A 144,179-nucleotide genomic window follows, 5' to 3' on the forward strand; every position below is an offset into this window, starting at 1 on the left:
CTTAATTTTCCTGCTGCTCGGGCGAAATCACTCCACGCTCGCTCAAATTTGCAGGAGAAGGAATTTTCTGACATTTTTACTTCATGTAATTATGACAGGGCCCTGGGACACACGGCGTTTGATTTAATGATGTGACCGGTGTATAGTCTTATTTAACTGGCTGTTAAATTATCGCCACTCTGACGTACAAAATATAATGTTTAGAAAATGTTGGGCGTCAGGTAGAAAACTACCACGTCAGGACGAAGCCCACCAGATTACTCAGCTTAAATATGCATCACACGACACAGCAAAGAGAGACCCCAGGCTGGGCTAGGCAGGAGGAGGGAGAGGCGTGTGTGTGTGTGTGTGTGTGCGTGTGTGCAGAGGAAACGAGGGTCACGGTTAGAACTAGCACCTGAGCAGTCAGCTTAATTCAGACAATCAGAAAGGGGAATATGTCTTCACGGTACCTGACCTGTTCCGAGCGTTCCCGTGTCCCAAAACTCCAGACGAAATACACGCTCGATAGCGTTTGTAGGCCCTACAGTTCGGGCGTTTCCCTGTTTATTATCCGCACTCTCTCTGCAACTAATGCTAGCTCCGCCACACATTGAACACACCGTTGCGCCCTCGACTTGAATTGCTCACTTCCTCATTTACTACGGGTGACAAGACCCGCGTGGCTGCTTGTCCCCAGCTGTGAACGTAACATCTCGCTCCATTCATGTTGCCCCGCGTGTACACTAGACTACATTAAATCAAAAATGTTATTTTACAAATTTTATAATCCGACATGTTTAATTGACGTTGTGAGCGCATCGGAGCGAACTGGAGCGGAGCAAAATCCTCGCTCCGGCTTTTGAACTGACCACCGCTCTGCGCTCTCACCATATTTCACCGCTCCGCTCCACCAACCGCTCCACGCTCCGCTCCGTTCACATGCTCTGCTCCAGTACCCCCGAATAGACCTTACCAGGGAGGCTGAGGAGTGTGATCCCCCTATAGTTGGAACACACCCTCCGGTCCCCCTTTTTAAAGAGGGGGACCACCACCCCAATCTGCCAGTCCAGAGGCACTGCCCCCGATGTCCACGCGATGCTGCAGAGGCGTGTCAACCAAGACAGCCCCACAACATCCAGAGCCTTGAGGAACTCAGGACGGACCTCATCCACCCCCGGGGCCTTGCCACCGAGGAGTTTTTTGACCACCTCGGCGACCTCAGCCCCAGAGATGGGAGGTCCCACGTCCGAGCTCCCCAACTCTGCTTCCTCATCGGAAGGCGTGTCGGTAGGATTGAGGAGGCCCTCAAAGTATTCCCCCCACCGACTCACGACGTCCCTTGTAGAAGTCAGCAGAGCCCCGCCCTCACCATACACGGTGTTGACGGTGCACCGCTTCCCCCCCCTGAGCCGCCGGATGGCGGACCAGAATCTCCTCGAGGCCGTCCGGAAGTCGTTCTCCATGGCCTCCCCGAACTCTTCCCAAGCCCGAGTTTTTGCCTCAGCAACCGCCGAGGCTGCGTTCCGCTTGGCCTGTCGGTACCCATCAGCTGCTTCCAGAGTCCCACTGGCCAAAAAGGCCCGATAGGACTCCTTCTTCAGCTTGACGGCCTCCCTCACCACTGGGGTCCACCAGCGGGTTCGGGGATTGCCGCCACGACAGGCACCGACCACCTTGTGGCCACAGCTCCGGTCGGCCGCCTCAACAATGGAGGCACGGAACATGGCCCATTCAGGCTCAATGTCCCCCACCTCCCTCGGGACATGGTTGAAGCTCTGCCGGAGGTGGGAGTTGAAACTCCTCCTTACAGGGGATTCCGCCAGCCGTTCCCAACAGACCCTCACAATACGTTTGGGCCTGCCAGGTCTGACCGGCTTCCTCCCCCACCAGCGGAGCCAACTCACCACCAGGTGGTGATCAGTTGACAGCTCCGCCCCTCTCTTCACCCGAGTGTCCAGGACATACGGCCGCAAGTCTGACGATACAACCACAAAGTCGATCATCGAGCTGAGGCCTAGGGTGTCCTGGTGCCAAGTGCACATATGGACACCCTTATGCCTGAACATGGTGTTCGTTATGGACAGTCCATGACGAGCACAGAAGTCCAACAACAAAACACCACTCTGATTTAGATCGGGGGGGCCGTTCCTCCCAATCACGCCCCTCCAGGTCTCACTGTCATTGCCCACGTGAGCATTGAAGTCTCCCAGCAGGACGAGGGAGTCTCCCGGAGGAGCACTCTCCAGTGCCTCCTCCAGGGACTCCAAAAAGGGTGGGTACTCTGAACTGCCGTTCGGTGCATAAGCACAAACAACAGTCAGGACCCGTCCCCCCACCCTAAGGCGGAGGGAGGCTACCCTCTCGTCTACTGGGGTGAACCCCAATGTACAGGCGCACAGCCGGGGGGCAATAAGTATGCCCATACCTGCTCTACGCCTCTCACCACGGGCAACTCCAGAGTGGAAGAGAGTCCAACCCCTCTCGAGGAGGCTGGTTCCGGAGCCCAAGCCATGTGTCGAGGTGAGTCCAACTATATCTAGCCGGAACCGCTCAGCCTCGCGCACCAGCTCAGGCTCCTTCCCCAGCAGAGAGGTGACGTTCCACGTCCCAAGAGCCAGCTTCAGTAGCCGAGGATCAGACCGCCAAGGTCCCCGCCTTCGGCTGCCGCCCAGCTCACACTGCACCCGACCCCCATGGCCCCTCCCACGGGTGGTGAGCCCGTGGGAAGGGGGACCCGTGCCGTTTCTTCGGGCTGTGCCCGACCGAGCCCCACGGGCACAGACCCGGCCACCAGGCGCTCGCCAGCGGGCCCCACCCCTGGACCTGGCTCCAGGGGGGGGCCCCGGTAACCCACGCCCGGGCAAAGGAACACGGTGTCCAATAGTTTCATCCATCATAGAGGTCTTGTGAGCTGTTCTTTGTCTGGTCCCTCATCTAGGATCTGTTTGCCATGGGTGACCCTACCAGGGGCTTAAAGCCCCAGACAACATAGCTCCCAGACTCATTGGGGCACGCAAACCCCCCCACCACGATAAGGTGACAGCTCACGGGGAGGCTGTGTGACCTGTCTGGTTTAAATGACTGTTGCTGCTTTGATGAAGCCTAATTTGATAAAGTTTCAAATTAATTTTTTAAATATTTCGTTAATAAATATTTCATGAGTAATAGTTGTCTTGTCACATTGTATTTGGCATTAGTAAATAATAATGCACATTTACAGATATTTTACATGACATGAGTGATAACACGTGTTATAAGGGCTATTTTGAACAATAGGTGTGTCTTGAGATTTTTACTTGTCCTTTGGTGTGCCTTGGGCACAAAAAGTTTGGGAACCACTGGGCTAGTGCGACCGAAACCTGTCTTCCAATTCATTACATTTTTTTGTGGTAGAAGTATCGGCATCGGTACTCGGTATCGGCAAGTACTCAGATCCAAGTATCGGTATCGTATCGATTTGAAAAAAAAGTGGTATCGCTGCATCCCTAGTTGCAGGCTTTGCAGAGATCTATGTATAAATCTTGATAATAATAAAATACAGTGGTCTGGTTTGTTGGAAACCAGTCTAGGAACAAATGCATAATAAATGGGATTAGGTAGAATACTTCTGAATATGTAAGCATCAATAAGCAGTGAACCTGCAGATACAACCACCACTGTAATACTCAGTGTGCTGCCTGTACAGCTGCTACTCATCGGTGGGTGCTATCTGATCCTGCATAGTGCAAGACTCACATTAGAGATTTATTACTTTTGATGTCCCCTACCCCAACCACCCCACCCCACTAGAAAAGGGCAACTATTTCTAGTCAAGGACACACACTAAATATAGCCCTGACTGTATGTCTATTGTCATTTAGACCAGTGACGTCTCTGTTTCTCAGGGGATAGTGAAAAATTGTAAAAAAAATAAATAATTCCCTTCCATCTGAAAGCAGCTGCTATTCAAATGATTAAAATATAAAGAGCTTAAGTGTTATTGAAAAATAGTATTAGGTTATCTAAGGTCTAGTTTACATTTACATGTGTATGTGTATTTTTAAAAACTGACTTGAAAAAATCCTGTCCATGCTGCACTGCTTGAAATATATATCCGCTGTGAAGGCCATGAAAGGCTTTAACTGTCCAACTCTTTGATGACATGTATGATCTCTTCTTGGCTATTTAATATTTAGTGTGCAACTTTTTATTACACTTGTTTTCCCCTAATATGGAGGCAAAACAGCTAACTCAAAGACAGCAGTGAAAATTCTCAGTCCATTCTGCAACAACAACCACTTACAGTACATCATAGAACATGTGAAAAAGAAAGCTCATCCTCTATCATTTCAAAGGTTTTGAATGGCAGGAAATAACAAATAATCTTGATCATCTGGTCTTCTGCAGGTTTTAAAATGCAGTAAATGCAACCTGAGATGAACGACAACACATGACATATTACAGGCTACATTCACATTGCCGGCAAAAGAGGCCCAAACCTGACTTCTTTGCCCATTTGTGACCCATATCTGATTTTTTTAAGATGGTCTGAACAGCACAAATCCAATTTTTCCAAATCAGACCCAGGCCCCTTTCATATGTTCTCAACATTGGATACATGTCTGATGTTTGTCAAAGCGACCTCAGTCTGAACGGTCATGTCACATTTCATCTGACTTTTATGTCATTAGAGTGAGACAGACGTCACAATTCTGTGCCGGAGGAGGCGGGACGCAACAAGATCAAATGTGAAAAATGGACAAAGCAAGCATGGTTTTTAACTTGAAGTAATAATTTTCTGTATGACATTATCAGTCTCTCCCATCTCCACATTGGTCTGACCTGTCCAAAGGACATTGTTCCAGAAGTCTTGTGGTTTGTTCAGATGCAGCTTTGCAAACCTAAGGGTCGGTTCAGAACGGTTCTCTTATTTCAGTGTTTCCACTACCACGAAAGCGTACCGGTCCCATGGAACCTGTTACCATTTTTGTAACCCTTCTGCTTGGGGTTTCTAGCACACAGAACCGGTTCCCTTGGGGAGAATAAACAGTTTTGCTTCGGCACACACTCCGCCCACCCTTGAGGGTCCCCTTTGTACAGTGGGAACCGCAAAGCAGACCCCAAAGCGACCCGACCCGTACTGACAGTGGAAACGAAGCTTTAGAGCAGTGGTTCCCAAACTTTTTGTGCCCAAGGCACACCAAAGGACAAGTAAAAATCTGAAGGTACACCTATTGTGCAAAATAGCCCTTATAACATGTGTTATCACTCATATAATGTAAAATATCTGTAAATGTGCATAATTATTTACTAATGCCAAATAGAATGTGACAAAGACAACTATATTACCCATGAAATATTTATAAACCAAATATTTCAAAAATTCAATTTGAAACTTTATCAAATTAGGCTTCATCAAAGCAGCAACAGTCATTTAAACCAGAGGTCACAAAATTAAAAATGAGGCAAAGGAAACTCAGCAGAAATTCAGCAGAGAGAACTGTCAGTGCAAGGAAGCTGCATTGTCCACGGTCCTAAACTATAAATTATCAATGTAACATTTCAGCAATCAGCATGGAAACATGTGCTATTGTAAATATTTTGCCTACTTACAAATTAGTGAGATACAGTGCCTGTCGGGGCGTGCAGATTTCTTTAATCCTCGGTGGCACTGAGCAGAGGACCACTCACAAGTCCTGTTCAACAGAGAGCCGTGACCTCCTGCTCTTCATGAGTAGAGAACGCCAGCTCACACAGGCAGGTAGTGGGGGAAAGAAGCAGTTGCTCATCGCGTGGTGGGAGATGCTTGGGTAGTCCGATGCAGAAGCATTAGCTAACTAGCAGTTAAGTTAGCATTAGCTAACTTCTCCCAACAGGAAGCACTCGGGCTGAGGATTGCTGACATCCCCGGTCCAACTGAAGCCATAACACGGGGAACTGTCATGATACTGTCAGCTGACAGTTGCATTCGGTGGTGGGTTGTCGGCAGTCTCTGCTCTGGTGGTTGGTGGTTTGCTCCGCACCAGAAAGCGCTCCATTTTCCCTCTTTCTCTGTTTTCATGTTGTCCTTCAGCCTTTGATGTGTCACCGTCTCATAATTCCCACCTACACAACTGTGTTAACAGCGAAATGTGGGTTCTCTGAGGATTTTTTTTTTAAATAATTGTTTTTATGTATAGAGTTTGCCTCTGTATTATGAAATGAGCACATACAAAGTACTGATATAGTAAATTAAAAAATAATTATTTTTGTGTAGTTGTATATTGCAATAATTCAACTCATTTTTATTTATATAGCGCCAAATACAACAAATGTCATCTCAAGGCACTTAGATAGTAAGTCCAATTCAAGCCAATTGGAATTCAATTAATTAATAATAATCATAATTCATAAAATTTTGTTTTTTGTTTTTCGGTCCAATCTCCCGGCCTGAGCGTGCCTGAGGCGACTGTGGAGAGAAACGACTCCCTTTTAACAGGAAGAAACCTCTGGCAGAACCAGAACCAGGAAGGGTGGCCATCCGCCTCCACCAGCTGGGGTTTGAGAAGACAGAAAGGGGGGGGACAACAAACATATAGACATACAAACATATAACATAAGCTGCCGATAGCAGCTTAACTATGGGATGTTTCAGGATCACCTGAGCCATCCCTATTCAAGGTAAACACAAGAAACTTGTGCTAACGAAAAAAAAAATAAATAAAGGACCAGACTCAGTGAGTAATTCCCTATACTGCCTATATAGATCTGCTCCTCACACCACAACAACCATCTTTTTACAGCCACAAGCTACCTCAGCCTCTCACCAACTGCACACCAGTCACAGCGGGGTGGGGATGCAAACCCTGGTTCGGGTAGGGGGAGAAATAAAAGAGGTAAGATAGGCGGGAATGGGATTCAAACCCTGGTTCGGGTAGGGGGATAATAACGTATGGTTGTCACAAAATCCCACGGCACACCTGGACTTGACTCACGGCACACCGTTTGGGAACCACTGCTTTAGAGAGACCAAAGAACAGCTCCACAGGCACATGGCACAACTTAGGAGAGCCCCCTCTTCAGGTCAGACTCAGCAGTGCACCTCCATCTGAAGGAGAAGGGACTCTGAGGACAGTAATGTCCACATTCTGGACAGAGGAGACAGATGGTTTGACAGAGGAGCCATCCATGTTAAACTGGAAGAAGCATCTTTGAACAGAGGAGGTGGTCTCAGGTACCACCTTCCAGCACCTACAGAGCAGCATGGTCTCTCCTCTCCAGGCAGTTTCACAAGCATTCCCAGCCTGGATCCTGTGGCCAGAACTCTCCCTGTCAGGCAGGGAGACAGTTCAGAGGTGGTAATGACTCTAACAACATGCACATCGATCAGGGGGGTCAGTGACACATGTGACTGGAACGACCCTCTCTGCTTATCAGCTGATACCCCCCAACATCAAGTTCAGAACTGAAGAAGCCTTTCAGATGAGAGGCGAAACATCTTCAAGATCCAAGAAAAAGTCAATTTGCCCTTATTCGAGCTCTTGTGATCACCATGACCTGGATGACTGAGAATCTTCATAGACAGTAATCAGTCAATGAAAACCTGGTGTGACACAGGAAGTAAATGCAACAGAATACATGTGAGAGGAAACTCTACAAAATAAAACAGGAAGCAAAGTAAATAGAGTGCAAAGGGTACACTGATGAATGGTTAAGACCAAGACTTAAGAAACCAATGAATCAAAAGACTAAGTCAAAACCAGAAAGACTATAACAAATATATTTTCTCAATAATCCATGCAATCATACAACTTCCTAAATGAATGGTAGTTTGAAGTATTTGACCAGGGTATGACCTTTAACTCCAGATGGGACAGTTCTCTGGGACTGCTTTCGTTCACCAATGCAACATTCTAAAAATCAGGCACATGGTGCAGAAAAACGTTTGCTACCTCTAGAATGTGCATCTGAAACCCCTAATCATCAGAAATATCATATTTATACATATCTATATATATACTGTAGATCTATCCCAGTTATCATTGGGCAAGAGGCAGGGTACACAGTGGACAAGTCACCAATCTATCACAGGGCCACACAACAAACAACCATGCACACTCACTCCGAGGGTCCATTTAGAATCACCAATTAGCCTGACATGCATGATTTTGGACGGTGGGAGGAAGCTGGAGTACCTGGAGTGACCACGCATGTATGGGGAGAACATGCAAACTCCACACAGAAAAACCCCAGCTGGGATTCAAACCAGAGACCATCTTGCTGTGAGGCGACAGTGCTCACCACAGAACCACAGTGCAATTAAGTAATTGATTAGGTAAATGGACTGTACTTGTATAGCGCTTTTCTAGTCTAGCTGACCACTCAAAGCACTTTTTACTACATGCCACATTCACCCATTCATACACGCATTCATACAGCACATTTTAGTCCATATAGGCTGCACATTGCTTTTCTTCCACGCACACACATTCATGCACAGATGGACCCATCTACAGGCAACATGGGGTTCATTTCCTTGCTCAAGGACATTTGGACATGTGTCAAACCACCAACCTTCCAGTTGGTAGACTGCTCTTCCACCTGGGCTACAACCATTGTGTATCTATATATATATGACAATTCATCTTTAAAAACTACTATCACTGTGCTTTGCCCAAGGACACTTTGGCACATGGTGGAACTGGGGATCAAACCAGCTATCATATGATTGGAAGATACCCTCTCTACCACCTGAGCCGTCCCTTGCTGAACATAGAAGCAGTTTATAATCCTAAATATAGCATATCGTCATAGGTGCTGCTGTCAGTGCTCCACTATTTTTGGGTGTCTTCTGTTATTTCCCATTTATAGATACCTCTTCTCTTTTATTTTCTCTCTCTCCTTCTCTCTCTCTCTCTGTCTGTCACTCCTCCCTCCATCGTCCTTGAATGTTGCAAGATGTGTCAGGAGCTTTTTAGGGCCACACGACTCAACAAAAAAGACTGAGGAAAGTATTCTTGCCAGTGCTTGTCCTGAACTGAGTGTAGTAGTGTGACAGAGACCAGAGAGGACCAGCAGTCATGGATGATGTATATAAAGCAGCGGTAAGTACCACCTAAGTTAGGTCTGATAGTTTTATTTATCTCTCAAATGAAAATGTACTTTGAAGTAAAGATTCATAAATATTCAACAGTAAAAATTATTGTATTATTTGTTCTATTTATGAAAATATTGATAAAATCACATGAAGTGTACAAAATACACCTACATTTTCTCATATTGTGTGCATTGCAATTTTAGGTTTCAGAGTTGTGTAATAAATGTAATATATTTAATTTAGCTAAATATGTAATTATTGTTTACTTATATTAGTAAGCTAAAATTTAAAATAGTAACATTTTTAGGCCAAATTGATCAACTTCAGAAAGGGAAAATATTTCAAATGTATGTTTGTAATGAGTTCTAAAACTATCATTTAGAATAATGAGGTCTGTGGCATTTTATGCATTAATTTGAACAGAAAACATCCAACAAATAAAACTGTGTTTTTTTGCCCTTAATTATTTCATAATGATTACCTTTAAATAAAAGTTCTCGTGGCCAATAAAAAACTATCAATGTGTTCTATTTTTATTCCAATGGTGAGCAGAAGACATTTTGGCAATATAATGAAATTGTCAATTTAGTCAATAAAATATCAAAATGTAAGTAATAAAATAAGGACATTTATTTTTCCTGTTATGACTGCAATTATAATTTTTCTACATAAAATAATGCTTTGTGATAACATAAGACAAGAGTTGAGCCGTAAGTGCAAGAACAGGTGTTTAAAGGCCTGACAGAGTACAGCAAGACTACTGTGATTAGATCATATTTCTGTGTCTGACAATAGAACAAAGAACAGCCAGGCAGGGACAGCTGACCACCTCAACTCTCCACACCCAGAAAGCAAGAATAGCAAGTGGAGCTAGTGTCACATTACAGTTCAACCGGTCTGAGACAAGCACAAACTGGAGAACTGAGGTTCCAGTCAAACCATAGTTTTGTAAAAAGGAAAATACAGTTATATATACATATTTGAAATACTTGTTATTTTTCTTTCCCCCTCCAGGTAGAGAACTTGACAGAAGAACAGAAAAATGGTGAGGCCATTGTACCTTCTTATGATATTTTAGAATAAATGATAATGTTTAACATGTTATTACTACTTTAGTTGACAATTATTGTTATGTACTTGATAATATATAAAGATAATATATAATAACATATCTGTAAGTATGAATACCAAGGACCATACTTCGGAAAAAGTGTGTAAACGACCTGCGTAAATGATGCATGCCACCCGTGCGTATTTAAGTGCACGTGCACGAGGATAGTAGATTTGCATCCGCCACGCCCATATAAGGCTTAGCTTCCTCTCTCCTGTGCCAGGAAGTGTTGAGTGTTGAGTCATGAGAATGGCATCAAGGCGCAAAAAGAACAACTGTTTTACTCTTCATTTGAAAGCATTTTGTGATGATACCCTCTGACACACCCTCTCTGGATTTTTCTGCATTTTGTTTACATTTTGTGGAGTTAGACCTCACTTCCAAAAGTGTAACCATAACTGAAGAGTGGAGCCCCTCCTCAAGGTGCTCACCAACTGTGGGGAGAAACATTAAAGACGGGTGCAATAGCTAGGTGGAAGGCAAAGGTGGGAGCTTTGGTGTGCCAATTCCCAGCATCACAAAACTGGCTTTTGGGACATGGAATGTCACCTCACTGGCAGGAAAGTGTCCTGAGCTTGTGTGTGATATGGAGTGGTACCAACTAGATCTAGTTGAGGAATATTTCGACTACCCTGGCAACCTCCTCGTATAGTGTGGGCTCTGGAACTAACTACCTGGATAGTGACTGGACTGGAGGAGCGTGATTGGTGGGAAGGGTCCTCTGATTGCAACCGAGTGGTGTTTCATTGTTGGACGTCATACATTGTCCATAATGAACACCATTTTCAGACATAAGATGGGGCATGAGTGTACTTGGTACCAAGTCACCTTAGGCCAAAAGTCAGTGATCGATTTCTTAGTCATATCATGAGACGTATGGCCGTACATCTTGGGCACTCGGTTGAGAAGGGAGGCAGAGCTGTCATGTGAACACCACCTGGTGGTGAGTTGAATCCAATGGTGGAGAAGACAAACTTGGTAAACCCATACTTGTAATTTGGGTGAACATCGTGGAGGTCCCTGTACAGGACATCTTCAACACACACCTTTGGAAGAGTTTTTCATACCTGCCAGGAGAGGCTGGAAATCCGAAGGGGCCATGTTCAGAGCTTCCATTGTGGATGTAAACTACAAAAGCTGTGGTCAGAAGGTCATCAGTGCCTGTCATAGCAGCAACTGAGGGACCCACGTCGTGTATGTATGTATGGACGCAGGTGGTGAGGGAAGCTATGAACCTGAAAGGGAGGCCTTTTGAGTTTGGTTGTGTCAGGGATAGGGCTGCAACGATTCGTCGACATTGTCGACAAAAATCGACAATAGAAATAGTCGACAATGAATTCCATTGTCGACTATTGTCGGCAGACGTGTTTTTCCAACAGAGTGAGGCATCACACTTAATTACAATCTCTGCCGAGAGTCGCACGTGCACAATGTAACGGTAACGTACACAGAGATGGCGGCGTCCAACACATTCGCTACGCGTAGCAAAACTTCTAAAGTTTGGGAGCATTTTAGCCTGGATAATGCGAATAAAAAGATTACTTGCAAGGTTTTCCATGAACATTTAAAGAGAAAGCACGTCGGGTAGTTGAACGAAACGGAGTCCGACTCGCCTCGGTAACATTCAAGTAACATTCAAGCCAATACGTTTTGTTTTTGATGTACATTTTATAATGGACAGAGGTTTAGTTATTTATGGATTTATGTCTGTACTGACCGAGCACTGTGCCTAATTGGTTTTAGATGGGACCTTTTTATTTACTTTTTGCATGAATCAGCAGCAAAGTTGAATAAAAGATGCATTTTTCATTGAAGTACCCATCTTTCTTGTGTTTATTATCATTTGCCACATAATTAAAGCAACTTCATGCTAAATAAAATAAAAATAATAATAATTATCCGATTAGTCGACAAATTGTTTCAATAGTCGGTGACTAGTCGACTATTAAAATAGTCGTTAGTTGCAGCCCTAGTCAGGGATCACCTAAAGCAGCTGACAGATACTTGTACAATCTGTGGTTCCAAAAGCTAAAACTCAGGCATGTGAGGAAATCAGTGAGACCATGAAGATAGACTTTTGGCTGGCCTAAGGAAATTCTGACAAACGCTTTGGTAGTTCAGAAATGGAAAGCAAGGTCTGGTTTCTGAAGCTCAGGGCTGTATTCTGTTCTTTGTGGATAAATTGGTTCTGTTGTCATTTCCAAGGCGTGGCCATCAGTGTGTACTGGATTGGTTCACAGCCAAATGTGAAGTTGCCAGGATGAAAGTCTTCTTCTGGATCTGGGTAATTTTCTCAAGTGGAGGTGCCTTCCGATCTAACTCACAAGTAATGGCAACTTGGAGCGGGAGACGGACAGATGGACTGGGGCTTCATCAGTAAAGAGGGAGATAAACCAAAATGCAAAGCTTTCACTTTACTAGTCCATCTTCATTCCAACCCTCACCTTTGATCAAGAGATTTGAGTAGTGACCAAAAGAATAAGATTGCAGATACAAGCGGTCAGGTTTTTCGCAGGGTGGCTGGGCACAGCCTTAGAGATAGGGTTAGGGGCTTGTACATCTGGAGGGAGCTTGAAGTAGAGCTGCTATTTCTCTGCATCGAAATGAGTCAGCTGAGGTGGTTTGGAGAACTAAGTAGGATGCCTCAGATCGCTTATCTGTCAAGGTTTTTTTAGGCACATCCAAATGGCAGGAGACACTGGGGCACATCCAGATCTTGGTAGAGAGATCATAAATTACCTCTGGCCTAGGAATGTCCTGGGATCTCCAAGGAGCTTGAGAGTTTTGCTGGGGAGAGGGATGTTTGGGTTTCCCTCCTGGAGTTGCGTCCATGACCCAACCTCTCATAAGCAGAAGAAAATGGATGGATGGATTGATGATGATATTTTCTATTTTCTAACAATAACCAAGTAATGTTTCCTAAAGCCAACCAGGAAGTAACATTTCATTGTAACTTGCCGTGTTTACATGTAACCAAGGCAACTAGTAAAATGGCATCCAACAGTGACTGAAATAACCATAGACATATATACATGGACGCCTCTTTGAGCAGGTTGCTCCGTTGCTGCAATACATCAGCGCGTCCGCCATATTGGATGTGGCAGATCTGCCCCGTAAACTAATAAAAGGAAATGGACTGAACTTCATACTGCGCATTTCTACAAAGTGCTTTAAGTTAATGCCTCTTATTCACCCATTCACACAGACACACTAATATATTTGGGAAACAAAGAGGTACCAAAAACAACGTATGGAACTTTTAAAGTGATGATTATAAATGTTTACTCCTTATTTTTAGGATATAGGTAAACACATATAAAAACGTATGTATTTTTCTAATGTTTTTATGAGTGTTTACAGCTACTAATGTGTCTAACACTGTTACTGTGATGATAAATATTGAACATATATACACACTTATATCTACACGGGGGGCATTGATGAACATATATCATCCTAATCTGGGTAAGCTTATGTTTCACTTTCAGATGTTTGCCTGGAAGTGGAGTGAGTCTAAAGCCTGGAATACACTGTGCGATTTTGCAAACGTTCCTGTTTAATGCCAGTGTGAGCACTCAGGTCATACCCGAGGATCGGACCCTACAGTGTGAGCACAGAAATCATGAGCTTGTGCCTCACATTGCGACCGATTTACTCATACAGTGTGTTGCAAAGTACTGTTGTGTTTGAAATCGTGGTTGATTTGCTTGGTTACCATTAAGGTTAGCTTGAAAGGTCCGCTCTACCCTGATACACCTGTTGCTCCGGATCTGAAGATCCACCGCATTTCCTCATCTTTGATCTTTGGGAAACCTACATAGTATGAGAAAAGTTAGCAAAGCAACTAACAATCAATCATTCACAGTATTATGCGCGGGACTTCATAGTTTTAGCCACAAAGTCAGCAAATTCTGTTCGTAAAATGGCGTTATAATGGCCAAATTCAATCAAAAGTCATTTTTCATTCTAACCTGTGAAAGGTAATGCCATGAGATCTGGTTTGTACTGTAAACCGGTTGGTATACTTCCATGCAGTGGACGCACGATTCAGTGCTCAATGCGGCGTCTACGCATATCTGTCTATGGAAATAACAGGCAGAAATGTTCTTGCATTGTTCAAGACAAACATGAATGGGTCAGAAAGAGGAGCGCAGCTCCCAGCGCTATGTAAAAGGTCCCCTCGACAGGATGCTCCGCAGTCTTACAAACTGAGGTCTCACAGACAGTCAGCAACTCAGGAGACAGAAGATATACTGACATCCATTCTGAGCAACTGCTCACTCAACAGAAGATATTTGATGGTAGTAAAAGTTAGAAAAGTAAAAAAAACAGATTCCTCACAAAGCCACCAACGCCAAGTCATGAGACAGTGAGAAGCAGATGGACGACAACATCTGCAGCCACATGTGACCGATAAACAAACAGAGAGTTTTGAGAGTAGATTTCATCCGTGCTTCAAGGTGGGCTAGAGTCAGAGGAGCTGTGGCACAATGGCAAATGGGTTTCAAGTCATAAAGACTTGCTTTTTATTCATTCATTTTTCTTTAAATAATGCCACACCAGCGTTTGCTTTACTTGGCTGATCCTACTGGTTTGTTGTTTTGTAATGGTGAGGCTCTATTTTTATCTCCCCTTAAATTCTCAAGATTGATTTCTATGTTTGTTGTGAGTAACTGCAAAACCTTTTCAATAACTACTGCTGCGTCCTTTCTAGAGTTCAAGGCTGCCTTTGACATCTTCATCCAGGATGCTGAAGATGGCTGCATCAGCACAAAAGAGTTAGGGAAAGTGATGAGAATGCTGGGACAGAATCCAACCCCCGAGGAGTTACAAGAGATGATTGATGAGGTGGATGAAGATGGTACGTCACATTTCAGCATGTTAGGTCACATCATTGTAGCCATTGGGAGCATGTTTGTTTCATGGCATGATTTAAAAGGGCTAACTGAGTAGTTGCTGAATCTATGATACCAAGAATAGAGTCTTTATTATATAATGCCGTTTGTTCACAGGTAGTGGCACTGTAGATTTTGATGAATTCTTGGTTATGATGGTTCGCTGCATGAAGGAGGAGAGCAAAGGAAAAGCAGAGGAGGAGTTGGCTGAACTTTTCCGCATGTTTGACAAGTAGGTTTTTAACATTACTTCTGACACCACACAGACCCACTTCAAAATCTGAATAAAACCCCTCTAGGTCAATAGAAACCAAGTACCATCTCCCACTAACCGATTGAGATGATGTTTTAAACATTGTAAAACATTACTCTTGAAAACATTGATTTGTGGCCACAATGCAACTACTCACCAGACCATGTCAAAAAGTGTAACGAGTGGCAGACTGGACCCACAGAAACACAGACAACTAAGAACTGGGTCATTGAATTTATTGAAAACTTCAAAGTAGATGTTGAGGACAGCAACAGCAAACTCAGGCTTCCAAGGTCTCAGAGATCTGATTGGTTTCTCTGTGGAGATGAATAAGACAGGTGAGCATTTTGCTGAACTGAGGAGATAGAATTTAGCATTGAAAATGATGTACCAAAGATTTGTTGAGATCTCTCCAGGATTACAGATAGGACGGACCAGTCGACGGGTCACTGGACAACGAGTGGTGAGTGCTGGGAGACGAGCTGGGATCAATGAAAGATCTTAATCCTTACACTGTTAAATCCAGAAAAAAAAAGAAGAAAAATATCACGAGTCGTGAGAAACAATGCAAAGCTCAGAAAGACTTTACTCACAACAGGCTCAAAAACCCAAGGGCAAAAACAAAATGGGATACAGTATTTGCAAAGCAGAAAAATCTCTGACGATCTGGCATTGGCGAGAGGAAAGACAGCTGTACAAGGGAAGGAATCAGTCATCAGAGCGAAACAGGAGCCTGAGGACTTCAAGCTGGCTTGGAAAACACAGTATCATTGAAAGACCATGACAGAGATAAAGTGGTTTAACACAGCACACTCAGAACAGATCTGTGCTAAATAATCTAAGCCAGCATTTATCTTGTGTTAAGGAATGGAGACGGTTACATAGACCTAGAGGAGCTGAAGACCATGCTGGATTCCACTGGCGAGGCCATCACTGAAGATGACATAGAGGAGCTGATGAAAGATGGAGACAAAAACAACGATGGCAAAATTGATTATGACGGTATGGTAACCAGCTCATGAGCAGCACAACCTTATGATATCATGCAATAGCTCACACTGAAATTTAAACAAATACAATTAGGCACATTATGCATACATATACACATCCATCCATCCATTTCCTATACCCACTTAATCCAATTCAGGGCTGAGGGGGGGGGCTGGAGCCTATCCCAGCTGCCACTGGGTGAGAGGTTATATGTGTGTGTGCAGATTTTGTGAACTACCTCTGATGTATACTCATGACAAATGTATGGTGAATGAAAAGTTTCAGCTGAAATTTCAGACAGCCTGACCATTTAGTGGATGAGTTAACATACTTCTCTCTGTCCATTCTTTCTTTGACATTATTTCCCTCACTGGTCCAGTCCCACAGAGCCACCTAAAGGTGAAAGGAAGTACTGCGTCTAAGATATTTCAATGATTATTTATCTTTCTCAGGTGTGTACGTCTCTGTAAACACAACAATATCAGAAGATGACAGAAGAAGATTTTTGAAAAACACTCAAGTCAGAATATATTGATGCAGCCATTCATTCATTTTTTTGTCCTCATTTGAATGTACAAGTTCAAAGGGAGTCAAAGGTCAGAGGCAGTATATACCACCACAGGTTGACATCTTTCTGACCTCAGAAGTAACTTCAAACATGTACTCTCCTGTCCATTTCAACAGGCTTTACTTCTGAATTGTAAGACCAAGGAGGCTACTTAGACATAGGATGAACATCCAAACATACAAGTAAACTGACATTTTTTTTTCATTTTTATTTTTTTTAATGGTTGTATAATATATGAGCGTCTCCTTAATGTCAACAGCTATAACACTTTAACATGTCAGCACAATTGTCACTTTTATATATTTACTTAAACAGGTTGTTAGAATGATATATTAGAAGTATATTGCACATATCCGCTGGGATTATTGAATGCTCATCTTCTCTGATGATCGCCAGATAACTGAGCTTTGAATCTCCCTCGTCATCACCTGGGGTTCAGGTTTGGACTCTGGCTGGACTTCCTTTTATTCTCCAGTTTCCTCGTGTCAGTATCACTGTTTTTATATAGTTTATGTAGACATTTAGCTGGTGCAATAAATGTATTTTGGCAGGTGTTAATGCAGATTTTAAACTCCCATGGGCAGCTGTGTTTCAGAAGGTAGAGGAGTTGTCTAACGGTCAGAGGGATGGTTCAATTTCTGTAGGTTGGGTATGATTTTAAAAAAAAAGAACTGCATAGACTGAAGAATTGTATAAACCAGGGAGAGTTTGAATTGGTGAATATGGCTAGCAGTCTAAAAACACTTTCAAATGAATCAACAAAACAAGGAAAAGGCTGCATGAATGCAATCCACCCAGTAACTTTATCCTTAAAACAAAGAAAAAACTGTTAGGTGCGTTGTATCCAAAACAGCAAGCGAATGAAGAAGGGTTCAATTAAAACCCCAGTGTTCATCTGTTCTATTGAATTGAACAGATGAACACTGTTTATCACTGTCCAACTGTAAGTGGAAGTCATATTTGAACTAAGTAAACTATTAATCTAGGTTGTTAGCTTTCTTGTTGAGCCCTATTTAACATAGTTTTATTTTCATTTTAATGTGTTTATAAAGTTCCTGTTGTTGTCCACCTCAGTTAATTAGCAATCAAGAGGAAATTGACAGATTTCATTCATTCTGCCACAAATATTTACTATATCTATATATGTATATACATCTATATACATATGGATATCTATATATATCTTTATGCTTTTTCTTATGTCATGCCAAAATCAGTTTCCCACCTGATGACATTGTGGCATAGGAAGAATGGACTGACTCCACCAGTTGTTTTTACTTCGCAACAAGAGTGTGTTCTGTCCCACGCAGCAGAAACACCTCTATCTACCACTACCCTGGTACTTCATCAAAGAAAGCAAGGCTTAAACGCTGCTTGTGCATGTGATGTGTTGCCCTGATGGTACATGAGGCTGTAGACTGTGTGAGAAAACCTCTGAGAGTCACTTTGAACTTCCTCTATCATAGATAATGTCATTTATCTTTGACATACAGTGTGTGTGTGTGTGTGTGTGTGTGTGTGTGTGTGTGTGTGTGTGTGTGAACATTGGGTAGGAGTGAATAAAATATATGGAAAGGGCTGCCACAAAACAGAAAGCAATAGTGATATTTTGAATACATTTACATTTGAAACCCCTTGTCATCAGTATGTCATCTTTGCCAATTCCAAACATAAATCCCTATCAATACTTCATCAGGGATGTTGATTCATAAAATTGTTGGGCACCCTCAGTGTGGTAAGGTCTATTCGGGGTTACTGGAGAGGACGATCCGTCGGATTGTTGAATCTCGGATTCAGGAGGTGCAGTGTGGATTTGGTCCTGGCCATGGAACAGTGGACCAGCTCTACACCCTCAGCAGGATCCTGGAGGTGTGCTGGGAGTTCGCCCAACCGGTCTACATGTGTTTTGTGGACTTGGAGAAGGCGTTCGACCGCGTCCCTTAGGGATTCCTGTGGGGGGTGCTCCGGGAGTATGGAGTGCCGGACCCCGGTTCGCAGCCAAGTGTGAAGCGGCTGGGATGAGAATCAGCACCTCCAAGACCATAGTCCTCAGCTGGAAAAGGGTGGAATGCCCTCTCCGGGTTGGGAATAAGATCCTTCCCCAAGTGGAGGAGTTCAAGTATCTCGGGGTCTTGTTCACGAGTGAGGGATGAATGGAGCAGGAGATTGACAGGCGGATCGGTGCGGCGTCTGCAGTGATGCGGCTCTGCACCGGCCCGTCGTGGTGAAGAAGGAGCTGAGCCAGAAGGCCAAGCTCTCGATTTACCGGTCAATCTATGTTCCTACCCTCACCTATGGTCACGAGCTGTGGGTAGTGACCGAAAGAACGAGATCGCGAATACAAGTGGCCGAAATGAGTTTCCTCCACAGGGTGTCTGGGCTCTCCCTTAGAGATAGGGTGAGAAGCTCGGTCATCCGGGAGAGGCTCGGAGTAGAACCGCTGCTCCTCCGCATCCAGAGGAGTCAGATGAGGTGGCTCGGGCATCTGGTTAGGATGCCTCCTGGACGCCTCCCCGGTGAGGTGTTCCGGGCCCGTCCCACTGGGAGGAGGCCCCGAGGAAGACCCAGCACACGTTGGAGAGACTATGTTTCTCAGCTGGCCTGGGAACGCCTCGGGGTCCCCCCAGAAGAGCTGGAGGAAGTGGCCGGGGACAGGGACGTCTGGGTCTCTTTGCTCAAGCTGCTGCCCCCGCGACCCGATCCCCGGACCAGCGGAAGATAATGGATGGATGGATGGATGGATGGATGGATGGATGGATGGATGGACCTTCAGTGTCAGATATCCAGACTGAATTCTTATGCACTAAAACTTGGATGCCCCCTCTAAATTGTAAACAGTATCAACTTTAGATTTGGTTAAAGTGCAACTAGCAGATTAACAGCCCCAGTGACTCTAACTGTAGGACCATGTAGCAGTGAAAAAAAAACAGGTCTATGGCAGTATCAGCTAGAGCTGTTTAGTATCAGAATTTTGTACAGCTTAAACAATCACAGCGCATTAGTATCACAACATGAAGGAGAGCAGCCAGGAAAGGACGAGTTTACCAATAAGAAATATGGATCCACACAGCTGTTTTGATGTTTAAGATATCAAACATGTAAATGCACACACAATAGACCACCCCCTGAAAAATATGAGCTTAATAGATGTCAAAACAACCAGGAAAGGACAAAGATAAGAAATAATGTCCATCAGAGAGATATTCATTGTGGTGTGAGGAAAAAGAGAAGAGAACTGAGCCAATATACTGCAGATATCAAAACTTTTTTATAGATTGCAGTATTTTTATTTCTTTATAGGCCTATGTTGTGGTGTGATGATTGTCACCTCACAGCAAGAAGGTATTTAGTTTGAGTTTCAGCTGGGTTCCTTCTGTGTGGAGTTTGCATGCTCTACACATGCATGTATGGGTTCTCTCTGGGTACTCCATAAATATGCATATTAGGTTAATTGGTAATTCAAAGTTGACTGTAGGAGTGAGTGTGGATGGTTGTTTTTCTGTGTTGGTTCTGTGAGGGCCCAGCAACCTGTCCAGGGTGTACCCTGCCTCTCATCCAGTGGCATGTGAGATTAGCTCCAGCCCCCTCCTCCCCCTCAACCCTGATTTGGATATAGCAGCTATAGAACTAGATGAATGGATGGATTATTTTCCTATTAGATTTTTTTAAGATAAAACCACATTTTCATGAAAATGTATGCATTACAATGGTATTTTAATAAGTTGTCATGTATTTTCCTCTTCTGTGTGGTCATACATGTAATACTTTTACTTCTTTGTTGTCTTTGACAGAGTTCCTGGAGTTCATGAAGGGTGTTGAATAAAGGAATCTACTAGCGGGGCCTCACTTAACTGCATCTATCTTCTCTTTGCATCGATAGTGTCTTCATTGATAAATCCATTCCCAAAGACATGCTCCCACCTTTTATTTACAAATATTTAGTTAGATAAATCAAAGTGTCATACAGAAAGACTATTTTCAATAAACATATTTCTATAATGCTGTATTATGTCTGTCATGGTATATCATGTTAGTGAATCTTGTAAACAAACACAGCAGAGATGATATTCTTAAATCTGATGTCCTATAGCTGAAGAGAATAGTTAGACTTTTAGTGTAATTGGGGTAGATTGCAAAGATGTCAGCAAGGCCAAGTGTTTCAGTGCAGAGTTCATAAAATGCCAGTCAGTGTAGAGGCCTGTGGAGACATTTTGAGCTCAGGAGGTGGCAAAACATTTAGTCATTTAAACAAAGTTTTGATCATCTGTTATGGACTGCTAACCTGTCCACTTTGCTTCTGGGATAGGCTCTAGTCACCTTGACCTGAATAAGATGAAGCAGGTCTGGAAAAGTAATGAATGTTTCGATCACTCAAAATATAAGAGTATTATGTAATCAGAGTATTTCTGGAGATGACGGGACTCTGAGTTGTACTGGAAGGTGGACAGACTGAAGAGAAACAGTGAGAGTACAGTCCCCTGCAGTACCTCTGCATTGCTGATCACCTTCTCAGTACTGATCATGCAGAAATTCCCAGGAGGGGGGAGTTCCAAAAATTGGTTCTGTACAACATGAGAGCTCCTGTCAGGTATAATGGTGGATAAGATGAATCAGCACATGGCTCAATACACGAGCAGTATGTAACATCAGAGGAGTTAACACATCAATTAAATTCAGTTTAGTCTTTGTCCCAAAGGGCCAAATTTTGTGCAGTAAGGATACACCACATGGAAAAAACACAAATCACACAACAATTAATACAAAGCAAAACAACGGCTTCTGCCAGAGTTACAAACAATTTAGAGAAGAGATTAAAAAAACCCAGAATAGTTATATAATAAATAAGTGAAAAATAAATAAGCGGTCACTGAAATGGACAAGAGCTACCTCCTCCTGTTGTTTGAGTTGAGTGCTTGAATGGAAAGAGGGACGAAGGAATTTTTAGATCTCTGTTTAAGAGCATTTAGAGTTCTGGAGCGTAAGGGAGATGGTAACAGCATGTATTCAGCATACAGAAGGTGAGTGGGGTCTAGGCTAATGTTCAGCAAGACCACTGAACTTCACTGTCACTATCTCATTGGCCACATTCACAATCTTTAAATGTGCAATTTATTCTTTGATAGTAAAGTTACCATACCATCAGATAATAGAAAATGTCAAAACAGACTGAATAAAAGCTCTGTAAAAATAGGTTTTTGTCCACCTGAACTTTGTCCAGTTTCCTGAGCGTAAATCGGTCATCTATTCAGGTGCCCAGATATTTTTACGATTTTACCATTTCTATGTCCTGGCCCTTGATAACACTGTGCTGGGGGACGACGACGACAATCAGATCAGAATCAGATGATAAGATGTGCCTGGACTGTTCTCAGGTCTATAATATATAAAACAGTTGATGTGACACTAATTGAAGTAGGGGATCAATTCAGGAGATGCCAGAAGACTGCTGAATGAATGAAAAATACTTTCTTTATCCCAAAGGGAAATTATATAATGATCTTGAGTTCAGAGTGTTTGTTACTGAAATCATGTGTGTCGAATCAGACATAAAACCTGCTGAGGTCTTGTGCAAGCTGTAATATCTAACCTACTCTGCTCAGAAGAGGCTGGCTCCTTGGTATAATTCACAGCTGCGTGCTTTAAAGCAGACTGCAAGAAAGCTGGAGAGACAGTGGCGTTCCTCTAATTTAGAAGAGTCTCAGTTAGTCTGGAAAGATAGTTTAACAATGTATAAGAAAGCCCTTCGTAAAGCTAGAACTGCTTATTATTCATCATTGATAGAAGAGAATAAGAATAATCCCAGGTTTCTCTTCAGCGCTGTAGCCAGTCTGACTAAGAGTCCGAGCTCTGCTGAGCCAGGTTTTCCTTTAACTCTCAGCAGTGATGATTTCATGAGCTTCTTTATCAATAAAATAGTTTCTATCAGAGAGAAGATTGATGGAGTCCTTCCCACTATTATCAGTGATGTATCATCAAGTACAGCAGCTTTAGAAGTATCTTTAGAACCTGATTTGTATTTAGACGGCTTCTGCCCAGTTGATCTCTCTGAACTAACGACAGCAATAGTCTCTTCTAAACCATCAACTTGTGTTTTAGACCCAATCCCAACCAGACTGTTCAAGGAGGTTTTCCCATTAGTTTATCATTTGACTCGCATATAAAACAGGTTTCTAGGACTGCCTTCTTTCACCTTCGTAATATTGTTAAAATCAGGAACATCCTGTCTCAGAGTGATGCAGAAAAACTAAATTAAATTAAATTCAGAATAGAATTCAAGATTCTTCTCCTCACATATAAAGCTCTTAATGACCGAGCTCCATCATATCTTAAAGATCTCATTGTAAGATATTTTCCTAACAGAGCACTTCGTTCCCAAACTGCAGGTTTACTTGAGGTTCCCAGAGTTTCTAAAAGTAGAATGAGAGGCAGAGCCTTCAGTTATCAGGCCCCTCTCTGTGGAACCAGCTGCCAGTTTGGGAGGCAGAGCCTTCAGTTATCAGGCCCCTCTCTGTGGAACCAGCTGCCAGTTTGGGAGGCAGAGCCTTCAGTTATCAGGCCCCTCTCTGTGGAACCGGCTGCCAGTTTGGGAGGCAGAGCCTTCAGTTATCAGGCCCCTCTCTGTGGAACCAGCTGCCAGTTTGGGAGGCAGAGCCTTCAGTTATCAGGCCCCTCTCTATGGAACCAGCTGCCAGTTTGGGAGGCAGAGCCTTCAGTTATCAGGCCCCTCTCTGTGGAACCAGCTGCCAGTTTGGCTTCAGGAAGCAGACACCCTCTCTACCTTTAAGACTTTGCCCTCTGTTTTTCCCCTTTTTATTTTTTTCTTACAACATTATGTACATGTGATATTATTGTGGTCATTAACTGGTGTTTCCCTGTTCCAACAGGTATCCTTTGAATGGTGTTACAGTGTTTGTTGTCCCCTCTTTTCTGTCTTCTCAAACCCCAGCTGGTGGAGGCGGATGGCCACCCTTCCTGAGTCTGGTTCTGCCAGAGGTTTCTTCCTGTTCAAAGGGAGTCGTTTCCAGTGTTGTATAAAGTACTGAAAGTATAGGCACCCCTCCAAAATATGACTTTGGTAAAAGTCCAAGTCACTGACTGAAATGTTACTTGAGTTAAAGTCTTAAAGTATCCGAAACGTCTTGTACTTAAGTATGAGAATTACTGTATAAATAGATGTACTTAAGTAATGTAATGAAAAGTATAAGTAAAAAGTAAACAAGGCAAATGCAGTTTGAACGACATTTTTTATACTTTGGTAAACTTTGAAGGCCAAATACACTTCAAATCTACACACAACTAAGTGCAGGCCAAATTTAGACCAGGTTTAGACAGAAAATACAAACTTTGTGAGTTTTTCTTCTTCAAGTAAGGTCAGTGCTGAAAATGAGGCATAGATTACACCATTAAGAAAATAATGAAACAAAAGAGACTGCTACTGCTATTGCCATCATTATAAACAAAATTTCAAGAAAAAAATAGGAGAAAACTGAAGCTTATCTGGCATCTGAAGAGGGAGTCCAGTTTGAAACCCCTTTTGTAAACCTTTCTAATAAAATAAACAAAATAACTCAGTACAGAAAATGTTTGTCTTTCTCTCTCTCTCTCTCTCTCTCTCTCTCTCTCTCTCTCTTTTTTTGTAACGAGTAACTAAACCGAACAATGAAAATGTATTGGAGTAAAAGTATGCAATTAAGTTCGGAAATATAGTGAAGTAAAAGTGAAAGTTGTCAAAAAATTTTAAACTCGAGGAAAGTACAAAGTATTCCAAAATATACTTAAGTACAGTAGTGAAGTATTTTTACTTCGTTACTATACAACACTGGTCGTTTCTCTCCACAGTCGCCTCAGGCACGCTCAGGACGGGAGATTGGACTGAAGACAAGTTTCAGTGCAATCTGTTGGTTTCCTTAGCTAGGAAATTGTTTTTGAATTGGCTCTTTATGTATGAATTGGACACATTTTTAACCTAATTAATTGGATTGGATTATGATTACAATGAATTGGACTCTAATTTCTTTAATTGAACTGTATCATTGAAGTGCCTTGAGATGACATTTCTTGTGATTTGGCGCTATATAAATAAACTGAACTGAATTAAAATGTCAGAGCAACTCTGAGTGAGAAAAGCCAAAAACTCTCATCTTGTGAAGCGCTGGGGCTAACCCTATAGTTAGGCATGAAGTGTGCTTTTGAAGATCGTGATAGATGGTCCAATAATTTAAATTATAGTGTTATGTTACAGGTAGAACGAATCCATGAACAGGTGTACATGTCTGAGAAAATAGGAAGACTAATGAGACAGGCAGACGTGTGGCTTCTTCTGCACAAGTTTTAAAATTAAATCATAAACAATTTCTCATTATCATTTGATAATTATGCATTGTCCTCGTTTTGTCACTTGCAAAATGGTCTAACACTTCCTGCAAGGTACACATAGACAAGAATGTTTCATGGGATGTTGTCTTTGACTGACTAAAAGAATTTGGTTGGTTTGGTTACCCAAAGCAAACTGCTACAAATCTTCGATGGTTTAGTCTACTGACACCAAATCTGTCTCATACCTGAGACTTCAAATCAGATTATTGAGTTTAATTTTCAGTTTTCAAAACGAGCATGAAAATAAAAAGATGGTGTTCTCTCAAAATCACTATTCAAAGGACTTAAACCTATTTTTATGCATGTTGGTTTTCTTTCAAATATCTCACTAGTTACTCACAATTTAGGTTGTAGTGTAGCTGGTTGTCAAGAGAAGGTTGTGTTGATTCTTTTCAGTGATAAAAATCTTTTATCTGTAAAAAAAAGCTCACGATGTCATTCCCACTGAGAGGGTAGGAAATATATGGTTCAAAGAGCTTTCACTCTTTTTTAGCTTGGCCAGAGTGCCCGAAAAGAAACTTGATGTTATTATTGTACCACTGTTTTAATGACAATAACATATTTCTAGCTTTGCACATAGCTGTGTTATAAATGATTAGATCATCTTTGTAGAAATAAACGTAGATGAGGATAACTGATTTGAAGTGTTGATAGTTTAATCTTGTCATAACAAATCATAATCAATGCTAGGCTTGTACTTTTTGTTGCATTCATAACTATTTATTATTCAGGAGTTACTTTCAGTTCAGGTTCCTGGCTAAAAACTGCCATCAGAACATTATACTTTATATACATATTATATATATTACACTTGAACACAAACAGGGATTAAAGATTGCATAAGAATATAGAGTTTTTTAGCTACAAACTCTGTCATAAAAGTAGCGAATATGAGCACAAAAGCATACATTTGTGTTGACATGTTATTCATTTGAGATTTATGTTCAACCATTGTTTGTGTTTTTAAGGGTGACCCCACATTTTCAAGAAATAATGGTCAGAAACCAAACTAACCTTACACTGTTATTATTCTAATAATAATACATATATAATATATATTTATATCTATATGTATATATCAATATACATGTATATATCAATATACATGTATATATATATATATATATATATATATATATATATATATATATATATATATATATATATATACATGTATATTGATATATACATGTATATTGATATATACATATAGATATATATATATATACATATTTATTTATCTATTTTTCTTTGGTTTGTGTTATGTATGGGTGTACAGACGGTAAGGGAAGACGGAGGAGGGGCTGAACCGGAAGTGAACTTTGCCGAAAACAGGAAGTTCTTTCATTTTAGCTGCAGATCTGAAATTGTTTGCTTATTTTTTCCTCTTGATGTCGGTCTGCGTACCAAAACCATTGAACGATATATTTTTTCTAAACTTTAAGAAGCTTTGGTGAGCGTCAGGAAAATGAAAAGCTATGATTTGAACAATTCTCGTGTACTCGAACATAACCATTAAATGTAGCTAAACGTGTTTTTTTTGTAACCGAAAGAGGCTTAGCTATCGGACCATGAGAAGCTAGCTGAACGTTATTTATCCACCGAGCTTTCCCATTCTCAGGCTCACCAGGAATATCCAAAACATTCAAGGTAAGGGGAAGTTATCGTTTGATAATGCTGTTCGTGTTTCCTCACTATGTTTCTACGCAGTGACGCTTGTTGTCTAAAGTAAATGTAGGCGAGCAAAGGCAATCCCGTCGGCAAGCGTCAACTAAACCCTACAATGAGCAGTCACATCAACTATCCTGACAGGGAAACAAATGTAGTACCAGGTAGAAAAATGTTGCTGTGTGTCATCACAGAAGGCGGAGAAGGAATCAGAGGCCAGTAGATCACTGTTCTGTGTAGCACACACACGTCAGCATCGTGCGTGTTGTCAGTCTGTTGTTAACTGTCGTTAGCTTTTTTGCTAACTTTCGTCAAGTACACGGCTAGTTGATCGATTTTTTTTTTCTAGCCTTGTCTTGTTTTGCTAAGCAGCTGGAAATGCTTGGAGCTCAGTGCACAGCGTACTATTCGGACACATCCGTCCTCTGTGTAAATGCTGCTTTGGTTAGCTCGTTTAGCTTTGGCAATGTTGTGGTTCAAACGCTTTCTGGAGGGTTCCGGCAAAGTAACTGTCCTTGTTCTAAACTTCATTTATCCCAGACAGGTTTATAATGGGTCTCACCACCACGGTTATGTTAATTTGCACATTTCGTGTTGTTGTTCATGGAAAGCATCACATTGCCAGTATGAGTCAGCATGCACACTGGATGCTGAGGATATCAACGCTCTCCCAAAGACGTTTGATGGTACTTTCCGGCCGGTCCTCAGTCTGCACACACCTGCAGTGGAAATGTCTTCCCACTCCACATTCAAATAAATGTGTGTAAAAAATGAAAGGTGTTGTTTTTAGCTGCCAGGAGCTCGAGGCTTCCGCTTTACTTTATCTGTTTTCTACTTGAAGAAGAAGAAACAGCGGTCTCCATGTGCCCAGCTAAACCAAACCAACCAAAATGATGCTCACACTTGTTACTTATCTCTATGGATTTTTCCAACCTTTAAGATTTAGGACACATTTTAATTACCTGGGTTGTTGGAAAAAACAAATGCAGTGGGCTTCAGGTGGTCCCTGTGTTTTCATGTGATGTTTCTGAGTTTTATGTAGAATACATAAAGGCGAGAGAAAATGAAAAGTTCAAAAAACCTAAAAAAAAATTAGCAAAAACTGTCACTAATGCATAAAAGTGTTTGCTTTTTTTCCATTTTTTTTTTTTTAAATTTGGTTTTTATGACGCTGGAGACAACTGAATCTGACCTGCACAGATTAAAATGAGGCCAGCTGTGTCTGATCACAGCCGACAGACCATAAACTCTCAGATAAGGATTTTATAGAGATTAAGTTAGTTGTTTCCTAGAGATTAAAGTAATTCCTGAAAAGGGTCGCTCTATTTTCCTCATCTGGATAAGGAAAGCAGAGCGCCACAGCTGTTTTGGTAGTTTCCTCCCTGAGGTAAAAGCCTGTCCTGCCTCCCTCTGCAAACACGAACAGCCTAGTTTAGTTTCTGTTCAAACCAGTCAATGGAAACCTGTCTGATTCACTTTTTGCTTTTGGTTTTTTGAAGGCTGCCTCAGATTTGCGTTGCTAGTGAATGGAGAGCTGGCTTCTGTGGCCGGGACACGGTTGTGTTCACGCTGTTATACAAGTGTCCAGGACCACAACTGAATGTGGCCTGAATGATTGGATCTTAACGTGTCCTTCAGCTGCCATGAGTGTGTTCTCACTTTTATGGAGGCTCTTCTAAAGTGAAGAACAACTTTACAAATCTCATCTAACCTGCAAAGATTAAACTAACACGACTCCCAGCCAGCAAACAAACCTGCGTGTCCCACCCAGATGTGATGTATCATCCCAGATGTTAGGAGAATTTCCTCTTGTGGATTTCAACGCTTTATTTGTTGTAGTTTTGTGTGATAATTTTTTTTCTTCTTAATGTAAAAGCTGTATTTTAAAGGGATAGTTCGCCTCTTTTGACATGAAGCTGTATGACATCCCATATCAGCAATATTATTTCTGAACATCTTCTTACCCCCTGCTGCGTCCTGTGAGCAGAGTTCCAGCCTCGTTTTGGTGTTGATGAAGGTAGTCCGGCTAGTTGGCTGGGGTTTAAAAAATAAAGCGTTTTGGGTTTAAAAATAAAGCGTTTTGCTTCTCAAAACAATATGCGTTCAAAAGAGTAATACACAATCTCTTGGCCCTATTTTCTCTCCCTTCGTATCACTGCCTGCTGTGTAGACCGAGCAGACCGAAGTGCAGACCGAGCAGTCCCCTGCCTCCGAGCAGCAAACACAGTAACAGGCTCGGCAGGCGGCAGCACGCAGTGATACGAAGGGAGAGAAAATAGTGCCAAGAGATTGTGTATTACTCTTTTGAACGCATATTGTTTTGAGAAGCAAAACGCTTTATTTTTGTGGCCCCAGCCAACTAGCCGGACTACCTTCATCAACGCCAAAACTCAGCTGGAACTCTGCTCACAGGACGCAGCAGGGGGTAAGAAGATGTTCAGAAATGATGTTGCTGATATGGGATGTCACACAGCTTCACGTCAAAAAAGGCGAACTGTCCCTTTAAGGTGAGGACAAATGAGAGTTATTATGGGTGCTGGAAATCCTTGAAAATGCTTAAATTTCTGTATGGTGTTTTCAAGGTTTGCAAAGGGCTTACAGTTTGGATGCAGTGCTTGAAGCTACGCTGGTTTGATAATAGTTCGCTATCAGATTCAATTCAAAAGTTTGCTGTTTCCATGAAGAAACAGAATAGAGCCGAGTTGTACTGCAGCACAGCTGTATCCACGTCAACATCTGGCAGTGGAGTCGCAGTCAGGTCTGTGGAGAAGCAACAGGCATCACCTCTGCTGTTGTTTGTGCTTTTGTCCAAGGAGATAAAGGACATAAGCAACTTTGTTAACCTTGGTGTTGCTAAAAAATGAACAATTTTTCTTTGTGTTTTTCAAGGAGTAAGGGCACTTATGTTCCTTCAATTTGTTTTCATTTGTATACATTTTATTCCAAAAAGCTGATGGACTGCCGTCGTCAAAGACAATGTTTTTATAAATTCAAATTGAAATGAAGTCATTTATTAGTCAGTCTGAGGTTACACAGGTTGCCAAGTTTAACTTTAAAATCTGTGACACAGTGACATTTGGACTCCTTAATATATGGACTATATCACCGCAGTCATTAAAAAAAAGTACTAACCTGGAAATGAAGCAGCCCTCTGAACAAACCTTCATTATGTTCCTCTCTGTCCCTCAGGAGGAGCAGCCAGGTGTGAGCTCATTTAGGTGAGAAGAAAACTAAAAACAAAAGGCTGATTCTTACTCGGCGCAAACGCGCAACTGTTCTGGCTCGAGAACCATTAATGACGTCATCGAAAGCGCCAGCCCCTTCACAGTTCCTTCAGCTCATAAGCGCAGTTTGCGCCGAGAATGCGTCACATTTGCAGTTCTCTCCAGACCAGCGAGCGTCACTGTTGAGGAAACAAGCTGAAAAGCATAGGAAGAAAGCATACACAATGCCACCTGTGGTGTCACGTCAGCAGAGGCTGGCACATCTGATGAGGAATGAATTTACTCTGGGTGTAGAACTGTATATGTATCTCAGAGCTAAGCGGCTACGGCAAAAACAGAAGAGAAGGTGGAATGTTCGTCCTTTGCAACAAGACGAACTTTGTCAAACGTTGTCCCAGTGTAACTTCATAGACGTGTCGTACAGATGTTTGTAGAGGCGCACCGTCTCGGTCACCGCGGTCTCTGCAGTGTTCATGTTTCCTTTTTCTTGGTCAGCTGTTTCCGGTTGAGCGCGCGTGAAGTCAGAAAAAAAGTTGTGTGCGCGCCCTTGCGCCGCGCGAGGATTTTCTAGCTTGCGAAGGGGGGCGTGGCGGAATTTTGGGACACGTGACCGTTTGCGCCATTTGCGACCAGCTAGTATGAGCGAGGTCGCGCCGAGTAAGAATCGGCCTTAAGGCATTCGGTTGCTTCTCATGTAACTATGAGTGAGAATTTGATTGAAAAGTATGTAGGAAAAACTGGAAGGGTTTCATTTAATCACAGACTTTGAATAATTCACATAACATTGTACACGGAAACGCAAAAGTGTGCAAGCTACCTTCTTAACGACAGGGACAGGCGCCCGCATGTTTGTTACTTGTCCCTCAAAGTAAGGACGGAGTTCCTAACTCAGGGCAAACAGAGACTCCTTCGACATGCGAAAATTTTCATGCCACACTTGGTCGTCTACCACTCCATTCATGAAGTTATCCCACCACTGAGAAGTCCTCCCAGGTCTCACCCACAGCTGTCTAGGTCGCCTGCTCTCTCTATGAACTTCAAGAATTTCGAGAACGTAGTTCATATTTTTGGTCTGTTCTTTACTGCTCTCGCTCATCATTGCTGTTATCTGATGAAATGACTCTTGAACGTCAGTTACCGCGCCTAAGGCGAGTTGAAAGTCCGCAGGGACGGACATGTTGATAGCCTGCTGATGTGTTTCCCACAGTTTCCTGGCGCTTTATTATGCTTGTCACGTCATTTACTTTGTGACAAGAAACGCAGTTTTGCGTTTTCATCGTTTACACGGTGGCGCTACAGTGGAGCGTTTTTAAGAATTCCACTCTGGGGGGCGTTTTCACTTTTTTGCGTTTTCATGCCCCCAAAACGCCGTTTCCATCTAAACGATATAGTGCATCCGCAAAAAGGTTTTGCGTTTTTAACCTGTTTTCGTTTCCGTGTAAACGGCCCCTTAGTTATAGCACCACCATGTGGCTGATTGGGGTCATATTGGTTAGGAAGCTAATGCGTGTGCTTGCCAGTGTTTAGGCCAAGTTGGTTGCCTCTATTTAGAGGCTCACTCATTTAGAACAAAAATAATGATGATGGTAATTATGATGATCCTCATCATCCACTACTGTTGTTGTTGTTGGTGATTACTCAATACAGTTCTTGATAGATGAATCAAATGATTGATATTTTCCTGTGATTCCCCACTCCTCCTACATAGCTTATCAGTTGGAGCAGAAGAAGCCAGCAGAAGTTGGAGGGACTCGAGCACCATTTGTCACCACTGACCCTTGAGATGACGTCACAACAAGCACAGCTCCCAAATGGTGGCATTCCTCCTCAGCTTGCTCGGAACTCCTCTGCTCAGCAAGCCCAGCCTCATTTTCACCCCAATCAGGTGGACTCCAGTCAGAGCAGTGGAAACACTGGGCCTCTGGGGTACAGAGCCGTCATACGGAGGCCAGGCTGCCCCACCGTGGCCCGCACCAGCGGGGACGCGTCCAGCAGGAAGGCTTCTGCTTCCTCCACCAACTCCAGTCTGTCCAAAAGAGATCGCAGCTTTGAACCATGGCCTGAGGAGGAGGAGGACAACTCCCACGGGCTGTACTCACTCCACCGCATGTTTGACATAGTTGGAGCCCAGCTAACGCACCGGGATGTCAGAGTACTGTCTTTCCTGTTTGTTGACGTGATTGATGAGTACGAGCGTGGTGGCATCAGGAGCGGGAGAGATTTCCTGCTGGCCTTAGAACGCCAGGGTCGCTGTGATGAGACCAACTTTCGACACGTTCTACAACTTCTAAGGATTATCACCCGCCACGACCTTTTGCCTTATGTCACACTCAGGAAACGGCACGCTGGTGAGTAAAGCACGATCACCCGCATTTAAAACCACACGATGGACCAGTGTCAGCAGCTTTGGCCCGCCCACTTCATGTCTTTATTATCCAAATACACTACACAGCACCAGGGCTCCACACATTTCCTCCATCAGGAACACTTTGGCTTGACTAATACATGTACCTGTGCAGATAGAAATAATCTTTCTGTTTGCATACCTTTCTTTGAAGAAGCTTTTGGGCTCTTTTGAACTTTTTGTCAAATTGGTGATTAACAGGAAAGCAGGCAGAGAGAGGGGAAGACACAGGTCGGGACCAGTCCCTTGGCCTGTGCAGGGGGTCCTCGCTCTACCACCAGCACTACCCTCAGTTCCTCCACATGCATTTCTCAGCAACAGCCACATTTGCTCTCATCCACTTCCCGTAGCAACCGAGTCCCAAGCAGGTTCCCCACTATGTCCCCATGTTTAATGGAAAGGATGTACACAACATATTTCATTTGGGTACTGTGTGTGTGTGTGTGTGTGTGTGTGTGTGTGTGTGTGTGTGTGTGTGTGTGTGTGTGTGTGTGTGTGTGTGTGTTAGGGATGTGCTTTTTAAGAGCTGACTCCTTTTGTCTGGGACAGGAGGAGAAAGTTTCCCGACGCGGGAGCTTTAAACCGTGGGGTTTACGGCGCTGTTTCACCAAAGCAGTTTGTTGTTCGGTCGTTTGCTGTCACACCAGCATTTAGCTCCAACAAAGCAGCCATTTTTCTGGCTCCCTAAGCGCAACATTTTAGTGACTGCTCAGTGAGTCCTCACTGTGCTGGTAGAACTGCGGTAAGCTCGCTTCGGCTCCACTTTGTTGTGAAATGCTGTCATGCCTTGTTGCTTCCTTCATAGGTGCAAACAGCGCCGTCTCCCCCTGCCCCACACAAAAAGGAGTCCACTCTGTGGGCCATTCTGACCAATCAACTCATCCCTTAGTCGGACACATCCCTAATATTTATTCATGTACACATATATATATATATATTTGTGTGAATTAAACTGAGGCCACCTTGCCAGCACATACTGTACTTTCTGCAATATTTGTCCTGTTTTTCATTACTTTCAAGGTTATTGGCATTGGAATTAGAAGTATTAAGTTAGTTGTTGTTTTCAGTGTGCCCAGATCCTGTTGACAAGTACCTGGAAGAAACATCTGTGCGCTACATTTCAGCAAGAGGAACGGAGCAGTGCAAGAACACTGCACCTCACAGAAGAACAGGTGAATCTGTGTGAGCCAAAGTTTCTCTTTGGAAACTTTTGGGATGACATAGTGGCAGAAATTCAACATAATATCCCCAATGATGCATCTACATTTAATATCCTACAAGATGCCCTCCGTGTGAGTCCACCATGTTGCATCAGTGTAACTACTGTAGCCGAGAAGGGACAAACCAAGCTCTGGCCTGGGAATAGATGTTCCATGCTTTCATATGGTGTCACTTTACATATAGACAAGTTCTCTCTCTCTCCTGTTTTTTCAATGTAATTTGAAGATGAATAAACTTCCAATCCAATGTCATTCTTTAGGTTCGCAGCCAGTCATTTGTTGCTCCCCGTCAGGATCGCATGTTGGCTCTCCGCGAACAAAGCCAGCACCCCCTGCTCCACACCGCAAACGGAAGAGAAGTCACCCCTCAGCCGACTGCAGAGAGAAGCAGACTTGTGGTAAAAAGCAACATGACATAAGGATCCTCATGTTTGTTTGGTGGTGTTGGTGCTTTTTCTTCACCAAGTGCATTTGTTCCATTATAAATTGGATTTTAATGCACAGATATTTCAAGTGCATCTTGCCAGTTAATGACCTCAGAAACTTCTGTCATTTTTCTAACTGGTATGGTACAGTACAACATAACTAGTACTAACTGATACTTAATTTGGTAATGCATCAGCCAAGGTTGGAATCAAGCCGAGCCCATTCGTTCCTGTGACATGGAAACACTGCAGCGCGCCCATTGGTCAGACAGGATAACCTGTGGGTGTAAACCACATGGTTTATGTAGCAGCACGCAGACACCAACATGCTTATCTGGTCTATAAAGTCAATTTAAAAGTCTGGAACACAATTTACAAAATAAACCCCAGATATGTCATTTGTCTGCATGGACTCTGTATTGTTTTAATAACCTTTTGCTTGGATTTACAGGTTCCCATCCATAAGCATCCACTGTCATTGATTTTTACATATTGTTACCCTGTTTGATGAAATATGTCAAATAACTGAGAATGTTAGTGAAAATGTTCACATGCACAGCTGCAGCTTCACTGAATAATTTGTTACCTCACCTTTTTAAACATGGGTAGACTTGGCTGATGGAACCCTTCCCCGTTGCCAGTGGCAGCAGGTTTACTTCCAAAGCTCTGAGGGTCACAGTTATCCATTACAGGAAGAAAAGAGTGGCCGCATGCTCAAAGAGCTGTTGTTGCAGCAGACTTCTATGAAATTTAGCCATTATTTATCCAATGTGTCTCCTTATGGGAGGCTGGGTGCTTTTTTTTTTCATTTTTAAAGTCGCTAAAGGTGGCTAAGATGAGAAATTGTAAGCTCAGCTCATTTCCTCAGAAATGGGTGGTGTCAGATTATATTGATATAAACAGTTTAGATTCCTAGCTTGGTGTACTACTCAGCCCTACAGCTGCCCACCTGAATATACTGTATGAGCAGGTTTTTCCATCAGTAGGTTTTTTGTTTCCCTGATGACACGAGCATATTCTAAGTGTAAATGTAATGTAAATGTATTTTATTTATACAGCCCTTTACAGACAATCCTTACAATGTACCAAAGTGGGGCTGAAACGAGTCCTCGAGTAACTCAATTACAAAACATCCTCAATGCTAATTATTTGCTTGAATGCTTTATTTGATCCACACAAACATGTTTTACTCAGTGGTCCCACGGACAGTTATTACTGTCACCAACAGGCAGGGCTTCCCTGCTCCCTGAACAGCACATCGCTACTTCAGCTGCTATTACATGATAAAGATGACTCCCCTTTGCTTACTAAATCTATTTGTCAGTTTACTATTAGTTCACTATCATCTTTCATATCATTGATGGGTCAGTCTGATACAACTCGGTCTCACGTCTCAATAGTAATGCACAGATATCAGTGCATGGTACAGTCTGTCACAGACAGATATGCAGAGTATGATCATCTTGTGCAAGAGCTCGGCTACAATTACAGCGAGTCTGGTTCCAGGATTAATTTGGGTTAAACAATGGACAGTTTTCAGTAGGGCTGCAGCTATCGAATATTTTGCTAATCCAGTATTCTATCAGATAAAACATACTTTTGCTTAATTGAAGCCAATAAATATGCAATAGAAAACAAGATGTGCTGCAGCATTGAAGCCTTGCTGTTATGTTATGCCAGCTCCATCTTGCAATGTACACACACCACGATGTCGTCCTTAATTTAAAAATGATCCCACACCTTCGACATTTTCTGTCTCTTCCTCTTATTACTTTCACTTTGCTGCGTTTGCTCATTTTCGCTGTTTTCGGACCCGGCGTCAACACTGTCCACACGCGTTACCAAAAGCCCGCTTCAGTCTTCTTCCACTTTGCAGGGAACGTATCATAGACAGGGAGGTGATGAGCCCCTCGTCTGTGTGAGCTCCGCTGACGGTAATGTCACTGGTGCCTTTCTGAAAGTTCAGAAAGGTTCCCTCTTCAAGCGGTCACTAAAAAAAGGCTGAGTGCTTTGAAAAAGATGCCGTGTGCAGCTCCTTTGGTCTGGGGGGCCGCATGCAACTGCGTTCACCCTCTCCTGATTGGGAGCAGCTGTGAAAAGATACTGGAGCTCAAAGGGAAATGTTAGGTGGACTTTTCGTAAGTAGCAGACCTGATTTGATGGCGGAGGAAACTGGAGTAAACCACGAGCAGCACAACCAGAGGAAAAAGTTTAAAAATGTCTGGGACCATTTCAAAGTGAAAATACTGTACAGTGTGAGTATATTTATAAAAAACTAATTAGATTATCATAATTGGTTAATCAATGCATCTCAGCAGAAAGTAGCCAATGTACACATCCAGTCCACAGAATGGAGGACACACAAGGTAACTTTTCACGTTAGCATTTTAATGAAGGGGCAGTAGGCATGTTAGTCAGAAAGGATGCTGGTAAAGAACAAATGGATCAAATTCTTGGAATAATCAATTAAATAATTGATAGAATACTCAAATACTGAAATAATTGTTTGCTGTAGCCCTAATTTCAAGATGGCAAAGTCAGGATTTATCAGGACCAAACTGGTTCAGGGAGCATGAGGCTTCATTTTCACAAATGGATTGGCCCCCACGGGCTGCAGACCGGAACCCCGTTGAGTCTTTAGGATGTGCTGGAAAAGTTTTCAGAGCGTCAGGAATAAATGTGACATTGTATTCATCAAATCAAACTTTTTTTTAGGACTGCCAATTAACTCCAGGTCTGGTTCAAACTGATAGATAGAACTTTATTTATCTCTCGGGAGGTTCCCTCTGGGAGATTAAGGCTGCAGACCATAAAAAAAACTTTGCACACACATACACTTTAGAAAAGAGACAGTGGAGGGGGAACAGTAAATATACATTAGCAAACATATTATAGTGCTCTTTTAATATACACTTTATAACAGGATACATTGAGTGTTGTTTTGTCATTTTAAACAGTCCAACAGAGTTGCTGTTATTGCACGGTTAGGTTCTTATTGTGCATATTGTCCATCTCTATGCCGACCCGACTAGCTTTCCAGCCTGGATAGGTCTGCCTTTGATATGCTGCCAGCCCAACACACCACTGTGTAGGAGAGCATGCTGGCGACCACAGGCTGGTAAAACATCTACGGGAGCTTCCTGCAGCCTCCTCAGGAACGCAGTCTGCTCTGGGCCTTCCTATACAGTGGCCTTGTGTTGCTTGTCCAGTCCAGCTTGTTGTCCGGCTACAGCCCTAGATATTTGAGATGGGGAGGGGGCTGTTCTTTCTACCTCCCGCTGTGCTGATTTCATATCCCCCTCGTCTTTGGTCCTGAAGGCCACCTTCTTCCTGTTGAGGACAGCCTTGACTTCCTGCGTCACCCATTGTTCATTATTAGGGTAACACCGTACAGTCTTAGCAGAGGCGACCACGTCCACACAGAAATTGAGATAGTCTGTTAGACAGTGTGTTAAGCCTCGTTTCCACTGTCAGTACGGGTCAGGTGGCTTTGGGGTCAGCTTTGCGTTCCCACTGTACAAAAAAAAATTCTACATGAAAGCAGTAGGAAAAGAGTAGAGAAGAGTAGTAAAAACAAACTCAGAGCTGCAGAGCGACCAGAAAGGCTGCCATCTCTCCAGCGCCACATAGCAGCTGTAAGGTGCATTTCAACCAGCAACACACAGGAATAAAATGGCCTGGGGCCTTTTCAGGGAGCTAAAACATCATAGCAGCCCTGGGTCTTTTGTATTTCCTTTTAAGTGAACGATGCAGATTCACAATTAGGCAAAGTAAGCCAGCTGACGCGTGTCATTGGTCCTAAACAATCCTCTATGGCTTGCCTGAGCTGCTGCATTGGTTGACAGCAATCTACAAAGCTGTGTAACCAGGAACTGTGCTTCAGCTGTGTTGACACTTACCTGATAGTATAATGTATTCTGTATAGTTACAAGTATTTGTGAATCAGAAATATATATATATGGAATTTAAAGGACAAATACAGGAACATCTGTCAAATAAAAGTGTTATGTAAAATGTGTGAGATGTTTATTAACAAGAAGGTTCTGGAGATGATGATTTAGGTAGAAACATATACTTGGTTTCTTCCATTTGATTTATTCTATTTTGTTCCCCACTCTACTCTCTCAGATATCCGCCTGCGGGTCCGTGCAGAATATTGCCAGCACGAGTCTGCGCTTCAGGGCAACGTCTTCTCCAACAAGCAAGAGGCAGTGGAGCGACAGTTTGAGCGCTTCAATCAGGCTAACACTATCTTGAAATCCAGAGACTTGGGTTCAATCATCTGTGACATCAAGTTCTCTGAGCTCACCTACTTGGATGCCTTCTGGAGGGACTACATCAATGGATCTTTGCTAGAGGCGCTTAAAGGGGTCTTTATCACAGATTCCCTAAAACAGGCTGTGGGCCATGAAGCTATAAAACTGTTGGTCAACGTTGATGAGGAGGACTACCAGGCTGGTCGACGCAAACTGCTTCGTAATTTGGTCACAGGTGGAGGAAGCCCACCAGTGGGTAACAGAGACGCTGTGTCCTAGATGTACAGTCCATGTGGTAACATACGGGAGCAACGCTGCTGTACTTCCCATAGAAGGAATGGAGATGATGTGGTTATATCGTTTGAGGTGCGTGTCAGAAGGACCTGAAGAACTTCCAGCCATCCCATTAATTCCTACAGAGCTAATCTCATAGGATTCTATGTGGCACCCCTAAACATAGCATGCAAGGAGATCAGGAAGTTAACAGAAACATTTGCAATGCATACTGGCATTATTTTCAATGTTGATCGAGTCAGGTTCTTTGAGGAGGTGATTGCTGATCATGTGTGCATTGAGTCTAACACATTTCTTGTTTGTTGTATGTTAGCTCATTAAATGCCTTTTTTAAAAAACTTTGTTAATAATACCCTTCACTTCCACTCTAATGTGAAGTCATTTTCAATACAGATAACATGCTCAACCTTAACAAGTTACTCCCAGTGGGAGCTGTACCTTTCAGTTCAACTACCCGTTACTGTAGTGTCCCTGGTGGCAGGTGAGACGGTTGATTTCCAACTTTCAAATGAAGCCTTTTTTCTGTTGACACAACTTTGTCTTGGCATTCTTTTGAAAATGTCTGGCTGCAAGCAGATATGATTCTATCTTAATTTGAAATGTCAATCACCCAGTCACTGCCAGTATTTAGAGACAATATTTTGTGGATCATTCTAATGTGTGTGATTGAATCCATGGAAAGATTGACTCCTGCTTCTGGTGTATAAATTCCTCCACTGCTGTAGATTTGTTTTGATTTGAAAATGCGTGACACTGTCAGCCAATACTTCACCTTCCCTGTCACTCTGTTTTTAATCCATTTGAAATAACACTCAGCAAATAAACAGCAGACAAATCAGCCATCATGTGCAGTCAAGTTACTAGTGGAGGTGGTAGGATGCCAGAACAAATGGAAATAATTCCCACTTCTTGAATGGGAAGTCGAAGATATTTAATCTGGAACTTGCATGTTAAAACTAATCTGTGTGTACCATGTCTGTTTTATGTGTGTGAGTATGAACTCGTGATGGTTTGAGCAGATGTTGATATCAATCCCCATCCAAGGGCTAAATGTGTTTTAGAAATAACTGAATATCTTCGATGAAAGGACGGGGGTCCCCAGTCAGCACTCTGACCTCCACACTAACTTTCAGGAAGTGATGTCCACATGCATTTTCAAATATAAGAACACAAATCCTTGGGATATCTGCTGGTAATTACTCCGATGTTGGGGGTGCAAATGCTATCTTAAAAGTAGTTTTCATGTGTGGGATCAGTAATACACAGACTAGGATGTCAAGACCACTACTGTTGTAAGGCATGTAGGGACCTGTGGGCTGTAGGACGGGGCCTAAATTGAATGGGGTTTAGGACCTGAGGAGTCTGAAAGCCGGACCAACGCTGTGTTTCAGGAGACAGTCCTGTGGCTGGATGCAGGGAAAACCACCTCAGTCAGAAAGTGCTGTTGCCATGGGAGGTGTGCTTGGTTTGCAATAATGATTGAGTAGATGGTACGCAAAAGAATGCCGGGGCTTAGTTTACTGTGAGCATGTTGTATTTCAAAGTAAGGATTAGGGTGGTTTGTTCACCTTTTAAGTTAACACTAGAGTAATTGGCAAATTTTTTTCCTCCTTGGCTCCTCCAACAGTTGTGCCATGTGACACCACTGGCATAAAAACGAATCCGCGTGTAAGCCCTGCACATGATTCTGTTGTGCCTTCGAAGAGGCCAGAAGGACGCCATCTAAAGCCCACAAAAATTTCAAGCATCTATGAAAAGAAAAAAGAAACGGTGCGGCGCTGGAAAACATAGTTATGAGCTCTGGTATCTTGTTTCAGGCCTGGGAATGTGCATAACAAAATTGAATGTGCTTCAAAATGAGTCACATAGTTGTACGGTTCGTTGTTTTTCATTTTTTTGTTTCACTGAAACTCTGCTGTATGTGTTATCTAGGTATGTTTTTCCCGGGGGGGAAAAGCCTCAGATCCACTGCTAGTACAAACATCTAGTCGAGATTTAAGGATTGCAAATTACACCGCGTCCAAATTATTATGCAAATAATATTTTTCTCTCATTTTCCTAAATAGTCAATTAATTCATAATATTCAAGTCCTCAACCATTGGAGTCTAATTCGAATGTTGGTGAACAAACCTCCCAATGTTCTTTTTTTTTTCAAAAATACCAAACTTGCTTATTATTACGCACAACTTTGAGTTTCAAAACATTTTATAGATTGTAAAGAATTGAAAATGGTCATTTGTTGAACTCGCAGCATTAGGTGGTCATATTTACTGAAATCAAAAGCTATTTCAATCAAAAACATCTTAACTGGTCAAGTTCCATTTTAACGTAGGACCCCTTATTTGACAGCAGCTTCACAGTTCTTGCCTCCATCGAATTTGGGAGTTTTTGGAGAGTTTCTGCTTGAATTTCTTTGCAGGATGTCAGAATATCCTCCCAGAGCTGCTGTTTGGATGTGAGCTGCCTCCCACCCTCATCGATCTTTTGCTTGAGGATGCTCCAAAGGTTTTCAATAGGGCTGAGCATAATCCGGGGTTGCACGGCAGTCATCAGTGAACAATACTGTTAGAAAATGAGTCTTCATGTCATTCTGGGCCCACTGCAGCCGTTTCTGCCTGTGAGCATGGGTTAGGGGTGGCCCAATAGAAGGTTTCAGCATAACTACAAGCCTCTGCAGGATCCTACACCTCGATTTTCGTAGGACTCCACAAGCACCAGCAGCTTCAAATACCTGTTTGCTGCTTTGTAATGGCATTGGAGCATTCTGCTCTCTTAATCCGATGTGTTTGTCTGGCAGAAACCTTTCCTCATTGTGCCTTTATCTGCACGAACCCGTGTGTGCTCTGAATCAGCCACAAATCTCTTAACAGTACGATGATGACGCTTAAAGGGGAACTCCGGGGCATTTGAAGCGCGTTTCTATTGCTAGAGGTTGTCAAATACTGACAGTAGGACACAGAGAGGTGCAAATCGGCGCTCCCTGTGTGGAGATCGCGCTGTTCGGTCAGCCTGTCATGCGAGGCTAATACGTGGTGGCTAAGGGGCAAGCGCTAACCCTTCCACGTAAAACAACAACTTGCACACTGCAGAAACGTCACACCACTTTATAACCCATCCGACAATAAAGTCACAAGCCTTACCATCAAAACCATATGCATGGTTCTCACATTACTGGCATGGGGACGTTACAAAACAACTTTATAAACAGCATGTAACTCACCGGTTAGTTGTACGCTCGCGCATGTGAAAGCCCAAAAGAGTCAATGGACGATAATCACATATACAAAACAATTATCTTCTCTAGAAAAACTGCGTTCAAGTATTTAAAACATTACAACAATATTACTGGCCATGTTGTAATGTTTTAAATACTTGAATTGTTTTGTTGCAGCAGCATACAGTAAACAGTAAAATATATGAAAACAATTAAAGTAGTAAAAACAAGCAAATAGAATAGAATAAATATAAAATAAAATAAAAATAGTGAATAAACATTTGCTATGTACATATCTACAGTATGAAGAGGTTTTTTTTTTTTTTTTTTTTTTCTTTTCTTACCATGCTACAAAGCAATTGACCAGTTCCCTGTACTCAGCCTCCATAACTGATTATACCCAACAACTGCAGAGTAATCAGAGTATTTCTGGAGATTTATTTTTATTTATTTATTTATTACAGATCCTCATTAGTCCTCACCACAGTGAGGGCTATTCTTCCTGGGATCCAAATATTCACGCTTCAAACTACAAACATAATCCAATAGAATAAAATACAATCATTACAATTAAAACACAACTAAATCTAACAAAAAGGATCTGAGATATAATGCAATTGAACCCTTCATTTTTTGCAAGTACAAAACAACAAAAACATTCCATTCTACACACTCAGAGTTTCAGAATAGGCCAACTAGCTAAAGATTGAGATGCTAAAGCTAAAGCTAAAGCGATGACAGGACTGAGTTGTATCGGGAGTCTGAGGTGCACAGAGTGAAGAGGAACACTCAGTGGGGTTACATGGGACTGTAAAAATCGGATTATTGGCTAAATTACAATAAGACTGAGTTATTAAATTCATGTAGACACCAGGGATTAAGACCCTGAGATAACTGGGTTGAAAGTCACACTAAACCTGCTTTTGGTTAGTAGACTTAATCTGAGGTGAAAGTTGGGTGAATACAGGGTAGAAGCACCTTGTAACAGAATATGCTGACTTTCTATATATGCAGGACAAACATTAATGACCTATTTTATAAAAAGAATATAGCATTGTCTACTTTTGACTGAGGGTACAAAGCTGCCAAAGATGGTGCCTTCTCTTACATCCCTTGTTGCACACTGAGGCAAACCATCTCAAATTCCTCAGAGAGTGTAGGATCTTTATTCTATCTTTATTTAAGCCCGAACTGACGTTAGTTAAGCAACATGGATCTGGAAAATTAACAAAAATCCAAGAAGTATATTTATTACGAGAAGGATTGATGATTACATGCAGGCTAGAGATACTGTAAGGGACAAGGAACAGGTCATAACATAGTGATCAACAGACAGTATAAAGGTAACAGAGGCCACGGGGGTCAATAGCATGTAACAACAGAAAAACCAGAATGAAGAAGTTTAAATGAAACCAAATACAGAAGAAATAGAACTCTTAAAAAACAAGAAACCAAGCACACAAACTAAAAGCATGAGCCAAACAAAGTGACCATAACATGAACATTCACATGTACTCAGTGGACACTTTATCTGGTTCGATGTTCACTGGTAACAGGGAGCACACTGTTGTGACACAAAAGCAAAGAGTATCATCAAGTTTGAATGTTTTTTTTCCAACACAAGAATAAAAACAAAAAGCAAAAGATAAGTTTCAGAAGCCGGAGTACCTAGAAATATGCAATAGATTTCAGAATTATTGTCCTGAATGCCTCGTGCACTAATCGGTTAACAAATTTTGGTTAAAGCTGCATTTGATTCATTAAGTTAAATGACAGATCCAATTTATAACTAAACAACCTAACAGCTAAAAAAAACTCTTCTCAGTAAACCCAGTATAACCTTACTTTGTGAGATATTCTTTGGCAATCTACAGAACTGCTCTATGCTTTCAATGGTTGTGGCATTATTCAAAGATATGAGAAAAAATGCGATTAGTCACTCACAATAGTTCATCTACCCAAATGATGCCTGAATTCAGGCATCCTTCTTCCTTCCTTCCTTTCTCCCATGGAATCTCTCTTTTAATAAAACATGTTCTTTTTGGTATGCTCAACACCTACATGTTATTTAGATATTTAGATTATAATTTTCTTTTAATCACTCTAAAAAAGTTTTGAATTTCTTTATGTTTATGTTTCTGCATTTAGCGGACACTTTTATCCAAAGCGACTTACTTACAAATGAGGATATAAAATTTCAGGTGGTGACAGTGTAGAGATAGAGTGCAGGCATAGAGGGAAGTACAGAAAGAGAAAGGGCAGTAGAGGGGGTAGGGAGGTACAGGGTAAGTGCTAGGACAGGAGATGCTCTCTGAAGAGCTGGGTCTTCAAGAGTTTCTTGAAGATATTCAGGGACGCCCCTGTTCTGTTAGCGCTCTGTAGGTCATTCCACCATCGAAGAACGACACATGAACAGAGTCTGGATTGTCTTCAGCGTGGTGTAGGCACTGCTAGACGACAATCCTGTAACGACCGGAGTGTGCTCTGTGAGGCTGATCGAAGAGCAGACGTGCTGCCGCGTTCTGGACCATCTGCAGAGGTTTCACAGCACAGGCTGGGAGACCAGTTAGGAGAGCGCTGCAGTAGTCAAGGCGGGAGATGACCATGGCCTGCACCAGGAGCTGGGTGGCGTGTTGGGTTTGGTACGGCCTGATCTTTCTCATGTTTAACAATGCGAAGCGGCACGATCAAACAGCAGAGGTAACATGATCGTTAAAGGTCATTTGGTCATCAATCATGACACCCAAGTTTCTAGCTACCTTTGATGGAGCGAGAGGTAGGGATTCAGTTTGGATGCAGATTCAATTCAATTCAATTCATTTTTATTTATATAGCGCCAAATACAACAAATGTCATCTCAAGGCACTTAGATAATAAAGTCCAATTCAAGCCAATTGGAATTCAATTAATTGTAATCATAATTATTCATAAAATAATCCAATTCGTTCATATAGAGCCAATTCAAAAACAATTTCCTAGCTAAGGAAACCAACAGATTGCACTGAAAACTTTTTCTTTTTCGGTCCAATCTCCCGGCCTGAGCGTGCCTGAGGCGACTGTGGAGAGAAACGACTCCCATACATGCTGTGCTGTATGGTTGGTTTGGCTAGCTCCTGAACTACAGCCACCCCAGATACAGTGGATACCCCAGAATTTCTGTGTGCATTGTTGTGTGTAACAACCTGTAATTTAAATAGATTTTTATTTTAAATACTGGACCAACACAAAATTGTGACTATTTAAGTGAAATGAAGAACTTAAGTATTTGAAAAAATGATGAAGTAATAAAAGAGTGAAAAATGGTTCATGCATAGGTATTCAACCCTTTGCTATGAAGCTCCTAAATTGGATCTGGTGCTGCCAGTTACAAGAATCCATTCTGTGCTCCATTCCTAACCACTTATGAGGAGTTTAGAATCGTAGTTTCATAAAGCAACCAGTTCCAAAGAACAACCACTTTCGCATATTGCCGTCAACTGGTTCCTATAATTCTTGGTGCAATTTTTTTTTTTTGTAAACTTTATTTACACAATAGAAAAGCACACAGGATTTCAAGTCAGAAACCAATATAAATTCATGCTATAGGTGATGTGTATATACTCATACAGAACTGTAGCAAAGATGAAATAATAGAATTTAGATAGATGATTAGTTAAAATAAAGAGTCTACAAATCAAGTTACTTATAAGCACAAATCACAAGGCTTGTCTCTTTATTGAAATGTATCTAGATTAGATTTAACATGACATGAAGACAATAGAACTGGTTTCCTTTTTGCAAATTTTCTATACGGGGCTGGAGCCTATCCCGGCTGTCATTGTGAACAGGTCGCCAGTCCATCACAGAGCCAAACAACCATTAAAGTTCATACTCACTCCTTGGGCCAATTTAGAGTCACCAATTAACCTGAGAAGCATGAGTACCCGGAGAGAACCCACGCATACACACGGAGTGTTTAACATTATTTTTGTTTGTTTTGTTTTGTGAAAATCTACATTTATGTAAATCAAATTTAGCAAGTAATAGAATTCTGTTTGTGTCATGACATTCCTTTCCATATGTTCTCTTGATTTTGAAAAAAACAAAGAGTGTGTTTTACTCTTTTTGCACTGGCGCCCATAGAGTCCACAGAGCCCACAGAGCCCAGAGAGCCCAGAGAGCCCAGAGAGCCCACAGAGCCCAGAGAGCCCACAGAGCCCAGAGAGCCCAGAGAGCCCACAGAGCCCACAGAGCCCAGAGAGCCCAGAGAGCCCAGAGAGCCCAGAGAGCCCAGAGAGTCCACAGAGTCCACAGAGCCCAGAGAGCCCACAGAGCCCAGAGAGCCCAGAGAGCCCACAGAGCCCACAGAGCCCAGAGAGCCCAGAGAGCCCACAGAGCCCACAGAGCCCAGAGAGCCCAGAGAGCCCACAGAGCCCACAGAGCCCAGAGAGCCCAGAGATCCAGAGCCAGAGCCAGAGCCCACAGAGCCCACAGAGCCCAGAGAGCCCAGAGAGCCCACAGAGCCCAGAGAGCCCAGAGAGCCCAGAGAGCCCACAGAGCCCACAGAGCCCACAGAGCCCAGAGAGCCCAGAGAGCCCAGAGAGCCCACAGAGCCCACAGAGCCCACAGAGCCCAGAGAGCCCAGAGAGCCCAGAGAGCCCACAGAGCCCACAGAGCCCAGAGAGCCCAGAGAGCCCAGAGAGCCCACAGAGCCCAGAGAGCCCACAGAGCCCAGAGAGCCCAGAGAGCCCACAGAGCCCACAGAGCCCAGAGAGCCCAGAGAGCCCACAGAGCCCAGAGAGCCCAGAGAGCCCAGAGAGCCAACAGAGCCCAGAGAGCCCAGAGAGCCCAGAGAGCCCAGAGAGCCCACAGAGCCCAGAGAGCCCAGAGAGCCCACAGAGCCCAGAGAGCCCACAGAGCCCAGAGAGCCCAGAGAGCCCACAGAGCCCAGAGAGCCCAGAGAGCCCAGAGAGCCCACAGAGCCCAGAGAGCCCAGAGAGCCCACAGAGCCCACAGAGCCCAGAGAGCCCAGAGAGCCCAGAGAGCCCACAGAGCCCACAGAGCCCAGAGAGCCCAGAGAGCCCACAGAGCCCAGAGAGCCCAGAGAGCCCAGAGAGCCCAGAGAGCCCAGAGAGCCCAGAGAGCCCAGAGAGCCCAGAGAGCCCACAGAGCCCAGAGAGCCCAGAGAGCCCAGAGAGCCCACAGAGCCCAGAGAGCCCACAGAGCCCAGAGAGCCAACAGAGCCCAGAGAGCCCAGAGAGCCCAGAGAGCCCACAGAGCCCAGAGAGCCCAGAGAGCCCAGAGAGCCCAGAGAGCCCACAGAGCCCAGAGAGCCCAGAGAGCCCAGAGAGCCCACAGAGCCCAGAGAGCCCACAGAGCCCAGAGAGCCCAGAGAGCCCAGAGAGCCCACAGAGCCCACAGAGCCCAGAGAGCCCAGAGAGCCCACAGAGCCCACAGAGCCCAGAGAGCCCAGAGAGCCCACAGAGCCCACAGAGCCCACAGAGCCCACAGAGCCCACAGAGCCCACAGAGCCAGAGCCAAAGCTAGCGCTAGAGCCCATAGAACCACAGCCCAAAGACCCACAGCTTCGAGCCCCTCCCTCCCACCCACTTTTTGGGATGTCTGGGATCCATCCCTTGAAGGGGGGGCTCCCCCATCGCCGGATGTCTGGCTGCTTGCCGGACAGTCTCCGGCTGCTCCTGCCACGTCACCGGAGGTCTGGCCGCCCGCCAGGGGTCAAGATCCTCAGCAACCTGCAATCTCATGTGATGAACAAGGAGTCTCTCCAAGGTCTTCATGATATGAGATGTCAGAGCCACCGGTCTGTAGTCATTCAGAGGTGGAGGTGTAGCTTGGCTCATGCCTGGTGGTGGAAGCTGCCACACAGGTGGAGGTGTGGCTTGGCTCAGGAGACCAGGCGGTGGAAGCTGCCGCAGAGGTGGAGGTACAGCTGGGCAGTGGAAACAGTATAGAGGAAGCAGCTGTAGTGGTGGGGGTGGAGGGAGCAGCAGCAGAGGAGGGGAAAGCCACACTGTCAAACCTGTTGTAATAATGGTTGAAAGTATTGGCTCTGTCCACATCACCTTCCACAGACTGAGAGTTCTTCAGTCTGTATCCAGTGATGGTCCTCATGCCCCTCCACACCTCCTTGGTGTTATTGTTCTCCAGCTGTCTCTCCACCTTTTTCTTGTACTCCACCTTAGCTCGACGTCTTTTTAAGCTCCTGTTGTACACTCCTCCGCCTTTCTCTATCCCCATTCTGGAACGCCCTCTTTTTCTGCTTCAGGAGGTCTTTGATGTCACTGGTGATCCATGGTTTGTTATTTGGATAGCACCTTACAGTCCTGACTGGAATCACAGTGTCCCTACAGAAGTTAATGTAGTCTGTGATGGTGCTGACCCTCCTGTCCATGTCAATGTCCATTTCATCTTCCTCCAGCAGTACAGCCCAGTCTGTGACATCAAAGCAGTCTCTCAATGCATCTCTCGCCTCTGGTGACCACTTCCTGAAAGATCTGGTAGTAACAGGAAGTCTTTGTACCCACGGTCTGTATGTGGGTTGTAGATAGACCATGCTGTGATCAGATCTACCCAGTGGTGGAAGAGACACTGTCCTGTAAGCCTCCTTCACGTTAGCATAGAACAGATCTAATGTCCTTTCTCCACGTGTTGGACACCTGATTAAAAAACAGTATAACACCCCCACCTTTCCGCTTACCCCCGATCGTACGGCTGTGAAGCCGGGTATGTCCACATGAGTCTGGTGTGTTGTTGTTCAGCCAGGACTCAGACAGACAGATCAAACTGCTCTCCTTATACAGCCGTTGGTTCCGCACAAGCGCCTCTAACTCATCACACTTGTTAGGTAGTGAGTTAGCGTTTCCCATGATCACCGAGGGCAGAAAAGGTTTGTACCTCCACCTCCTGTTGTGCCTCTTTGCTTTTATTTTCGCTCCAGCTCTGCATCCACGGTACAGCTTTTTAAGCTCATCGGAATTGGATGTTTAATTCCGCGTCCAATCCTTGACAGTTCCAACAGTTCTTCTCTTGTGTACACTGCTCTACTGATAGCAATGCATATTGAAACAAGAAAATCAATAAGAATATAAGAAATAAGAATAAATAATAAATAAATAAATGAGAAATAAGATTATAATAAATAAGAAAAAAAACATTGACTAAAATGCGTGAAATAGAAATACAAACAGTGTTTACATTTTAACAGTCAATGGGTGCCACTCAACCAGATTAACAAAGATAAACACTGAATAAGCAGAACATTAACAAACCAGAAAATCATGCAGAAACATTGAAAACCCAGATGGAACACACTGTAAAACTGTAACATCTGGTGGCACCTTGGTAAGGAGAACTGCAGACTACCTGCACAACATGTATTATGCTCAAATCAAGCACAAATCTATACTTGGATTTTTCTATTTTACACCTATAAATATTGGAATGTCACACTCACAATGTGTTTTAACCAATTACTCTGCTTGTATTAATCCAAGTCACTTTAGTTTAGTTTAATTTATATAGCTCCAAATCACAACAAAATCAAGACACTTAATCCCTCAACAATTTTACTCGCTCCCTCTTTGTCTTCTGCTTTCTGGCTTCCTACCTTTGGAATTCTTTTCAGCTCTTTTCTCACTAACTGACCACAGGTTTTGGACTACAATTGATTTGGGATGTGTGTTAGCATCTCCTTCAACACATCAGGTTTGAAGGGTTATGTTACCATTAATGCATCACACAGGATTCTGATCATTTTATACCTTGTAATTAAAAATCACTGAATTTACTTCTCAAGCAGTTTTTTTAAATGATGTCTTTCAATATGAAACTTGTTGTTTCTGTTTGCATTCACATTAACCAGCTCTGTTCTAATCGTTTTATTAAAATATACACCCTGCAGAGAACACCAGATTTTTTATTTTAATCCTATAAAAACACCAATCCCCGATGAATTGTTAGGGGTCCAATTGGATATCAATATTTGAATTTAAAGTGTGGCCCTGCCCCAGTATCCACCGGGCCTCTCGCTCCATGTTGCAGAGGCTGGCCTAGCTCATTAGAGGTCCAGCATGCTCCCGTGGATCTTCACACCCCTGGCATACCTCTCTTCAGCCCCCCAAGGCTGATATAAGCCGCTTTCGGACAGACCGTTCTAAGAAAGTAGTTATCAGAACTACCCTCCTCGAATTTCGTTCTGATAACTATCCTTCCCCAGCGGAACTGTTTCAGTCTGCATTCGCACATGAGTCGGGACCTGATAGGGACTGATGCGCCGCGCGCAGCCGTCTGCTTCAGTGACGTGTTAGCCGTTAGCCGTTTAGCGCTACATTCAAACCCAAAACAAAACGGTAAAAGTAAGGAGAGTAGAAAAAACACCACCAAGAAGCTAATATGGAGAGCGGGGAGGCCACTGTGTTTATGGTCTGCATGATGGTGATATTAATCATGGACAATCACATCAGGCGTCTAATATCGAGGCTGGAAGAGCTCACAGAGAGAGTCAGGAGATGATACTTTTTTATTTCATGAAGGAAGAAAGGAGAGCAGAGCGCTGCAGACAAAGGAGACCAGTGTAAGTTTAACTTATTAAACACCCGCCGGGAAACATTTTAGCCGTGATAGCATGGCATGGGGCGTAGCTACGGACCACCAAACACCTCTGTCAGATTAGTTCTATAGAACTATGAAAAGACCCGACCTTGGAGAAGGAGCTAAATAGTTATAGGAACTGAGGGAGATAGCCCCGAGTTCCTGTATGTCCGAACACGGGAGAAAACGGCCCCGCGGATTAAAAGGTTATTAGAACTGCCAAAGGTTCCTACAGTCCGAAAGCGGCTATTGATGGCACCCCCCCAAAGTCTCTTGTTTCCACTTCCTTGAATTTCACTTCTTGTTTCCATTTTCCTCTTCTGTCTGATGTTTATAGTCAGATTCACAGTCTCTGGCTCTTCCTCTGAGGCCTTTGTTCTGCTTGCAATGAACCCAGATTGCTGCTCAAAAAGCATTAAATTCAGTTCCAAATGTTCTGTGGTTCAACATCCAATCACTGCTGGAAAAATGTTCAAATGTTCTTCTAATAATGTTACCTAATGGAAGCATGTATAAAGTGAAAAGAATCGGTCCAAGCACAGAACCCTGAGGAACTCCATGACTTACTCTGGTGTGTGAGGAAGATTCTTCATTTACAAGAACAAACTGAAATCTATCAGATAAATATGACTTAAACCAGCCTAATGCAGTTCCTTTAATCCCAATAACATGTTCAAGTCTGTGTAATAAGATACTGTGATCGACCGTATCAAATGCAGCACTGAGATCCAACAGGACAAGCACAGACACACCTTTGTCATGATCGGCTCAAATCTTTGACAAAAGATGGGAGGCAACACAAATAACTAAAGCTACAAAAATTGATTAATTTCAAACCCAACTCAATCAACTTAATATTCACAGAAATAAAGTCATGAAGTGTGTAAGTCTGTTAATCAGTAGTGCTGGTATGTGTGCAGGAAAGTGAACGTTGTGGATGAGGTGTTATGTGGAAAAAAGGAAACCAAAGTTTGCTTAAAGTGTGAGTGTGGTGTGTGTGTGAGTGTGGTGTGTGTGTGTGTGTGTGTGTGTGTGTGTGTGTGTGTGTTGTAATGGAGAACAGAGCTTTCCTCTCTGAACCCATCGAGAAATGCGTGGAGTGCTTTTATACTGGGAACGCTGGGTCCAGGTGTTCTCAATATATGACTCGACCACTCTACTGGGCACCTCGTACAAAACTTAAAGACAAAGAGCCAGCCCAGCAACCAAAAAGGGGGGGCTGGGACACTTTATTCATTTATGTAATTAGTTATTTACTTATTCATTCATTCTTTGATTTTCCAAACCAAACAATAATAAAATTCTAGTGAAGGCTTGTTAGGTGGTTTTTCAGTACGGCCCAGTGCACATCTGGATTAGCACTTTTACTTAATGTGACCACAAAGTGTGGTCAGCGATTAGATCTCAAGGCGTAATGAATTTGTACTTCTACAAACAGATGCAAGTTGCACAAAGCCAGATGTATTTATCTTTTTTTTTCCATATTAGTCAAACAACCAAGTAGCATGACAAATATCAGAAACATAGCTTTGAAAAAAGAAAGCTGTTTACGTTGTCTCATCACACTTCATCATCTTTTTTATTTTCAGCTGTATGGGTGTTGAATCAAACCTTTATTCTGACCGTTTGTGAAACACATAATTAAAATGACAAACCTGTTTTCCAAAGGTCTGCACTTACACTGGGTCTTCTAACCACGTCCAGGCAGAGTAAAAACACATTTACCTCACTACAATAAGACATAAGCATTGACTAATTTAACAGTGATGAAATGCTTTAACCCTGGTTCTGAATTCTGATTAAAAGTAAACTAAAATACCAAAATAAACAGTCATATTGTAATTACATTGAATATATTAATGCATTACATAATGTTTGGTGCACAATAGATATTCAGATATATGACAACATGTCTTTCATCGCAGACAACAGCAACAAAGCAGTTTAGTAAATGAAACATCCTCTGACATGCTGAGGCAACAATCTAACAGTGAAGACCATTTCTAGGACTAAACAAGGTGAGGCTGCGTTTCAGTTTTATGCTCCTAACATCTGGAACAGTCTTCCAGAAGATGTGAGACAGGCCTCAACTCTGACAATGTTTAAATCCAGGCTGAAAACAGTTCTATTTAGCTGTGCATATGACACCTGAAAGTGTTTTATCTGCACTCTTCACTTTTAAATTAATTAATTTTTTTTTTAATGATTTTATTGCCTTCTTGTGATTTTATGTAGCTGTAAAGCACTTTGAATTACCTTGTGTACGAATTGTGCTCTACAAATAAAATTGCCTTGCCTTCTATATTCCAAAATGCACCTCTGTTCCTTTTGTGGCTGCGTGTTGGTTAACGGTTTTACTATCACGTGTTGTTCTGGATTACTAATGATTATCTCCCACATAATAAAATAAGTTATTATATCAAGTGACAGTAAGTGCAAACATTATCAAGAGTGCAGACTCAGTCTTTAGATTACTTTTTATATCTTACAGAAACTTTCCAAACTGACAGTTTGTTACAATGTGCCTCTTATTTTAAAATGGGCAAAGGCAGTTTATTACAGGAGGGGGGGGTTAAGATCTGAAGTCCTTTTTACTGTAGGGCTTGTTTCTCAAGATGCAATCCATCTCAGTGACAATGGGCAGTGATAACTTTGGGAGAACCTATGGAAGGAGAAAAGAGGAAGCATCAGAGTTATTTATCAGATTATTTGTTAGTCTCAGCTACAGAGAAATGTAGACATTTCTGTTTTTACATAGAATAATGTTGTTTTTTTAGTTAGTCCTATTTTCCAAACCCAACAACGATAGGTTTGTCAGGTAAAAAGGGAAATGCTTTTTCAGTGTGGCACATCTTTATATCCACTTTTACAAGAATGAGGCTCAGATCATAGGAGGGCTTTTACATCTGTGCTTAGACGTAGATAATGCATGCATGTTAATACCTTGTGTTAATAGCCTCACAGTCACTTCATTTCGCATAATTCAATTTGATTTTTTAAATAAAGGCAAGTAACATAAAACAGGTTTCAGCCAGTGAGTTCTAAAAGGGACAATAAAAGGTAGGGTGGGTGAATATTATGGATATGAACAAAAAAAACCAGTAGCACAATGAATGAAAGTTCCTTAGTAAAACGTGCAAAAAGTAAGCACCAGAGCAACACACAGCAAAACATTTATTGCGAGTATAATACAAGATCATTTGTAAGCATACAAGGGCTAGAAGACAGCCCTGACTCACAAACTCATTTTAATTTCACTGATATCTCATTGAATAAATTAAAAAAAGATAGTTGAAAACAGATCAGTTTCAAATCAATATCTCCTAATATCTTACACGCTCTGTAACAAACTCAGTTACAAAAAAAGCAATTTATTACCATTAATCTCTTTGGTTTAGCACTTCCAATGGTCTCTAACAGCATTCAAGTCGTCTGGTGACAGACTTCAGTGTTTGGCCTATCTAATCCCAGCATCTATACCCAGACCTTTTTTTACTCTGGTCAAGAAGAATGAGAAGGATTTCAACCACTGATCTGTTTTACCACTACCCCTTGTAAATTCAATGAGCTTAATTAAGGTGGCTATCCTTCCCAAATTTCTTTATATCCTCCATCTAATCCAGTATTCCACCAAAAAGCATTCTATGACAAGTTGGACAAGTGTGTATCCTGACTAGAATCTGGAACACAATCCCTTAATCTCCATTGAACGATGGTGAGCTGGTGCAACTTTTGGACAACTGATAACTGCAGAAACTGTATTGGGTGATTATGTATGCGACTCCCAGCTGCCCAGGTACACCTGCACACCTATGCTCCAAACTCCCCCTCCTTTGGCAGTCTGTGGGAACAAACACTATTCTATCTTCCTTGCTGAGATTAGGAGGTCAAGTTTAAAAATAATATCATTAGCCTAAATATGGGCCTTTTATCCAGGACTGCCATAATAATGGTATCATTACTGGAAAGAGCAGCACCTGCTTTAATCAAACATCCCTTTGTTTATCAGCTAATGATCCCGATCTGTGAATATCTAACTTGAAAGATTCCATTGCTCTCTGAAATAATGATATTCTTTTGTAAACCCATGGGCACAGTTCACAGAACCGAATGCAGTAATTTGCTTAAATGAGGGTAAACGATAAACTGAAGCACCAGATTTCCACAGCCCGCTATTTTCAATCTTTTTTTTTTTATTTGCAACTAGCACTAGATTGCAGTTATGGAATAATTTAGAAAAGCGCTTTTACTTTGTTTTCTGTCGGGTTTCTGACCTGTATTGCTCTGATATTCTCAATCAGCTGATCAGTTCTTGAAGCTCCAAGCAGCACAGAGTTCACCCCTTCATTTCTCAGGCACCAGGCTGTGGGAAAGAACGATTCAAATGGAAATGCGGAGCTTTACTCATCATTGTCAGTAATTCATCTGGACCATAACATTGGCTTAGGAATAAAAGACTGTTGCATATGTTTTGCATGAATTTCTTCTTTGAATAGCTTTTCTTCTCAACAAAAAAAGACAAATAAAAAAACTTCACTTTTTAAAGGTGATATTAGAAGAAGACACAAAATACATTTCCTTATATCTAAAATATTCTAACAACAATATTACTGGGCATGTATTGTTGTAATGTTTTAAATACTTGAACGCAGTTTTTCTAGAGAAGATAATTGTTTTGTATATGTGATTATCGTCCATCGACTCTTTTGGGCTTTCACATGCGCGAGCCTACAACCAGCCGGTGAGTGACATGCTGTTTATAAAGTTGTTTTGTAACGTCCCCATGCCAGTAATGTGAGAACCATGCATATGGTTTTGATGGTAAGGCTTATGACTTTATTGTCGGATGGTTTATAAAGTGGTGTGACGTTTCTGCAGTGTGCAAGTTGTTGTTTTACGTGGAAGGGTTAGCGCTTGCCCCTTAGCCACCACGTATTAGCCTCGCATGACATGCTGTGCGGACAGAGCGATCTCCACACAGGGAGCGCAGATACGCACCTCTCTGTGTCCTACTATCATTATTTGACAACCTCTAGCAATGGAAACACGCTTCAAATGCCCCGGAGTTCCCCTTTAAATAAACTTTTAAATAGTTAGCATAAATTTACTCATCAATTTTATGTGCTGTAATCTGTAATACTAACCATTTCTATAAAAAAAAGCTCAGTATTTGAGATTTGGTACCCCAGTGGAAAAAAATCATGAACACTTATATTATATTTTGATGGGCTTACAGTCAAAGCAACATATTCAATGTTTACTTTACCAATAGCCAGTTGGGGGAGAGTGCAGTCCAGTCGCTCAGCAACCGCCTGCAACTCTTTCAGCTTCACCTGCTGACGATGCCCCTCCTCACTCAGGATCTTCTCTTTTATCCAGTGATAACCCTGTGGACAGCACATACAGTGTTATTCAATTCAATTCATTTTTATTTATATAGCGCCAAATACAACAAATGTCATCTCAAGGCACTTAGATAATAAAGTCCAATTCAAGCCAATTGGAATTCAATTCATTGTAATCATAATTATTCATAAAATAATAAGTGTTATGGGCTTTTAAATGTAGGAAGTCAATAGAAATTAGTGGGAAAAAAAAGAAGCTTTTTGTCACAGTATGTACTAGTGAAGCGCAGTCAGATTTACTTCTCTAGGTTCTAAAAGTCATGGGTAACAACATTTTCTGTGTCCTGCTGAATTAAAGAATATGTCCAGAATCAACTCTAAAGTCCTCTGAAACTCCAGATGCTTCATCTTTTGTGTGGAGCTTTTTAAATGCCCTCTAAGGGTTTGATCTTTTAGTTGGACCCACTGGCACGTATCGTCTGGCTTCCTGTAGAGGATCTATTTATCACTATTATTTATCATTATTACAGTTTTTCCCCCCACAGGACTACTACACTTAGATCTGTGGGTTCAGTTTCAGTGTCCTGTCTGGAGGGAGGGTGTATAACTTGACCAATGAGTGGTCAATATCTGTTTTGGTTTTCCCTGATCTGCTCTGGTGTTTGATTCATTCACATCCACCAAAATCTTGTTCATGCTAGTCTTAAGGCCCACTTACATCGGTTGTCATCTTGACGGGTAACTTTGTTAGGATGGCCTGAATTAAACAGGCTTGAGGCAGAGATTCAGTGCAGACTTGCCGTGCCAAGGCTTCTGAGCGCTAATGACGTAAAAGTCAGATGAAATGTAACATGGCCGTTCAGACTGAGGTCTCCAATGTAGGACCACATATGAAAGTGGCCTGGGTTTCATTTTAAAAAATCGGATTTGTGTTGTTCAGACTGTCCTAAAAAAAAATCAGATATGGATCACAAATGGGCAAAAAAGTCGGATTTGGGCTTTTAATGAATCATTTCACGAGATGATCTATGTATTTCTTCCACAGAACAGGCCTCCAGGGCCAGCCGAGAGGCAGCTGTCCAAGCACATCAATTTCCAAACATCAATAAAAATACATTAATCTCTGTTCGAGAAATAATTTTATACTTCGTGTTATGATATTAAAATGCACTTTAATAAATGTAAAGTGCTTCTGGTCAAAGTAATGAAGACCTTAATTACAAAGTTCAGCTCTGGTCCAAACTGATAGGAATACAACAACCAGATGCACATGCTAATTTTGTGTGGGCACGGCACACTATTTCTTTATGGAAACACACATTTACTGTCTGCCTCTGACTGACTATGACAATGACAGCTTGCTGACAAAAAGATAAAAGATTGATTAGTTGATCGGCGATCATTGAAAAATATTAAACTATTTTGATTATTTGAGGAAATCAGGATTTTCAGAAATTTTGGTCCAACACAGCCTCTATAGTAAAATGTAATGCCATCCCTTCATGTTGTCTTAGATACAGGCTTATCAACATGAATTTACCGGAAGTTTCTGGAGTCGTTCTGAATACGCTGTAGCCCCCATACAACAGAGTAAACAAGCTACGGCCGGCAATTCTGAAGGATTTAAATGGCTTGTTTTATAAAGTGTACCCACACTGAAAAAAAAGTTCAATATATATTCCTTTCCACATCCGTTTATGTGATATAAAGTTGCCCAAAGTAAGTTTCAGCACTGTTACTCCCACAGCCAATGCACTATTACCTCCTGGGGCTTTCTTCATCTATACACTGCTTCATTAGCTTGTTTGTGTCCTGTAACGTACAGGAGAGGCTTCCTGGATCTACATTGTGTCTGTCTGGCGTTGCATTAGGTTTTTAATTATTAAGTCTGTTCAATGTCTACATTGACTTTGTTACTGCATCAGAAAACAACCAAAGACAAATTAAATAGATGCAGACAACGTTTTTACTTACTTCTCAAGATGCACAAAACATAAAAAAAAAACTTTAACTTTGAAGTCATGTGACCTGATTAAGAAACAGATTGTAGCTTATTAAAGCAGAGGAAAATAAAAGTAGTGGTGAATTTTGACCAAACTGAAGTGGGAGAAGTCAAAGTGTTACCTTTAGGGAAGCACGTGTATAAGGGGGGATCCCATTGTCATATTTCCCTGAGATGATGCCACATGCCAGTGGAGACCATGTCATAGCCCCAATGCCTGGATTTTCAAAACAAACTTTGTAATGGTCCCATCTTACACATAGAATTATTAATGTTTAGTGACAGTTTTATAATATAGGAAACCAGGAAGCTGTCAATATGGGAATGGACTGGGACAGTTTAAACATAACTGGAACTATATTGTATAATGTAACCAAACTTAACATTATATAGCTACACACCACTGGTATTTTCTGACAAAGACATCACAGGGGCTCGTTTTTTCAACTAATGACAGAGTTAATTGTTCATTGATTTAATGATTGGGTTAGGTTTCATCATCTACTATAACAGATGCTTACCTATTTTGTGGAAGAGTTCAGGTAGTTGCACTTCAACCTTCTCCCTTTGGAACATGTGGTACTCTGCCTGTTCACAGATAGGTGGGATCTGGTTGAACTGTCGAGCTACAGAGTATGCTTCCTAAAGAAAGCACCATGGAAATTGTGTTACCAGTTAGGCTGTAATAGCTTGCTATTTGAACCAAATAAATGGACCATAGGGCCATAAATAAACAGAATCATCACAAACAACTACTTCAGTCACAGGTGCCTGATCAATTGTGTCAGTGGAGCAACTACATCCCCATGATTAAAAAATGTCACATCAAAAAACGAATATTTACCTTCTCAATGGCACACAACAACTCTAAATCAATGGCAAAACTAAAAATAGACCTGGCAGCCCTAAAGCATGTGGCCTCATCAGTGTGCACAGTCACCACCATGCACAAGTTGTTACCTGGGGCACAAAACCAACAAAATTATCTACACTATCAAGAGCCTTGAGAGGGGAATGAACAGGTTCCTCCAAAAATGTTTGGGGCTTTCTTGGAGGAAGTACAGGTAGCCAAGGCACAGGGGTGCCACTGTCTTCAGAAATGGTAGGTTTGATAGCAATTCATTTTACTAAGACAGGGCGTGGGGAAAAGCAAAACAGGTGATCATACATGCATTAGATGAGTAGGGGCAAGCCTGTTAGGTAGTTGCAATGCAGCAGCGAAGTTCAGAAAAGTTTGGAGGAGGGAGTAGAGCCAAAGTCTCTTGGGACTTGCTGTGAGAATAGAATTCTATCAAAGTTTTATATAATATTCCACCAAGCTTATCTAACAGTTTCTAAATGAGGAAGATGCAGCTTGCCTTTGCCTGAAGAAAGGGACCCTTGTACACATTGTTAGCAGCTAATCAAAAGTGCTGGGCCATCTGTTCAATGGCCATGATGTCTTGTGAAACCCAATACTTGGGAAATGCTAACAGCAGGACGCAGAGGCACCTCCTTTGGCTTGCCAACAACCCTACAATACTTAGAGCTGGAGGCGGACAAAGAAAATCCTTTGGTTTATAAATATTTTTAAAATAATACTAAGGTTTGACATAAACCTGTAGAAGTGGTATTCTTTTAGAAGTCACAGTTTCTCTGAAATGGAAAGGCTGCTCAATTTCTCCATTGATAAAATAAATTCACAACTCTACAACATAAAAATTCATGTAGAATATAGCATATACTTTGTTGTCTCCAGTAGTAGATCAACCCTCATCTTACTTTGAAGCTCCCAGATCAAGGAAGTGACGTCGACGCAGCTTTAGCAGCAGAGAAGCTATTAGGCTTGTGTTGATAATAATAAACTCCTGGACTAAGAACAAACTTCCAAATGCATCGTTTTGTGAGTACAGACCATATTTACTACCATAAAGCGGCGGCGTGATCATTTTCGCAGCGACCCCTCGAGAGGAAAAACTGTGTAAAACAGTGTAATTTTAGTGTATTATTGTATTTATATCGTTAAGTTATGTGTCTGAAATCTACAAACTACACTCAAGAGGGCGCTAAACTGCAACACTCAGATGCAGTATCACAAGTCTACCAACGGAGTCTACTTATGGGACTTAAACACTGCCCAACGGCGTTACCAACGGAGACAAAGGACGCGCTACAGTCTACCAGCCTGCTTCGCAAATTCCCGAGCTCGCCTGAAGACAAGGCCCGGGTGAGGAGGCGCCGAAAGCGGTGTGAGAGAAGACGGAAGAGGGGCAAGAGAGCCGGTGTCCGTGCTAGGCTGATGGCTAATGCTAGCCGACCGGCTATCCCGTCCATCCTGCTCTCTAACGTCCGCTCATTTGAAAATAAACTGGACTACATCAAACTACAACGGACTACTCAACGGGACACTAGGGACTGCTGTGTGAATGTTTTCACAGAAACATGGCTCAGCGACCGCGTCCCGGAGGCGGCCATTCAGCTAGACGGACTAGCCTCGCATCGAGCCGACAGAGACCCGCTGTGCGGTAAGACACGAGGCGGGGGACTGTGTGTTTACATCAACACGGACTGGTCCAACAACTCTATAGTCTCCAAGTCCTGTTCATCGCTGGTGGAATACGCGGTCGTGAGATGTAGACCATTCTACTTACGGAGAGAGATCTCCTCCCTGCACATTGTAGCTGTGTACATTCCTCCCAGCGCTAACGCTAAGGAAGCGCTAACCGCACTGTACAGGGTCATCAGTGATCTCCAAAACAAACATCCAGAAGGACTGCTTATTGTCGCCGGAGACTTCAATCATGCAAATCTAAAAACAGTGCTTCCAAAATTCTACCAACATGTGGATTTTACAGCGAGAGGAGCGAACACGCTGGATCTTGTTTACACCACCATACCCGGTGCATATCGTGCCGAGCCCCGCCTCCACCTGGGATATTCTGACCACATCTCCGTCAAGCTGATCCCAGCATACAGACCGCTGGTCAGACGCTCCAGACCAGTCAACAAACAGGTAAAGACCTGGCCGGAAGGAGCCATCTCTACCCTCCAGGACTGTTTTGAGTGCACTGACTGGCAAATGTTTAGGGAAGCAGCAACCACCAACGGCTCCACTGACCTAGAGGAGTACACGGCTTCAGTCACTGGTTTCATCAGTAAGTGCACTGATGACGTCACGGTCATCAAATCCATCACCACGCGCTCTAACCAGAAGCCATGGATGACTGCTAAGGTGCGTGCACTGCTGAGAGCCAGAGACACAGCATTCAGAACAGGAGAAAAGGAGGCCCTGAGCAGAGCGCGGGCAACACTGGCCCAGGCTACAGGGATGCAAAGCGAGCGCATGCCCAGAAAATCCAAGGCCACTTCAGAGACAGTGGAGACACACGGCAGCTGTGGCAGGGAATCCAAGCCATCACTAACTTCAGGACAACAACACCGGCCTGTGACAGTGATGCCTCCCTGCCCGATGCGCTGAACGTGTTCTACAGTCGTTTTGATGCAGAGAATGATGTGGTGGCAAGGAAAAACACCCCCCCTCCTGGCGAACAAGTGCTATGCCTGACCACAGCTGAAGTGAGAAAGACTCTGCAAAGAGTCAACCCACGTAAGGCTGCTGGCCCAGACAACATTCCCGGGAGTGTGCTGAGGGGATGTGCAGACCAACTGGCAGATGTCTTCACGGACATCTTCAACATCTCCCTGAGCAGTGCCATCGTCCCATCGTGCTTCAAAACCACCACCATCGTCCCTGTGCCCAAGAAGTCGCCTGTGTCATGCCTCAATGATCACCGCCCCATCACACTCACCCCTACCATCATAAAGTGCTTTGAGAGGCTGATCCTGAAGCACATCAAGAACCATCTGCCTCCCACCCTAGACCCCCTGCAGTTCGCGTACCGAGCCAACCGCTCCACCGACGACGCTATCAACACCACCCTCCACCTAGCACTCACCCACCTGGACAAAAAAGACACTTACGTCAGAATGCTGTTCATAGACTTCAGTTCAGCATTCAACACTATCATCCCACAGCACCTGATTAGGAAGCTGAGCTTGCTTGGCCTGAACACTACCCTCTGCAACTGGATCCTGGACTTTCTTACGGAGAGACCCCAGTCAGTCCGGATCGGAAACAACACCTCCAGCACCACCACACTGAGCACAGGGGCACCTCAAGGCTGCGTGCTCAGTCCACTGCTGTTCACACTCCTAACCCACGACTGCACAGCACTACACGACTTGAACCACATAATCAAGTTCGCTGACGATACGACCGTGGTGGGTCTCATCGAAAAGAACGACGAGTCATCATACAGGGAGGAGGTGGAAAAGCTGATCACCTGGTGCAAAGCCAACAACCTGTCTCTGAATGTGGACAAAACTAAAGAGATGGTTGTTGACTTCCGCAGAGCACAGAGGGACCACGAGCCTCTGCACATCGAAGGCTCCCCGGTGGAGATTGTGGAGAACACCAAATTCCTTGGTGTCCATCTGGCGGAGAACTTCACCTGGTCCCTCAACACCGGCTCCACCGTAAAGAAGGCTCAGCAGCGTCTCCACTTCCTGAGAAGGCTGAAGAGAGCCCACCTCCCTCCCACTATTCTCACCACCTTCTACAGAGGGACCATAGAGAGCCTCCTGGGTAGCTGCATCACCGCCTGGTTCGGTAACTGCACCCAACTGGACCGCAAAAACCTTCAGCGTGTGGTGAGGATGGCTGAAAAGATCATTGGAGCCACTCTCCCCTCCGTCTCAGACATCTACACCACACGCTGCATCCGCAAGGCAACCAGGATTCTTAAAGACCCCACCCACCCCTCACATAGAGTTTTCTCACCCCTCCCATCTGGCAGAAGGTACCGCAGCATACGGTCTGTCACCACCAGACTACAAAACAGCTTCTTCCCCCAGGCCATACGACTCCTCAACGCTCAGAGACTGATCTGATCACCTCTGTTGTCTCTTTATTGTTGCTGTTTGTTGCACTGAAAAACTTCTCGATAAACGTTATTTCATTGCACTGTATACTGTGTATATGGCTGGAATGACAATAAACCCTCTTGAATCTTGAATCTTGAATCTTGAATTTGTACTACGTCAGAAGTTTGGTGTCATGGCATGTGATTTTAGTGTGGTAATTTTGGAGATACTGCCAGGGTCCATTAGCGCTTGTACTAAGCTATTCGGAATAACTCAGTAACTCGGCTGATGTTCAGCCAATATCGGAAAAACTTGGCTGGATGTCACGGTTCAAATGACCCTAGGGTGAATCTACTCCGAACTATTTCTTTAAGTAGCTTAGAGCGCAAGTTTACTTTTATTTTATTTTTTTTTCTTCTTCTTCCTCGTCGAATTTCTGTCGTCATCTGGTATAAGTGATACAACTGGCTATGAATTGCGCGCAAAGCAGCATGGGAAGAACCAGACGCCATTTGATAGACATTCGTAGCGCCCAATAAACGGCTCTAGGCATTCGTAAACCACGCCTCAAATACGAGAAAATGCACACCTAGTTCCCAGACCACCATCTCATCGAGATTGTGGACGCGTCAGCCAGGCTAGCGAGAAAGAGGAGGGCGTCTAGTTTGGAAACTTCAAGGCTACATCTCTACTTTTTGCAGATGATGTGGTTCTGTTGGTTTATTTCAGCCATGATCTTCAGTGTGCACTTGAGCTGTTCGCAAAAAGAATGTGAAGCGGACGGAATAAAAGTCAGCTCCTTCAAATCCGAAGCCATGGTTCTTAACTGGAAAAAGGTGGAGTGCTCCCTGCGGGTTGGGGATGAGTCTCTGCCTCAGACAGGAGACAATCTCTCTTTCTCTCCACTGTCGCCTCAGGCACGCTCAGGACGGGAGATTGGACAGAAAAAAAAAAGTTTCAGTGCAATCTGTTGGTTTCCTTAGCTAGGAAATTGTTTTTGAATTGGCTCTATATGAACGAATTGGATTATTTTATGAATAATTATGATTACAATTAATTTAATTCCAATTGGCTTGAATTGGACTTTATTATCTAAGAGCCTTGAGATGACATTTGTTGTATTTGGCGCTATATAAATAAAAATGAATTGAATTGAATTGAATTAGCTTGGTCATGAATGATGGCAAGTTGGAGCGAGAGATGGACAGACGGATTGGGGCTTTGTGAGCAGTAATTGAGGATGCTGCTCCGCTTAGTTGAGGGAGCTGAGCCGGAAGGAGAAGCTTTCAGTTTACTGCTCCATCTTTGTTCCAACCCTCACCTATGGTCACAGAACTGGGTACTGACTGAAAGAATGAAGTCACGGATACAAGCAGCTGAAATTAGTTTCTTTCGTAGGGTGGCTGGGCTCAGCCTTAGAGATAAGGTGAGGAACTCTACTATGGGGAAGGAGCTTGAAGTAGAGCCGCTGCTCCTCCACATCTAAAGAAGGGGCAGTTCAGGCATCTGATAGTGATGCATCCTGGTGGTCTCCCTTTGAAAGTTTTTCTGTCACACCCAACTGTAAGGATGCCTTGGGGCAGACAGAACATGTTGGAGGGTTTACGTATCCCATCTGGGACCTAACCCTAACTCACAGGACAGGTCTCCTTTTAACTTCATAATAATCCCAAAGCTAGGAACATCCTATCTCAGACAGAAAACGTTTGAATGCATTTGTTACTTTTAGGCTGGGCTACTGCAATTCCTTGTTGTCAGGATATCCATGAAACCCTCTGAAAATTCTTAATCCGTACGGTTTAATATGACGTCAGCCCACTCTTTGCAATAAAACAGCTTAAATTATTTTGCCCAAGCTTTCCACAAGGTTTAGGAGTGTTTATGGGAGTTTTTGACCATTCTTCCAGAAGCTCATCTGTGAGGTCAGACACTGATGTTGGACAGAAGGCCTGGCTCACAGTCTCCGCTCTGATTCATCCCAAAGGTGTTCTATCGGGTTGAGGTCAGGACTCTGTGCAGGCCAGTCAGGTTCTTCCACACCAAACTGGCTCCTCCATGTCTTTATGGAGCTTGCTTTGTGCTCTGGTGCACAGTCATGTTGGAACAGGAAGGGGCCGTCCCCAAACTGTTTCCACAAAGTTGGGAGCATGAAATGGTCCAAAATCTCTTGGTATGCTGAAGCATTCAGAGTTCCTTTCACTGGAACTAAGGGGCCAAGCCCAGCTCCTGAAAACAACCCCATACCATAATCCCACATTAGTAGAGAGGAAATTTCACCACTGGACTTGTTGCACAGGTGGCATCCTATCATGGTACCACGCTGGAATTCACTGAGCTCCTGAGAGCGAGCCATTCTTTCACAGATGTTTGTAGAAGCAGTCTGCATGCTGAGGGGGTTGAATTTATACACCTGTGGTCATGAAAGTGATTGGAACACCGGAATTTAATTGTTTGGATGGGTTGGTTACTACTCTTGGCAATAAAGTGTATGACATAAAGAATTGGAAACTCATTTCAGGGTATAAGCAACAAATCTATCTGATTGTTATGATATGATTGGAGGACTTGTTGCTTTTACTTTTCTATGGATTTTGCCTCATTTTATTAAACAGCATCTATTTAGTGGCTGCCAGTTATGGAATTTCAGCTCTTTGTGGATTTGATTGCAAAGACTTTTGTACCTATAAAATATTCTACCCAAATGTATGGAAAACCAGAGCTCAAACTGAAAAAACTCTTTCTCCAACTTGTTCAGACTGAATCCAGTTTGAGCCAGCAGCAGCTCCAACTCTACACCAAGTCAAATGCCTATCTGAATCTTGGTTACAAAGGAACCAAACGACCAATAAATACATTTACAATCAATTTTAAAACTCACCATGATCTCCATGGAGGCCCACCGTGATGTACCCCAATACATAGCCATCCCCTGGTTGATCACATAGGTCATTGCCCTCACAGTTTCTGACAAAACAGTCAAAAGGAGATAAGTTAAAAGATTCAGCTAATAGATAGCAAAACATATTCAAAAAATTAAACATAACTGTATTGTTAAATATCTGAGCTATAAAGGTTCTAACGTTTGTATAAGCTTGAAAGATACAAGTAGCCAACCCCTAACCCACTTTTATAGTAGTTCTGAAAATTCCAATGGTATTTTCTGTTAGTGATTCAACAAACAAATCAGTTGAAATAATAGTACTAGCACATTTATTTGAATATGCGACTGAATAGTTTTTCTCAAAATGTAAAAAAAAAAAAATACAAATTACAAAAACAACACCCCCGGTCCAATATCTGAAGATTTCAACCACATCTCTCTCTGCTACACTTCAACTGTATTTCTATCTTTTTGTCTATACCAATAACTTATACTGTACCAACATCATTTCTCCTCAGGGATTAATGAAGTATTGTTGAATTGAATTTGATTAAATTGAAATTAACTGAATTTTGATGTAACAAAATAACTAAAATGAACCCACTTTCTGTTTAATTACTACCATCATTCTTGTTTTGACATATAGCATGAACAGAAAATGAATATTAAATTGTTAGAATTTAGAAAAACCGTCATAGCACTCCACACATAAAAAACCTCCCAATCGATGTTTTTCTTTTAATGCTTGGACCAAAGATAAGAAAGCGTTGCTTGTGTCGTGTTTTGTTTGACATTTTGTACTGGATGTTCGTTGATATTACTCCGCCACCGCTGAGAAAATAGTTCGAGCATGAACGAGCTGCCAAATAAAACACGACAGAAGCAACTTTTCGTAACGAAATTTGATATGGATTGCCAGTGCACACCAGTAACCACTCCGGTGAGTTGATGATTTTGAAAACGGACGTTTATGGTGCTTTTACGGACCTTTTAGGACATGCACCATGCTTGCCATTCTGAAGCAGGTTGAGAAGAATCAAAATTAGGCAAATACCGGAGACTGTTTTAAATACTTGAACGCAGTTTTTCTAGAGAAGATAATTGTTTTGTATATGTGATTATCGTCCATCGACTCTTTTGGGCTTTCACATGCGCGAGCGTACAACTAACCGGTGAGTTACATGCTGTTTATAAAGTTGTTTTGTAACGTCCCCATGCCAGTAATGTGAGAACCATGCATATGGTTTTGATGGTAAGGCTTGTGACTTTATTGTCGGATGGTTTATAAAGTGGTGTGACGTTTCTGCAGTGTGCAAGTTGTTGTTTTACATGGAAGGGTTAGCGCTTGCCCCTTAGCCACCACGTATTAGCCTCGCATGACAGGCTGAGCGAACAGCGCGATCTTCACACAGGGAGCGCCGATTTGCACCTGTCTGTGTCCTACTATCAGTATTTGACAACCTCTAGCAATGGAAATGCGCTTCAAATGCCCCGGAGTTCCCCTTTAATGTTGAAAATACCGCAGTTCTCCTTTAACCAGGAGCCATATTTATTGAAAAACATTCAAAGAAAGACAGCTAAAACCCTCATGAGTATCATTGGACCTATAATAATTAATCACAAGAAGCAAAGAAATTACTCTCTTATCTGATTAGCAAAAAACACACATACCCTCTATAGGTGTTGTAGGATCTGGTCGATTTGCAAAAACCACATCTACATACTCCAGTTGAAGTCTGTCTAGAGATGCTCTTAGACCTGTTTAATACATTTTGTTTCATTATTACATATACATAATATGTAAATATCAAAATATTAAAATGTATGTACAGTACCATGCAAAAGTTTTGGGCCAGACCTCAATTTGTCACATCATTCTTCCAATAAAGAAAGTGTGGCTCTTTTCTTTTACAGTGGTCTTCAGCAATAGTTCTCCAAGGCTTTCTGGAGGTTTTTCAAAGTTTTCCTTTTGAACATTGGCTTTTCTTTTACCTTTAGAGGGATACGCCACCCCCAGGCAAAATTAAGTGTATCCCCGCATTCCCGAGACATAAATAAGTGTGTGGGAGCGTTTTCATGGCGACCCAGGCATTGTCCGAATCTCACAGCACTGACCAATGCTTGGTTTCACGTAATACCTCCATGCTAGCGTCGCCAATCGAAATATTACTCCGCTCAACCTCTGTTTCGAACACAGATGGGACAGTGGGGATGGGGATTCCCAATGACGTAGCGGGGAGTGTGCTTCGGCTTTGTTTTCCGCACCGGAAACTAGTTCCCAAACCGACATGAGCAAACCAAACCTTCCGTGTTGATTTACACAGTCATTTGCACTCGATGTGAAAGTACACCACTCACACATTAATTAGAAGGTAAATCAAGTAAATTAATTCACGTTGGGCGAAATATTTCGATTGGTGATGCTAGCATGGAGGTATTACGCGAAACCAAGCAGTGGTCAGTGCTGTGAGATTCGGACAATGCCTGGGTTGCCAGGAAAACGCTCCCACACACTTATTTATGTCAAGGGAATGCGACAAAAAATGAACAAAAAATACCAAAGATAACATAGTTTGACAGACACAAAATATTGTTTTCTTTGACATGGGACAAGGAGTTTCTCAAATAAACCTTGTAGGTGCAAAAATACTATTTCAAGACTATTCCTGAAGACCGCTTAAAGAAATGAAAAGAAAGCTTATCTAAGAAGGTTCCAGCTGTGTTTAAGAATAAAGGTGTTCAAATCAAATATTGCACAAAATACAATATCACATATAAAAAGCCATGACATTTTGACCACCTGCCAAAAGTAAGTGTGTGTGTGTGTGTGTGTATGTGTGTGTGTGCATATATATTATATGATCACAATCATAGCTAAAAGTCTTACCTTCAATAATATGTTTTCTTGATAATCCTCTTTCCATTTCTGCTCTGAAAAACAGCATTTATTGAGAAGGCAGAGTTAAATAAATTGTAGGAATGTTTTCATTCAGTTAAATTCCAATTCAGTTTATTTATATAGCATCAATTCACAATATATGAAGGCACTTTAAACTGACCATGAACAAGTTGGATATAAATGCCATTAAATACAATGAGAATCTAATCAAATGTAAACTCATTTGGATCCAATTAAATACAATTATTCCAATTAAATTTTAAATGGGTCACTGTTATGTTGAATAAATATAAGGATGAAGCATAGAGCAAAAAAAGTACATCCTTTGTAAGCCAGCTTCATTGCTTTAGTAGCTAGTAGTGATTTACTTGGTCTATACTTTGCATATCCACAAGTATTTCAGAGTACATCCAGTACAGCTTGAGTGTTGTTGCCAGCTGGTAAACTGGAGGCTCAGTTCGCTCATTCACCCAACTGCCACTTTTTGAGCTTATGTTACTTTGGGCTCTACTGGTGTGACAGAAGTGACTATAACTAAGGAACATGGCCTTTAGTTACATCCATATGAAAGTCACTCAAGTCCTTGAGAATTTATGCCCACCTCAATTTTGACTTCACTGATCTCAACCAAAACCACTACCCCTGTCTCTTTGACTCTAGTGGACCTGTCAGATAAAAGCAAACAGCCCAAAGTCAAATAGCACCCTGTCTTGTGTGTAGCAGCCTCTCCTTGCATTTGTTTTAGAAGTATGTGTTGTTGGACTGAAGCCTTGACAAAGAAAGCAGTATTTTGTAAAACGTGCCAGCCCAGAGAGGCAGGGAAAACAAATTCTGATCTCATGGGTATAAGGAATTCAAACACATAAAGACAGCATGTAATAAACATGAAAACGACAGAGCTCATCTGATCTCTGTTGAGAAATACAGTAACACAAGGTAACTACAGAGAATGGAACCAGTTCAATCATCCATCAGCTTGTCAATTCAGATTGCAGATTGGATGAAATTTAAGGAAAATACTCAGAGCATATAAAAGTGATGATTGACATTGAACCCACATGCACAAGACAAGAGAGAATATATATATATAGAGAGAGAATATATATAATATATAGAGTATACGAATAAATGGTGACTTGTTGACCACTCAAAGCACTTTTAAACAACAAGCCACATTCACCCATTCACTCACACACTTATACCCCACTTTATTGTCTACGCAGTGTTATGGGTTATATAGTGGTTTCTCTCTTTTATACACATTTATATATCGATAAACACATCTGTGTCAGGATCTGGATTTTAAGTTGTGTTTTTGTGACTTAGTTATTGGTGTTATTTTTATTCAGTACTTTGTGTTTTCTGTAAATGACATTTGTTGTATTTGGCGCTATATAAATAAAAATGAATTGAATTGAATTATTTAGATTCAGTCTTTGTTTATCAGTATTCTGTTATGTTTTATTTCTCCTTGTGTAGTCCCTTAGTGTGCTTTCTCTCGCCCCCTGCTCTCATTCACTCACCTGCAACCCGTTACCCATCAGCCACCAGTTCCTACTCCAATAATCACCTCCCAGTATATATGTCTGTCTTGTTCCACCACTCCTCGCCGGATCCTCATCTATACCTTGGTCTTGTCTCGTCTTATACCCGTCTATACCTTGATCGGTCTGCACCTAGGTCCTCCCATAACACATCATGTCAATCTGAGGTTCTGAACAAGAGGTTCTGAATAACACTGAATGCGGGCTTCAGTATCTTCCCCAAGGACACTTTGATTTGTTGTCGGTGGAACCCATCAATCGAACCACCAACTTTCTGCTTTGCAGATGGCTGCTCTTCACCCTGAATTAGAGCTGCTCCAATATTAGGATAATGAGTCAGAAAATACTGGAAATTTTCTGGAACTCTTTCAACTGATTTCCAACCATATTCCATCAATCCACTGTCTACTACTTATCCAGGATCGGGTCACATGGGAACCAGGGAAGGCAAATCCTTGGTCCTGGGCGTCTTTCTGATGGGACATCCTGCTCAGATGGCCAAACCAGCTGAACTGGCTCCTTTTGATTTAGTGGAGGAGCTTTAGTGTGTCCTGGATGACTGAGCTTCTAACCCTTCCCCTAAGGAGGAAGATCATTCTTGTTTGCAATCCTATATTTTTTTATATTTGAAAAATTTTTCATAAGTGGGAGTAGCTGACTGAGCTTTCCAAATGTCAATAAAGACCCCAGACCCCCGGTAAGTTAATAAGAAACCATCGTAGATGTCAGGCAGTAGGAGAACAGAAGAAAAGGTGGAAGAACTTTAAACCAAGTCTTCCCTCGATTCTCATGGGAAATGTGAGATAACTAGCAAATAAAATGGACAAAGTTGGAGTGCTCGTGAGGACACAGCAGCTTTATTGTGAATATAGTATTATGTGTTTCATTGAGACATGGCTAAATCTAAATTTAAAGCTCAACTTTGCGTTGTTTAAAACCACCCGATAGGTAGCCAGGCCTCTTTAGCCGGTTAGGAGCCACCCAGTGTAGCTATTCCCATGAGCTGTCCTCCAGATTCCGAGCAGCCAAGACCCCAGGGGGTCTCTAACATGGCGTTAGAGACACCAGCGACGCAGAATCATATTTAAAACAGCTGACAAAGGATAAACAGGATAAACGTAAATAAACAAAGATAGTTATACATATCTGCAGCAATGACATCGAGTTGCACCAATCGGAGTCACTAAAATTAATGGTGCATCGGTGTGTAATTTTGCTAAAACGGTATCGAATAAGTGTGGACCACATACATTACATCATTTTATGAGCAATTTTCACATCAAAGACAATTTTTCGGAAGCCGTTAAAGTCCGAATTTGGAGGAAATCGGAGGCAAAAACGCATTTTCATGCACTTTCTTTTTTCTCTTTTCACTCCCCGAGGGACAACTCCGCTTCATCTTGCTGATGCCGTTGATGCACAATCATGCACGGCAATCTGACGTGTGTGAGCAGCGCGACGGACGGTCACGTCGTCACATTTATTTATTTATTTTTTTTCCCACGGGGCCTCTATGAGTTTACGGGGCCCTACGCAACGTGCGTATTGGGTGAACCGGTACTGAAGTTAATATATCTGCCTTCAACTTAAGTTTACTTTCCTTTAACTTGTGTTTCTGTTGTTGAACACTGCTGGAAACTGTGAATTTCCCTTTTGAATGAATAAAGTTTTTATCATTACTATTAATATGATTATTATTGTTATTATTATTATTATTATTATTAGTAGTAGTAGTAGTATTATTATTGTTATACCAAACAGAATTTGGAATATGCAAACATGTTTAATCTTCTCATTTGAAAAAGCCAATTTTGATCAATATTTGGATCTCTTTTTACGGCACAGTTGGAAGTTCCAACTGGAGTCATACTTAAAATTGCATCAATGAAACTGCTGTGGTGTCAGTTTTTAAAACTTTGTATTACTGTACCTGACCAAAGAGCTATTATTTTGGAAACCTCTATGATTGCCATGCAAATTCAGTTCTGAAACTGAATGATCTGAATGAATGTTGAACTGGAAATTAAATCACAACCTTGTAAATCAGAAATGAATCGCTTTGGGAAACCAGCCAAGCTCATTTAAAACTACAAAAATGGAGTGAAATATTAAACACTACATTTTAAGGAGCAAATGCATAACAAGAACACATCTATTAGAATGAAGTGCTTTTACAGGAACTCTTCTACTGCTGAAAGCAGACTTTTCAAAGCAAGATGTGGTCAGTACTAATGACATGAACACAAGAATTTAAAACCTAAAAATTTCAAGTTCAACGTAAAAACGAAATAAATAATTACATTTCAGCAATCTGAAGTGCTTTTACTGGATTCATAAAGGAAAAATAATTACCATCAGCTTAGGACAGTGGATTCACCATTCACCACATATGTAAATCTTAAAGCTAATTACAAAAAATATGACAAATATAGCACTAAAAGGGCAATTCAGATATTCTGTAGTTTTTCAGGCATTGGCTGTATTTTCTGACTTGCTCATTCAAAGAGTCTATTTTTCAAAGCAAGCGATTTGTTGGAAAGTTTATTTCCATCCAGTTCCAAAAATCTTTTGGACTACTTCAAAGGTGTAGCAGAGGTCAGCAGGATAGCTGAGGTTCAGGGCATAAACAAGTCCAAACAGCATAGCAACAGCTAATTAATTACCAAATCTTTCAAAACCTTGATCCCTTAGAGAATAATGTTTTCAGGTTCTGAAGCATGTTCTTTGAGAACATAAATCCCAGAAATGGTGTCTTCAGTGGCCTCATTCATGGCATCTCCATCTATGCCCTGTAAAACAAAAACAAAACAGTGTTAGTCAATGAGCCCTAATAACCAAGCCTTAGTGGGCAATAAGCAAAGATATACTTAACATTGATGATATTGACAAATTCCCCACTAGAACAAATCCATGTATGAAATTCTTCAATTACTTTATCAAACAACCAAGAAAAGTTTAAACAAGAAAATGGCGTACAAAGTCGCCGTGTACATAAAACATATTCTCACACAAGGTTTTCCTGGTCTCTGCCCATGTAGGTGCAGACCCCTTTAATGATACACCCTCGTCCAGCATCATCGCACTGAAAGGAAATTCATTTTTCTGAAGCAGAATCATATTTAATGACCCAATAACTGTCATGTTTATACATAGTTCTAAGTGTACCAGGGTCGACACAGGTATTAGCATTCAACTAGTCTCCAAATAGTTTAGCATGTGCTAAAACTCCTAAGGCTTTTCAAGTGTCTTGTGAGGCATTATTCTGTCCAATCCACTGAGACAATCTTCAGACTTGTCTCACCGAGTTTATTTCAGCTACATACGGGAGGCTCCTTAACAGTTTTGCAACTATGAAAGATCTTGATAAAAACCACAAAACTGATGGAAGAGGGATTTTGAGGGCCTTTAACAGCTGCTTTGCAACATTTTAGATTTTTGTTCTTTTTCTTTTTCTACAGCATTGGATTATTTTAGCCAGCTCTCCTGGCTTTATTGTTAGACTAAAAGCAAAGTAAAATGATCAAGTTGTTAGTTCACATCATGTTAACACTGAAGCAAAAGTTACTTTTTTCCCTTTGAGTTGTGTTTGAGGAACTAAAATTTGAGAAGTGTGCCATAATCTTGTACAATCCTAATCCTGCATTTGTGTTTTTATGGTTGTCAACTTAGTACTTAAAAATTCATATTTTACTCAAATGGGTTCATTCAAATAAATGTATATATTATTTATAGATATTCACAACTCTGTGTGAAGTTCTGACATGCACAGTAAATGTAAAGATAAAGGAGTTCAACAGCAGAAACTAGGCTAAACCTGAGACAAAAACATGCAAATAATATCCTGCAGCTTTCTCAGGTGTGTGCGGTACTAAAGTACCTTTTACTAGTTACTTTACTAGTTATACTTCAAACTAGTTTTCCATCCACCACATCCAGTGTAAGACCCTTTCTCAGTTAAACAGGATGTTTTTTTTACAAGACTTTGGGCTACCTGTTCCACCTCCTCATCTGTCAGATATACTTTATACTGTACAATTTCCTGCACCAAAGAATCAAGGATGGTTGATTTCAGCTTCAGGTCTGGAATAAGAGTAGTACCATCTTTAATATAAGCCAAATTTGCCTGCTCAAGTATGATTTCTGAATCAAAGGAGAACTTTGGTACATAAAAATTACGAGGCCATGAAGATCGAAAGCTTGTAGAATTCAAATGATGAGAGTACATCTATTTCCACAGTTCTACTTGAAAGTGATGAAGAGTCATGAACAGAGGAAGGACTGAGTGCTGGGGAGTGACTGGCTTGAAAACAGTAGGCATGTCCTCGTGCAGAGTTGAGGTATGCCAGATTTGCACAAGATTGCCATGAACGAGGGTCTCCCACTACCTGAACCAGCCCAGGCAGACCAGAAGGTGTGGTGCCAGAAGACCCCCCCTCATGGACCGCCCCATCAAAGTGCCATCATGATGAGGCAACAACTGATTGCACGGCTTTAGTTGCAGTCATTGAGTTCCTGCCCATGGCGAGACAGTTTTTTTTTATTAAGCCATTTTCTTTTTTTTTTAATTTATATTTTATTGTTTTTCCAGGGGAAGGGGAAGTGGGGAGCAACACACATTAAGAACAGAACTATGTACATACAGGGAGTTTTGTCACATACATATACATACAATAGGGTACATTTGTATTATATTATCATATTGATAAGGTCGAGCTGTTTGGCCACTTGGCTGGGACAAAGAAATACCATTTCAGCCATCGCTCTAAAAAGTGTTCCATTTTTTGGTTAACATAGGCTGTTATTTGTTCCATCTTGTGTATTTCCACCACAATGTCTCTCCACATTTCAAGTGTTGGGCTTTCTGGTTGTAGCCATTTCCTCGTAATGGCTTTTTTGCTGGCCACCAGCAGAATGTTCATTAAGTATTTGTCCACTTTCAGCCAGTCTTGAGGAACACATCCTAGATACAACGTCTTAAAGTCCAGTGGCAAATCTTCTCTAAAGATATCTTGAAATGAATTATGTATTTCTGACCAAAAACCTTGAATTTTTGGGCATTCCCAAAAAACATGGTGGTGGTTTGCAACTTGTTGACCACATTGTCTCCAGCAGAGAGGGGTGGTGTCATTGAATTTAGATTTCTGGGATGGAGTAATAAAGTATCTGATGAAGTTCTGCCAGTTAAATTCCCGCCAGGTCACTGAACTGGAGCATTTCCATTGATATTGCCATATTCTTTTCCATTCTTCATCTGATATTTCATTTCCTGTTTCCCTTTCCCATTTTGCTTTAATATATGTTGTGGAGTGAGTGTTGAACTGTGATAGGCAGTTATACGTGGCTGATATAATACCTTTACTTAGGTTTGAATTGTATGCTCTTCTGAACAGTTCAATAAAGTTGTGATTTATCTCTGTTATATTTTTAACCTTTGTGTTAACATAATGTCGCAGCTGTAGGTATCTGAAAAAGTCTTGCTTATCTAATAGGTGCTTGTCCTGTAATATCTCAAAACTGAACATTGAGTTATCTTTCATAATGGTACATAAAGCTGTTATTCCTTTTGCTGTCCATATTTGGAATCTATTATCCATTGTATTTGGTGTAAAATCAGAATCATATGAGGACCATTTCAGAGGGAGCAAGTCTCCCTCTAATTTATACATTTTCAGCATATTTTTCCACACTTTCAAAGTAAATTTTACCCATGGGTTATCTGTTTTGTGTATGTAGTGTTTTAATTTGGAATCTGCTATAACTGCTTGTATAGGGATGGGAAGCAGCCTGTCTTCAATGTCTTTCCATTGTGCAAGGTATGATGGGTTGCACCAGCATAATATTGTTCTTATCTGAGCCGTAAAGTAATATTCTTTAAGAGATGGTAAGGCCCAACCTCCCTTTTCTTTCTTTAGTTGTAGTGTTTTGAGGCGGACCCTTGGTCTCTTCCCCTGCCATATATACCTAGACAACATTTTGTCCCATTCATTAAATTGACTCTGGGATATTTCTATTGGTAGAGTCTGGAATAAATACAGCAACCTTGGTAGTATGTTCATTTTTATGGATTGTATCCTTGAGCTGAAGCTATGAAAGGGAATGAGGTTCCACCTTGAAATGTCCTCTTTAATCTTTTTATCTAGAGGGGAGTAGTTATAATCTGATAGTTTGGAAAGATCTTTTGGAATAGTGATACCCAGGTACTTAATATGTTTTGTTTGCCATGGCCATGGGTATTTGGTCTTTATCTCAACTGGTATATCATAGTTATAAGATAATACTTGGGTCTTGCTTACATTGACCTTGTACCCTGACAGTTCCCCATACTTCTCCAGTGCTACCATTAGTTGGGGTAAAGAGTGTGTTGGGTCGCTGAGATAGGTTATCACATCATCTGCATAACAAGCTATCTTCTGTTCTCTTTCTGCAAGATTTATACCTTTGATTTCTGAGTTTTGTCTTATATATTGAGTAAGTGGTTCAAGAAAAAGTGCAAACAATAGTGGTGACCAAGCGCATCTTTGTCTTGTTCCCCTCTCTAGGGTGAAACTATTAGAGAGATGACCATTAACTTTGACCCTTGCTGTAGGGTTATCATATAATGTTTGTATGGTATTGATGATCTTATTGTGGAAATTAAATCTGTGTAGGACTCTGTATAGAAAGGTCCAGGTGACCGAGTCAAAAGCTTTCTCTGCGTCTATACTAACCATTATTGCCTCCATTTTGGTCTTAATTACGTGGCTAAGAATGTGTAAGGTCCGTCTTATGTTATCTTGTGTTTGGCGTTGGTGTATAAAACCTGTCTGATCATTGTGGATCAGGTGGGTCATTAACTTCTCAAATCGCCTGGCCATTATGGAAGTAAACATCTTATAATCTAAATTTAAAACAGATATTGGTCTATATGATGCACATTTAGTTTTATCTTTGCCTTCTTTTGGAATGGCTGATATAATTGCCTCATTCCAGCTTAGAGGTATTTGTGATTTTTCCAGGGTCCAATTCAGTGTGGGGAGTATGACCGGGATTAGTTCACTTTTAAACTCTTTGTACCATTCTGCTGTATATCCGTCGGAGCCTGGGGATTTACCCACTTTCAGTTTGCTAATTGTGGCTAGCAATTCACTTTCTGTTATCTCAGCTATAAGTGTATTGTTCTGTTCCTCTGACAGAGTAGGCAATTGCAATGAGTTTAAAAAAGTGTCAGTCTGAGATATACTTCCTCCTGGGACTCTGGTGTATAAGCTTTTGTAGTATTTCTCAAATGCTTCATGAATTTCACTTACCTAAATTATTTGTAAGTGCTTTTGTTAATGGATCGTGTATTTTATGAACAGTATTTTCAGCCATTCTCTTCTTCAACTTCCATGCCAGCAGTTTCATTGATTTGGAACCACTTTCATAGAATCTCTGTTTCAAGTACATAAGGTTTCGTTTAACATCCTGTGTAGTTATATTTCTGATTTCGGTTCTGACTTTATCAATTTCCTGTAGTGTATTCCTATCTGAGTTCAATTTGTGCTTTAATTCCAGGTCCTTTAATTTTTTTTGTAGTCTGTCAAGTACTCCCTGTCTTTCTTTTTTCTTATGTGAGGCTATCGATATAATTTTACCTCTTAGGACAGCTTTCATGGTGTCCCATAACATGGGTGGTGATGTTTCCTCGTTGTCATTAAGTTCTAGGAAACTCTTTATTTCTTTTCTAATTTCTTCCTTAAATATAGGGTCATTTAATAGGCCAAAGTTTAGCTTCCATGTAGTATTTCTGGGTTGTAGGTTAAGGTCAACTGTGAGATACATAGGTGCATGGTCACTTAAATCTATTGTCCCAATATCACAAGTATGTATTTTATCCTTGTCCTTTCCAAATGTCATAAAATAATCTATTCTTGTATATATGGCGTGGGGGGCTGAGTAGTGAGTGTAATCCCTTCTCCCTGGGAATAGCTCTCTCCAAATGTCAATAAGACCAACATCTTTAAAAAGTGTGTTGACGTTTTTAACTAACTTCGTTTCATCTGGTTTCCCACTTGAACAATCAAGTTTTGGTTGTAAATGAATATTAAGATCTCCCCCACATATAAGAAGACCCTCAGTTTCTGTTGTCATCATTTCAGTTAATTTTTGAAAAAAGGATTTATCACTTCCTGGGGGTGCATAAATGTTAAATAATGTGACTATGTTTCCATCTATCTTTCCTTTAACTAGGACATATCTACCCTCTTTATCTTTTATTTCAGATAGTTTTTCAAAGATAACATTTTTGGAGATAAGGATTGCCACTCTTCTGTGTCCTGATTTATATGATGAGAAAAATAATTCGTTAAAACCCATTGTTTTCAGTTTTCCATGTTCCTTGTCATTTAGGTGGGTCTCCTGTAAATAAACCACATGTGCCTTTTCTTTTTTCATTTTCGATAGAATTTTAGATCGCTTAATAGGATTTAACAGCCCGTTAACATTATATGAGATTATTTTAGTGTTATTACCAGCCATTTGTATTGTCTGTGTATCCTTATTTTGTGACAAAAATAAAATGTTTCACTCCCTGTGACAACAATGAAAAGAAAACTTACATACCAAAACAAGAAATAAGAAAACAGTGATTCCAAGGCAGGGGTCTCTAAACGACCCTTTGCTGATCTAGAATGAACGTCTAGCGTGGGAGGAAAGCCTCTCCTTTCCATGAGGTGAGGGCCTCCCCTAAAAAATTAAAAATCCTCATAAAAGACAAACAAAAGAGAATTTCCAGGTGGTTTTGATCCCACCTGTGCCTCCAGCTTCAGGTGTCTTCTGCTGAGTGAGAAGAAAAAATCTCTCCCTCCCACCAGAGGCGTATTTGCACCCTGTCCTCTGTACACACATATAATGTGAAAATTAAGTAGCCTATTTGTGTAGTAAACTGAAGATTTGGTTAACTAGAGCAAGCCAGCAATGAGTTATATAAGATAGAAATAAAATATTGGCTGCCTTTATATAGCCCATATAAATGAATAAGTACAAATAAATAAATAAAAAATAATGACCATAAAGCCCAGTTTTAAACCGCAACCAAGATGTTTTTTTTCCACAAAGGCAAGGAAATTAAGACCATTGTACAGTTTAAGTTATATGGAAAACAATTTTCATAACTGTCACATTGTCAATTGGAACCAAGTCTGCATTCTCTCTCATGCGTTAAAATCGCTGTACTCGAGAAGAGCGAGAAGAAAAAAAGAGAGAACAGAGTGGCTGGCGTATTAATAATAAGAGTAATGAATTAAAATATGTCCCCATAGTTCTCTGTGAGTGCATACCTGAAAGGTATCACTCTACAGTTGTAACGGTCTCACCATGTACGTTGAGAAAACCTTGCATGGCTCGCAGTAGGTTGCCGTCCATCCGCGCTCGGCTGCTCTTCCTACTCCAGCCCATGTGATGCAGATCTCTCTCCCGTCGTTCTTCTTTGGATAGCTCCACTTCGATTCCCAAGTGTCGCAGGCCCTCTGCTGCCTTCCACGCAGCATCAAAAATCAGGGTTGCGTCTTGTGTGAACACCTTCAACTTCGCTGGGTAGGGGCTTTGGAATTTGATTTGCTTGGCTTTCAATTGCTTTTTGATGGGCGCATATTCCATTCTCCTCTTCTGCAGCGTAGGAGAGTAATCGTGGCTCAGCGTAATCCTCTCTCCCTTGTAAGTTAAATTCTTCTCCTTCCATGCTTTCTCCAGCACTAGTTGTTTAGTTTGAAAGTTGTGAAACTTCAAGACAAAAGACCTTGGGTTTGCCGTCGGGCTGGTGGGTTTTTGTATAAGGGACCTATGAGCACGGTCCAGTCGTAGTTCAAATTCGGCCGGCAGTTTAAGAAGTTCGTGAAGAAATTGGTCAATCCACAGGATTGTATCTCCTTCCTCTGAGTCTTCTTTAATTCCGTAAATCCTCAGATTCTCCCGACGCTGCGCATTCTCCAGCGCTTCACAGTGAGCCTCCAGCTGCCGGTCACGGTGTAGGAGGAAGGACAGTAGCGGAGAGTGTCGGTTTTGCTCATCTTCCACAGTGCTCACACGTTCCTCCACCTCAGTAATTCTCTTCCCCAGACCTCTGACAGTATGGTCCATGTTGGCAACTTGTTCAGAGAGCTTTTCAAGTGTCTCGTTTACCTCTTGTCGGAACTTTCTGAGTTCAGTTATGATGGTGACATTGATGTCACTGTCGGGAACTTGCGTGCTAGTTTCTCCGGTCATGGCTAGGTTAGCTGGTGTGGAGCTGCTATCCTTGTCGAAGTACTTCAATTTATCTTCCTCTTTTGACTTCTGGGGCTTATTTTTTCCTTTGTTGAGACTCATCTTGATGTTAGGCATTAGATTTTTCAAACTATGGGGACTAGTTCGTTTTCAAAACTTTATATTAATAATAAGGGACAGGGAGCTAACCTCTCAGGCAGCTGCACGGCTCATGACGTCACCGGAACCGGTCTAGAATGAGTATTATTAAGCCATTTTCATATTAAACTATTTCTTTTCTTTTATTTCGGTGACATGGTATTAACCAGGGCTCTCAAGTCTCACGCAATGAGCGTGAGACACACGCATTTCAACAAGTTCACACGCTCACACGCCACACATGCCATTTCTCACGCTGAGAAATGATCAACTTCGTCGCACAGAAATTCTAATAGCCGATACTATAAACGAGTCAATGGCAGGTTACTGTGTGCTCGTACAGCTCAGAACTATAGCTCTGGTACAGCTGTCTTGATTTAGCAACCCATCGGCAAATCACAAAATAGAATTTCTCAGCCAATCAGAAAACAGAATTTCTTGTTGCCGGGTGTGAAATAGCTTTCAGCTACAAGCACGCGTCCCATGAATGCACAGCGGACATAACCTATTATGCTCTGAATGCGTGCAGAAGTTGTAGACGAGCTGTAGGTGGAAGAGAACCGTCAGGATCATCAGCAGGTCATATCTTCATTTATTTGAATCTTTTATTAGTTACTATAGTTTTCCTACTCCTTGTAAAAGACCAATACCTGCCGATTAAAGTGTTCGTTGGAGTAGTAGACCTAAATATTCAGCACACACCCTTTGACATGAGCAACTTAATGAAAAATGAAAAATATGTAGGAGTGTAATTAGGCTTCCGTGGTTAATTTTTTTCAAAGGTGACTGGTATGAGCAGATTCCCAATAAGGCTATCTACAATTGCCAAACTGGTATTAGTTCTGCCGCACTGAAATGCTGATGCAGAGAGGGTTTTTTCCATGGTGGGGCTCAATAAAACCAAGACCAGGAACACTTTGTTTCTGAATGGAACTCTGTCATCCATCATGACTGTGAAAATGGCTGACATTGAGCCACAGGGCTGTAAATGGGAGCCCCCAATATCAGTCATCAAGCATCAAAATCTGCCACAAACACTTACAACAACACTCATAAACAAACACACACAGAGAGGGACTGCTCAAGGGGCCCATTTGGGGTTATGTTTGTTTTTCTTAATTTAATTTGTCTGTTTTTTTTTGTTTGTTAGGACTTTGCATACCTAAAACAATTTATTTTAAAATATAGCAAAATTTAGTGTAAAAGTGAAGATTTGTGATTTTGGTATAAATAAAACAATTTCTTTGTTCTTTAAGTAGCTAGTTTATGGCGATGGGATACCCCCCCCCCAAAAAAAAACCCCGAAAGAAACCCCCCCACGCACATGGCCCGGCCCCTGCCCCGCCCGAATCTCACTCCAAGCAAACTTGAAAACTTGAGAGCCCTGTATTAACAGCACTCCTAATTGCTTCCCATTTCTTGGCTTTAGCAGGTCCCGTAATTCCACTGCTGACACTGCTAAAAATGACAGATTTTCCTTTCTGGATCTCTGAAAGCAGAACTTCAGTCTCAGAGCCCCTAAAGTTGTTCTTTTTGCACCTTGATGCCATTCTCATGACTCCACACTCAACACTTCCTGGCACAGGAGAGAGGAAGCACAGCCTTATATGGTATCATTTTGGGTGTGGAGTATACAAATTTACTATCCTCGTGCACGTGCCCCTTAAATACGCGGCACGGGTGGCATTCATCATTTACGCAGGTCGTTTACACACTTTTTCCGAAGTTAAGAGCGCTTGTTGAATCTGACGTGGCGTGTTCGTACGAGACCTTCGTACGAAAAAAGTGAGAGAAATTTAGAATAAAAATACGAAAATGTTCTTGCATGAGCCCCAATGACTTTAAGAGTACCTCTGTCTTCAACTTCTAAAATAGAGGTAAAATTAAGGAATTCCTTTCCGAACAAGAAATCCGTTAATTGATGTCTGAATATGAGTCCATACTGTGTCTTCACTTCAACCAAAAGGTCATCACCAAAAGGACAAAGGTGGCAACTAAATATTCCCTTTGCTTTTTAAGTGACCCCTGTGAAGTGGATTTTACTTTGGTGAACAATAAGGGCTTAGAATTTGCATGGACGATGTTGGTACGTACATGGAAAATGAGAACAACATCCAAAATCTGGATTATTTAACTTGTAGTAATGCAAAAGACTTGAAACAGTCTGTGTGGGCCTTTAGAACTCCACATTGGAACCGCCTAACCTGGTAACAGATAATTTTACATTAAAGTTCTGATGTTAGATGCTGATATTCATGAAGTGCACTATAAAAGCAAAAGAGAAATCCCTTATAGAATTAATACTTACCATTATAGAGCCTTTGAGTATGATTAAAAAAAGGATGATGGCATCTATGAGAGAAGGAAAAAAAGAAAAAAAATATCAGAAAGATGTCAAAATACATTCTGAGACCACATAAAACAATGCAACAATACAACAAAAGCTGAATATTTCGATAATGCTTAAATATGGTGTGGCACCACCATTTGAACATTTACACATTTTACATCAATAGAATTTAAGTGTACTTCCCCGAATGCTGCCACATGCAATCAATTTGAAGACACACACCACCATTTAACTTAAATCCCCACACCCTGTTCAGAGAACTCTGATGACTACTTTCCACAGACTTGAAGCTTTGCAAGCAGTTTTGAAGAATTCGTTTTCACTAGTTATCTTGACATAGCAGGGCAACAGACTGATAAAAATGTAAAATTCTTTGCAAAAGCTGCATTGTATTGGACTAGTAATCGACTTGACAAACAAGCAGAAATTTAGTTTATCAACTTACTTGTTTTGTTACTCAGCCTGAAAAGCAATTTGTTGCAGCAGAACGTCTTGTAGATTTTGGTGGCTTCTCTCAACGTTCAATGCGCTCATTTTCTTCTTCAGTATTTTATCAAGGGTAAGCAACTTATGCATTTTCTGGCGCCTTTTGAATGGTTCAACCTCCAGTTATGAACAAATTTTATTACATCATATTCAGTTTTCCAATTCAAACATGTACAACCAATGTAATAAAAAACAGTAAAGTAAGTATTTTCTCTAAACATGTGGGATTAACTTGATTAATTTATTACCCTAGAAGGAACATAAATTATTTGTATAACATAGATTAAATTAATTATAGTAAATCCAAAGAGCTGAAATTTCCCTTTCTCTCAGTGTGGGCAGGAGAACCAAATGACACCTAAATCACAAGACAGATGGAATCGGTCAAGTCAAACACCAGTGATGCAGAATGAAAGTGAAATCCTGAACTGACCACCAACTGAAGTTGAACTCAAAGAAAATTAAGTAAACTTCTGTCCAAATTTAAGAGGGAACTTAGTCTTCAAGTGCAAGGCAGTCATGCAATATGAGCTGTGTTTGCCCAGAGACTAAGTTAGCAGCTTCCAAAAGCTCAACATTCCAGCACTACTATGTAGAGATAAGTTAGATGATATTTGTACCACTGCATTGGTAGTTTGAAAAAAAGGGTTTTATAGTTTGGAGGATAGTTTTGCTAAAGTTAGCCAAAAGGACATCAGTGCAGTGCAGACATCAGACATTCATTGTCTTCGACTTATCCAAGGTTGGATCAAAGAGGCAACAGGTCCAGGATGGAAACCAAGACATCCCTCTCCCCAGTGACACTCTACAGCTCCTCCTGGGGGTCCCCAAGTTGTTCCAAGTTGTTTTTTTCTAAACCATCAACTTGTGTTTTAGACCCAATCCCAACCAGACTGTTCAAGGAGGTTTTCCCATTAATTGACACTTCCATATTGGATTTGATCAATCTGTCTTTGTTGACAGGATATGTACCTCAGACTTTTAAGGTTGCTGTAATTAAACCTTTACTTAAAAAACCTACTCTTGATTCAGAGGTGTTGGCTCATTATAGACCTATATCCAATCTCCCTTTTATGTCTAAAGTTCTTGAAAAAATAGTTGCAGCTCAGCTTTGTGATCATTTCCACAGAAATAATCTGTTTGAAGAGTTTCAGTCAGGATTCAGAGTGCATCATAGCACAGAAACTGCACTGCTGAAAGTTACCAATGATCTCCTCTTAGCCTCTGATAGCGGACTTGCGTCTGTGCTTGTCCTGTTGGATCTCAGTGCTGCATTTGATACGGTCGATCACAGTATCTTATTACACAGACTTGAACATGTTATTGGGATTAAAGGAACTGCATTAGGCTGGTTTAAGTCATATTTATCTGATAGATTTCAGTTTGTTCTTGTAAATGAAGAATCTTCCTCACACACCAGAGTAAGTCATGGAGTTCCCCAGGGTTCTGTGCTTGGACCGATTCTTTTCACTTTATACATGCTTCCATTAGGTAACATTATTAGACAGCATGGCATAAATTTCCATTGCTATGCTGATGATACTCAGCTGTACTTATCTATAAAACCAGATGAACCCAATAGGTTGGTCAGACTACAAGCATGTCTTAAAGACATAAAGACCTGGATGACTCAGAACTGTCTGCTTCTAAATTCAGACAAACTGAAGTCGTTATCTTTGGACCTGAGCGTTTCAGGGAGAAATTGTCTAGCTATATAGTTACTCTAGATGGTATTTCCTTGGCTTCTAGTTCTACAGTGAGGAACCTTGGAGTTATTTTTGACCAGAACTTATCATTTGACTCGCATATAAAACAGGTTTCTAGGACTGCCTTCTTTCATCTTCGTAATATTGTTAAAATCAGGAACATCTTGTCTCAGAGTGATGCAGAAAAACTGCTCCATGCGTTTGTTACTTCAAGATTGGACTACTGTAATTCTTTATTATTGGGCTGTCCCACATATTCTCTGAAAAGCCTTCAGTTGATCCAAAATGCTGCAGCCAGAGTTCTGATGAGAACTAACAGCAGAGATCATATTTCTCCAGTTTTAGCTTCTCTTCATTGGCTCCCTGTTAAATTCAGAATAGAATTTAAGATTCTTCTCCTTACATATAAAGCTCTTAATGACCGAGCTCCATCATATCTTAAAGATCTCATTGTAAGATATTTTCCTAACAGAGCACTTTGTTCCCAAACTGCAGGTTTACTTGAGGTTCCCAGAGTTTCTAAAAGTAGAATGGGAGGCAGAGCCTTCAGTTATCAGGCCCCTCTCTGTGGAATAAGCTGTCAGTTTGGGAGGCAGAGCCTTCAGTTATCAGGCCCCTCTCTGTGGAACCAGCTGCCAGTTTGAGAGGCAGAGCCTTCAGTTATCAGGCCCCTCTCTGTGGAACCAGCTGCCAGTTTGGGAGGCAGAGCCTTCAGTTATCAGGCCCCTCTCTGTGGAACCAGCTGCCAGTTTGGGAGGCAGAGCCTTCAGTTATCAGGCCCCTCTCTGTGGAACCAGCTGCCAGTTTGGGAGGCAGAGCCTTCAGTTATCAGGCCCCTCTATTGTCGAATAAGCTGCCAGTAAATGTCCGGGAAGCAGACACCCTTTCCACTTTTAAGACCAGGCTTAAAACTTTCCTTTTTTATAAAGCTTATAGTTAGTTCTGTTGAATCTGATAGTGTGTCTGCTAGTGTGTCTTGTTCTGCCTCCACCTCTGGCACCCTCTATATTTTCATTACCCCCTACCCAAACCAGGGTTTGCATCCCATTCCCGCTTATCTTACCTCTTTTATTTCTCCCCCTACCCGAACCAGGGTTTGCATCCCCACCCCGCTGTGACTGGTGTGCAGTTGGTGAGAGGCTGAGGTAGCTTGTGGCTGTAAAAAGATGGTTGTTGCGGTGTGAGGAGCAGATCTATATAGGGAGTATAGGGAATTACTCACTGAGTCTGGTCCTTTATTTTATTATTTATTTATTTTTTCATTAGCACAAGTTTCTTGTGTTTACCTTGAATAGGGATGGCTCAGGTGATCCTGAAACATCCCATAGTTAAGCTGCTATAGGCCTAGACTGCTGGGGGGCCTCATCTGTCACACCTTTCCTCACTTTACTCTCTTTATGTATATGTGATATTATTGTGGTCATTAACTCGTGTTTCCCTGTTCCAACAGATATCCTTTGAATGGTGTTACAGTGCCGCGCCGCCCCCCCTCCTTTCTGTCTTCTCAAACCCCAGCTGGTGGAGGCGGATGGCCACCCTTCCTGAGTCTGGTTCTGCCAGAGGTTTCTTCCTGTTCAAAGGGAGTCGTTTCTCTCCACAGTCGCCTCAGGCACGCTCAGGCCTACCCAGGCTCCGCCCTCGCAGTGACGCAACACCTTCGGCTCTGCTACACTTACTCAGGCAAACTGCTCATTCAGGTGGATTCGAGTTCCCGATAAAATGTGAACTCCACCCACTTTGTCGGGAAGCAATCAACTTTGAGCAGCGCCAACGGCCCAGGGTAGAGGCGTGTTCAAGGTAGTGACGTGGTTAAACTGCCACTCAACCCATGGATTGTACACGGAAGCGCTTCATTCAATATCAACATGGAGCAGCGTCAAGCTTTTGACACTGCTGTAGATGCTGTAATGAAAGTGTTCGAAGGGAGATTCTCGTTAAAAATCGAGCAAAGAACAGCACTTGAATAATTTCTTGACAGGAAAGACGTTTTCGCCTTGCTCCCTACTGGCTTTGGTAAGAGTTTAATCTACCAGTTAGCCCCGCTGGTCGCTAAATCATACGTCAGAGGAAAGCGTGGTGTGATTGGCTTAAGCTTAGGCACAGCCTTTTCTGGCCACAACCAGTAGCAACCCGAGGCAGGCGGGTTGACCAGGCCATTTCGAATCGTATTCGTTATGGTCTTGGTCAGACCAGAATCTCGAAGAGATTTGAAAGTCTATGTTAATCAGGCACGCTCAGGCCGGGAGATTGGACCGAAAAACAAAAAGTTTTCAGTGTAATCTGTTGGTTTTCTTAGCTAGGAAATGGTTTTTGAATTGGCTCTATATGAACGAATTGGATTATTTTATGAATTATGATTATTATTAATTAATTGAATTCCAATTGGCTTGAATTGGACTTACTATCTAAGTGCCTTGAGATGACATTTGTTGTATTTGGCGCTATATAAATAAAAATGAATTGAATTGAATTGAATTCTCAGGCCACAAGTTCTGGGTCTGCTCAGCGGCTCTACTTCACGCTCCCTCTGGATGGTCAAGCTCTTCACCTTATCTCTAAGTCTGAGCCCAGCCACCCTCCAAAGAAAACCCATTTTAGCCGCTTGTATCCGCAACCTCATTCTTTCTGTAATTAGCCATTCTCATAACCATAGGTGAGGGTTGGAACAAAGATGGACCAGTAAATTAAAAGTTTAGCTATTCGGCTCAGCTCCCTCTTTACCACAACACAGAGCAGCTCCTTCATTACTGCAAAGCCCCTATCGTTTGTCCATCTCTCGCTCCAACTTGTCATCACTTGTGAACAAACTCCTCCACCTGAGGCAGAGACTCATCCCCAACCCAGAGAGAGCACTCCAACTTTTTCCAGTTGAGAATTATGGCCACAGATTTGGAAGAGCTGACTTTCATCCCGCTGCTTCCCACTCAGTTGTGAACTGCTCCAGCGCGGAAGGTCTTCATTTGAAATAGCCAACAGAACAACATCTGCAAAAAGCAGAGATGCTTCTCTGAGATTCCCAAACCAGATACCTTCCTCTCCCTCGGTGAAAAGGGTGAGACCTGGCAGAGTCCAACACAACCATAAACGAGTTTGACCATGTGCCAAGAATGCAGCCACAACTTTTGCTATGGTTATATAGAGACCTAATTGCCCTAAAATACGACTCCATTACTCCATACTCCCACAGCACCCCCACAGAATCCCTCGGGGGGACATGGCCTTTTCTAAGTAAACAAAATATGTGAAAACTGGATGGTCAAACTCCTATGACCACCTCAGTAATGCCTCGAGGGTGACGATCTGGCCCTCTGTTCCATGATCTGGGCGAGAAACAAGCTACTCTTCCTCAATCAGAGGTTCGAAAATTGTTAGAAACCACCTCTCCAACGCCCTGGATTAAACTTTCCCTGGGAGGCTGAGTAGTGTGATTCCCGCTTAGGTTTGAACACACTCTCCAGTCCCCTTTCCTAAAAATGGGAACTACGGCTCCAGTCTGCTACTGCCCAGGTATTGTCCTAGACCTCCACGCGACATTGAAGAGGCGTGTCAGCCAAGATGTCCACAGCCTTTAGCATCTCAGGGCGAATCTTGTCCACCCCCGGTGCCTTACAGCCAGGAAGCTTTGTAACTTCTCCCAAGTCCACAGACTCTGTTGACAGCTCTGCCCCTCTCTGATACAACTACAAAGCTGGTCATCAACCTTTGTCTAAGGCAGGGGTCGCCAACCCGCGGCTCCGGAGCCGCATGCGGCTCTTTCACCCTTATGCTAAGGCTCTGCGTGGCTTGGGAAAATAAATTAAAAACTATCCAATTGAAGTATATTTTATTTTATTTGTCTTAGTTTTTTTATTGTGGTTCTAAATTGGAAGATTATTGTGATCTTGAAATATTAAAAAAATAATTTTTTTAATCTTTATTATTTTTTGTTGCTCAAAATACACGTCACACTCACCAAAAGCCGGTATATGCACGCCAAAATGCTGTGCATTTATCGACTTTCAACCCCAGGTATGCCAAGTATAGAGAAATGTAAGAAAAGAAACCTATTTGACGAAAATTTAACATTTAATGACTTTAATTTAATGACACTATAGTTTTATTATACAAAGTGTAAAGGTAAAAAAACATATCATCTTCATTTTAGATGTCAAAAAGTATTTGCGGCTCCCAGTGTTCTTCTTTTCCGTGGAAACCAGGTCCAAATGGCTCTTTGACTGTCAAAGGTTGCTGACCCCTGGTCTAAGGTAACCTGCTATCACGTACACTTGTGAAAAATCTTATGTATGAACATGGTGTTTGTAATGGGCAATCTATAACCAGCACAGAAGTCCAAAAAACAACACTCGGGTTCAGATCAGGGAGGCCCTTCCCCCCAATCATACCTCTCCAGGTCACTCCATCAGAACCCGAGAACAGAGAATCCCGAGATGGTATCACTTCCAAGACCACCCAAAGACCCCAAGAATACTGCTGTTTGGTGCATATGCACAAACAACAGTCAGAAACTTCCCTCCTGCAATAAGAACCACAGCAAGGTGACCCTCTCCCTCAGTGCTCAGCTGGGGGCTTGTGAGTATCCCAATTCCACCCGACGCCTCTCCCCCTGGGCAACTTTGGAGTATGAGAGAGTCCACCCCCTCTCCAGGAGTTTGGTTCCAGAGCCCACGCTGTGTGTGAAGTCGAGCCCAATTATATCTGGTCGGTACCGCTCCGCCTCACACCCCAGCTCAAAATGTCAAATGTCCGCTGACCAGTCAAGGCGTGGTTAGGGCGCAGTTAGGAGTGGCTCAGGTGGCTCTAAAACATCCCATAGTTATGCTGCTATAGGCCTAGGCTCCCATGATGCACCTCTCCTCCCTCTGCTCTCTCTCCTCTCCGTGTACATGTGACATCATTGTTGTCATTAACTTGTGTTTCTCTCTCTCAGCAGGTGTCCATGGCCTGGGGGGTATTCCTAGAAGCTGGCTTAGCGGAAAGCCTGGCTTATTTCGCTACTTCTGGCTAAATTTAGCGAGAGTTCCGTTCCGTAAAGGTGGCTTATTTGAACGCCCGCTGAGTAACCATGGTAGTTTATGCTGCTGAACTAGACTGGTCTCGGGCAGGCTAAAGTTGAAGCTTAGTTTAGCTGCAACTCAAAAAATGTCCGACCGGCTGTCCGGAAAGAAATGTTCACCAAGAATTCTGCGCTCCCGCAACTCATGTCTTGTCTAAAAAACGAAACAAAAACTGTGGTTATCATATCACCACTTTCACTGTCTCGAAAAATCAATCAGTCGGTGCCAGTGCAACTAAAGAAACGCAACTATACACACGTATTGAACATGAAATTAAATGAGAGAGAACATGGTATTCGTTAAAACTAATCAACACCTAACAAACATCCGATCTACACCCACGTAGGACCAGACTCAGAAAAATGGGGGACAGGTAATAATGTTAATGATACAAATTATTCCTCCTTTCAAAACAGTCAAGGACACTGTACAAACAAGATATTAGATAAAACGCAGGAATTAAAACATCATACCATATTAAAAATATGACCTCTGTCCTTTCAGGCTGCTGCTCCACATTTACAGTAGTCGATAATGTAAAGCAACCTACTGGCTGAAGTATTGCATGAAGTTCATCATCTCCCTCAGGCTTCCCTAATGTTATCGGTGCACTACACTGTACCCATGTACACATCCAAGGCAAGGCAATTTTATTTGTAGAGCACAATTCGTACACAAGGCAATTCAAAGTGCTTTACAGCTACATAAAATCACAAGAAGGCAATAAAATCATTCCAAAAAACAAAAAAAATCATTAATTAATTCATTTAAAAGTGAAGAGTGCAGATAAAATACTTTCAGGTATCATATGCACATCTAAATAGAACTGTTTTCAGTCTGGATTTAAACATTGTCACATTGTCCAGGCCCCTGCTGGACCCGTGGAGGCTGACTATGTAAACCGAACATTTTTCCATATCCTAAATGTACAGGTACACTTGGGGATAATTGTCCATAGTCTGAACTGGATTTCTCATTTTGAAAAATACCACATCAACCCCTTTGAGTAATGCTGAGCAATGTTACATTTATGCCCTGTGAAAGCTCATCATTGACTCCTATCCTCCGTGCATACAGATTATCTGTGATGGAGGTCATTTCATTTCCAACATTGAGGCTAAATGGCCGGGATCAGTTCATGATTCTAGGATCTTCCGAGCATCCTCACTGGCACAGAGGTTTGCACAAGGTGAGAATTTTACTTACCCGAAGGAGTGTACGTTTGAAGTAAGGTGTAGCATAGGCAGAATTTTGGTAATGTAATGAGAGGTCAGGTGTAGAGGTCATCTTAAGGAATTTAAAGTGCTCGTCATACTTTATTATAAATAGCCATAAAAAGCCCAATTCGCACGGGATAAGTATTACCTATGGATCACTGGTAATTCGCAACTACCCCCGCACCTCTGTAATTTTTTGTGGCGCATTCGGACGGGACAAGCAAAAGTCTGTAATTTACTGAAATCACAGACATCATGAGCGGATATTCCGTAATTGTCGTAACTTCCTGTTTTGCCCCGTTGTACCTGGTTGTACACATAGGTTGAACACACAGGTGTGCGTTCAGACGGGACTTAAATTACCACAGGACGTCTGTGTTTCGCCGAAATACAGTAGGTAATTCGCGGCGGAATTATTACCCCACAAATCACGGACATGGCGCATTCGCACAGGACTAAGAACTCAGACATTCTCCGCAATTATTCCGAATTACGGGGGGTCCATAGGTAATACTTATCCCGTGCGAATTGGGCTTAAGGCACATATTGCATCCAATTGCCTAAAGTCTTAACACATGTATATCCATCCAACATTTCTCTTATTCTGCAGGAGAGTTCAATGGTGTCCTGCTTGGGGACAGAGGCTATGCATGCTGGCCGTACCTCCTCACGCCATATCCTGATCCAGGAACAAGGGCATGCACATGCACATGCACATGCTACAACAAGGGCACGGATAGAAATGACCTTTGGCCAAATTAAATCCAGGTTCATTGCTTAAAGTTCTCAGGCACCATGGCTGACTTCTGACAGAGCCATCTTAAATTAATAGTATACTTCATATTTTATACATTTTGTCTTGTGGACAACTTTTCAAGTCTTTTTTCGTTGAGTCCCCCAAAAAGAGCATTAAACATCTGCAGCTCATCCAGAACGCTGCTGCTGGAGTTTTAACCCGGACTAAGAGATCTGAACACATCACAGCAGCTTTAAAATCTTTACTCTGGCTTCCAGTCAGTCACAGAATAGATTTTAAAAGCCTGCTGATGGTTTACAAATCCCAGAACGGTTTAGGCCCAAAATACATCTGTGATATGTTCAGAGAATATAAAGCCAGCAGAGCTCTTAGATCCAAGGACTCAGGTCAGCTGGTCCAGTCCAGAGTCCAGACTAAACATGGAGAAGCAGCATTTAGCTGTTATGCTGCAAACAAGTGGAACAAACTGCCAGTGGAGATTAAACTTTCACCAAATGGAGACATTTTTAAATCCAGGTTAAAGACATTTCTGTTCTCATGTGTCTATGCATGAAATCTGCAAGATATCTTTGAACTTATCTGGACTGTTGCTTGTTTTTAAATTCATTTAAATGATTTTATTTGTTTCTCTTTTAAACAGATGATTTATAACTTTCCACTTGTTTAGGTCATGGCACCCCACTGTGAATATAAATGTAAAAAACACATTTCTAACACATTGCATGAACCGTACAATAATGACAAGTTTGAGTTCAAGTTGTGTTGAATTGTTTAATTATTATTACATGTTTCTCAAGCTGTGGAGAGAAAACAGAATTAAATACAGTTCACAACACGAAATTCTCCTTTATCTGAATTTATACAAACATCCCTCTCCAGTTTCATAATCTCTAGCTTGATCTTTTTTATTTTCAGTTTCTTGTGTTCCATATCTAGTTTGGTGCTCTCTTTATTGGACAAACACATTTCTTCAAAGGCTACTTACCACTCTGAAATATTTTCCTGTACTTTACCTTCACCTGCTGCCAGGTTCGCTTTTGGCTGTTAAGATTGCTCCTGTTGAGATGTAACAGTGAAGAATTAATATGTGGGTCACACACTCACGATAATATAGTCACAAAGTATGATGATGCGTGTCGATTATTGGGTTATTAATAAACTGGGCAGGGCCAGTATATGTGTGCTGTACATCTCATACAGAGACAATTCAGCATGCTTTATGTAAACACATTATAACACAAAGAGGAGAGCATAAATACATGAGGACAGTAAAATAAATGTCTAACAATTGAAACTTTCAGAACTTACGCGTTTAGTCTGTCTGCAGTTGTTAGCCATGCCGTTTCTTCGCTTTATTAATCACAGCTGTATTACCTTTTCTGGTGATGACACTTTTAAAATCCTCATACAGCTCCATCAGTATTATTTGTTCAGCTGCCGAAAAAATAACAGCTCTTGTCTCGCTCTCCTTTTCACACAGATCTCCGTTTTTCCACCATCCACTCGTCAGGGCTTCTTACGTTCCTCGTGCACTCGCAATAAGCTAGGCTATGTAAGCCTCGCTTGGATTAGCCTCACCGAGATGCAGCTAAAATATCTTTGAGGAACGACTTGAGGCTTAAATGGGAGATGGCGCTAGTTCAAGCGACGCTTACCGGCTATAGCCTGGCTTTCTTTAGCTACTTTCGTGGAATACCCCCCAGGTGTTACGGTGTTTGTTCCCTCTTTCCTGTCCTCTCAGCCCCCAGCTGGTCCAGGCAGATGGCCGCCCTTCCTGGTTCTGGTTCTGATGAAGGTTTCTTCCTGTTCAAAGGGAGTTTTTTCTTTCCACAGTCGACTTCTGCACGTTCAAGACGGGAGATTTGATCGAGTTTCGTTACAAACTTTTGGTTTCCATAGCTAGGCTGAATTGGCTTTGTTTGTATGAATTGGACTAATTTAGAATAAAATTTTTGTTTGTTAGTTTTGGATTATGATTGTATTACAACAAACTGGTGTAGGAGTCCAGAGTCACTGTCTGGCTCCAACTTGTATTTTTTCCAAATAATGCCTAGTGGATGTATTGCATGTACTAGACATGCACTCTTGTTTGCAGGGGCAGAATGTTGGTGCTATGACAGGCATAGAACCAGAGAAGTACACTGTTGAGCACATGACAGAATGGGAGTTAATCAATATTATACCCACACCACATACTGTCCTGACTGAGGTCAGGGTGTTCTCTGGTGAGGTCAACAACAGAAGATGTTTGTGGAAAACTCAGACATAATGGTGTCAGACAGAGGTTGGTTTTTGGCCACGTATGCACAGAATGTTATCAGAAATTGAAAAAGAATGGCCCAATCTATCTTTTTTTGGAAATTCCTTATATGCTGCTGTGTGGCTTGTATCTCTGATGTTCCTGTTAATAAATTCCCCAAGAGGCTGCCAGGACGAGTCCGACTTCTGTTTTTTTCTCTACAACAACTTCAACAAGTGAGACTTCTCTTAAGAAGATAAAATAAATTTTAGGTTATTTTGGTTATTATAATAGTCATATTCATATATCTTGGTATTTCTATTAGCAAGACTTTTACACTGAAAAAAATGCAATGTATTAATATTATTATTAATATATTTCAATCTTAGTGTTGAATTAAAAAGACATTGATTTACTGAAAGAAAACAGGGCAAACAAAATGTAGTCTGGCTAAAATTAGAAATAGGATTTATGCTGGTATAAACTTACAGAGAGACAATCCTATTGGGAGTTGTGTAAGCACCACTAATAATGATGGAAATTATTTTAGGTATAAATAGCACAAATTACTATAATTGGGGCCTGCCATAGCATTGCATAGGAGAGCCTCCATGCAAATGCATGGCAAGGCACCTATTACTATTCCGTTGGCAAAAGTCTATGGGATTTAACATTGAAAACGTGTCTCTTTATTTATTTATTTATATATATATTTATTCTTCCGTCCATATTAATGCGGGCCCTATGGGCCCGCACATCCCAACAATATATATATCAAAACGACCGGCTCAATGAGTTTTTGCGGGCTATTACTTTTATTGAAGATTGGAGTTACCATGGCGACGTAATAAGCAAAAAACAGCCCCCCTAGGAATAAACATGGGGATGACCTGGAAAAATCCTAAAAAACCCTAAATTTTGAGCAGTTACTGTGTCATCATGCATTAACCTAGAAGCGCCATTCAAATGTCAGTTTGTAGATACGTCCGTGCTGTGTTCAGAAGTGAAGACGCCATGTCAATATCTGCTACGGATTTCCCACAGCATGCCTCCAAGCGACCCAAAGTTTTGGCCAAAATCTGAAAAATTAGAATTTTTAGAGCACAACTGCCATTTCATTAGAGTGTGGGAAGAGCAAAAGTTCTGACCTCAGATTCATTTTTGAATCGCCCTCACGCCTACAAATATCGCTTCAATGCCATCATGTACTGTCATAATATAGGCACACATGTTGGGATTCATAAAATGTTTTCATATTTCATCTAGGACTGACCGTTTGCTCTCAGAGCCCCTCAGAGCAAAGTGATGTCGGGGCTCAAAGACCTCAAATCCCCATTTTAATTCATCCAATTCTCAGAATCTCAGCAGCTCCTGCAGCCCTTCTTTCTCTCATCCGTGCTTTCACTGTGAATGTGTTACAGATCTGAAACGCGGGAATATTGAAGTCCAAAGGCGTCCCTCGCTCATTCTGCGAGAATTTTTTCCGTAGCTCTTACGGTTTCCGAATGGGAAGCATCTGTTCGTAGAGGTTTTTTGGCTCTGAGAAGCCTGAGTCTCATATAATTACTGTAGCTGGGGCAGCTTAACTGTCAGTTAAATGTTACCATAGAAACAAGGCTATTAGTAGCCCAGCCAGTCCTTTGCCGATTTAAAGGGACAGTTCCCCTCTTTAAAGGGACATTTCGCCGCTTTAAAGGGACAGTTCACCGCCGATTTAAAGGGCCAGTTCCCCTCTTTAAAGGGACATTTCGCCGCTTTAAAGGGACAGTTCACCACCGATTTAAAGGGCCAGTTTGCCTCTTTAAAGGGACAGTTCGCCGCTTTAAAGGGACAGTTCACCGCTTTAAAGGGACAGTTCAGCGCTTTAAAGGGACAGTTCACCGTTTTAAAGAGACAGTTCATTGCTTTAAAGGGACAGTTCGTCGCTTTAAAGGGATAGTTCACCGCTTTAAAGGGACAGTTTGCCACTTTAAAGGGACAGTTCGCCGCTTTAAAGATACAGTTCGCTGCTTTAAAGGTACAGAATGACTCTTTAAAGGGACAGTTCGCTGCTTTAAAGGTACAGAACGCCTCTTTAATGGTACAGAACGCCTCTTTAAAGGGACAGTTCGCCTCTTTAAAGGGACAGTTCGCCGCTTTAAAGGGACAGTTCGCCGCTTTAAAGGGACAGTTCGCCTCTTTAAAGGGGCAGTTCGCCGCTTTAAAGGGACAGTTCGCCTCTTTAGAGGGGCAGTTCGCCGCTTTAAACGGACAGTTCGCCTCTTTAAAGGGACAGTTTGTCTCTTTAAAGGGACAGTTCACCGCTTTAAGAAGAAGCATCCATGTCATCCTTTGATGCTGTTTAGGCTTGAATGCTTTTTCTTTAGGCCTTGCAAATCATTCCTGAGCAGACGTGATTGGTTGAGCGATACGCACACTTTGGCAGGCCCCTTCTAAATTTCTTCAGAAATTTTCTAGTTATTACTATTATACTATTACTAAAGAGAAGGAAAAGAAGAAGAAAACATACATACTTTCCACCCCAGAAGATTTTCGTGGTGATGACTAAACTGGAACGCCTATGTGAGAACACATATGAAAACAAAAATCAAACTGTGTGAGTTCAATCTATATTCAATCTATCATGATGCTTCTAAAAGTATGTATCAATGCTAAAACATATTCAAATCTAACTGAACGGGTGTACTATAAAGCTAATTCAGCATAGCCAAGCTTTCTTCATTTATGGACCCATGATGACCCAACCTCGGACCTCACTCAGGCAACAAGTAAAATCTAACTTTTCAATAAGTTTTGATATATATTTAGTCCAACTGGTAGCTCTGTTGTTGGATAAAACATGGATTTTAAACACATTTTATCATGGGATTGTGGCAAGTGTTTTATTTTATGCTGTTATGTGCTTGGGTGGAGGGATTTCACTGGAGGACAGAAACAGGATAAATAAGCTTATCAAGAAAGCGGGGTCCATCACGGGTGTGTGTTTTAATTCGGTGGAGCAAATTTTAGAGGAGCGGATAATGAGGAAGGTGTACAGCGTGCTGAGCATGGACAACCACCCACTGTACAGCTTATTCACAAAGAGTGGCAGGAGCCAAAGGCTCCTCCTTCCTAGGTGCTCCACCGAAAGGTTTAGACGTTCTTTTATTCCTGCAGCTATCAGACTTTTTAACAATAGCTGCTGAGTGCGCTTTTTTAGTGGTTTTATGTGTTTTTACTTGTTGTGGTGATTCTTTGTGTGTTTTTATGATGGACTGTTTCTTGTTTCTTGTTTATTTTTAGCTCTTATTTATTTATTATGTGTTTGTCTATGTGTTTGTTATGTACTGTGTGGATGACCAGGTGGCATTTAATTTCCCCATTGGGGATTAATAATAAAGTCTCTCAATCGATTTTCAAAACTGTGTTGGCTGCCTGCTAGCTCAAACTTTTACTTGTACCAAATCACTCGTGGAAATAAACGACAAACTTTGTCCACTTAAAAAGAAACAAAACATAAACTCTACCTCCATCCTTTCTTCTTTATTATACTTCCCAAGATGACTTCAGCCCTAGGAAAGGAAATCAGTACAAATACAATTATTATGGTTGAATAATCCCACAGGTCAGCTGGTTAAGAAAGACATATTTCATTGCACATAATCATATAAGAAGCAACAAAATTCCTACATTTTTCCTGTCTCGCTCATTTACATGAGGTCCTTGTAATCTCGTTCTCTCACTAAAGAAAGAACCGTCAATACTGTTGAAACATCTATTCTATGGATTTGACTGCCCATACTTTTATCTCATATTTGCATCAATATGCTGTATCAAAAGCTCTAACGTGACAGGTAACACATGGTTGCTAGATTTTTGCATTAGGTGCTGCTTTTAAAAATATTTTTGAAAAATAATCCCTTTTCTATGCTTGAGAGCAAATATTTGGATTTCTGAAGTCAATACCAACTCAAAACTCTGATAAAGTCTCAACCTGCCAGTTAACCTGGCAGTCAACCGGGGCTAAAAACCTCATTTGGTGAGTGCTTCATATCTACAGTGGATTTCTATGTCACATTCGCAGCTCAGTCAATTATCCAGCCTCCACATTCTTTTCTCCACCCAGCTTTATTCACTGTACCTCAGATAATGCTGTGTGATGCTAGCTCATTTGAAATACACAAACTTTTGTTAACTATCTTCCTGGGCTTGAAACGGTCCCGGTGTCCCGTAGTTAACCACTTCGGTTTCCAGACAGACACAACCACGTTTTGTTTTACCGTATCACTACACACACCAACAGCTATAAAAATGCACATTCACTATAGTAAATTAACTGAAAAGAATAAAGAAAAGAAAGGCTCAGTCTGGACTTGCCATCTAGATATAGTCCAAAATTGCTGTCCATCCTACAGAGGTCAGCCAGCCCGGCTCCATGTTTCCTCACTGCCCTGAGCATACAGCTACAGTATATTGCTGAGAGTCACACCCAGAGGGCGCTAATGCAATAATCTATTTGCTGCCCTCAAAAATGAGGTCTACCCAGTGGACTCTTCCACTGTCTGAGGGTGGGGCCGATGAATCAATTGATGCTGCTCTGACATAAGAGCAGTTTGTATCTTACTCTACTGCATTCTGTCATGTGAATTTGATCTTATTTGTTGTTTCACACCCAGAGGTGCAAACTTTAAATACAAAGCCCCATTTCCTGTTATTTATTAGGAAGAATTAACTTTTTTTTTCTTCACACCATAAACGGGAATTTACCAGAATTGTGAATATTTGAACCATATTTATCTTTTTATCTAACAATGATGGTAGGCTTGCAATTTCCACTCTTTTTTTTTTTGCTTTCTTTGCTTTTTATAATCTGTTGTTATTTTTACAATTGTTGTTATTATTCCTCTCTCCAATTTATCCGTCACTTTGTACTTATTGTTATGGAGCTTCAGTTGTTCAAAGCAAGGTTTTAGGGGAAAAAAACAATGTTTACTTGGAAAGCTTGTTTGATTTAACTTGATTATGAGAAATTACAATTAATTTGATTGTATCGCGTGCCTCAAGGATTGGGTTGAATTTTGTCATGACTAGGCACTAAGTACATAAAACTAAATTTAATTCAATTGGATTAATGCTTTATTTAGCACGGTGGTGTGGTGGTTAGCACAGTCGCCTCATAGCAAGAGGGTTTCAGGTTCAATTCCCATGTGGGCCTTTCTGTGAGGAGTCTGCATGTTCTCCCCGTGTATGCGTGGGTTCTCTACGGGTACTCCGGCTTCCTCTCACTGTCCAAAAACATGCATGTTGGGTTAACTGGTGTTTCTAAATTGGCCCTAGGAGTGAGTGTGTCTGTGTGGCCCTGTGATGGACTGGAGACCTGTCCAGGGTGTTATTACCCCGCCTCTTACCCAGTGACAGCTGGGATAGGCTCCAGCCCCCCTGCGACCTGACAGACGGATTAAGCAGGTATAGAAAATGGATGGATATGCTTGATTTATGGTTCTAAATTGACCACGTTGAGTGATGAAAATCTGAATAGTTTTTTGAGTTGATAATCATATCAGATATGCAAAATGTTTGCACTTTAGCACAGTAAAATACATTTTCTTTCTCCACAGTGTCTCTTTTGACTTCCTGTCAGATTAATGGCAGGAAAGGCTTTTCTAAAAGGGGCTTTAGATATAAAAGACTAGGCATATGAAATTTGAACATACTTACTTTCCACTATTATAAACTTCAGCTGTGTCAAACAGATTAATTCCATTCTCATATGCAAAGGTCATGAGTTCCTCTGCCACCTACAACAAGAAAAGTGGAGATAATAAAGATGAACAAAAATATAGGCACATGTATTCTGAAAAAAAGCACATTTAAAAAAAAGTGCTTCTCATCAAAAACACAGAAAAGACAAAAGTTTTCAAACAATAAAAATCATCTCTTGACTTGTTCAACATGTACTGTCTTGATCATTAGATGTCACCTTTTATAATTAGAGGTTACTCACATGCATGAGTATGAAAAATAGAAATACATACATTCCTGTTTTTGTGTACCATATGATGATCAGTCATCTTTTTTATTTTTATTAGCAAAGCAGCAGCAGGGTCAAAGAAAAATTAGGCTTTTCAAAAATAAAGTCTAAAGAAATATGAATATTTACTTATTTAATCCCAAAAAGTTGGGTAGCATTGCAAATTGCAATAATTTGCAAATACAATTAACCAATATTGTATTCACAATCAAACAGAAAACATCTCATATTGAAGGTGAGACATCTTACAACTAGATGAAGAGTATTAGGTCATCCTGAATTTGATGGCAGCAACATGTCTTAAAAAAGACAGGACCATGTTTACCACTGTGCAACATTTCCTTTTCTTTTCAGTTCAATTCAATTCAGCTTTATTTATATAGCGCCAAATCATGACAAATGTGGTCAATCATAATCCAGTCAAATCCAATTAATTTAATTCCAAATGAGTCCAATTCATACATACAGAGCCAAAGAAATTCGCCTGGCTAAGGAAACCAACAGATCTTTTATCACCAGTTTAGCATTGTCATAATGAAATAAAGGCCTGAGAAAGACATAATCTGGATGGGAGCATATGTTGCTCTTAAACCTGTATACATCTGTCAGCATTGATGGTGCTGTTCCAGATGTGCAAATTGTCAGTTCTATAGATAATAATGTAGCCCAATATCATTTTAATTCTCTAAATTAAAATCTAGAAAATAATACTACACTAATCCAAAGATTAGTATAGCATAAACAATTGAAAAAAAAAGACAATCAACCAAAAGAAAACATGTGAAACACAGTGAGAGGGTTCCAGGTTCAACTCCCGGCTGGTTCTTTCTGTGTGGAGTCTGCATGTTCTCCCGTGTATCCGTGGGTTCCTCCCACCATCCAAAAACATGCATGTTAGGTTAACTGGTGTCTCTAAAATTGTCCCTCGGAGTGAGCGTTTGTTGTTGTTTGTCTCGTTCGTCACAGTTGGATTAAGTACCACATTTTATGCATTACATCTTTTCTATATAGTTACCTTACCTCATTGAGTGTGTTTGCATTCATTTTGTAAATTGCAACACTGTAATTCCCACCTGCCCACCAACCTACCCAGTCAAGCCCGGTAAAGACATTAAGAATTTTAGCAACCCTGAAAAGATAACTCCTTTCTACATTTTGTAATGAGTCCTTAAAGTGTGAATTGGGAGTTCTACTAAGGGTTCTGTCCTCTGATCACCTTCCTTTAGAGCAGCAACAGAAGTGTTGATGCAGTAAGGCTGCAGCTTTGTCAATATGATCATCAACTTTTGTGAAAGAACTGTTAAAAGAGTATAAAAAAAAAAATGTATATATATATATATATATATATATATATATATATATATATATATATATATACATACATAAAGCATGTGGCCTCCAATCATATTGGCACAAATATATGAAATATTAGTGGAACTGAGTCTTTAAATCTGGTTACACACATTTGATATATATATATATAAATGTAATTAGACTAATACAAAGTGATAATTTAGAGGGAATAAACAATTCAAGAAAAAGTAAAGGAACAGATGCAGTAACAAATACCGGGATTAAAAAGTAAAAAATGAAAAATATAAATGAATTAAGAACAGAAAGTAATCAAGTAGATGGTTTTTGAGTTTCACAGCTCTCCGCTTCCGTCATTAACTGATAATTCCTAATTCCTGTAATTTGGCCCTCAATCATTTCCTCTGCAGTACATTCTCCTAAACATGGGCATGGATTACTTGTGAATGTACATGTTTTCACATCTTTTCTCTTACCTCATCTGTGATCTGGCCTCCAAAGGTAACCCACGTGCCTGCATGAGAACAAAATTATTTGGCCTTATATTCTGTGATAATACTTTAAAAGATTAATATTGCTGCAGTATGAAGTGGTATTAAAGATAAGTTATTGTTATAGATAGATAACAACATTTTTTAAAAATCAGTTGTCAAACACTCAACACAATAAAGGTTTAAGTGTAGCAGGGGTCACCGAGATAAGAATGTTCAGTCAAACAAACGCACATTTTAAAGTTGAGCTTTAAATAATGGTGTTCACCTGTGGCTTCTTCCCTGCATGATAGAGCTATAACCTGCATTAGTGAATGTGTGTCTCTTGTGCTTGATCCTTCAGATGTCTCGATGATATTCCACTCCAGTAGATGATGGAATATTCAAAGTATTCACAATTTTACATTGCGGAACCTTATCCTGTAATTGCTCCACAATTTGTTGAGAGTTTTTTTTCACTCTGCCCATCTTAACCTTTGAGAGACTCTGCCCCTCAAAGGTGCTCTTTTTATATCCAATTAGGTTATTGATTTGATCACAGTTAACAGAATTATTTCTTCATTTTCTCTTTTGGAAACACTTTATTTTCCAGCCCTTCATTTCCCCTGTCCCAACCTGTGTTTTGGACATGTTTCTGTCATCAAATTCAAGATGAACTGATATTTTTCAGTCAAATGTCTCACGTTCAACATTCAATATGTTTTCAATGTTCTATTATGAATAAATCTATGTATAAAGTATTGGTTTATGAGATAAATATAATAAATAATTGGATTCCATTTTTGTTAACATTTTACACATCACTCCAAGCTTTTTGAAATTGGGGTTGTATTTTTCTTGTATCAGAGAACGTATTTTCAAACAAACTTTTGGAAGATTTCAAATTTAAGTCCAGTGAAACTATCACGGTATCTGCTATAGCAGACCAAGCTTCCCCCTTCTTGAAACTCCTGTTTTGTATTTGAATGAAATAAAAGGATTCATTTTTCAAGAATAACATCTAGTTTCCATGTCCACTCTTGTGAGCCTCTTGCTATATCCAAGCAACGACTTGGTTGAGCTTTGGCATACTGCCGTGTGCATAGTTTTTGAAAATATGTGTGTGTGTACGTATACATATATATGCGTATATATATGTCATTTTGGTATTTGTATACATATCTCACCATCAGCTTCTGCTGATTCTTTTTGCGATGTTGCTGACGGGCTAGAAACAACTTTTAAATGTGTTTATTGTTATCTCTGGAGGTTTCAATCACGCCATTCTTTCTGTTACACTTAAATTTCACTTAATTAAACTTCACTTTGTCAACTGCTCCACTGGACAAAATAGAATGATGGAATCACTCCATCCAGATGATAGGAATGCACCAAATGTGTTTCTTTCTTTGTTGAGATCCTTAGCTCATTTTCCATGTGTGTTATTGCAAGAATAGAATTTGTTTACATGTCCATAAAGCAACATTTCTTGCCCCATTGTGAGGATTTTCAAGGAGCCTTCAAGCCTTCATAGTGCATACAAGTAATGTAATATTAGGACAAAACCTATAGATATTGACTGCGCTGTGGAACCTTAAAATTCATGAAAAATATTACAGTATTAAGAAGTTATCAAAAACAGAGAAAGGTGGAATATAAATGAATGGCAGCTCTAAAAAGTTGATGTGAAAAATTAATTGCACTCGAACATTCTTGGTCTTACTCAGTGAAAATGTACTTGTATGATGCTACACTTACCTAATCCAACACAGGATACCCTCAGCCCCGATTTTCCCAGATTTCTGTTATCATAAAAAATGCAGACCAGTCAGAAGAGTTGATCACAAAATGTTACATTATAGGTGTACATGCTATGTATTTGAGGCAAACACATTCTTCCGTCTTCATATTCTTTGCAAAAGGTGCTCAAAAACTCTTGAAATTTTGCAAGCATCACCTGCCAGTCGACGACATGAAAAAATCTAAACTTTATATTTTTGGGAGTCACTCATTGACTCTGTAGCGCCCCCTACGATACTTAAAAATGCTCCCCACATTGGGGTTAGTTTCGCGTGGGACGACAAAATTTGGTACACTCATTCATCATGCCCAGACGCACAAAAAAGTCTCTTGCCGCCATGGACATACATCCACAGGAAGGCGGTCATTTTGGATGGAAAGTGCGTTTTGGTGCCATTTTTGCCCGATTCCACACCTTACATATGATCGAACTCGTCCTACAGATTTAATGCTACAAGCTTAAAACTTGGTCAGGTTACTCTTAAGACATGGGGGGGGGTCATGGAGAAACTTTTCCAAACTGGGCGTGGCCAGGCGGTGAAAATCGTGTAATAGCGTTTGTGATTTGAAAGCCTTATCATCATCGTAAGGTCATGAAACTTGGCACACACGTCCACCCTGACGACCTCGTACATATGTAAAGGGTATCGTGTGTGGGCGGAGCAAAATGGCTCAGTGGCGCACCCTAGAAATTTTCAAAAACCCCTCCGCATTGGGGTTATTATGTGCTCGTACGTACGCAGAGGGTATCGTGCGTGTGGGTAGAGCTGCGCGACTACGACGTCCAGGGCATGCCCCAACGTACGCACATCTCAGTCCCGCTCAAGGCTGCTTGCAGCTTTCTAGTTTTATTTGGGTTTTGTTTTTTTTGTCGTAGTAGCCATCTTCTATTAAAACTATCTATCTTGATTTGCCAATCATACAATCCAACCAACGAACGAAGTTTGGATTTTGTTAGCCAATTACAAAGGGTTATGGTCACTGGTCGCCAGAGTGGTAAATTGCAGCTTATGAACATGGATATACGAAATTTTTTATTTTATTTTATTTATTTATTTGTAAGTATTTTTTGGGGCTTTTTATGCCTTTAATGATAGGACAGTGTGAGAGAGACAGGAAGCAGAGGGCAGAGAGATGGGGAAGACACGCAGCACAGGGCTGCTCGGTGCGGGAGTCGAACCGGGGCCCGCTGCAGCGAGGACTGTAGCCTCTGTACATGGGGCGGCTGCTTAACCCACTACGCCACGGACCGCCCCAATATACGAAATTATTTACACAAAAATACAAGGACAAGTGATGGTGCGGACGGGAGCGAGCAGGAAGCAGCGCTGGAAACGTAAGCACCGAAGTAAAAAGTCATATCGGAGTTAACAATCATGCTAGGAGGGTTAGCTACGGCAGCTAGGGTTACACGCTGACATTCCGACATCCCACCAGTCTGACATGGGACTCAAATTGTTGGAATGGCAACTCTTAATTCTTTATCAAACGTCCCATCATTCTGACACTTTTTTCCTCCTATGGTCGGATGACGGTATGTTTTATTTTTTTTAAACATCCCGCCTTTCCGACAATTCCTTTAATAGCCTATTAAGTTTGCCCTTGTTTTGTGTCTGAATGAGTAAGTGGAGCTGTTTCCAGTGCATCTCCACATTAAATCATACAGATTGGTCAGATAATGAAAACAGCAGACGACATCAGAGCCTCAGATTTTGACTTGATTTTAAAGCAGAGGAAGCGTGCGCTCCCCTTGGTCATCAAAGCTCTCATCAGTTTATCACCCATGGTACTTCAGATTCCCACACACCGCTGTCCAACAAGTACAGATTAAGAGGGACTTTCATGCCGTGGCTGGACTGCCAATCATAATCGGAGCAATAGACTGCACACATATACGCATCAAAGCACCCGTGCTGTCGTGGAGCGCACTGAGCTGAAGGCCAGGTGGGTGTGTCTCCATACAGCGGGGGGGGGGGGGGGGCAAACTGCTCTATAGCCCAGAGAAGGCATGCCAGATTTGCATAATATTGCCATGAACGAGGGTCTCCACCTGAACCAGCCCAGGCAGACCAGAAGGTGTGGTGCCAGAAGACCCCCCTCATGGACTGTCCCATCAAAGTGCCATCATGATGAGGCAACAACTGATTGCACGGCTTTAGTTGCAGTCATGGAGCGCCTGCCCATGGCGAGACGTTTTTTTTTTAAGCTATTTTCATATCAAACCATTTCTTCTTTATTTTGGTCACATTACGAACTACAGGTTACATTGAATTAACACTCGTAATAACGTCCCATTTCTTGGCTTTAGCAGGTCCCGTAATGCCACTGCTGACTCTGCTAAAAATGACAGATTTTCCTTTTTGGATCTCTGAAAGCAGAACTTCAATCTCAGAGCCCCTAAAGTTGTTCTTTTTGATGCCATTCTCATGACTCAACACTCAACACTTCCTGGCACAGGAGAGAGGAAACACAGCTCCTAATATGGTATTGTCACATCCATGGGTTTTCCCCATGTTTTAGGTTGTGTCATGTCTTGGTTTTTGAGTTCATGTTCTGTTTTAGTTTGGCCATTGTTTTTCCCCTCACTTCCCATGCCAGGTCATTAGTTTCACTCACGTCACCTGTTTTCATTGTCCCCAGCTGCACTCATTTGCCAATCACTCCCAGTTTAGTATTTAGTTCCCAGTTTCCCCTTTCATTTTGTGAAATCCTCTCTGTTTTTGACCCCTCATGCCACGCCATGCTACATCTAAGATAAGAGCATTCATGTCAAGTCTTTTGTTTTATTTTTTGGTCACAGTCTTATTCATGTTTTTGATTCCACATTCTAGTTTTGTCTTCCGGTTCAGCCGTGCCTTTTGTGAATGAATAAACCCAGTTTTTGCCTTACGCAGGTGATTTACACACTTTTTCCAAAGTTAAGAGCGTTTGTTGAATCTGAAGTGGCGACATACGAAGGTCTCGTAGGAAAAAAGTAAGAGAAATTTAGAATAAAAATACGAAAATGTTCTTGCATGAGGCCCATTGTTTTTACATGTAAGCGGAGCTGAACATACAGCTTTCATCCACAAACCAATGTGGGAGAGCCCCAAGACGCATGTGCCAGATCCACAGAGGCATGCGTAAAACACCAATTTGGACCACTTCATGCTGTTTAGTTGCTTTTTTTAGTTAACTTCCGTATCTTTTGTATTTTTGTGCATATTATGGAGCCGTTTTGGTCCATGCTAGTAAGCCTTTCTTTCCTGGATTCAATTTTCTAAAGTTACATTTAGTTTTTTTTTTATATATATTAGGATGAACTGCCTATTTTTAGTGATCTGGATAGATCCGGGTCTGCCCACAGCAATGTTTGGGTCTTCCAAAGGTTTAAGTGTGTATTAATTCCACACTTGAGTTCGCTACACTTTTATTCATCTGTAACTGGTTGGAACTTTTTCAAATAGCATCCTACCTGTAAATCATGCCAGTGGTGTAAGACATGCTGTTCCTGAGTGAAACATGGTTCATCTTAAGAAAATCTTCCAGGTTTTTGAGCTGAGCAGCTGCACGAACTTCCTTCAGTCGCTGAATCTCTGACAATTGGCGACTACGCTGACGCCTTTCTTCCTGCTCCAGTGCTTGCTCCGGCAAGAAACAGCTCAGGCCAGCATGCATACTCTCACTCATGGATAACAATGACAGTATCTTGCCTCCAGACCCTCCGCTGTCACTGCTAATGCTACTGCTTCGATACGATCCACTGCCGTCACGACTCCCAGGTGGCACCCCTCCACTGCCCCCAGGTTTGGGTATCTAAAAATTGATAATCAAACAAAAGTTGAGGTTACAATTTAACAAGAGGATGAATGTCTTAAAATTTGCACACTACTAGTAGAGAATGCAAAACTTACTACTCACTATGGCACTTATGAACTATTTCGAAATCTGCAGTGTACAACAAATACCTGGATGGTGTATTGCTTTGGAAAAGTTCTCCAGTATACATCTGACCAGTCTACATTGCACATTGCTTCCCATAATGCAATTCATTACCACAGCAATCTCAAAAACTAGAGCAAAGGCAGGCAGATTTCTCTCACATTGTGGGTAAAAGATGATGAAAATAATTATAAGTACCTCTTTTAACATTTTCTTTCTACTACTAATCTTGAGTATTGTCACCAATAACCAGCTATGAAAAAGCTACAGGTTTTACGGAGAGGATAACTTTAGCTCTATATTTCTCATGTCTGTCCTATTACACATAACCAGCCTCAATGCAAAGGCAGCTGGGGGAGTGTTTACTGTTACAGACACCAATGTTAACTTTTGAGAGCTGTCATTAGAGACTAAACATACAAATCGTTGAATTTTTTTAAAAGAACAAGATCATAGTAAAGGCATTGATTCATCTGGATCGGCTGCATACAGATTTTTACCTGACAAGAAGTAAATTGCAAGCTGCTAAGAAAAAGAAATACAAGAACAAGAAGATCATCAAGAATATAAAGAGGGGCAGCAATTATATTGTAGAGATACCTGATTATATACAAAAACCACAACTATGTCTAATTCATCTCTTAAAGCCTTATCATACTTATCAAGTTCTATCAGTTGTGTTGAATAGTTTTGGTTTATGTAAAAGAGGATAAAAGGGGGGATGATGACTGTGTCATTCGAGCTGGTTATGACAAGAATGTGGAATTCCAACACCCTGACCAGTCTTAGAGACTCACTGCGTCATCTTGGCATAGATAAAAGAGAGGAAATATTGCATCTAGTGGACAAGAATAGGCCTTTGTTTAGAGATATCCCGTGATTGAAAAACGTAATAATCGTTGATGTAGATACTGGTTGGTCACGTCCCATTAAGTAACAACCATACTAGATTAACTCACAAAAAATGGGTACAAGTGAAACCAGAGTTGGTGTACATGCATCTTCAGCATTTTATATCTAGGTAATTGTTTAAAGTTATTAAATCCATAGTTCTACACTGGCTCAAGAGAATGTAGGATGTCCTAATGTTTATTGACTCTCACAGTGTAATCCTCCCTGTCAGCCCTGCATATAAGCCTCTCCAGCACTCTCACCTTGACAGATTGTTCTACTGCACATATGTCAAAGTCAAGGCCCGCGGGCCAGATCCGGCCCGCAAATTAATTATCTATGGCCCCCTGGATGATATTTAATTACTATTAGAACCGGCCCGCCGGCCACAGCCGCCCACTGGTGTTTTGCACGGACCAACACTACATTACCCACAATGCAACGGTAGCCCGCAAAGTCACTGCAGCGCGCACAAGTGGCTTCATTATTCATCAGCAGTCAGAGCAGAGATCAACCCTCAGCTACCCCCCTCCTCAAAAATGGCTAAACGTAAGGTGGACGCTGAGAACAGGGGGTTTCAAGCCAGGTGGGAGGCAGAGTACATGTTCATGGAGGTAAAAGGCAAACCCGAGTGCAGTTTGCTGAGAAACTCAACACACTTGGCGCCGACTTCCGACGCCGATTTGCTGACTTTGAAGCCCAAAAAAGCATCTTTGAATTGCTCAGCAATCCTTATGCAGTTGATGTAGAAAGCGCACCACCAAATCTCCAGTGCAATGACACACTGAAGGAAAAATATGAGAGAGTGGGTGCTGCTGAGTTTGCACGTTTCATCCCCGACATGATGCCCCAGTTGCGCATCCAACCTGCTCGGACGCTCTCTATGTTTGGCAGCACATACTTGTGTGAACAACTGTTCTCTTTGATGAAGCTAAACAAAACATCACACAGGAGCCGTCTTACTGACAATCACCTTCCCTCAATCCTGAGGATTTCCTCAGCTCAGAGCCTAAAGCCTGATTTATACCTCTTGCGTCTTGCGCTTGCGTTAATGGCTCAAGACGTTTATGCTTCATTTTGCTTTGTCGGCGGTTGCGTGTGCTGCGTGGCGATTCACCGCCAGGACAGTAGGTGGAGCAGCGGGTTTTTTCAATGACAAGCCTACTACGATGAAAGGAAATTCACCGCCAGGACCTCTTCGGCAAGTCTCTCTTCGAGTGGATTCATGCTGCTTCTTTTTCTTCTTCGCTTTCTACCTTGGCGTTTGAAAACAGCGGTCTTTTATTAGGGGATGAAACCGGAAGATGAACACGCCGCCGGATGTGATGTAGATAGTGGCTTGCGCTCACGTCTTGCGGGAAGTTTAGAAAATTGAGGTGACACACGCAAGGGGGGGCTTGCGTTGCGTCTTGCGTCACCGACCATAAATTGGGCTTAACCCCGAATATTGAGGAACTTGTACAAATGATGAGACACCACCAAGTATCAGGCTCAGCCTCAGACAAGTGAGCATCACAGAGCAGTAACGTATTTTCAGTTTTTAATTCAGTTAAATTCTTACATTTGTTTCTACAAGACGTGATTTTTCTTTGAAGGAAGTATTGTTTTGTCTGTGTGCCATAGATTTTTGTATTTTTCAGTTGAATGGACTCAGGGAAAATTGCAGATAAGAGCCATGAGAAAGAATACAACTGATTTTATTTATTTTTTTATTTTCTTATTTTACTATTTGAAAGCAGTGATCGGTAAGATCATAGAGCAGCACAATAATGCATTTTCAGTTTATAATGCATGTGCTTTTATTTATGCATTTATCTTGATATTAAGAAACATATTTTGTTTTTAAAAACAATTTAATTTTTTGCTGTGCCTGTTGAAAATGTTTCCCTTGAAGTTACTGACAGAGCCATAACAAAATATTGCTTTATTCATTTAATCATTAAATAATATACAGTGTGTTAGGTCTTGGTTCAATAGGCTACGTGCAATCATTTCAATATGTTTTAATAAACATTGAACCAGTCCGGCCCTCGGCTTGTAAAAAATTAGTTTTTTTGTCCCTCGGTGTATTTGACTTTGACATCCCTGTTCTACTGCATCCATGCAAGATTTTCCAGCGTTCTTTACCTAGCTGATCTTTTGTTGCCAACCCTGCCTGCCTCCGACCTGCCCTCCTCGCCTGCCTTCCGGTGATCTTATCTGCCTTCTGTCCCTGACCACATGCTCTGCCTCAGCGTCTCTGGCGTCTATCTATTCTCCTGGCTTCGACTCTTCCGCCTGGCCTCAGCTCCTCTGCTGCTCGCTCCTTGTTGGCACCTCTGCACTATCGGCTGGCTCTTCTGACTCTGGACACTTCGCCTTGGCTACCTTGTCTCCTGTAAGGGCCTACCCTTTATTGAAGGCTGCTAAAAAACTGAACTGTACAAGTCCGAGGGTCACGTTCACCCCACTCGTCGGCTTCCTCTGGCAATGAGGCCCAGAGACTGTATGTGGGCTATTTGCCTGAAGATTGAACTGTTTACCGAGTTTCCTCATCTGCTCTAGTTCCTGTTTTGCTGATGTGATAATAAAGGTCATTACCAACTATTCCTGATTTCCAGAGTGCAACTTTTGGATCACTGTAACACCCGTTACAGTACAAGCTGCTCAGACATGGACCCAGCAGACCCCTTATCACCAATCTCGCTTGGCCCAAATGGAGGGAGTACTCCAGCAACACGAGGCACAGCTAGCCTCCAATGCAGCGGAGGCTTGGCAGTCGACTTTGGCCCTGGAGCGAGCACTACCCTTGCTAGTCACCCAGGTCCAACAGCTGGCGGCCACCATGTCGCAACGGGCCAATCCTGCCTCGGCTCCAACTCCCCATGCTCCAGCTCTGGGTTTTCCACCAAGCACTGCTCAGAGGCCCAGGGTGAGAGCTCCGAAGCGTTATTCCAGGGATCCCGAGTGCTGCAACCTGTTCCCGACAAACTGTTCCATCATGTTTGCCTTGTAGCCCCACACCTTCGCCTCAGAGCCAGCGAGGGTTGCCTTCGCCATCAACCATCTTACTGGCAGAGCACGTCTGTGGGGAACAGCATAATGGGAGAGGGGTACGCCGGCCTGCTCCTTCTTCCAGGCTTTCTCAGCAGAGCTTCGTAAAGTTTTTGGACCTGTTTCCCTGGGCCCCAATGCCACTGGAGGACTCATGAGCCTGAGGCAGGGGAACCGACCTGTGGCCAATCACGCCATTGACTTCTGTACTCGGGCCCATCTTAGCGACTGAAACTCTGCAGCCCAGTGCGACGCCTTCCTCAATGGACTAGTGCCATAATTCAAGGATGAGTTTGTCTCTTCGACCTTCCGCCTTCCCTCGATGGAATCATCGAGCTAACCTCTATGCTGGACTCTATTCAGGCGAGGAGAGGGGAGCTATGCCATTAGGGACACCTGCAAGGGTCTCCAGCCACCCCCAACCTTCTCACAGAGCCCGCAACCGGGGGGGCTGAACCCATGCAGGTGGGACGCACCAGCATGATGCTTGAGGAGCGGGACCGATGACGCTGAGGGAACCTCTGCCTCTACTTTGGCCAGGCCGGGCATGTCAGTAAAAGGGAGGGTTCAGCAGTAGAGAGTGGTGTTCTGCTGAGCCCCTTGCCCACGACCTTTGTTTCACGTCTGGCTTCTGTTGGCGAGTGGCTCTCACACTCTTGCTACCTTCATTGACTCTAGGGCAGACGTCAGCCTGATCGATGAGGAGCTCGCCATCCAGCTGGGTATAGACCAGGTTCCTCTGCCCCATCCAGTACTAGCTAGCCCTATCCCTGGATGGTCATATCTTGGGGACCATCACTCATCAGACCACGCCCATTCACATGCTCCTGTCCGGCAACCATACAGTTCCACGTCACGACTTTTGGGAGGTGTGCAAGGTGAAGGCTACCTCCCTGGCCCGTCATTGGCCCTACGACTGCGCCATAGACTTCCTGCCTAGTACCATGGCTCCCAAGGGTCGCCTCTACTCCCTGTCTGCACCTGAAAGAGAGGCTATGGAGGCCTATATTAACTACGCCTTGGCTGCTCACAAAACCCCTATGATGAGTGATACTTTTGGACGCGGTGTTCCCTTGCCCGGACGCGGGTCACCGGGGCCTCCCCCTGGAGCCAGGCCCAGGGGTGGGGCCCGCCGGCGAGCGCCTGGTGGCCGGGTCTGTGCCCGTGGGGCTCGGTCGGGCACAGCCCGAAGAAACGGCACGGGTCCCCCTTCCTACGGGCTCACCACCCGTGGGAGGGGCCATGGGGGTCGGGTGCAGTGTGAGCTGGGCGGCAGCCGAAGGCGGGGACCTTGGCGGTCTGATCCTCAGCTACTGAAGCTGGCTCTTGGGACGTGGAATGTCACCTCTCTGCTGGGGAAGGAGCCTGAGCTGGTGCGCGAGGCTGAGCGGTTCCGGCTAGATATAGTCGGACTCACCTCGACACATGGCTTGGGCTCCGGAACCAGCCTCCTCGAGAGGGGGTGGACTCTCTTCCACTCTGGAGTTGCCTGCGGTGAGAGGCGTAGAGCAGGTGTGGGAATACTTATTGCCCCCCGGCTGTGCGCCTGTACATTGGGGTTCACCCCGGTAGACGAGAGGGTAGCCTCCCTCCGCCTTAGGGTGGGGGGACGGGTCCTGACTGTTGTTTGTGCTTATGCACCGAACGGCAGTTCAGAGTACCCACCCTTTTTGGAGTCCCTGGAGGAGGCACTGGAGAGTGCTCCTCCGGGAGACTCCCTCGTCCTGCTGGGAGACTTCAATGCTCACGTGGGCAATGACAGTGAGACCTGGAGGGGCGTGATTGGGAGGAACGGCCCCCCCGATCTGAATCAGAGTGGTGTTTTGTTGTTGGACTTCTGTGCTCGTCACGGACTGTCCATAACGAACACCATGTTCAGGCATAAGGGTGTCCATATGTGCACTTGGCACCAGGACACCCTAGGCCGCAGCTCGATGATCGACTTTGTGGTTGTATCGTCGGACTTGCGGCCGTATGTCCTGGACACTCGGGTGAAGAGAGGGGCGGAGCTGTCAACTGATCACCACCTGGTGGTGAGTTGGCTCCGCTGGTGGGGGAGGAAGCCGGTCAGACCTGGCAGGCCCAAACGTATTGTGAGGGTCTGTTGGGAACGGCTGGCGGAATCCCCTGTAAGGAGAAGTTTCAACTCCCACCTCCGGCAGAGCTTCAACCATGTCCCGAGGGAGGTGGGGGACATTGAGCCCAAATCGGCCATGTTCCGTGCCTCCATTGTTGAGGCGGCCGACCGGAGCTGTGGCCGTAAGGTGGTCGGTGCCTGTCGTGGCGGCAATCCCCGAACCCGCTGGTGGACACCAGTGGTGAGGGACCAGCTCTATACCCTCCGCAGGATCCTGGAGGGTGCATGGGAGTTCGCCCAACCGGTCTACATGTGTTTTGTGGACTTGGAGAAGGCGTTCGACCGTGTCCCTCGGGGACTCTTGTTGGGGGTGCTCCGGGAGTATGGAGTGCCGGACTCCTTGATACAGGCTGTTCGGTCCCTGTATGACCGGTGTCAGAGTTTGGTCCGCATTGCCGGCAGTAAGTCAGACATGTTTCCTGTGAGGGTTGGACTCCGTCAGGGCTGCCCTTTGTCACTGATTCTGTTCATAATTTTTATGGACAGAATTTCTAGGCGCAGCCAGGGCGTTGAGGGGGTGCGGTTTGGCGACCTCAGAATCGGGTCTCTGCTTTTTGCGGACGATTTGGTTCTGTTGGCGTCCTCAGGCCGTGACCTTCAGCTCTCACTGGAGCGGTTCGCAGCCGAGTGTGAAGCGGCTGGGATGACCATCAGCACCTCCAAATCTGAGACCATGGTCCTCGGCCGGAAAAGGGTGGAATGCCCTCTCCGGGTCGGAAATGAGATCCTTCCCCAAGTGGAGGAGTTCAAGTATCTCGGGGTCTTGTTCACGAGTGAGGGACGAATGGAGCAGGAGATTGACAGACGGATCGGTGCGGCGTCTGCAGTGATGCGGGCTCTGCACCGGCCCGTCGTGGTGAAGAAGGAGCTGAGCCAGAAGGCCAAGCTCTCGATTTACCGGTCAATCTATGTTCCTATCCTCATCTATGGTCACGAGCTGTGGGTAGTGACCGAAAGAACGAGATCGCGAATACAAGCGGCCAAAATTAGTTTCCTCCGCAGGGTGTCTGGGCTCTCCCTTAGAGATAGGGTGAGAAGCTCGGTCATCCGGGAGGGGCTCGGAGTAGAACCGCTGCTCCTCCGCATCGAGAGGAGTCAGATGAGGTGGCTCGGGCATCTGGTGAGAATGCCTCCTGGACGCCTCCCTGGTGAGGTGTTCCGGGCCCGTCCCACTGGGAGGAGGCCCCGGGGAAGACCCAGGACACGTTGGAGAGACTATGTTTCTCGACTGGCGCCTCGGGGTCCCCCAGAAGAGCTGGAGGAAGTGGCCGGGGACAGGGATGTCTGGGCTTCTCTACTTAGGCTGCTGCCCCCGCGACCCGATCCCCGGAAAAGCGGCAGATAATGGATGGATGGATGGATGGTCTGAAGCACTCGGCATACATCATTTTGCTCTGGTAGATTTCAGATCCAGGTAGTTCACTCCATGTAATCTTCAATATCTCAAAACAGTTTGGCCCACAGAAACTAATTTACAAAAAAGTGAGTGCTTATCAATCAACTCACAGGGTATGCTCTTTCTTCAAGTGGTCTTACAATGGGTTTCACTATTTGTATTTTCTTGTCATAGCAAATATAGTTGAAATGTTCTGTGTAAACTTCTTATAAAGAGAAGACATCTGCATCTGCTCTATTTTACCACTATTCTCCCTTGTAGGTCAGATAAGCTTAATTAAGATGGTCGCCTTTATCGCGGATATTCTTTGTCAAGTTATTCCAAGGGGCAAAAATCCCTGTATTGAATGGGTAACATATGTAGCTCCGAGCCTTCCTGGTTAAACCTGGAAATGACAGCTTCTCACTACTCATTGTGTACTGCCTGGAGGTCCCAACTCCCCCTCCCTTTGTAGTCCATGGGAACAAACCCTATTGTTACTTCCAAATTGAAAATGTAGACCCAACACAGGCAGGATTTTGATTTGCACAGCCCCTCCACATTTATGTCAACACTTGAAAAAACTTTTAAATATGAATCATAAGTGTGAAAGAAAAAATAGTGATGGTATTTCCTCATCCATCGTGAAACTATTGTCTATATAACACTTGCCAAACCATCATCTTTAATTTCTTCCTCATAAGAGAAAAATGCACCTCTCTTAGTTTTCAAATCGCTTTGCTATGGTCCCCAAATAGAAGGAAAGCATCCCTTTTTGTGTTACTGTTTAAGGTCAGCTACCTCAACACCTCTCACTCTACTAAAGACAGGAGTGTGATCTGAAAGTAAAATTAATTGAATGGTTCAGGCCTCAAATTTATTTATTTTTTTGTCCAAAAGTTATTATCATTATTTTGGGGTTGATTGACTCCTGTGCTTACAGTGGTTGTCTTACTGTTGAACTCCCTCTTGGTGTTCATTCACTGACACATATCCTGGCATAAATGCAAAAGAAGCAACCATTATCCTGCAAACGCCAAAGTTTACAGATACAGTAGCATAAGGTCTTTATGCTGTAATGTAGTGATTATACTTTTCGAAACATAATTTAATTTAATGTAAATAAAGGTTTATGTCATTAGTTTTGTTTTTTTACCTGGATCAGTGTTTTTTGCAAATTGCAGACAGACAGCACCATTTTTCAGGGGGAGTAGTATTTGCCATAAATACAAATGTTGTCAAGTGTTAATACTAAGTAATGGAGGATTCATTGGCATTAATACTGGCTAACATTAAGATTAAGATCAGATTTATTTGTCATGTACAGAGAATACACAAAACATAAGAGAGGCTTGTAATCACAGAAATGAACCTGGGTGCTCTTGTCAGTTTACAGATTAGTACACTTCACAGCTTCCTGTGGACTGACTCTGGATTGCGAGATTCTAAACTCTTTGTGTGAGGCCTACAAATGTCTCCTCTGTTCCTAAACAAATTGATTAAAAACACCTGACCTAAATTTTGTTTGAATTCATAACTATTTCTATGGTTTCACATATTTTTGCTACTGAGGAATATGCAACATTATTTTCAAACAATGCATTATTTTCAAACAATGCATAACTGACTAAACATAATACTGTGTCTCATTTGCCAAAATGCGTTATGTTTCTATAATTTTAGAAATCTGAGGTTTTTGATATAATTTAGACATTTCTCATGTGTTTACCAATTTTCAAGCAGGTTTAAATTTATGGAGTACTTGTCAGGAAACAGTGAAGCTATTCTGGAAGCTCATGTGGAAACAAAACCCTACCATGAAAATTTGATGGGTTTTTTTTCTTATATTTTCTATTTCTACACCTGAATGCATTGAAAAACTAAATTTTACAAATATAATGTCCTCAAAATGCAAATAATCTGTGAATACATCTCTGCTCTTTCTATTTTCCCAATCTGCTAGATGCTCTTCACTAAAAAATTCACAGTAACTCAATAATTTAAAACCTCTCCTGTTAATGGAACATGTCTACTAGCTACTTTCTCTGTGACCGAACAGAGGAACAGCTGTGTTTCAAAAGAGAATAACACAAAAAAGCTCTATGACCCAATGTTTACTGCATCGGGTTATTATCTTTGTTTTTCCCAAAGTATGGCAGAAAGACACAGGCAGCATATCCATGCAACATCAATCATTTTATCCCATTATTCGTCAGTTAAAAGAATCTTAAACACTTAGTTACTCACCCGAGTGTTTGGTGTTCGACCAATATAGGGATTCTGGACCACACTGCTCATGGTGGAGTTTGAGGATGGCAGATAAAGAAGCCTGTATTCTACTCAGCCTAATGCCAAGAAGAGCCGTCTCTGGACTATCTGAAAGAATTGGTGGAGTCAATATGGCTTTCAGCTCCTTCCTACTTGGTCACATGGCTCAGAAAAAGCCCCATGTGCAACCCTGTCTGCATTGCAGAGAGCAAAAAATAATATTGCAGGTAAATTATTTATCTACACTAAAACTGGCATCTGTACAAAAGCTTGTTTTGTAACAATGACAGAGCATGTTAGAATGCTGCCATTTTGCCTGTCATTTCTTTTGCGGGTAAATCAATTCATGAAAGTAAAGCTATGACAACATTGCACTTCTTTAAAAATGTATTTATTCATTTTTTTTTACTACCATGAGGTGGTGTTCCTTTGTATGAGCTCAGTGCTTTGCTTTCCTGTTCCTCCATACAAGGTTTAGCCATAACGGGGGACACTGGAGACCCCAGTGCACAGCCGTGCTCCTGTCTGTAGAAACAGTCATTGTATTTGAAATAGGTGGCGGAGGGGCAAAGGTTCAACAGGACACAGATCCAATCAGGAGCGCAGCTGGTTCTGTCGTTCAGTGAGATTTTGACTAAATAGCAAAACTCCAAATCTCCACAGCAAAACAAAATTTCTAGAGATGAACAAAAAATTGAGGAACTCAAGTCCTATCTGACTACACTGGATGCCAGCATAGAGGATATGGGGGTAAAGGTAGCCTGCCTTCCCACTGAGAACATGCACTTGAATACACATGTTGATGACCTAAAAAAACAGGTCTAGACAGTATAATATTTGCAATGTGGGACTCCTGGAAAAATCTGAGAAAGGAGCCTCCACATGGAGTCCATCTGGAGAGGATGGTTTTCCCTTTACTCATCCCACCACCAGATGCACCCATAAAAACAATCATTTTCCTAATGACTCATAATGAGGGATCTAATCCCAGCACTGTCTTATGAGTGGTTGGGGAAGCTTGCCTACGGAGAAGACAAGATCCGCTTCTTCAAGAATTTCAATCAGTGTCTTTAATGGAGGAGATCGCCTTCACTGGGGAAGTCAGTAAATGACAAAAGAAGAAGGAAAACATATCAAAAGTTGAAAAACATGTAAGACATTCGAGTCATTTGATTTTGAGTATCTGCCGATACCGAGTACCGATCCGATACTTCTACAGTACATTAAAAAAAAAAGAAGACCAAAACCAACATCTCTACCTTGTCAGGTTTGAGCCTGTCCCTGTTTGCAATCACAACATTTTTGTCCTCCACTTTAAAATACCTCCACACCACAGACATTCGGCCCCCAGCTTAAAGCTGCTGCCGTGTTCTGCTTCGCTTTACGGCAGCAAAGTGACGTCATGCCGCATGTTTCTGTGTGGAGCTGAGACCATAGACATAAAAATTCAGGGTTATGACTATTGTAGTTGGGGATCTAGCCTTCCTCAGTCGAAATGAATGGAATGTGGGGGCATTGGAGACCCATCCAAGATGGCGGCCGCGCTGATACGTCAGCTCCAACAGGCAGCGTCAGTCTATGAGGCGTCTGCGTATATTATGTCTATGGTTGAGACGGTCTGACTCTGTACCACCACATAACAGGAAATACTAAGCTGTTATTTTGTCCCATTTGTTTTGAAATATTATAGTTCTGATAAAAATATAATATATAAAAATATGTACGAAAAGAAGAAGGAAAGTGAGCTTATTTTACGAGTAGCAGTGAGTTTCTGATTTTTATTATCCATAGAAAGTACATGCATGCTTTCTTGTGTTCTTCGTCAATACGGATGCCGTTTTAGTAGTCGTTATAGAAGTCATTAATGACGCAAATTACCGAATGTTACATGTCGGTTTTGGTTGTCGTTTTGAAGCAAAGTTAGATGACTTCAAAGTTTACTTTCAGCAATGGTGGTTAGCATCAACACCTAAGGATTGTTAACTTTTTAGTGCATAACGTAAAGTAACTGTTTGCATATTTTTTTGTATGTAACATTAAGAAACTTTTTTGTAAACTGTCCGTGCATTAGTTGGGCATGGTCACAAAGTTACAAACAAAACATTAGCTTGATCAAGGGACCAGCCCAGCAGGAGTTACAGGTTGGGCCCAGACGTACACTTCTAGGCTTCAAGTTTTCTATATGTCACGTCAGGATGTATTTTCTTCATCATAACATAACTTATTGAATTACTTAAGTGTCTTTTTTTTATCCACTGTCACTTAAGTTAGCACAACATGCTGCAGTCAGGTCCACTGCCCCCTGCGTCCCAAACACCTCTTTAAACCAACCAAACCAGGCAGAGTTTGGCAGCATTTGGAGGTCCACATCACACAGAAAAGTGGAGTAAAGGGACTCTCCAGGGTGGGTTGGGTCTCTGACGCTATCTCTGCAGGCAGATTGAGTGGCTGTCCTCTCACCACCTCAACATTAATGCTCAGTACTAGAGGATTTGTCCTCTTTGTCCCTAAGCCAATGAGCATTACTTTGTCTTTTTTGTGCTCACTCTCTGTAGGCCACCTCATTGTTGGAAGGAATCAGACCCATGATTTTGTAAGTGTGTGTGTGGAAGTCTGTCTGTGTGGCCCAAAATAATAATAATTTAGATCTACCCTCGGTCGGTCACATGATCCACATAGACGTGCCCTCACTGCGCAGACGACAGGCGCTGCTAAGCTGCTAGAGACGGAGAGAGCACAACTGATGGTTTGTGAGTAGGTTCTGCAGAGGTATCTGTTTGTGCACGCCACGCATTTTTGCAAGATGACTGAAGTTGGTGAAGTGAGCATCCTGTGTATGTGCGTCTCACTCTGCGCACACACTGCGTGCTGAGGGGAAAAGTACGTCTGCATGCCTGTATGTGGCTTCTTTTTGTTTCTATAAGTTTCTTTTGTCATGGGCAAAGTGCATCAGAGAGATGAATAATTTGACTGTCAGTGAGTTGCTGTGTTTTTCCTACATGTATGATTCAATGAGGCAATGAGGCAGAGGTTATTTCACTAAAACTATGCAATGTAGCCTACATGCTTATTCACATCATTTTGGACTATATTAGTATAAATACAATGAAAATAATAATTAGAAGAATTTGAATTGGGATTTTCTCAACCTTGTATTTAAACAAATCAGTACTTGTTTATAACATTTGTAAACAAACAAATTACATATAATATGCATAAATATATAACTTTTATAACCTTGCTGTCTTGCGCAAAGTGGATAGTAAAGCACAAATACATAGAAATACGTGATTTCTATATCATTTAATTATTCTTTACTTTATTATCAGCACTACGAATAATAAAGGGCAGATTATGAATCAACACCATGGAGCAAATTCGTAGCTATACAGTGTACGTCTTGAAAAAGTATGAAATGTCCCTGTGTGTGTGTTTTATGTGCATCAGATTATAGTTTATCAATCATATTTTATTCTGCAGAGATGCCTCGTAAGTTAAAGCAAAAACCAAATGGAGCTGCGTGAGGCTGCGAGAGGCTGCGAGAGGCTGCGTGAGGCTGGGAGAGGCTGCGTGAGGCTGGGAGAGGCTGCGTGAGGCTGGGAGAGGCTGCGAGAGGCTGCGAGAGGCTGCGTGAGGCTGGGAGAGGCTGCGAGAGGCTGCGAGAGGCTGCGAGAGGCTCACATGTGCGTCATGGCGAGGTGGAAACCAGTGGGGCAGCTTTCGAAAAAAACAGAGAAATTCTTACTAACCATCAATCTTTACCTGGCAAGACAGGGTATGCCTTTTAAAGGAGACTAGAAACCCTGCCAAGCCAAAAGTGAGGCAATTATCTAGAGTTGGTGGAGCTGTTTAGCAAATATGACAGTGTAATTAAATGACACCTTAAAAAGACGCCATGAAAGAGATGTAGGGACCTGGTAAACGACCTGTCTCACTCCGCTCCAACAGAAGTCCCAATGATAGGATCAAAGCTTTGGCCATGTCTTTGACACGAGTAATCCAAAATGAAATCCAAGAGAGCAAAACCTTTTCAATTCTCCTGGATGAAAGTTCCGATGCTGCACACACTGAACAGGTTTCTTTTGTTATCAGGTACGTGCATAACATGCAAATGAAGGAGCGCTTTCCACAGTCAGCTGCAACAGCCAGTCATCATAATATAACCAGACCTACAACCCCTGCCAAAGATCAATATCAATCATTTTGTAAATTAATAAGACACGGATCAATTATATTCAATAGCTGAATGTTCTGGCTTTGTGAATCTTTGCAAAATGCTTCGATTTTTTTTTTGCTTCGTGTGTCTCAGATGAAGAAGAGGAAAAATATTAGAGAATCACGAACCAAAAGATGACGGTCAGTGGTTTGTTTCAGCTCTTTTCTGCCAGCTTGAATTCTTTGAGCACTTCACAACTGAAAAACAATGTTCATCATCAGTCAGGTTCCATTTTTCTTTTACAGCAGCTGACAGATCAGCTCTGCAGGATCGAGCCTTTTTTTCAGTTTCCTCTATAACTCTGAACTCAGATGGAGATTCGGACTGTTTGCTGGCCATGTCATTCATTTCTGCAGTCACTATTTTTTAACGCACACTAATTTGCACACTTGTGCTAGTATTTGTTTTAGAAATACAAAGTTATTGCATCATTTTATCCTCTACAAAATGTCAAAACATTTAAAAAAAAAATCTTATCTAAAAGTTTTTTAGACATGTCTTACAAAGCCAGAATGATCAGCTGCTGAATAAAATGTTTTGTGTCATGTCTGTGTTTTTTTTATTTTTTCACTAAATCAAATAAAATCAAACTTATTTGTAGCACATTTCATGTAGAAAACAATTCAAAGTGCTTCACATAAAATAAAAGCATTGCAGCAGGGAGTGGAAGAAGCATTAAAAATACATAAAGAGAAACAAATAAAACTAGAAAGCTGCAAGCAGCTGTGAGCGGGACCGAGGTGTGCGTACGTTGGGATGTGCGTACGTTGGGGAATGCGCTGAACGCCGTAGTCGCGCAGCTCTGCCCACACGCAGGATACCCTCTGCGTTAGTACGAGCACATAATAACCCCAATTCGGAGGGGTTGTTGAAAATTTCTAGGGGGCGACACTGAGCCATTTTGCTCCGCCCACACACGATACCCTTCACATACGTACGAGGTTGTCAGGATGGACGTGTGTGCCAAGTTTCATGACGTTGTGATGATGATAAGGCTTTCAAATCACAAACACCATCACACGATTTTCACCGCCTGGCCACGCCCACATTGTTCAGAGTTTGGAAAAGTTTCTCCATGAATTTTTGCCCCCATGTCTTAAGAGTAACCTGGTTAAGTTTGAAGCTTGTAGCATTAAATCTGTAGGAGGAGTTTTATAAAATGTGAGGTGTGGCAAAAAAAGACGTTTCCGACCACCAGCAGGTGGCGCAATAGGAGGATGTCACTATGATAATATGTACGCGTTCAGGCTTGGTCCAGCATTCACCGTTTGAAGTTTGGGACAGATTGGATAATGAGTGTGGAAGTTATAAGCGACTTAATTCTTCATGGCGAGTCATAACTTTGAGGCGTCGCCACGGCCACGCCCTTTGAGGTTTGAAAAAGTTTCTCCATGACTCTTTCCCCCCATGTCTTAAGAGTAATCTGGCCAAGATTGAAGCTTGTAGCATTAAATCTGTAGGACGAGTTCGATCAAATGCGAGATGTGGAAAAAAAGAGATGTTTCCAACCCCCAGCAGGTGGCGCTATAGGTGGATGTCGTTATGATAATATGTACGCGTTCAGGCTAGGTCCAGCATTCACCGTATGAAGTTTGGGACAGATTGGATAATGTATGTGGGAGTTATAAGCGACTTAATTTTTTTTGGCGTGTGATGGCGAGTCATCAAACTTTGAGGCGTTGCCACGGCCACGCCCTTTAAGTTTTGAAAAAGTTTCTCCATGATTTTATCCCCCCCATGTCTTAAGAGTAACCTGGCCAAGTTTGAAGTCTGTAGCATGAAATCTGTAGGACAAGTTCAATCTTATGCAAGACGTGGAATTGGCCAAAAATGGCACGAAAACGCACTTTCCATCCAAAATGGCCGGCTTCCTGTGGACGTGGGACCATGGCGGCAAAAGACTTTTTTGTGCGTCTGGGCATGATGAATGAGTGTACCGAATTTCATTGTCCTACGCGAAACTAACCCCATTGCGGGCACCATTTTTAAGCATTGTAGGGGGCGCTACAGAGTCAATGAGCAACTCCCAAAAATATAAAGTTTAGATTCTTTCATGTCGTCGACTGGCAGGTGGCGCTCGCAAAATTTCCTGAGTTTTCGCATACCTTTTGCAAAGAATAAGAAAGAATAACGGAGGAGAAAAATAATAATCCTTACAGATACAATAGGGTCCTTGCAGTTTCACTGCTCGGTCCCTAATAATTTAAATGAATTTAAAAACAAGCAACAGTCCAGATAAATTAAAAGATATCGTGCCGATTTCATGCATAGACACATGAGAACAGAAATGTTTTTAATCTGGATTTAAAAAAGGCTACGTTTTTAAATGTAGCTGAATGAAAATCTTCCAAATATGGTTAACCAGAGCCAGAAGTTAAACCAAAAACACAGAGCTTACATTTATTGCAAATAATCTTTGTTTATATATACAATTGAAATTCAGATGGGATGTGAATGATTATCTGTTCAAGGCAAGGCATCTTTATTTATCTAGTGCATTTCATACCACAGGCAACTCAATGTGCTTTACATAAAGACAAGGCATTTAAAAGAACAGCATAAAGCAGCAATTTAAAGAGAAAAAAAATAGAATATAAACTCAACCATAAGCACACCGAAAGAGAAATGTTTTTAACCTGGATTTAAAAGTGCTTACAGTTGGGGCTGGTTTCAGTTCTGCTGGTAGTTTGTTCCAGTTGTGTGCAGCATAACAGCTAAAAGCTGCTTCACCAGGTCCAGTCTGAACTCTGGGCTCCACTATCTGACCTGACTCAGCAGATCTCAGAGCTCTACTGGGTTTATACTCTGCTAGCATGTCATTCATGTATTCTGGACCTAAACCATTCTGTGATTTGTAGACGAGCAGCAGAACTTTAAAATCTATTCTGTATCTGACCGGGAGCCGATGTAAAGACTTGAGAACTGGGGTGATGTGATCTGATCTCTTTGTTCTGGTTAAAACTCGGGCTGCAGCGTTCTGAATGAGCTGCAGCTGTTTGAGACTCTTTTGGGGGAGTCCAGTCAGAGACCGTTACAGTAGTCAAGTCTGCTGGAGATGAAAGCATGAATCAGCTTCTCCTGATCTGTTTGGGACATGAAAGCCTTCATTCTGGATATATTCTTAAGTTGATAAAAGGCTGATTTGGTCACCAAATGATTTGATATGATTGTTGAAGGTCAGGTCTGAGTCTATCAGCACGCCGAGGTTCCGGACTTGGTCTTTAGTTTCTAGAGACAGTGACTCAAGATGTTTACTGACAGCAAACCTCTTCTCTTTGTTGCCAAACACAATGACCTCAGTTTTTTCTTGATTTAACTGAAGGAAATTTTGGTTCATCCACTTTTTGACTTGCTCTAAGCAGTCGCACAATGACTCTATAGGACTGCAGTCATCTGGAGACAGTGCGAGATATATCTCAATTCAATTCAATTCATTTTTATTTATATAGCACCAAATACAACAAGTGTCATCTCAAGGCACTTAGATAGTAAGTCCAATTCAAGCCAATTGGAATTCAATTAATTAATAATAATCATAATTCATAAAATAATCCAATTCGTTCATATAGAGCCAATTCAAAAACAATTTCCTAGCTAAGAAAACCAACAGATTGCACTGAAAACTTTTTGTTGTATCTGTACATGCAAGAGAGAAACGCGCCGCAAACTTCAAAACACATGTATTCAAAGGATATCTGTTGGAACAGGGAAACACGAGTTAATGACCACAATAATATCACATATACATAAAGAGAGTAAAGTGAGGAAAGGTGTGACAGATGAGGCCCCCCAGCAGTCTGGGCCTATAGCAGCTTAACTATGGGATGTTTCAGGATTACCTGAGCCATCCCTATTCAAGGTAAACACAAGAAACTTGTGCTAACGAAAAAATAAATAATAAAATAAAGGACCAGACTCAGTGAGTAATTCCCTATACTCCCTATATAGATCTGCTCCTCACACCACAACAACCATCTTTTTACAGCCACAAGCTACCTCAGCCTCTCACCAACTGCACACCAGTCACAGCGGGGTGGGGATGAAAACCCTGGTTCGGGTAGGGGGAGAAATAAAAGAGGTAAGAGAAGCGGGAATGGGATTCAAACCCTGGTTCGGGTAGGGGGTAATGAAAGTATAGAGGGTGCCAGAGGTGGAGGCAGGACAAGACACACTAGCAGATACACTATCAGATTCAACAGACCTAACTATAAGCTTTATAAAAAAGGAAAGTTTTAAGCCTGGTCTTAAAAGTAGAAAGGGTGTCTGCTTCCCGGACATTTACTGGCAGCTTATTCCACAAGAGAGGGGCCTGATAACTGAAGGCTCTGCCTCCCATTCTACTTTTAGAAACTCTGGGAACCTCAAGTAAACCTGCAGTTTGGGAACGAAGTACTCTGTTAGGAAAATATCTTACAATGAGATCTTTAAGATATGACGGAGCTCTGCCATTAAGAGCTTTATATGTAAGGAGAAGAATCTGAAATTCTAATTCTAAATTCTAAATATCTGTATCATCTGCATGCTGTGCTCCTGCTCACCAACAGATGGCGCTGTAAGCTTGTGCATAAGATAGACACTACTGCTGACAGTTGAGAAGTAGAGAGAAAAATGAGGAAAAGCAGTTACTCGCTGCTTGTCATTAAGCCAGTATATCTCTTGGTTTTCCTCTCTTGCATCGTTTCCAGGTATCTTAGCTCCCTCAGTCGGGACAAGGACAGACAACTTTAAGGAAAAAAACAGCTTTACTTCCTCATTCTCTGCTCTTCCTGCAGCTTCCTCTCTCATCGCTCCATGAGGTGTATTTAGGGGCTGGAAAATCCCTGAGCCTTCAGCGAAAAAATGTTTTCCCTCTGGCACACTTTTTTTGGTTTAATAATCCCAAAAATGCTCTTCAAGAGAAACATTATTGGTGAAGAAACAGGTTTATTCCATTTGGATGTCCATTTGTTTGTTAAATGTTGTGATGTAAAAATGAAGAAGATATTAAAAGTTTATTCTTGAATTAAATTAATGCAATTGAAACAAAAAGTTCTAAGGAGGCATATTTGGCTCCTCTATCTTTATATGTGTCAATCTCACACTGTCACCTGATGGTACATGAAAATCACCAGTGCCACTGCAAGATCAAAGTTGTGTCTGGGAATTTAGTTACGGTAACTCAACAGTTTGTCTCCTCCTATGATTCAGTCCACTGGCGTAGCCAAAAAAAAGATATTGGGTGTATACCACCAAATTCTGGGTGTGCAAAATTGATTTTTAACAGAGTGTTACCTACGGTCCCCGACACGTGCAAACGGCAAAACAGATCCAAAAGTAAAACGCTGCAAGAGAAAAATGCGGCAATCACAAAAACGGCCAAAGCACATGCGACACAAACGTCAAAACCCATGCAAGAGAGAAACGCTGCAAAATTAAAAACGCATGCAAGAGGGAAACGCGCTGCAAACTTAAAAACACATGCAAGAGGGAAACGCGCTGCAAAATTAAAAACACATACAAGAGAGAAACGTGCTGCAAAATTAAAATCACATGCAAGAGGGAAACGCGCTGCAAACTTAAAAACACATGCAAGAGGGAAACGCGCTGCAAACTTCAAAACACAAGCGAGAGAAACGTGAAGCAAACTTCAAAACCCATGCAAGAGAGAAACGCGCTGCAAACTTCAAAACACAGGCAAGAGAGAAACGCTTCAAACTTCAAAACACATGCAAAAGAGAAACGCGCTTTAAACTTCAAAAAACATGCAAGAGAGAACCGCGACGCAAACTTCAAAATACATGCAAGAGAGAAAACGCTCTGCAAACTTCAAAACCCATGCAAGAGAGAACCGCGCTGCAAACTTCAAAACCCATGCAAGAGAGAAACGCGCTGCAAACTTCAAAACACATGCAAGAGAGAAACGCTTCAAACTTCAAAACACATGCAAAAGAGAAACGCGCTTTAAACTTCAAAAAACATACAAGAGAGAACCGCGACGCAAACTTAAAAATACATGCAAGAGAAAACGCTCTGCAAACTTCAAAACCCATGCAAGAGAGAAACGCGACGCAAACTTAAAAACGCATGCAAGAGAGAAATGCGCTGCAAACTTCAAAACACACGCAAGAGGGAAACACGCTGCAAACATCAACACACTTGTAAGATGGAAACGCGCTAGAAACTTAAAAACACATGCAAGAGGGAAACGCGCTGCAAACGTAAAAACACATGCAAGAGGGAAACGCGCTGCAAACTTAAAAACACATGCAAAAAGAAACGCGCTGCAAACTTCAAAACACATGCGAGAGGGAAATGCGCTGCAAACTTAAAAACACATGCAAGAGGGAAATGCGCTGCAAACTTCAAAACACATGCAAGAGAAAAACGCTGCAAACTTCAAAATACATGCGAGAGAAACGTGACGCAAACTTCAAAACCCATGCAAGAGAGAAACGCGCTGCAAACTCAAAAACACATGCAAGAGGGAAACGCGCTGCAAACTTCAAAACACATGCAAGAGAGAAACGCGCTGCAAATTTCAAAACATGCAAAGGAGATACGCTGCAAAATTCAAAATACATGCAAGAGAGAAACGCGACGCAAACTTCAAAATACATGCAAGAGAGAAACACACTGCAAACTTAAAAACATGCAAGAGAGAAACGCTGCAAATTTCAGAACACATGCAAGAGACAAACGCGCCGCAAATTTAAAAACACATGCAAGAGAGAAACGTGCTGCAAACTTCAAAACACATGTAAGCGAGAAACGTGCTGCAAACTTCAAAATACATGCAAGAGAGAAACGCCCTGCAAATTTCAAAACACATGCAAGAGAGAAACACTGCAAAATTCAAAATACATGCAAGAGAGAAACGCGACGCAAACTTCAAAATACATGCAAGAAAGAAACACACTGCAAACTTAAAAACATGCAAGAGAGAAACGCTGCAAATTTCAAAACATATGCAAGAGACAAACACGCCGCAAACTTAAAAACACATGCAAGTTACGGTAACTCAACAGTTTGTCTCCTCCTATGATTCAGTCCACTGGCGTAGCCAGAAATAAGACATTGGGTGTACACCACCACATTCTGGGTGTGCCAAATTTATTTTCAACAGAGTGTTACCTACGGTGCCCGACACGTGCAAAACGGCAAAACAAATCCAACAGTAAAACGCTGCAAGGATAAAAATGCGTCGATCACAAAAATGGCCAGAACACATGCGACGCAAACGCCAAAACCCATGCAAGACAGAAACGCGCGGCAAACTTAAAAACACATGCAAGAGGGAAACGCGCTGCAAACTTAAAAAAACATGCAAGAGGGTAACGCGCTGCAAACTTAAAAACACATGCAAGAGGGAAACGCGCTGCAAACTTCAAAACACAAGCGAGAGAAACGTGACGCAAACTTCAAAACCCATGCAAGAGAGAAACGCGCTGCAAACTTCAAAACACATGCAAGAGAGAAAACGCTTCAAACTTCAAAACACATGCAAAAGAGAAACGCGCTTCAAACTTCAAAACACATGCAAGAGGTAACCGCGACACAAACTTCAAAACACATGCAAGAGAGAAACGCGCTGCAAACTTCAAAACACATGCAAGAGGGAAACACGCTGCAAACTTCAACACACTTGTAAGATGGAAACACGCTGCAAACTTAAAAACACATGCAAGAGGGAAACGCGCTGCAAACTTCAAAACACATGAAAAAAGAAACCCGCGGCAAACTTAAAAACACATGCAAGAGGGAAACGCGCGGCAAACTTAAAAACACATGTAAGAGGGAAACGCGCTGCAAACTTAAAAACACATGCAAGAGGGAAACGCGCTGCAAACTTAAAAAAACATGCAAGAGGGTAACGCGCTGCAAACTTAAAAACACATGCAAGAGGGAAACGCGCTGCAAACTTCAAAACACAAGCGAGAGAAACGTGACGCAAACTTCAAAACACATGCAAGAGAGAAACGCGCTGCAAACTTCAAAACACATGCAAGAGAGAAAACGCTTCAAACTTCAAAACACATGCAAAAGAGAAACGCGCTTCAAACTTCAAAACACATGCAAGAGGTAACCGCGACACAAACTTCAAAACACATGCAAGAGAGAAACGCGCTGCAAACTTCAAAACACATGCAAGAGAGAAACGCGCTGCAAACTTCAAAACACAAGCGAGAGAAACGTGACGCAAACTTCAAAACACAAGCGAGAGAAACGCGCTGCAAACTTAAAAACACATGCAAGAGGGAAACGCGCTGCAAACTTAAAAAAACATGCAAGAGGGAAACGCGCTGCAAACTTCAAAACACAAGCGAGAGAAACGTGACGCAAACTTCAAAACACATGCAAGAGAGAAACGCGCTGCAAACTTCAAAAAACATGCAAGAGGGAAACGCGCTGCAAACTTAAAAACCCATGCAAGAGAGAAACGCGCTGCTAACTTCAAAACACATGCAAGAGAGAAACGCTTCAAACTTCAAAACACATGTAAAAGAGAAACGCGCTTCAAACTTAAAAACACATGCAAGAGGTAACCGCGACACAAACTTCAAAATACATGAAAGAGAGAAAACGCTCTGCAAACCTCAAAACACATGCAAGAGAGAAACGCGCTGCAAACTTCAAAACACATGCAAGAGGGAAACACGCTGCAAACTTCAACACACTTGTAAGATGGAAACGCGCTGCAAACTTAAAAACACATGCAAGAGGGAAACGCGCTGCAAACTTCAAAACACATGAAAAAAGAAACCCGCTGCAAACTTCAAAACACATGCGAGAGAGAAACGCGCTGCAAACTTCAAAACACAAGCAAGAGAGAAACGCGCTGCAAACTTCAAAATACATGAAAGAGAGAAAACGCTCTGAAAACCTCAAAACACATGCAAGAGAGAAACGCGCTGCAAACTTAAAAACACATGCAAGAGAGAAACGCGACACAAACTTAAAAACGCATGCAAGAGAGAAATGCGCTGTAAACTTCAAAACAAATGCAAGAGGGAAACACGCTGCAAACTTCAACACACTTGTAAGATGGAAACGCGCTGCAAACTTCAAAATACATGCAAGAGAGAAACGCGACGCAAACTTCAAAACACATGCAAGAGAGAAACGCTTCAAACTTAAAAACACATGCAAAAGAGAAACGCGCTTCAAACTTCAAAACACATGCAAGAGAGAACCGTGACGCAGACTTCAAAATACATGCAAGAGAGAAAAAGCTCTGCAAACTTAAAAACACATGCAAGAGGGAAACGCGCTGCAAACTTCAAAACTCATGTAAGAGAGAAACGTGCTAAAAAACTTCAAAATACATGCAAGAGAGAAACGCTGCAAACTTAAAAACACATAAAAGTGAGAAACGTGCTGCAAACTTCGAAATACATGCAAGAGAGAAACGTGCTGCAAACTTCAAAATACATGCAACAGAGAAACACTGCAAACTTCAAAATACATGCAAGAGAGAAACGCTGCAAACTTAAAAACGCGTGCAAGAGAGAAACGCGATACAAACTTAAAAACATGCAAGAGAGAAACGCTGCAAACTTCAAAACACATGCAAGAGAGAAACGCTTCAAACTTCAAAACACATGCAAAAGAGAAACGCGCTTCAAACTTCAAAACACATGCAAGAGAGAAAAGTGCTGCAAACTTCAAAACACATGCAAGAGAGAAACGCTGCAAACTTAAAAACACATAAAAGAGAGAAACGTGCTGCAAACTTCGAAATACATGCAAGAGAGAAACGTGCTGCAAACTTCAAAATACATGCAACAGAGAAACACTGCAAACTTCAAAATACATGCAAGAGAGAAACGCTGCAAACTTAAAAACGCGTGCAAGAGAGAAACGCGATACAAACTTAAAAACATGCAAGAGAGAAACGCTGCAAACTTCAAAACACATGCAAGAGAGAAACGCTTCAAACTTCAAAACACATGCAAAAGAGAAACGCGCTTCAAACTTCAAAACACATGCAAGAGAGAACCGTGACGCAAACTTCAAAATACATGCAAGAGAGAAAAAGCTCTGCAAACTTAAAAACACATGCAAGAGGGAAACGCGCTGCAAACTTCAAAACTCATGTAAGAGAGAAACGTGCTAAAAACTTCAAAACACATGCAAGAGGGAAACGCTGCAAACTTAAAAACACATACAAGAGAGAAACGTGCTGCAAACTTAAAAACACATGCAAGAGAGAAACGCTGCAAACTTAAAAACACATAAAAGAGAGAAACGTGCTGCAAACTTCAAAACTCATGTAAGAGAGAAATGTGCTGCAAACTTCAAAACACATGCAAGTAAGAAACGCGCTGCAAACTTCAAAACACATGCAAGAGAGAAACGTGCTGCAAACTTCAAAATACATGCAACAGAGAAACGCTGCAAACTTCAAAATACATGCAAGAGAGAAACGCTGCAAACTTAAAAACACATAAAAGAGAGAAACGTGCTGCAAACTTCAAAACTCATGTAAGAGAGAAACGTGCTGCAAACTTCGAAATACATGCAAGAGAGAAACGCGCTGCAAACTTCAAAATACATGCAACAGAGAAACGCTGCAAACTTCAAAATACATGCAAGAGAGAAACGCTGCAAACTTAAAAACGCGTGCAAGAGAGAAATGCGATGCAAACTTAAAAACATGCAAGAGAGAAACGCTGCAAACTTCAAAACACATGCAAGAGACAAACGCGCCGCAAACTTAAAAACACATGCAAGTTACGGTAACTCAACAGTTTGTCTCCTCCTATTATTCAGTCCACTGGCGTAGCCAGAAAAAAGACATTGGGTGTACACCACCGAATTCTGGGTGTGCCAAATTTCTTTTCAACAGAGTGTTACCTACGGTGCCCGACACGTGCAAAACGGCAAAACAAATCCAACAGTAAAACGCTGCAAGGATAAAAAATGCGTCAATCACAAAAATGGCCAGAACACATGCGAAGCAAACGCAAAAACCCATGCAAGAGAGAAACGCGCTGCAAACTTAAAAACACATGCAAGAGGGAAACGCGCTGCAAACTTCAAAACTCATGTAAGAGAGAAACGTGCTGCAAACTTCAAAACACATGCAAGAGGGAAACGCGTTGCAAACTTAAAAATACATGCAAGAGGGAAACGCGCTGCAAACTTCAAAACACAAGCAAGAGAAACGTGACGCAAACTTCGAAACCCATGCAAGAGAGAAACGCCCTGCAAACTTCAAAACACATGCAAGAGAGAAACGCTTCAAACTAAAAAACACATGCAAAAGAGAAACGCGATTCAAACTTCAAAACATATGCAAGAGAGAACCGCGACGCAAACTTCAAAATACATGCAAGAGAGAAACGCGCTGCAAACTTAAAAACACATGCAAGAGAGAAACGCGACGCAAAGTTAAAAACGCATGCAAGAGTGAAATGCGCTGCAAACTTCAAAACATATGCAAGAGGGAAACACGCTGCAAACTTCAAAACACTTGTAAGATGGAAACGCGCTGCAAACTTATAAACCCATGCAAGAGAGAACTGCGCTGCAAACTTCAAAACACATGCAAGAGAGAAACACGCTGCATACTCAAAAACCCATGCAAGAGAGAAACGCGACGCAAACTTAAAAATGCATGCAAGAGACAAACGCGCTGCAAACTTCAAAACACATGCAAGAGAGAAACGCTGAAAATTTCAAAATACATGCAAGAGAGAAACACACTGCAAACTTAAAAACATGCAAGAGAGAAACGCTGCAAATTTCAAAACACATGCAAGAGACAAATGCGCCGCAAACTTAAAAACACATGCAAGTTACGGTAACTCAACAGTTTGTCTCCTCCTATGATTCAGTCCACTGGCGTAGCCAGAAAAAAGACATTGGGTGTACACCACCAAATTCTGGGTGTGCCAAATTTATTTTCAACCGAGTGTTACATATGGTGCCCGACACGTGCAAAACGGCAAAACAAATCCAACAGTAAAACGCTGCAATGATAAAAATGCGTCAATCACAAAAACGGCCAGAACACATGCAACGCAAACGCCAAAACCCATGCAAGAGAGAAACGCGCTGCAAACTTAAAAACTCATGTAAGAGAGAAAAGCGACGCAAACTTCAAAACACATGCAAGAGAGAAAAACGCTGCAAACTTAAAAACACATGCAAGAGAGAAAAGCGACGCGAACTTCAAAACACATGAGAATGACAAACGCGCTACAAACTTCAAAATAAATGCAAGAGAGAAACACACTGCAAACTTAAAAACACATGCAAGAGAGAAACGCTGCAAACTTAAAAATGCGTGCAAGAGAGAAACGCGTTGCAAACTTACAAACAAGCAAGAGAGAAACGCTGCAAACTTCAAAACACATGCAAGAGAGAAAAGCGACGCAAACTTCAAAACTCATGCAAGAGAAAAGCGCCGCAAACTTAAAAACACATGCAAGAGGGAAACGCTGCAAACTTCAAAATACATGCAAGAGAGAAATGCGCTGCAAACTTAAAAACACATGCAAGAGGGAAACGCGCTGCAAACTTCAAAACACATGCAAGAGGGAAACGCGCTGCAAACTTAATAACACATGCAAGAGAGAGATGTGCTGCAAACTTCAAAACACATGCAAGAAAGAAACTCTTCAAACTTCAAAACACATGCAAGAGAGAACCGCAACCCAAACTTCAAAATACATGCAAGAGAGAAAACGCTCTGCAAACTTCAAAACACATGCAAGAGAGAAACGCGCTGTAAACTTAAAAACACATGCAAGAGAGAAACGCGACGCAAACTTAAAAAGTTATGCAAGAGAGAAATACGCTGCAAACTTCAAAACACATGCAAGAGGGAAACGCGCTGCAAACTTAAAAACACATGCAAGAGGGAAACGCGCTGCAAACTTAAAAACACATGCAAGAGAGAAATGCTACAAACTTCAAAACAAATGCAAGAGACAAACGCGCCGCAAACTTAAAACACATGCAAGTTACGATAACTCAACAGTTTGTCTCCTCCTATGATTCAGTCCACTGGCGTAGCCAGAAAAAAGACATTCGGTGTACACCACCAAATTCTGGGTGTGCCAAATTTATTTTCAACAGAGTGTTACCTACGGTGCCCGACACGTGAAAATGGCAAAACAAATCCAACAGTAAAACGCTGCAAGGATAAAAATGCGTCAATCACAGAAATGGCCAGAACACATGCGAAGCAAACGCCAAAACCCATGCAAGAGAGAAACGCGCTGCAAACTTCAAATCCCATGCAAGAGAGAAACGCGCTGCAAACTTAAAAACACATGCAAGAGGGAAACGTGCTGCAAACTTAAAAACGAATGCAAGAGGGAAACGCGCTGTAAACTTCAAAACACATGCAAGAGAGAGATGTGCTGCAAACTTCAAAACACATGCAAGAGAGAAACGTTTCAAACTTCAAAACACATGCAAAGAGAAACGCGCTTCAAACTTCAAAACACATGCAAGAGAGAACCGCGACCCAAACTTCAAAATGCATGCAAGAGAGGAAACGCTCTGCAAACTTCAAAACACATGCAAGAGGGAAATACGCTGCAAACTTAAAAACACATGCAAGAGGGAAACGCGCTGCAAACTTAAAACACATGCAAAAGGGAAACGCGCTGCAAACTTAAAAACACATGCAAGAGAGAAACGCTGCAAACTTCAAAACACATGCAAGAGAGAAACGCGCTGCAAACTTAAAAACACATGCAAGAGGGAAACGTGCTGCAAACTTAAAAACACATGCAAGAGAGAAACGCTGCAAACTTCAAAACACATGCAAGAGGGAAACGCGCTGCAAATTTAAAAACACATGCAAGGAACGCTGCAAACTTCAAAACACATTTAAGAGAGAAATGTGCTGCAAACTTCAAAACCCATGTAAGAGAGAAACGTGCTGCAAACTTCAAAACATGTAAGAGAGAAAGCCTGCAAATTTCAAAACACATGCAAGAGGGAAACACGCTGCAAACGTCAAAACACTTGCAAGAGAGAACTGCGCTGCAAACTTCAAAACACATGCAAGAGAGAAACGCTGCAAACTTCAAAATACATGCAAGAGAGAAACGCGCTGCAAACTTCAAAATACATGCAAGAGAGAAACGCACTGCAAACTTCAAAACACATGCAAGAGAGAAACGCGCTGCAAACTTAAAAACATGCAAGAGAGAAACGCTGCAAACTTAAAAACAAATGCAAGAGAGAAACGTGCTACAAACTTAAAAACGTTAAAGAGAGAAATGCTGCAAACTTCAAAACACATGCAAGAGAGAAACGCGACGCAAACTTCAAAATACATGCAAGAGAGAAAACGCACTGCAAACTTAGAAACACATGCAAGAGGGAAACGCGCTGCAAACTTAGAAACACATGCAAGATGGAAACGTGCTGCAAACTTAGAAACACATGCAAGAGGGAAACGCACTGCAAACTTAAAAACACATGCAAGAGAGAAACGTTTCAAACTTCAAAACACATGCAAAGAGAAACGCGCTTCAAACTTCAAAACACATGCAAGAGAGAACCGCGACCCAAACTTCAAAATACATGCAAGAGAGAAAACGCTCTGCAAACTTCAAAACACATGCAAGAGAGAAATGCGCTACAAACTTCAAAACACATGCAAGAGAGAAACGCAGCAAACTTCAAAATACATGCAAGAGAGAAACGCGACGCAAACTTCAAAATACATGCAAGAGAGAAACGCACTGCAAACTTAAAAACACATGCAAGAGAGAAACGCGCTGCAAACTTCAAAACACATGCAAGAGAGAAACGCTGCAAACTTAAAAACGCGTGCAAGAGAGAAACGCGCTGCAACCTTAAAAACATGCAAGAGAGAAACGCTGCACACTTAAAAACAAATGCAAGAGAGAAACAGGCTACAAACTTAAAAACATTAAAGAGAGAAACGCTGCAAACTTAAAAACACATGCAAGAGAGAAACGTGCTGCAAACTTCAAAACACATGCAAGAGAGAAACGCGACAGAAACTTCAAAATACATGCAAGAGAGAAAACGCACTGCAAACTTAGAAACACATGCAAGAGAGAAATGCGCTACAAACTTCAAAACACATGCAAGAGAGAAACGCGCTGTAAACTTAAAAACACATGCAAGAGAGAAACGCTGCAAACTTCGAAACACATGCAAGAGAGAAACGCTGCAAACTTAAAAACACATGCAAGAGAGAAACGTGCTGCAAACTTCGAAACACATGCAAGAGAGAAACGAGACGCAAACTTCAAAATACATGCAAGAGAGAAAACGCACTGCAAACTTCAAAACACATGCAAGAAAGAAACGTACGATGGAGTATTGCATTCACTCAAAAATAAAAAAATTCACCACGTTATCTCATAATTACGAGATAACTATCTCAAAATTACGAGATAGTATCTCATAATTATGAGATAATTATCTCATAATTACGAGATAGTATGTCATAATTACGAGATAGTATCTCATAATTACGAGATAAGATCTCAAAATTACGAGATAACTTGTGTTCTGACCATCAGTCAACTCAGTTGCCAGATCTTGCTGAGGGTTGCTTTCATGGCTGTGACTGGAACAGGTAGGTTCTAATCAACTAAAACTGCGTTTTTTATAAGTAAATGGATTTGTGGGACATTCCTCTGTAGTTGTTTATAGCCTAACAGGTTTTCGACTGCCTTTCAAATATGTTCTTTGGTTCACATTCGATTGAATCTTAGCTAGCTAACCTAACCAGACTAGCTAACCTAACCGCAATATCTGTATGCCTGTCTGCCCAGCAGCGCGTTGGATATAACTGATGATGGTCTGTGGGGTTTTCTTCGGGGACGCGGCGTCTCCGAAGATGGAATCAGTGAAATGCAAGCAAACAAGGTGAGGCGATGTGGAAATGTGCTAGACATACTGTTCGATATTGTCTATTCTAGAGTTCTGTTCCTCGTGTCAGTAGGCTAGTTCAGAGACTGTACAGTTCCAAGTACAGTGGAAACCGCTTATGGTGATCACGTTGGTCTAGAGCCAATTTGAACACTATAAGCGGTTGATTACTAAAACCGAATTTGTATTACAGTACAGGTATTTCACTTGTTTTTTTATGCAGGATATCATCTAAATGCCATTTGTATCGTTTTTCAATGAGAAAAATTAAATGAAACGGATAGCTTCAGCATTTACTGAATTTTATTATCATGCAAGTTTATTTACAGTACTGCGCAGAGCGCCGATCTACTGTAGGCTAACTCAAATACAGTACGTAACTTATTCTCTGCTGTGCCGCCGGTGCATTTTTTTCTTACAAATCAGAAAATAAAGTTTGATTTCAATCCGCCTTTCAGCACCCCTGCTCGGATCTATGCTCCTCCGTGCCGGTGTTCTGTCGATTTGTGCTACTTGGCGTGAAAACGAAACTTAGAAAATCGGCTCGGCGCATGCGCAAAACCACAAAGTAGCAATTCTCGACAAGTAAGACAAATCGAATGAACACCGGCCTCCCATCTTACAAGAACCAGCCTGGAGCTTCCAGCGGTCACACGCGCATTCAATCCGCTCTCCAGCACCCATCCTCGGACACATGCTCCTCCATGACTTCCTTTTTCCAGCCATGATTCGCGTGCTTGCTGCCCGGTGTCAACTCGTTACGTTAGCTAGCGAGGCAGAAGCAGACGTCCAGAAAGGAATCAAGGAAGTAAAAAATAAAATAGCTACATGTAGTTTTAAAATTATTTTTGCACATGTTTACATTCATAAAATGGCCAAAAATGAACATTTTAAGCGGATTTCTTGATCACTATAAACAAATTATTTAAACAGCATTTGTATAGAAATGATTCCGTCCCAAGCCTTTTGATCGATATAAGCGGTTGATTACTATATCCGTGACCACTATAAGCGGTTTCCACTGTACTAGATAGTGCTAGCTGCTAGCTAGATCTAGTGTTTGGCTTTGCAGCCACCTTCTAACCATCGGGACTCAGCTTATCAACAAACTTCAGACTGAGAAACCGTCACACTTTATGTATAATTTATGTACCATGCGTTTATAAAACAATAAATGGCCGAATGACCGCACGGTGTAAGGTAAAACTAATAATTTCTCCGCTACTTTGAAAACGGGTAGACGTTCATAAGGAGCGCTGTCTACAGCCGTGGTGCTGATTGTCACCTATGTATCCCAGCGGAAAAGGGCATGCCATCGTTGCTACATTATATAACAGAGTTGAAAATGCAGATATATATCTTATTAGGGCCAAGTCAAGTCAAGTCAAATTTATTTATAAAGCACATTTAAAACAGCCACAATTGACCAAAGTGCTGTACAGAAGTAAAAGCAAATAAAACAAAACAACAATAAAAAACAACACAGGGAATAAAAACATACAGTGTACATTAACATTAAAAAGAAAATAGAGAGTAGGGAGATAGAGAGAGCCAAGAATCAACTGGTAGGGAATGCCAAAGAGTACAAATGGGTTTTCAGACGCGTTTTAAAATGTTCCAACACTCATCCAAAAATAATAGGCATATTTAAAAAACAAAGTAAACTGTGATTGCACGTCATGTGGCGTTGCGTGACTATAGAGGGTCCATAGTAAACGCAGACGATGAGTAGGTAACATGGAGAAAACGAGGGAGCCAAGGAAGGTCAGATCCAGGTTCTGCTGGAAGTGATGCTGCAGAAAAATATGTTAGGCCGTTTCAAAGGGACTTTGGACAGCTGTAGAAAAATTATGGCCTGGGAAGTCATTGCCCGTATATCTGCAATCACGACCGTGCTAGGACTGGAGAGGAGGTGAGGAAAGTCTTGATGAGGAACTGATGCCTGGTCGGACTATGAAAGTTTGCCTCCGTTTTTTTTTTTTCAACACTTCTGTCCTCCGTGTTTATCTCTCCACATTCATTCCATGCCAACTTGACAATATTTAAAATAAGGAGGAGATGTACATAAATCATGGATTTACGTGATGTCTTTAAGTTGGTGAAACAATGGTAATTTTTACACCTCGGGTCTATGTCCGTGTCTTGTGTTACCAGCGCTTGTTCTTATAGCCAATACACGTGCAATGAATCATATATACACCTCAAGTGAAATTGTTGGCTCTGAAATATCGACTCCTCCGTTTCCAAAAATAATGGCGGAGTGGTTGTATGAAATATCTACATAAGTGACAGTATGAAATTATAGACATGGTGTGATGGCAGGCCAAGATTGACCAGCAAACTTCTAGTAAACCACACAGAACAAACAGGGATTTTACACGTTTCATTGATCATGAATGACATATTGTGCAGCTGATTATGACAATGACGAATTAGGTGCTTAGTAATTACCTCAACAGTTTTGAGCAATTAGTCTGGTATGAAGTATAGCAAGGAAGCGCTTCACAGTAGGTTAAACCTTACGATGCTTTCGGGAAATGAGGCCCAGATCACTTATTGCATCGGAAAAGCAATGACTCCGAGTGTAGTTCTATACAAAATTAATACAGGGGAAACGAATAATACTGATATGTCGTGAAATTAATTAGGAGTTGGAAGCCTATCGCCGCTGAACTCTGCTCATCAAGCTGGTTTTGAACATGCTGGACGTCACTTTCGTCAAACAGTTTACAAACTGTGTCCAGCATATTCAAAACCTGTTTGATGAGCAGGACGATTAATCTTCCTGTAAGGTTGTACATCCAAAGTTTTTTTTGGGGGGCTTTTTAATGATAGGACAGTGTGAGAGAGACAGGAAGCAGGGGGCAGAGAGATGGGGAAGACACGCAGCAAAGGGCCGCTCTGTGCGGGAGTCGAACCGGGGCCAGCTGCATCAAGGACTAAGCCTCTGTACATGGGGTGGCCGCTTAACCCACTACGCCACCGACCACCCCAACCAAAGTTTTTGAAGTTTCCACAGCATGTTATAAATCCACATAATGTTATCAGGGGACTTGTAAGTGATATTTGGTTTGATTATGTTTAGTGTGGATATGAATAGTATAGTAAGTGGTGTCTTTTCTATGTTGGTTTTCGTAATTGTAATTATTTTTCGTGTGTCTTCTTCACAGATTGACGCATTTGCCATTCAAGACATAGATGATGCACCCCTTGCATGTTACATACCACTATACGGGGACAGAATTGCCACAAGGCGATACTGCATGGACAAACAAAAAAGGAAGGAAGATGAACCATCGAGGATGTCACTTCTAGATAAACTGCGAAAGAGAATGAGGACCACTGCAACAAATCATGGTGAGGCATCTGAACCAGGAGCTTCCTCTGTTGGGCTAAGAAGATCTACTAACAGAAATGCTGTCAAGACCACACGAAAAATTGAGCTGGGTTGGATCCATGAGGGAAAACAAATAAGGAAGCGATGTGGTGGAGGCACTTGGGTACTTGATGTGAACAAGACTGCAACTAAAATGGATTTACTCTCTTTTGCGAAGGAACTGTTTTTTCCAGACGGCAAGTCAAAAAAAGGAAACTGGGAAGACTCACGTTTTTTAATAAAGAACTTGAACGTGAATGAGTTCACATTATGTGTCATAAACGGCAGACATCACTGTAAATGAACGTTGGAATTTGTTTTCCATTGAAAACTGAGTGACATCTGTTTTCTCTTTTGAAACGCAACGAGAGAAATTCCTCCCTCCTGTATTCTCGCTGGTGCCGCTTAAATCATGTATCACCAGACAGAAATGGTTTTGACATTGTGTGCGCAATGCATTGCGGGCAACGTAGTGTCCGGCTGAGAATAATTGAATAACATACTGGCTTCCACACAACGTTTCCCATGATGAATTGCGCGCGGAGGGCTGGAGGAGCGAGAGAGAGAGAGAGCAATGACGAAAGTGAGAGAAAGCACTTCAATTAAAAAAAAAAAGGCTAGTGGAAGCGATGGCACGGAGACAGACACCGATTCTCCTTATGAACATTTAAAACAATTTTACACTCTTGCAAACCAAGACCCCGAAAGCAAAAATCTTACTTTTCTGTGTAAGATATGTCCACCGCGCAGCAAAAACAAGTTAGAACATCAACAATGTCCTTCTCGAATTTGAAACGGCACATTGAGTTAAAACATCCCATCCAGTGTGAATGCATATATGCACGCCCTCGAGGGTCATAAGGGAGGAAAGGGAAAAAAGACCCCCTGCCAACCCCAAACGCAAATGACACAGCCAACTGGTCTACCTCCTTGTCTGTACTGCTGCAAGTTTCATCAACTGGTAAGAAACCCACAATTGCAGTGTCATGAGCAAATGTCTACAATGAGCAGTTTCAAAGAACACATAGTGATTTCTAGCTCGTAGTGTGAAAAAAAGTATTTATTTGAATATCTCACGAAAAAAGTAAAATGAACTGAACTTTGAACTAGTTCAGAATTAAAATTGTGAACTTTGAACGTGAACTGTTCACTTTGAGCATGTATGAACTGAACTTGAACTAGTTCAGAAAAGCTGTGAACTGGCACAACACTGCTCCCCAGTGCCCTCTACCTTTCTACATCCACCTGATGACATTACCACATCCATGCCACTTGTCTCAACGCCTCTTCCTGTGCCAATTTACGAAATTCAAAATTTAAATTCTGAAATCTGTGCAAATAACACTTCTCAGGGCTAATCTGTTTGATGAAATGATAAGCCATTCAAGGATCCCCTTATCCTGAACTACCCATTGAAGTACAGTATGGTCAATGAACACAGTGTTTCCCACACATAGACTAATTCGTGGCGGTGCGCCACAGATTAAACATCGGCCGCCACATATTGCGTTTCGTTATTATAATTTTTTTTAACGCTATTTAAAAAATACTCGTATTCGTTAAGCTGCATTTCCTTTCCCTGCTCTCCCTCCGTCTCTGTCCTTCGCGTCTCTCTCGCATAGCCTACTCACACACATAGCCCCTCCCCTCCGTGCTTCCCTGGAAGCGTGGAAGCTTTCTAGTCTCAGCGTCGCGAAGATTAGTTCAACCGAAAGAATTCACGAAAGGTTGGTATCACGTGCACCTTTATAAAATCACACATTAAAAAGTCCTATGAAAATATTTTATATTTTGAATACAATGTTGTCCCCTCCCATCCCGACCCATAGCAAGCGATTACGCCTTGTTTATAAAGTAAACTAGTCGCAAGTTTGCCGTAAAAAAAAAAAAAAAAAATGTAGTTGGGTTGTCGAGGTCTAAACACTAGCAGCTGTGAATCAAATAAAGTAGTTTTTTTAAACTCTTACACTGAATGTTTGCTGCTTCAATCCAGATGAGCATTGAAAAATATTTTCCGCAATTGAAAAAGAGACATGCGTGTTGAGGATGAGGAGCAGCCTGAACCGGAGGTATCAGTCTGAAACAGCTGAACAGTCCCACCAGTGTAATTAGCTATGTTATTCATTTGTTTACAATGAACATGTGAAAATCTGCAGATAAGCCGGTGTCACACATCCTTACGTCCCCCATCATTTTCCTTGATGGAGAAATTATCCAGGTTCTTAACTCCCAATGTGATAATGTCACATTACAGATCTCTGACAGTGGGGGGGTGGTATTTTGGAAAAAAATTCTGAAATGGGTTCTATGTGGTCTATTTAGTCTGTGTTATAACCCCCTTAATTTTCATTTAAGTAGAAATGGGTCTGGGTTCTTATGGGTTAATACAATAAAGTTCTGTGTGACCAATTATTAACGAAGGAATTATTTTGAAGAATTTTAATTTTTTACACCCAACCAACACCCCCCCCCCCCCGGCCCACCACCACACATTGCCTTCACATCTGTGGGAAACACTGATGAACGTGGCAGAGACGAGGAAGGAGTTGCCAGAGATGTGTACACTGCCTTTTGGAATGAATTTTTGGACAGGGCAGCAGAAGTAGCAGAGTTAAGAATACCATCTCTGTCACCAAGATGGCAGAAAGATGAATGGAAGGCTGTGGGAAGAATTCTAGTGAAAGGATATATGGATCAAGGATACTTTCCACTGCACCTTGCCCCGGCATTCACTACAGCCCTCTTATTCGGTGAGCATGCGGTGTCTATGAATACACTCTTTGAGTCATTTCGGATGTACTGAAGTCAGTCTGAGAGAGATCTTATTGACACGGTTTTAAAGGAAGACCTTGATGGTGAGGCCCAGGATGAACTCCTGGATTTGCTTGATAGACTGGGAGTGAAAATCGTTCCAAAACGTGAAAATCTCAAAGCAGTACTCCTTCAAGCGGCACACAAGCAGATCATCCAGGAGCCAAAATATGCTCTCGACAATATGGCAGCAGTTGCTGAATGCCTGAAGACCACCATAAACGCACCAGAACAACTGGAAGCCATGTATACAGACAAAAAGCCAACATGCCGGAAAGTCCTGAAGCTCATTGAAGCCCATCCAGTCTCTGCTCCAGAGAAACAGGCCCTCAAATTTTTCCAGCAGTACATCCGTGGATTACATGATACAGGATTAAGAAAACTGTTGAGGTTCATAACTGGCTCCGACATAATATCTGTATCAAGAATCGAAGTTCTTTTC

The 144,179-nt window shown here is 42.0% G+C and overlaps 3 protein-coding genes across 3 annotated transcripts; 2 read left to right on the forward strand and 1 right to left on the reverse strand.

Annotated features, from left to right (window-relative positions):
• The first annotated feature begins 8,873 nt into the window (after positions 1-8,873).
• LOC142390059 (troponin C, slow skeletal and cardiac muscles-like) lies at positions 8,874-20,858 on the forward strand. Its single transcript, XM_075475409.1, has 6 exons — positions 8,874-9,044; positions 10,052-10,082; positions 14,863-15,009; positions 15,161-15,275; positions 16,162-16,298; positions 20,646-20,858. Exons 1-6 carry the CDS (start codon positions 9,021-9,023, stop codon positions 20,675-20,677), a joined length of 486 nt encoding a protein of 161 aa, XP_075331524.1. The 5' UTR covers positions 8,874-9,020; the 3' UTR covers positions 20,678-20,858.
• A 5,710-nt stretch (positions 20,859-26,568) lies between these two features.
• dedd (death effector domain containing) lies at positions 26,569-39,559 on the forward strand. Its single transcript, XM_075475410.1, has 5 exons — positions 26,569-26,880; positions 31,831-32,470; positions 33,594-33,698; positions 34,007-34,144; positions 38,300-39,559. Exons 2-5 carry the CDS (start codon positions 31,906-31,908, stop codon positions 38,704-38,706), a joined length of 1,215 nt encoding a protein of 404 aa, XP_075331525.1. The 5' UTR covers positions 26,569-26,880; positions 31,831-31,905; the 3' UTR covers positions 38,707-39,559.
• A 13,538-nt stretch (positions 39,560-53,097) lies between these two features.
• Positions 53,098-107,340, reverse strand: LOC142390412 (voltage-gated potassium channel subunit beta-2-like). Its single transcript, XM_075475824.1, has 14 exons — positions 107,312-107,340; positions 103,816-103,859; positions 102,064-102,101; positions 99,964-100,043; positions 97,773-97,817; positions 96,780-96,824; positions 68,543-68,586; positions 67,327-67,413; positions 65,653-65,738; positions 58,394-58,514; positions 57,995-58,089; positions 55,792-55,912; positions 54,800-54,888; positions 53,098-53,187 (listed from the first exon to the last, which is right to left on the reverse strand). Exons 1-14 carry the CDS (start codon positions 107,338-107,340, stop codon positions 53,098-53,100), a joined length of 1,014 nt encoding a protein of 337 aa, XP_075331939.1.
• Between the last annotated feature and the right edge of the window lie 36,839 nt (positions 107,341-144,179).

This window comes from Odontesthes bonariensis, chromosome 10 (genome assembly GCF_027942865.1).
Source record: "Odontesthes bonariensis isolate fOdoBon6 chromosome 10, fOdoBon6.hap1, whole genome shotgun sequence".
In the NCBI taxonomy this organism is placed as follows: domain Eukaryota; kingdom Metazoa; phylum Chordata; class Actinopteri; order Atheriniformes; family Atherinopsidae; genus Odontesthes; species Odontesthes bonariensis.

Excerpts from the sequence above, each read along its gene's own strand:
- LOC142390059 (XM_075475409.1), top strand. The coding sequence starts at position 9,021 with ATGGATGATGTATATAAAGCAGCG. Across the intron at positions 15,276-16,161 it reads CTTTTCCGCATGTTTGACAA|GAATGGAGACGGTTACATAG; the intron begins GTAGGTTTTTAA and ends TCTTGTGTTAAG. Across the intron at positions 16,299-20,645 it reads TGGCAAAATTGATTATGACG|AGTTCCTGGAGTTCATGAAG; the intron begins GTATGGTAACCA and ends TGTCTTTGACAG.
- dedd (XM_075475410.1), top strand. The coding sequence starts at position 31,906 with ATGACGTCACAACAAGCACAGCTCCCAAATGGTGGCATTCCTCCTCAG. Across the intron at positions 33,699-34,006 it reads TGCACCTCACAGAAGAACAG|GTTCGCAGCCAGTCATTTGT; the intron begins GTGAATCTGTGT and ends GTCATTCTTTAG. Across the intron at positions 34,145-38,299 it reads CAGAGAGAAGCAGACTTGTG|ATATCCGCCTGCGGGTCCGT; the intron begins GTAAAAAGCAAC and ends CTACTCTCTCAG.
- LOC142390412 (XM_075475824.1), bottom strand. The coding sequence starts at position 107,340 with ATGTCTTACACCACTGGCATGATTTACAG. Across the intron at positions 58,515-65,652 it reads GGGCCTCCATGGAGATCATG|GAAGCATACTCTGTAGCTCG; the intron begins GTGAGTTTTAAA and ends TGCTTTCTTTAG. Across the intron at positions 54,889-55,791 it reads TCTCCCCCAACTGGCTATTG|CCTGGTGCCTGAGAAATGAA; the intron begins GTAAAGTAAACA and ends TCTTTCCCACAG.